The 144179-nt window shown below is 39.1% G+C and overlaps 2 protein-coding genes and 2 long non-coding RNA genes across 7 annotated transcripts; 3 read left to right on the top strand and 1 right to left on the bottom strand.

Annotated features, from left to right (window-relative positions):
• Positions 1-34020: 34020 nt before the first annotated feature.
• LOC135747132 (uncharacterized) lies at positions 34021-37690 on the bottom strand. Of its 3 annotated transcripts, none has more exons than XR_010531684.2 (7): positions 36774-37690; positions 36126-36206; positions 35918-35985; positions 35209-35301; positions 34978-35041; positions 34813-34911; positions 34021-34141 (listed from the first exon to the last, which is right to left on the bottom strand). It is a non-coding gene; the product is annotated as an uncharacterized lncRNA (long non-coding RNA). The 3 variants fall into 3 exon arrangements; XR_010531686.2 differs by having other exon boundaries at positions 35257-35301; XR_010531685.2 differs by lacking the exon at positions 36774-37690 and adding an exon at positions 36378-36767.
• A 749-nt stretch (positions 37691-38439) lies between these two features.
• LOC135747068 (uncharacterized) lies at positions 38440-48944 on the top strand. Its single transcript, XR_010531663.2, has 4 exons — positions 38440-38743; positions 39748-39883; positions 41324-41417; positions 48314-48944. It is a non-coding gene; the product is annotated as an uncharacterized lncRNA (long non-coding RNA).
• Positions 48945-58298: 9354 nt separating this feature from the next.
• LOC135746965 (small integral membrane protein 30) lies at positions 58299-59078 on the top strand. Its single transcript, XM_065265612.2, has one exon. The coding sequence runs from the start codon at positions 58357-58359 to the stop codon at positions 58537-58539; it is 183 nt and encodes a 60-aa protein (XP_065121684.1). The 5' UTR covers positions 58299-58356; the 3' UTR covers positions 58540-59078.
• Positions 59079-60116: 1038 nt separating this feature from the next.
• On the top strand, positions 60117-113156 carry gpr85 (G protein-coupled receptor 85). Of its 2 annotated transcripts, XR_012337859.1 has the most exons (3): positions 60117-60355; positions 61499-63392; positions 112888-113156. XR_012337859.1 is itself a non-coding variant. In XM_065265830.2 (2 exons), the coding sequence occupies exon 2, from the start codon at positions 61656-61658 to the stop codon at positions 62787-62789; it is 1134 nt and encodes a 377-aa protein (XP_065121902.1). In that variant the 5' UTR covers positions 60117-60355; positions 61499-61655; the 3' UTR covers positions 62790-64349. The 2 variants fall into 2 exon arrangements, 1 of the variants encoding a protein (XP_065121902.1); XM_065265830.2 differs by lacking the exon at positions 112888-113156 and having other exon boundaries at positions 61499-64349.
• The last annotated feature ends 31023 nt before the right edge of the window (positions 113157-144179 follow it).

The following is a 144179-nucleotide window of genomic DNA, read 5'->3' as shown; positions in this document are numbered from 1 at the left end:
TTGAGGCAGTGGGACAGAGCTTATCCTTGTCCCAGACTAAAATGCATGTTTGAGCTGACTTAATTTCAAAACACGTGACGTATCTTAACCTTAACTATTACTGCCATTGTTGTTTTGTCTTAAGATGCACACCAGTAATGTTTTTTGTAAGGTTTGTTTGTAAAAAATACTTAAATGTCCTAACATAACTAAGGCCTAGTTCTGGACCAGTCTAAACATGGGGAAACTGCCCCTTCATGTTTGGATTGGCTGTAAATGCATTGTGAATACTTTCGCGCTCACTGTGAACAGACAAATATACTTTGTGGTCACATCACGTTTGATTGCGCTAATTTGACCATGTTTTGTGTGTAAGCGTGATGTACCGCAACACTCTGACAGTCTCTGACTGGAAAGCAGTGAAAAGTGGATGATTCATCCCAACTGTTCTGATAGAGATAGAGAGAGAGTTTACTCCCCCAGATATCTGAATGTTCTCTCTCTCTCACATACACACACGTACTCTGTGTGATTGTGAATGTCAGATGAGTATGTGTCATGCACGCTCTTCATGTTACACACAAACTCTCTGTCCTTGTATTCCATCCATTGATACCTATGCGATGTGATCATAGAGAACGTACAGTACAGACTGAAAACATAAAGTACCCTCAGGATAAAGTGCAGTAGTGGTACCACGGCACAGTGACAGTATCCGAGCATATCATGAGTAGCAGCGTTTGGTAATATACAATAAATATTTATCATGTCCAGACAAAAATTATTCAATACTAAATTCTCAGGAAAAGGTACAAAAGCTGTCAGTGGGGCACACATATATTTGGTATTTATAAGGATCTTTTTAAAGGGTACCATCTTAGAGACAGTTTTTGTACCTTACAGTGTATGGTAAACAAACCACGTAATACCAACCAATTGCCCCAGTACAAGCCCAAGTCCACCCCGTGATGCCATGTTTATAAACCTATAAACTGTCAAAAAATTGTCAAAAGCCGTCACTGGGGCAGTACCCTTTTAGTGAAAGTCCTAATACTATATGTACATTTAGGGTGTTTTCAGACCTATAGATTGAGTGCTTTGTCACGAAATCAGGTGTTAAACAGCTACAATGTTACAATTTTGGTTCTGTTCGCATTCACGAGGCAAACTTTGTTAATGCAAGTCATGTGCGAGGAAATTCTCCTTTATTGATCAGAGTGCATCTGTTTATTTCCATGGTTCTGCAAGTTGTCCATCAGGATGGAGAGACAGCAGCTTCAAGGGATTATTATGTGGCTCCAGAGTTCGGGCCAAGACCACCTCATTGTTTTGGTGTGGATCTGAGCACGATTGACAGGTTCACATATGTCTAACCAAGGGAGAAAACGCACCAGGTTCCAAAACAAAGGCTCAGGTCTGAAAACACCCTGATGCCCCATTCAGACCACCAGCGACTAGCAGTAGCAGAGCGAAGAAATCTCATTAATTTCAAAGGAAACTTGGTGACTTCCGGTGACACGAGTGAAAGTGACTGTTGCAACAAGATGGGCGTTTCATGAGTTTGCCCTTACAGTAGGAAAAAAACAGATTAGAGGGAGGAGTTGGGGTGGAAGAGGGATGTTGGAAAACGATTTCAGAATTGAGGTAGGTAGGCTGCATGTATATGTAGTGTTTAGGCTGGTTAGCTAAAAGGGTTGCACCTGTGCCGAATTGGTTAATTATCGGGCTCCTCCCGAACCTTGTTTATAAAAACATCAAGAAAGTTAAGAAAAGTTTAACTGTATGCAAACGATGAGCGATTTTTGGGAGCGACTTTCAATGGGAACGAAGCAGTGGAGTTCATGTCATCCGTCTCTTGTCAATTACTGGAGTGGACGGTACTTATTTGTTTATGACAACCAGTTTTAGAAACGCCTTATTGAAAGAGACGGGCGCTGGTGGTCTGAACGAGGTTTTAGGCATAGATAAAGTATGTATACACATGCCCATTTGAGGTACTAATATGCACTCTTTGGTACCAATATGTACCTCTGAGGTAATAACATGAACACATTTGAAAAAGGGTGCAGGCCCAGTGACAGCTAGGGACCATTTTTTTGACAGTGTAAGGCAATAAGGTCTTTATAAGATGATAAGGATTTAGTGAGTCAGATTAAGACAGAGTCTTCTTCATTAATGGATGAGATGGGACTGGATTTTGAGCTTTTCCACACACCAGCATCAGAGTTTGTCGATGAGCTGTTCACAAGCAGCCCAATACTGTGTCAGCACTTTGCCCAACAGCCATTGGAAAACACTTTATTATCCCTCCCTGTTCGACACATGAACTCCAACATGACATTCATCCCCTCGGCAGCAGTTATAACCGACCGTCAACTGCTCAGACTGGGTGTAAACAGAACCTGCTGACGGAACACATGAGGACAGTCTCCGATGCTCTTTGGATTCGGGTCAAACCTTAAAGTAAGGCACTAGTGAGATTTTCAGGTGTGGAGATGAAGAGGTGGTGTGTTGGATAATGACGGTAAGTTTGCGATGGGTGTTGGTGGCTGAAACAGACCGGCGTGTGCGCTTGTACGTTTTGTGCCGAGGTCAGAGCTGATTTTTTTTTTTTAATCAAAATCTGATTTATTCTGATACTTGATAACACACACAGGTTTGTTTTATACAGTTGGGACTTTTCTTTCATAGCTTTTGTTTTATACCGAGATTTTCTTCCCTTAACCAGACACGTAAACCTAATCCTTAGAAAAGCTGGTCGCCCAACGGACAGGATTTTAGGTTTTACAATTCTTGGGGGAGATTTATGTTTTATAAACCAGACCGACACACACAAACCCACACATCATTGAATGGAATTAGTACATTAGAAAAAATATAATGGCCTTTTTCAAACCATGGTTGGGTAAAATATATAGACAAACCCAATCGTTGGTTTTAAGTCAATGTATGTTGTTGGGTTGTTTCATCCAATGGTTGGGTAACAGCTATGATGTTAACCTATGCTAAATTGTTTCAACCCACAATTGGGTAAATTTTAGACAAACCCAACTGTTGGGTTTACATTAACATATGCTGGGTTGTTTCAACCCAAGATTGGGTCAAATGGACATTTTCTAAGTTAATTCAACCCAACTGTTTGGTTTTGCATATTTTACCCAACCAATAGTTGAAAACAAAAAAAGTGTACACTATTAACTGCAAGACACCAACATGTTTAAAAAGCACGTCTCCAATATGACAAACTATCTTTGGAGACATGATAGTGAGATATTATTCCTGTGCATTTTGTCCCTAGTGCCGACATTGAATGTTTTATCACACAAGCCTTCAGGCGAGGTGTCTGGTTTACAATTTTAGTACGCACACACAGACACTTACATCACCCGCTTCATGCAGCGATGGGAACATCAGCAATGATTCACACGGGTAACGTCACAAGGTCCTGATGCTGCGTATGTTCCTGCAATATACAACAGAGAGATCAGTCCATGAAGGTGTTTCAATACAACACGCCGAGTAGTAAAGTGAAAACATGAAAGGCTAACAAAGACAATAATGCACTGGTGACAAATCTGTAATATTGTGTATACTAATCTTTAAGTGCTATGTTGTAAACAAGCTAATATTGCTAACAATTACATTAGTAATGTTATCAGGATCAGTTTATTATATGCATTGTAAAGAACACATTTGCACCTTAGTACCTCTATTGGTACCAAAGGCTTCAAAGTAGTATCTCAAAAATACATGTAAGGACCTTTTTGAAGAGTACTGTTCGAGTGAAAGCTTTGGACCATTTTTGACCATGCATTTTTCCTGAACATGTGTAGCTTAATTGGTCTAGCGTTAAGTTAGCAGTGCAAAGGTCATGGGTTGAATTCCCAGGGAATATACATGGATAAAAACAGATTGAATGCACTTGAGTTGCTTTAGATAAAAGCATCCAACAAATGCGAGATAAATGTTCAGAGCGATCAGACTGATGATTTTCGTCTGGTGAAATGCTCTTTAAATGAAGTGATTCATTTAATTGTGGCAGTAAGGTGAAGAAACAGGGCCTGCAGCTTCCAGAAACAATAGACTTACACATTTGTGAATACTCCAGACATAAAAACACCAGATTTGTTATTTCTGCTTAAGTAGGGGTTTTAGGTTCAGTATGCATGAGCAGAGAAAAAGGTACAGTTTCCTTGCATGGCTTCTTGATGATTGATTTTACCCTGAGTGGACAAACAGCATCTATGTCTGCAGCTGTCAGCTCAAGTGAATTACTCATGTAAATGTGCTGTACCTGCTTATGTATGCATCCTGTCTAGATGCTTTGCTGTCTGCTGTCCACACAGGCAACGACACAAACTGCAACCTATTTAATATCCCTACATTCTCTTTAGATGGAAAATCCACTTACACGGTAACAAGGACACAATTCCTAGTTTTCCTTAAATTTTGAAGTATAATAAACTTGGAAGCTGTAAAAAATATGGATGTAGTGTGACATCACTCATTTGTGCATTTTGAAGCCAGCATGTTGTCGCATCTTGCCACGCAGAACTTGCGGATAACCAAAAATGAGCAAAGAGGCACGTGGATGGAGCTAAGGTGACTGGTTTCTGAAACCACGACCCACCTAGCTCTGAGGTAGTGAAAACAACGGCAGTTTACCTGTCACTCAAGTGGCCACGCCCTTAATTATTCAGAACTTTAGGGGCCCTATTTTAACAATCTAAGGGGACGTGCACACCAAAGCTTATACGCCCGTGGCCGGCGCATGAATTCAATTGTTACTAATGGAAGCTCGGCCTTTTAAAAAAAAGCCACCAGCTAGAAGTTTTTTTCCCTACTCAGCGCTGAGCGCCGAGAATATTCAACTTTGTGTGAAAAGTTCCGCTTGTCAATGTCAGTTCTCACACGGCCATCCAATCACAGTGGAGGAGGTGCGGGACATTACCACAGCAACCAACCGGCTCACAGCTGAAGTATCAGAGCTATCAAAGTGCTCAGCTGAAGAAAGCTGGCACTCAGGTGAAAAACAGCTAGCATTCAACGTCCTCCAGGCATTTTCAGCCACGTTTAAAAGTTTTGGTGTGCACAACCCCTAAGCACACAGTCACACGCACGACACAAGTTCGCTTAGGGCGTGTCCACATCCTTTTGCTAGTTTAACGACAGTAAAAATGGTCTATGCGCCTGGTACACCGTCTAAAAGGGTTGTTGATATTCTTGTAATGACTAATGGGTGTGTTTTCGGGCGCAACATGCAATTAACCAATGAGAGTCGCATCTTCCATCCCCTTTAAAAGGTGGTTGTGCTCGCACCAAGGTGGATTTCTTATTTACATGTCAGAGTTTGTAAGCAGAAAAACTGTAATCAGAGGAAGAAGACCACCAGTTTAAAAGGTTGCCCCATGCTTGGAAGTCATTTGAACGTATTATTTTTATCTTGATGAATGGTTGTAACTTGAATGAATAAGCTTAACTTATTTCAACAGCAACTCGGTGAAGTTTGTCGCCTTTGACCCCACCTGGGTTAAAAATAATCCTCATTTTTACAGAAAAACATCTATATCTACTGTCTTCTGCTTGGAAGCACCTTCACAGTAGCACGTCGTGATGACTAAAAATGTTTCCTGGATGGGCAGCAAGTTTTGGCACAGAGTTAGAATGTGTGGTTTAACAGATGGTCACTTTCTGCATAGGAGTCCCACCTACAGTACACTTAATCCATATCACCATTGACATTGTCCCACATAAACATACCTTCTGAAAGGATGTTCATCCTGTATGAAGATCTTCTCTATGCGGGCAGGCAGATAATGATGGTGGAGGTTCAAGCTGTCCAATCAAATGCTTTTCACAGCTGTTAGTGAGGTATAGGAACCGTCACACATCACATCTCTGTGGCCCTATGCCTGGCATGAGTGTATGAGGGGGCGAAAAAGCTCCCATCCAGATCTGATAGGTTGCCATAGCAACTGCCTTTGCATTGAATCGATATATCTACAATAAAGCAATGTAATTCAAGCTGTAGACTAGAAAATCTGATAAAATCAGAAAGATTAAGATTGTTGTCTGTAAATGTGGAGACTCTTAACAGCTCAATGGTCATATGGCTGTATATGATCTTAAGAGCTAAATGTCTATGGGTGTAAGATTTTTGGCTTCGATTAGATGTCAACATTTCCAGCATTAACAGGTAACGTGACCTAAACTTTGTAATGTAAACTTTGATGCTCCTACTCTCATAATTAGATTATGAGATTTTAGCCATGGCGAGAGAGAGAGAGAGAGAGAGAGAGAGAGAACAGGGATGTCCTTTTTCATGTGCAGACACAAGGAATAGTTATCAACTGCTCAGAGACACCCAAACACATCAGGACAGGCTCCACCAATGGCAGCTCACACATGTGCCGATGCGGAGGGTTTCCAAGGCTACCCCATCCTCCCCCATCCCTGTCTCCACTGCCTGAATGTCAAACAGCTAATAAATGTGAGGAGAACAGCTCCATTTGCACATAACCGACAGCACAAGAGGTCCAAATATCCTCATCTCCTAATGTGTTTCATACAAGTTAAAATATTAATATTATTTTCTTGAGAAATTTAGAGCAAGTATCGTACATATTGTGTTGGTTGATGGTATGTTGTTTGCCAACATGCCTAAAATGGCTTTATTAAAAAGTACATGCTAACAATCAATCAGAACACTTTAGCAACTACACATCAATGAACAGGCAACCATCCAAAACATCCTAGCAACGTGGGGACAAGTTTGGAATACACTTCAAAAAAGAAAGGTGCTACAAATGGTTCTTCATAGCGATGCCATAAAAGAACCGTTGTTTGGTTTCCCTAAGAACCATTCAGACAAAGGATCTTACAAGCACCATTACTTTCTTACCTTTTTATAATCTCAAGCAGTGGTTCTCAAACGGTTCTTCACCACAAAGATCTTTTTTTCTTTTTTCTTCAGATGTTAATGCTTCTTTATGGAATCATTCAGCTCAAAATGGTGCTTCTGTGGCATTGTGTAGCCCCTTTATTTTTAAGAGTGTAGGCAAGACCAATAAACCCTTATAGCACAGACATAAAAAGCACAACAGAAACTAAATCATTATCATTCAGTTTAGACTAATAGTTCTATTGGTCATAGCCTCCAGTGTGTGTGTGCGTGTGTTTTGGTGTAAAAAAGACTTCATTAATCAGATTTTTGGCCCAGTGGGAAACCGCTCTGTTATGGAGCAGTGATAATACCCAACAATTTCTGTTGAAAATAGATCTGAATGGGAAATGGCTTACTGAAACTGAAAAACTGACATCTGAGATATCATTAAAATCTCATTTGTTTCTCCTGGACAGGAATGATTTTACATGAAGATCACTCGTCAATATGATTTTCGCATTTAAATATCCATTAAATTATCCAAAAACTACTAACACAATGTATTTTTTCACATGTGTACTTATGTTATCCCAAATGTTTACAACAATGTTTGAATTTTCACATAGGTCACATAACACAGAGGGTTTCTGCTAATTTAATGTAAATCTGGAGTACCTATAGAGTAGTATTTCATTCTCTAAAGAGTATTTAGTTTTATCAGATTTATAAAAGACAGATCAGTTCTACCGCTACTTTCCAGGAAAAAACCCGAGCCCATAGAGGCGTAAGATGGGCGGAGCCAGCCCCTGGATAACTTATGATTCACTATGTTTGTGTCGTTTACACAACCCATTCTCCAACACATGCGATTGCTTTGGTCGTTTGTCCATTTCACCAAATACGACCAATAGATGCATTTACTAAATTAGTGCCTCTACCTGCAGCAGGTGAAACTTAATATATAAAATTATATTTTGGGGTATAATTTTGCTATGATCACATGTACTGGGATAGGAATTTTAATTTAAACCACCAGGATTAATTGTATTTTATTACACATTGCACGATTCAGGCATTTAGGGCAAATAAAGTACCCATTTATTTATTATATGATATAAACACAGCATACAAAACAGTCACAACTTTTTTAAAAAATATTCCAAGTGTACACTGTAAAAAAATCCGTAAAATTACAATGTTATTGCAGCTGGGTTGCTGGTAATTTACCGTAGATTTAAATTTATGTTATTTACTGGCAACAGTTTGTTCAAAGTTAAATAAATTTTAAATATTAAAGTCTTTATCTTTACAGAATAAGATGTTAATACAATAACAGCCTCATGCAAATCATTCTGGGAACCATAAATAATCATCAACCTTTTTCTGTTTTTTTGCTTCAAATTTTGTTTCCCACAATGTTTTGCTTGATGCTGTTTTTTTAGTTTTACTCTTTAAAGACAAAGACTTGTAAATGTTTAATGTTCATTTAACTTTGATCAAAAGGTTGCCAGTTAAAAACATAAATTTAAATCTACGGTAAGTTACCGGCGGCAACCCAGCTGCAATTTCTACGGATTTTTTTTTACAGTGTACCGAAGTCAATGATCGATTTATTTGAAGAAAAAAACAAATGTTTATGAAACCATTTCTACATTTACAAATTTATTAAATTAAATGTGTCTAATCTGATGTATAAGGCAAAAACCTTAAAACTTAACACCAGGTTGTATAAGCTACTGCGCTAGAGGACACTAATCCCTTAATACGTCACTTTATGTCGTAACAAGATGCTTGTACAAACGAATTATGGGGTTGTTATTTTGCCTATGTTTGAGGAACATGCAACTCTTAAACAGTGTTAATAAATAAGAATGAATGAAATAGCTTTAACCCCCCACCCTTTAATAACGACATTAAGCTGCCCACGCTGTTTTTGATTAGTGACCTCTAGTGTTGAAAATTACTTATTGTGCCACAAAATGTGTGCCTGTGAGCTACATACTGTTCTTTTAAACATAGAAACATTCCTTTGTTCAATGCTTTGATAAAACCTTTCTTCATTTTCATTGTGCATCAGTTGGTTATTATGTATCTGTCAGTGGTTTGCTATTGTCACCTGTGCAATATTTGTAGAGCTTCAAATAAGTACAAAAAAACTTGTAAAATCCTACAATTGCCTCTTTTTGCTTAACAAACCGAATGTTCATTTTCTTGAGCTGTTATGCCGTCCTATTCTTACTTTAAAGGTGCAGTGTGTAATTTTTAGAAAGATCTCTTGACAGAAATGCTAAATAATATACAAAACTATATTATCAGGGGTGTATAAAGACTGTTTTATAATTAACCGTTATGCTTTTATTACCTTAGAATGAGACATTTTTATCTACATACACGAGGGTCCCCTAACGTGGAAGTCGCCATTTTGTGCCGCCATGTTTCTACAGAAGCCCTTAAAGGACAAACTTTTTTCTAAGTTGTCTCTGACAATGACATGTTTTTTCGGTGGCGGCTACCGTAGCTTGTCAATGCGTTTCAAAAGTGAGCAGTGGACTGAGCCATTGGGTGCAAATCACAACCTCACCACTAGATGCCGCTAAAATTTACACACTGCACCTTTAAAAGAAAGAGAAAAAAACACATATATTAAGTTATACAACATATTACAAAAGCTTTTTCACTACAGAACACCATGTATAGTCTGTTTCGGTCTGTCATCACCCATTTATTTCCTAGAATTTGTTTCCATTTGTGAACCAGACTTCCACCTACTCTCCACATTATTATAGCTTTCGAGTTAGACACAGTAGATCTTTATTGCCTTGAGCGAAAAAAACGTTGACATTTGTACAGTACTTACATCACAGCCAGTTGTTCGGGTGGTACAGGACACCATGGAGAGCCACAATTTGTCGCCTTTGCTCATGGGACTATGTACGAATTTGAGCCATTCAACTGAGACTAATCAAAAAGTTTCAGGAAAACAATGTACAAGTATGTTCACAATCGCAAGATGTTTGCTAAAACATTAATATTAACTGCCAATAAATGAAAAAAAAAATCTATCAAATGCAATAGTTACAGTTTTGTACAGTTTTGTTTGACCTTTGGGCAGCTACACAAAATTTGGATTCAGAGATAGTCGGAGTTTTAGTGAAATCAATGGAAATGTTGAGTGAATGTATTACTTGGGTATAAAATCTCTTATAGTTTAAGCCAGGGATTGAAAAAGAGACTGCTGCCGAAAATTCATCCCCATTCAACTGATAAAACTCTCCAAATGTATCTGCTAGGGCACCGGCTCTGCAGACATAACAGGGCAAAGCTGTCAGAATCAATTACTGGAGAGGGAGAAAAAAGATTTCTTCTTCAGTCTTCTGTGTGACGTCAAAGACATCTCTTTCTTTATGAGGCAGTAAGGATTAAATTATTAAATCTGGAAGGATTACTCTAAATTCCCTGTCCCTGTGTGACACAGCAGAATCAAAGACAGCTGGTAGCATCCACACATACTCATGTAGCCTACATTACTGTACATGCTGCTGACTGCGTGCTGTTCGACCTCTCTTTATCTAACACTGCTCTGTCTGACCCCACAAATCTACATTATGCTATCGCCTTCCACATCTGCACCAGGTACAAGATACATCTGAAAGGTTTGAATTTTATAGCAATACACTGCAAAAAAAAAAAAAAAAAATGAAATCTGCAATTCTTTGTATAAAACTGAACAAAAATTAGGCAAATAAAAATATGCGTTTAAAATCTTCTGTAGGGCCAAGCTCAAATCGCGGCAGTGGCACCTAGTAGTGGAACTTCCGGCATCAGTAGTGGCACTTCCGGCATCTGGCTTATTTTGAGGCAGCTAGCAGTGGCACTTGAGGCATCTGACTTATCTTGTTTGTGGCACCTCCGGCATCTTAAGGCAGTTAATGGTGGCACTTCTGGCATCGGACTCATCTTGAGGCAGCTAGTGGTGGCACCGTGACTTTTTGAGGCATTTGACAGTTTTTGTGTCATTTAGGGGTGGCACTTCAGCGTCATATATTTGTACCAGCTATTTTACGCGTTTTTTGTGTTGTCATGAATGTGCGCGCACGCTGGCTGACAGTTGTTTGTAGGTGCAGGCATTTCGAGATTCCACGGTTACTCTTGAGATTATTATTATTATCTTATCACTTTATTATCTTATCTTATTATTTTATCGGGCAGACTGAGAAAAACGTGGCTAAAATATTTCTAATTTATTTAAACAGTATTTTAAAACCAGGAAGCTCCCATCTCTTGCTAAATTGCAGTATTGCAATTCTCTTGTCTACCGGTAGGTGCCCCCAAGCAATTGGTTTCAACCTTCTTTTTTTAAGTTTTGGCTTGTGAAAAGTTGACAAAACTTATAAAATCAAGTTGAAATTGTTTAACTTATTTTTTTTTTAAAGTTAAAGTAACATAAAAAATATGTTGATCAGACAAAAATTCTGCATATTTTTTACAGTGCAGTATGATGTAATTGGTTAAATACACACATGAAAATGCAAAGGTAAATAAGATTTACTAACTTTGGTAAAACTTTTTAGGGACATCACATGGTGGTAAAATATCCATTTTCATGCATAATATATTGGGATTTTAGCATTTAGCATCATACATGTGTATTGTAGATGCAGGTTTCAATAAAAGTGTAACCTCTTTCAGGGTAGATTCTCCATCATCCACATCACTGGCACGCATCCATAAACTTTGTGTTTAGCTTGAGCCAAAACTTTTGTTTCCTAGATATTTCAGGACTTGTGATATTAGACTGATGTTGCTTTTGTCATTAAAATGCTAAGATGCAGTCATAAGTTACCAAAACTTTAAATTATAGCCAAAAAAGTGTTAACAGTAATTAGGATGACCGCTAGCCACAATTTTGTTCTGTGCATATGACACCTAAAGCTACAGCGTGCTGAAAGGTGTTAAAATATTAAAAGCAATCAGGTTAAATATCCACCAAAATGTTTAGTCCAATAAGGCTGAACATCTTTCATGAGGCAAAACAAAGGCCTTGTGACTCATTTTTAGTAAAAAGACTCAAGTTTTCTAGGAAAAAAATAAAGAGAAATTTAATAATATTGATTTACTTGAGAAGCAAACTGCACAAGCTATTAGGGGTTGTTTCTGTATCTTGAAAATAAACGTAATTTGTAAGAGCATCTACCAGTACAGTAAGTCAAAACAGTGTTTAGTACTGCTATAGCATTTTGTTCCCAATATACAAACATACTGATAAAAAAATGTAGACTGAAAAATGTATTGACTAAGTCACTTACTAAAATACATTTAAAATTTACACACTTGAAAACAAGACCTACACTGTTGTGAAAAAGCCTCGTCCTGTTTTTTTTTTTTTTTTGAATGTTTGTCACACTTTAATGCTCCAGATCATGAAACAAATTTAAATATTAAATCAAAGATAACAAAACATGCAGGTTTTAAATGGAGATTTTTATCATGAAGGGAAAACAAACCCCAAACACACATGGCCTTGTGTGAAAAAGTCCTTGCTCCCCATTAAAATATAACTCATGTACTCAAAAGGAGAAGCCTGATCCGACTACCAATCTCACAGTCGAATCAGCGAAGACGTGTTATGAAATGAGGATCATTCAATTTTGGCTATATAAGGGTGCACATTATCTGATTTCACATATAACAGCTTTCTCCCAATATATATTAATATACAGCATATTATCATTATTATAATACTATGCAAATAATATGTGAAAAATTTGCTTTCAATAAATATTAAAGTGCGTTAATAAATCCAACAACATACATGTCCAGTATTTTTTCTGCAAGGTTGGCAGTTCTGGCTTTACTTTGTTATTTTAATCATTTCTTTATTTTTATTTTATAGATCACTCAGGATTATCTGATTTAACTATTTGTGGCTGGTGTCTTGTTCCCCTGCACTTTACCCTGCATTTTACACACATTTGTTTTGCACTTTGTTGCTTGATTCTGACCTTATTTTATTTTTTATTTATTATAAAAGGTAAATCTGGATCTAGTTTAAGTCTGTAAATTTTGGACTGCTTTTTGTTGTAACAATGTTGTTTGTTTTGTGCTGGCACACACACGGGTTTCCTGTTTACAAACATTACAGTGTGCGCGCGCATCCTGGAGGCAGAAAGCCTGATTGGAAAGCTGGTCCGCTACTGCAACAACAATTTCTGGCCATCTGTTTCGTGACCTCACGCTGAAGTGAACTTGGGTTCTGCAGCAGGACAATGATCCAAACACACCAGCAAGTCACCTCTGAATGGCTGAGTGAAAAAAATAAAGACTTTAAAATGGCTTAGTCAAAGTCATGACCTAAGTCCTATTGTCCTTAAAAAGGCGGGTCATGCTTGAAAACCCTCCAATGTGTCTGAATTACAAAAATTCTGCAAAGATGAGTGGGCCAAAATTCCTCCACAGCGCTGTTAAAGACTCAATGCAAGTTATTGCAAATGCTTGTTTGCAGTTGTTGCTGTTAAGGATGGCCCAACCAGTTATTAGATTTAGGGGCAAGCACCTTTTCAAACAGGGCCATGTGTGTTTGGATGTTGTTTTTTGTTTTGTTTTTCCTTTCATACAGTAATAAAAATCTTCATTTTAAAACTGCATGTTGCGTTTACTTGTGTTATCTTTGACTAATATTTAAATTTGTTTCATGATCTGAAACATTAAAGTGTGCCAAACATGCAAAAGAAAAAAAATCAGGAAGGGGGACAAAAAAAATTTCACACCACTGTATAAAATATCTATATTGGAAACAAATAAAAATAACAAAACCATCAGTGCATTCACATTTTTGAAATACAACTAATGAGTTTAAAAGATGTCAATAAATCTCATGCTGTCACAGTAGATGAAACCGCACACAATGGAGTGATTTTCTCTGGAGAACGGCCTGACTCAACTATTAATCACAACCCCATGTGCTGATATAAGCATGATGACTCACAGCTTCATACATCAAAATCAACAATTCTGTAGTGATATACATGTATGAATAGTCACTTAATGCCCCTGAACCGTGAGTCTTTAATCAAATGATTGTATGTAAGCTTTGTGGTCTCTTACCTTCCAAACCACTGAATTGTGTTCATCAAATTGATCTTTTTTGTTGTTGTGGTTCTTGTTACGGCAGAACCCTGCTGAAAAAACAGCATCAAACCAGCATGGAAATTATGCTGGTCTATGCTGGTTTGATGCTGGTTTAGCTGGTAGTCACCAGCACACCAGCACCAAAACACAATATATGCTGGTCTTGCTGGTATGACCAGAATAGGAGACCGATGCGGGTGCTAGTGCTGGTTTAGCTGGTGCTGATGCTGGTTTGGTGCTGGTTTAGCTGGTGTTCACTAGCATACCAGCACCAAAACACAACATATGCTGGTCTTGCTGGTTTATCCAGCAGGAAAGAATCACAAATGACCATTCAAAGACTTGCATTTGGCACTCGACAAAGTCTAACATTTATAACACACAAAAAATACTGGGTTAATGAAGCAGCTGTGCAGCAATCTTTTCATCACTGAGTCTATGCAGCATCCAAGCATAATATCTATGACTCAAACTACTGATACAAGTTTTCAACTGTGTTGATTGGTTACATGTTAAACCGCAAGAATGAGACCAGTTCTATGGAGAAAAAACTCAGCAATGGTGTTAAATGATGAATGTCTTAAACAGGGTCGGACTGGGAACAAAATTTGGCCCTGGCAATTTTCTCGTGGAGCGGCCCACCACTGGACCGATGACCCCCCCCACACTCCACACACAAGCCCACCGGTACCAAAATCGCCCCCCTAACCCAATGCTTTGATTTATTGAACATTTATATTAATTTCACAGTATAGTTAAAATTCAACCACCTCAAACTCTCTTTGCCATGAACAAAGCTGACACTGTTTGTCAAATCACCACAAAAACACTTTACTCTTTTTGCACTGTTATGAAGCAATACTTGTGTAGATGAACCCTTTTATCAAACTCTATTGAATACAATAACATGTAAAGTATATTAATGATAGACAGTGCAGGTCTATAGATTATAAATAGGTCTATAGATTATAAATGTGACCGGTGTTATAATGGTTTAGCTTTCTTCACTTTATATTAGATAGAGCAGAAGCTGTAAAAGTGCCTCTCTTTCTATTTCTCTCTTGCAGATTAAAAGATTACCATCTCTTATATCTAAAATGTTTGCTCAGAAAGCAAAGATGGTTAATTAATAATATTTATAAAAATACAAGAAAGAAAGTGCATTGTGACTTTCAAAACAAGAGGCAGTTGTTATAGCCATAGAAACCAGACCCAGGACCCGAAGTAGCATAATTAAACTGGGACCGACCCAGACCCAACTGACCCTTTAAAACATAGACCCCGAACTGTACGGGTCCTCTGTGAAGACCTCTAATGCACACAACTCTGCTCAAGTTCAGAAACATGAACACAACGTGAAACTGAACTTGCCTCGGCTTGCACCCAATTCATAGAGAAACAGAGAGCACGCGAACACATACCGAACTCGTTGGAAGAGACACCTGCTCGCACACAAATGTCATTATCAAATAGTGTCATTATCACGGAAGAACCAAAAAAAGTTATGCCAGATATATTTGGGCGGTTGTTAATATACCTGGGCGACTTTTTCTCGCGGATCTTCTCCGCTCCCCCTTTCTTCTTTTTGGAGCCTGTGTTGTCCATAATTATTATTCTTAAGTGCAAGGCTAAATGATGCGCTATCATCACTGTATATTTCCCCATAAACCTAGCGGCTGAACACACACTGAACCTGTCATGAAGAAGCCGAAAATATTTTCCTATCACCCGCCCCCCAAGCCAAATGCAACTTAATTTATACATGACGGGCCGAAAATAAATAACTGGCATTAAAAAAAATAAATCTCGGAGGCCACCGGCCCACATGTCGACCGGCCCACCGGGCATTTGCCCGGTTGTACAGATTACCAGTCCGAGCCTGGTCTTAAAACATATTAAAAACACCACATAGACATATAAATAACAATTAACTCTTTCCCTACAAGAATTTTTAAAAAAAGAGTTGCCACTTTTTATGATTTTCACACAAGTTTAATGCATTCCAGAAAATTTTCTTCTTAAAATATATAAACATACGATATATCAAATGAATCAACAGACCATCTGCTTAGAAACAAAAAAAATATGTTTAATCCTAACTTCTTTTTTTCTTTTAATTACCTCTCAAATATGGGTAGGTTTCTTTAAATATACAAAATTTTGAACGAAAAGCTGAAATTGCATTTTTGGAAAAAACTTTTGATAGAGATCAGATTCAGAGCGATGATCAAAACATTTACTGTTTTTGAATCCATGAATGCTTTAATTTTTTATAAGTTATGTGAGAGCACCACCTGGTGGATAATAGCGGAAAAATGGGTTGCCGTAAAAACTCGTCATTGGCAGGGAAGCAATTTCTCTTTATTGACGAGATAACTTTTTAATGGTGGGGAAAGAGTTAAAAACAGGGGAACTTTAATGTGAAGCAGCATAAAATGACATGGCACAAATAAAAACAAGACTGGTTACTTTACGTGTTAGTCATATTTCCTCTTAGGCTTTTCCCATCATGCTAGCTTGCGCTGTCTCGAGTAAACCTGTTGTCATCTGTGCTTTGCTGTAAGTTCCCAAACTCCCTTTTAGCGATGAAAAACATCCACAGTTTGAGAATCAGGAACACCATAACAAGTTTTTTCCAGACTTGCAGTTTGTGACGGTACATTAGCGATGACCGACGCCACAGGTGTTTGTACAGAAACTTTGAGACAGAAGTAGCGATAAATGCAATGTGCAAACATCTATTTGTGGTGGTGTATTTAAATTTTGTGGCGTACTGAGAAATAAATGAATGTATTGTAATGTACAATGACGCTCTCACATGTATGATGTCACAGCAGTAGGCGGCGCAAATATGACCACACGCCTATAATCCCTCCTGCTCTGAAGTGTTACTAAACTCGATGGAAAAGCTAATCAAGCCAAAGTGAGTTGAGCTGACCCAACCTGACCCAAACCAAACGGTGGGGTACTATGCAATGCAAAAGCGCCATTAGTGAACCTTTCTTTGAATATTAAAGATATCAAGGTTATATATATTTACAGAATGCATGTTTACATTATGTTAAACAATAAATCACAAAACAAAATAACTTAAGCTGGGTTTTCACAGGCTGGGTCACATATTTGAGTAAAAAAAGTTTTCTGCATTGGGCAAAGCACTATTTTCACTAGATTTTTACTTTTACGTCATATGAGTTGATTGCCTCTTTACCTGATCTTTCTTGTGTATTAAGTGGTCTCTATGCTGGGATACAAAAGAAATGCATGCTTAAAATAACCCACTACAGTGACACGGCTGTGCTTTCTCTGCACTCTGCAATTACCAGCAGTGCAATCAGCAGTTTCCTCCATTTCCCTGATTGACAAACGCTGACGGCTCAATTGCAGGAAATGTACGGCTACGGCTTCATAGCTAAATGGAACTGACAGACGTGCTCATCTAGCTGCTCTCGCCGCAACCGTGAGATCTTTCTTCAGCGTGACACCTGACCACTAACCATCAGTATCCGTCAAACTTTATCTAAAACATCACCTGTTACAGACTCGACATCTCATCTCGAAGTGCTAAAGCAAAGCGGACGTCAAAACCTGACGGAGTTTACCAGTCAAACCCTTATTGAGTCGAGTTAAAGAATACTAATGCGTATGAAACAACATCAATCGATCCTTTTCTGTTTAAGGTGGTACGGTTGTGATCTACACTGCGTTTACTGCAACCCGCCAAGCTTTAAAACACTTCACAGTCATTTTAATATTACAGTAGAGTGCCTTTGCTTCTTTTCAGCCGGGGCTGGAGTGAGGGAGGGAGCAGACATCGATTTGAAAGCAAACCTGTCCTGCCACAGACATTCAGCCAAAGTAATTGCATTGAGTGAGCTTGCAGAACCGGCCACGGACAAATAGGTCACTTAATAGGTTGTTTACCACGCAGTTGGACATGATTCATGAAGGGAGAGCAGCAGAGGTCCTGTGGCCTGGCCCATAGAGGGAATTCTGGAATAGCGTTGCGAGTATGATGGACAGTGCATTTGTCATAGCAACATACTTTTGGCTCGCTGGCAATTGCACCTCAGTCGGCACAACTCCTACTGCAGAAAACAGAATATGTTGTTTTTTAAATGCTGGTTTCCAGCACGCAATGGGGTGCAGGTGTGCACAGCAGGCAGCTATATTGTCATGGTCTGTTGAGTTTTACTGTCTTTAAAGGGATAGTTCACCCAAAAATGAAATTTCTGTCATCATTTACTCACATTTAAATTGTTACAAACCTGTATAAATTTCTTTGTTCTGATGAACACAAAGGAAGATATTTTGAGGAACGCAACCAAACCGATCATTGGCCCTATTGAATACTATGAGGCCTCTGAAGTCAATGGGGCTCATGAACGGTTTGGTTAAAAGCATTTATCAAAATATTGAGGTTTGTAACTACTTCAAGGTGAGTAAACGATGACAAAATTTTCAATGTTGGGTGAACTATCACTTTAAGGGCAACAGAGATGACAATGATTCAATATTATTTTCATTATCAATTTTTATAATCATTTTTTCTTTTGTGTTCACTGAATAAAAGAAGTTCAACAGGTTTACAAACAACATGAGGTTAAGTAAATTAAGAGAGAATTTTCGTTTTTGGGTGAACTATCTCTTTAAACCACCTCCACCATTATGTAAATGCACGCTACAGTATGTAACATAGCTATGAAAGCATTCGGATAGTTTACAATTCCCATTACAGACAGACTATTCAACAAAGAAATCTGAAATCTGCTTTGAGGAAATTACCAGCATGTGATCAAATGAAGTGATGTCTCGATTATTAGTCTCTCTCAGAAACGGCCAAGTATCCTCTCCTGATGCTATCACATGAACTGTAAAATCAGAGCGAGGGGCTCCATGAGAAGCAACCGCGGTAAACGTGAGGCTAAAGTCTGCTTCGTCACCATGGAAACAGTGAAAGCATTCAAATGTTACCGTCTCTATACCCCGCAAGCGCTCCTCAACACACTCCATCCAATCACTGCATGATGAAAGCGTTTTATGCTAACAATTTGATGACTGTTTTTCCAGCCTCATTTTAGTCAAGTAGTTGATGCATAACACTATATTTGTATGAGGATCAGTTAGAGAGACAAAACATTTTTAGCTATGCGTTTACAGTGAGGTCCACAGTGAAAATCTGAGATTGAAATAGACTGTAAAAAATATGGATGAGTGTCTGTGACATCACCCATAGGTTTGTGAAGAGCTTTTTTGAAGCCAATAGTTGGTGGTGTCTGCCGTCGGCATCTTAGCCGCACTTCAACGCGCATCACTCGCGGATAAACGAAAATGGGTAAAGAGGCGGGACATGGGTGAAGTTGAAGTGGCTGGTTCCTGAAACCACTCCTGCCAAACTCGAATTTAGTTACAGTAGTGGCAGTTCACCTGTCACTCAAGTGGCCACGCCCTTAATTATGCAGAACTAGGGTGACCATATGTGCCATTTTCCAGGGACGCGTCCAGGCCAGGATTTCAGGTGTGCTTTTGGAAGTCGTATTTATTGACTGCATACATCATCGATGTTCTCAAATTTCAGTAAAAAACATATACAATCATTGTAGTTTCATTCTTACATTGAAATGTAACAGTTGCTGTTAGATAGAATCTGAAATAAAAACTCGATAAGATTTGTGGTTGCCAAATACAACTTCCGGAAGATGCACCCGAAATCCTTGCCTGGACGTGTCCCGGGAAAAAATGGCACGTATGGTCGGTCACCCTATGCAGAACTTTAAGGCTCAATATTATAAAAATAATTCACCCCCTCACAGTTGTCATGAAGGGCACACTAAGCTATTTAACTCAAAATCAATTTAGACAATTTTGTACCAGGCTGTAAACATATTATTTTCTGCTGTAAAGTTGGGCATTTCAACATGAAGTTCTATGGAAATTGACTCCCTTTTGGAGCCAGCCTCTAGCGGCCAGTCAATGAATTGCAGTTTAGGTCACTTCTGTGTTAGCTTCATCAGAGAGATAAGAAGGTTGCCCCTTGAAAATAACCCGGAAATATGACAACTGAAGAAGAAATGTGGTGACTTAACACGAATGAGAAATGTATAAAAATATCCTGTGTATCATGTTTTAGCATCTGATTTAAGTGGGATTCTGACTTCTCCAAAAACAAACCATTAGCTGTTTGAAGATTAGCATGTAAAAAATATCTGGCACAAGCCCCAGTGCACTCATATATCAGACAACTAATTTTCCTGAAAACTGGGCTGCGCTCAGCCATGACAAAACGTTGCACAATGTTTTTTAAACAGAAATGGTAATGCGTTGAACACCCTGTTCTGATGACGCAAGAGTTGCAACTACGATAGCTGAGAAGGACATTCTTTGTATTCTTTTTTAGATGTTTCTTGAGCCTAATGAAATTTTTTATAAATACGTGTTTAGTTTGTGTATGTATGTATTTATTCTATGTGAACATAGGTATTGTCTGTGTAATGTTATTTAAGCGTTGACCTGCCTGGGGGACTACGGATGAAAATTACCCTATGGCTAAATCCGGTACAATACACAAAATGGAAATTTTATGTTAAAAATTGTGCATGGTCTCATTGTAAATAAATGAAAACAAACAAACAACACTGCAAAATACCCTAGATGTTACAGTCACTGCCCTTGCCGTCCAAAATTAAAGAGATATTTCAACTTAAAACCATTGTGTGAGCTGTCTTTTTAGTACCGCGTGGTTTATTTACATGTTGCTGCTGATTGGACTGCTGTTCTGACACACCCACCAAACAAGACTGTACAACAACCATTGCAAAACGTTGCACACCAGTTTGAAGTTGAACGTGCCCTTGATCGACAAACATTTTGTTCTTTGTGTCCCGCTCATCAACCAACAAGAAAAACCCATCAAGCAAAAGACATCAAGATCGTTTATGTGTATCTACAGTGCTTCTGTATAGCTCAGTGGTAGATCATTAGTGCAAAAGGTCATAGGTTCAAACTCAGGAAACACATATACTGATTTAAAAGAAATGTACACCTTGTAATGCACTGTAAGTTGCTTTGGATAAAAGCATCTGACAAATTTTTTCAAATCTGCAGTCGAGTCAAGGGTTCAATAATTAAGCTATAATCTGTATCTTTTGCGTCTCTATCGCCATCTCTGTTAAAAGGTTACTTTACATACTATCTTTAAAGGCCTAATCTGTACATTAGAAAATGAAGTACACATACTTTAGGCCAAGTCATGTATCTACATAAGTACAATGCACAGAAAAGCAACACACAAGGCATCTGGCATCTTATCACCAAACAAAAAACGCTCCAGTTTCTAAACACTCAAGCGCTGGACCATGAAATAGTTTTAGATGTTTTTTTTCTGACACAGAGCTTCACTGAAGGCCAGAACTCAGAAGCGACAAAAGAGAAACCAACACGGGCGCTTCTAAGTGATTCGTCTTTGTTAGCGGTTAAAAGAACAACGGCAGACAAAACACAAACAAAACAAGAAAATAAAGCGCTTTGCTCTCAAGACCATTGATCATAAAATCCATTAAGATCTGACAGGGCACAAAATTGGAAGTAGGTCAGTGAGATTCTTCCACCTGAAGAAGGAAAGTACAAAACAACAGAAGGGAAACTGGAGAAGTAATTCGATTAAAGGCTGAACGAGTTGATGTCTTGATTTATTGTGCCACATCTGATTATAAGCGCGAATAATAGTTGTCTAAAAAATTCAGCAACAGACAGTTGGAGCGGATAATAACAGGCAACACAGCAGGGCCCTCACAGAGATACAAGTCGATTTGTGAGATAAACCAACCTTCGGGTCATTTCAGATCTCAGCGTCCCTCCATCAGCTGTCCAGCCAATGAGTCACCGAGACCAGTCGCCCGCCGTTCATCTCTGCCAGCATCCAAGCTCTGTTAAGTATTTAACATCCAGAACATTAGCACAAAAGCCACAGGACGATTCATTTGTCATGTCCCCTCAAAGGAATTCATTATGGATGTACCAAAGGCTTTGCACAAAGGCGGCTATCGTTTCCAAGACTGCCTTTTGCATCTCTTCTAAGAAACCTATTTCATTGGGTAATTTATCTTGAGAGAGTGTTTTGATCCGTCCCAGCACAGGTGGTTTGGCCTGTTGTCGCTATAGTGGATGAGGTAATTAAGCACAGTTTAGCAAAACTTTAAAGATGGATATGAATGAATGTGCTAATGGATGTTTAGGACACAGGGTAGGGCATTAATATGGTACACCATGCAGAAATATATACCATTAGGAGTTTGCTGTGAAATGTATACTGCGGTAGATATATTTGTATGGCTGCCGTTAAGCAAAACTGCCATTTGTTATTTATTGTATATTTTACCAAATATATAATTTTTTTTACTATTCTTATACTTATAATTTGTCTATTTAAGTTTTGATGTCACAATGCACTTTTTAATCTGCACCTGATTTCATGTTGCGTTATCCTGCTGTTAAAGACTGACAATAGCGTGAGCCAATCATCTCTGAGTGTGGGCTGTTAAGAAGAATGTAATTGGTTTGAGCTACTGAATGAATTCAATCCACTCCTTCACTGAACTAGTCAGTCATCTGAGTCTGAACGAAGTCATGAACAACATGAACGAATTATATGATTTGTGAACTAGGATCTAATGACCGACTGAACCAGAGGAGGCCTGCCAGTCACTCAGTACAGCATGCAAGCCTTTGTTCACAACAAGAACAGATTAAATGAATAACTACGTTTTCTCTAGCTTGATCAAATCATGCCCATTATTTCTCACTTTGAGCTTTATTAAAGCCTAATGAGTTTTTGAAACAAGTCTACTTCATTGTCTTATAACAGATTAGATGCACATCTTCGCCACCTATACTGGCTTATTTATGTAATATAAAGAAATGGTCTCTGAACGAATCAGTAAACAAATCTAAACAAATCATTTTGGCGAACGAACTGAAAATGAACAATTTACTTAGATAAATTAAAGGTGGGGTGCATGATCTCTGAAAACCAATGTTGACATTTGAAATCACCTAAACAAACACACCAATACCCCAATAGAATCTGGACCTTCTTTAGACCCATCCCACACATACGCAACCCAGGCTATGATGTCGGATAGTAAACACGCCCTTACTGCTAATTGGCTACAAGTGTTTTGGTACTCAGCCCAATCTTCCTTTTACAAAGCGTTTTTCAAAAATTGTGCACCCCTGCTTCTAAAATTCCCATCACACGTTCAACCACTCAAATGTGGATGTGCATGCTCAGCACTTGCAGTGGGGTGCACCGTATTTTTGTAACTACTGTATGCACGGTTCTACATTCTACCTGACTCATATTAGTTACCCATTATTCACCCATCCCACGTTGAATGTGCTAGTATAAATAAACTGTAAATCTGTGGGAAAATCTGAAATGTCAAAACTAAAAATAAATATAATAGCCTTTTATTCTCTTGTTCGATATTGTGATATCCTTTTGTTCTATACCAATCAGGTGTAACTAAATTGACATGGCTGAAATGTCATTTTATTTTTGGGCAAGAAACTTTTTATTTGGACAAATTAATGACAAATTTACTTGTCCGGACCACAGCCACATGCTTAATGTCAAGGCCTGGTTGGTAACGACCATTTTTTTTAATCAAATCAACTTACCAATAATTTTTTAAGTGATTCATTTACATTTATGTATTTGACATTAATGCATTTATCCAAACCGACATTCTAGGGTGACCAAACATAAGTCTGTCAGTCGGATTGTCATACATGTGGGAAAGAATGATATTCGGAAAGAGCAGTCTGAGCTCCTTAAGGGGGATTTCAATGAACTTTTTGAAACACTTACAAGACTGAAAGTTCAATTTTTCATCAGTGGACCTCTTCCAGCCCGAGGAACAAATATGTTTTCTCGTCTACTAAGCTTAAATTCATGGCTGCAAAAAACCTGCACCATGAGAGGACTGAATTACATTGACAACTTCAATATCTTCTGGAGTCAAAGGCAACTTTTTAACACAGATGGTATCCACCCAAACAAACTAGGTGCTAGGTTGCTTAAAGACAATATCTTTTTCTCCATGCATCTGTCACAAGGTGACGATCTTTTAAGGGCGGAACCAAAGTTTGGGAAGTTTTGGTTCCGCCCGGAAGTTTCCCCACCGGGCCGCATATGAAGATGGACCTTGTTACTTCCTGGTTTCCAGGGCGACGCTGTTAGGGCTTCACGAGCCACAGGTGTAAAGAGTTAAGCGAATGAAGTGTGATTGGAGGCTGTGTGAGAGGGAGATGAATAAGTAGCTCTGCAAGAACACAAAGCAGGAGACGCAGACACGAGAGGCGAGTGACACGGGGAAGCTCCTTTGCCAATGGCAGACAAAGACACGCACCTTTTGAAGAGCCCGAAGCTCTGTTGATCCGGCGACCGCTGAAGCGGGCGGAAAGAGGACAGAGTCACAGAGGGTGAAAGGAAGGCAAGTCGTGGATCTTTTAAAAAGGAGCACCCCGAAATCGCTGATGTTATCCACTGATGTGCTGATCGATGGAAATGAGGACATCGAAGACCTTAAAGGTGAAGTACTAGCCGGACACTGACATTGTTTGAGAGAAACGGAAGGAGAGGAAAACTTACCACTGTGAGTATATATCTGTGGGAAAAGTGGTGTTGTGACTGGAAAGCGCCCTGTCTAGCTGCCTGAGTTACTGTTGGCATGAAGACAACCTAGGACGAAGAAAGATAGAGATCGTGAGTAACCAAAACCCTTGAAGTGAATGTTGATATACATATTGGATTGATTCATTGTTTGAGTGTTCTTAAGAGAGAGATCGAGTGGCCCTACCCCTGGACCAGCGTGGTGGGTGAGCCGAAGGTTTCCGTGGGAAAGCAGCTACAGCAACGACAGCAAACAAACGCTAGGCCATCTACCATCTCCCTATCTCTCGCCCAGAGCGACGTGGAAGAGGACGGGTGTCTATTGTGTGCACTGAGCGTGGTGGGGTGAGTCTTTGGACATTTTCACTTGAAGTGGTGCTGTGTAATGCCGTGTATTGCAGTGTGAGTGCTGTGTCCTGTTTGACGTAATCCCGTTTTCAGTCACTCGTCCCGGGACGGTGAAGAGGAAAGAACGGCGCTAGAAAACCCTGTATAATACTGCTGTAGTGTGCTTTCAGTTCCACAGAATTACAGAGTGGCGACGAAGAGCTGTGCGAGTAGCAGTGGGTGTGAGTACTGTACCTATTATTGTTAACTTACCTGTGTTCTTCCATCATCACAGAGTAGAGGCAGGAGAGATCCGCTGGCCCGAGGTCTCGACGAAAGGGCGCCCCGGTCCAGTTTTCGATTGACCAACGGGTCTCGAGGAACGGGCAGCGTTCGACCCGGTGTGCCGGCGTGGTTCTCGCCCCTCTGTTCATCAACGAGTTCGCCGAGAGGGTCTTGGCCCCCGGCGTCCCAGTACAAACCATTGCTAAATCGCTGCATTGAAGAGAGCCAACGTGAACACGGAGATACCGAACCGTGGAGAGAAAGAGAGCCAACGTGAACACTGAGATATTGAGCTTTGGAGAGAGCCATACCTACCTGGAAGCTGTAATCAGCGCAGAGGTGAGCAAACGACTTGAGAACGATTCACTGTGTCCCTGTATCCTAGCAGCCATCTGTGGAGAGAAAGGGAGCCAACGTGAACACGGAGATATCAAGCTGTGGAGAGAGCCATACCTACCTGGAAGCTGTAATCAGCACAGAGGTGAGCAAACGACTTGAGAACGATTCACTGTGTCCCTGTATCCTAGCAGCCATCTGTGGAGAGAAAGAGAGCCAACGTGAACACTGAGATATTGAGCTTTGGAGAGAGCCATACCTACCTGGAAGCTGTAATCAGCGCAGAGGTGAGCAAACGACTTGAGAACGATTCACTGTGTCCCTGTATCCTAGCAGCCATCTGTGGAGAGAAAGAGAGCCAACGTGAACACTGAGATATGGAGCTTTGGAGAGAGCCATACCTACCTGGAAGCTGTAATCAGCGCAGAGGTGATCAAACGTCTTGAGAACGATTCACTGTGTCCCTGTATTCCAGCAGCCGTCTGTGGAGAGAAAGAGAGCCAACGTGAACGCTGAGATATTGAGCCGAAGGAGGAGAGCCTAGAGTGGCCGTTATTTTAAGTTCCCCTGTTTCCCTTCCCTATTTATTATTTTTAAGTAAATTAAATAAAGTATATTTTAATTTATGCTTACCTTGTGTGTCTGGTCATTGGGGTGGCTTTGGGAATCTCCTCGAGGTGGAGAAAGGGGCGCGACCTTATTTACATCTGGGTCCACCCCTACCTGTGACAGATTTGGCGTAGTCGGCAGTCCACCTCGGGTTGAGACCAAGGTCCCCCAATGGCCTACCACGTTTTTTAAATAAAATACCCTTTTAAATTTGTAGCAGTCCCCATATTGACCCGTTCTCGGGACGAGAACGGATTGGCGGGGGAGGATGTCACAAGGTGACGATCTTTTAAGGGCGGAACCAAAGTTTGGGAAGTTTTGGTTCCGCCCGGAAGTTTCCCCACCGGGCCGCATATGAAGATGGACCTTGTTACTTCCTGGTTTCCAGGGCGACGCTGTTAGGGCTTCACGAGCCACAGGTGTAAAGAGTTAAGCGAATGAAGTGTGATTGGAGGCTGTGTGAGAGGGAGATGAATAAGTAGCTCTGCAAGAACACAAAGCAGGAGACGCAGACACGAGAGGCGAGTGACACGGGGAAGCTCCTTTGCCAATGGCAGACAAAGACACGCACCTTTTGAAGAGCCCGAAGCTCTGTTGATCCGGCGACCGCTGAAGCGGGCGGAAAGAGGACAGAGTCACAGAGGGTGAAAGGAAGGCAAGTCGTGGATCTTTTAAAAAGGAGCACCCCGAAATCGCTGATGTTATCCACTGATGTGCTGATCGATGGAAATGAGGACATCGAAGACCTTAAAGGTGAAGTACTAGCCGGACACTGACATTGTTTGAGAGAAACGGAAGGAGAGGAAAACTTACCACTGTGAGTATATATCTGTGGGAAAAGTGGTGTTGTGACTGGAAAGCGCCCTGTCTAGCTGCCTGAGTTACTGTTGGCATGAAGACAACCTAGGACGAAGAAAGATAGAGATCGTGAGTAACCAAAACCCTTGAAGTGAATGTTGATATACATATTGGATTGATTCATTGTTTGAGTGTTCTTAAGAGAGAGATCGAGTGGCCCTACCCCTGGACCAGCGTGGTGGGTGAGCCGAAGGTTTCCGTGGGAAAGCAGCTACAGCAACGACAGCAAACAAACGCTAGGCCATCTACCATCTCCCTATCTCTCGCCCAGAGCGACGTGGAAGAGGACGGGTGTCTATTGTGTGCACTGAGCGTGGTGGGGTGAGTCTTTGGACATTTTCACTTGAAGTGGTGCTGTGTAATGCCGTGTATTGCAGTGTGAGTGCTGTGTCCTGTTTGACGTAATCCCGTTTTCAGTCACTCGTCCCGGGACGGTGAAGAGGAAAGAACGGCGCTAGAAAACCCTGTATAATACTGCTGTAGTGTGCTTTCAGTTCCACAGAATTACAGAGTGGCGACGAAGAGCTGTGCGAGTAGCAGTGGGTGTGAGTACTGTACCTATTATTGTTAACTTACCTGTGTTCTTCCATCATCACAGAGTAGAGGCAGGAGAGATCCGCTGGCCCGAGGTCTCGACGAAAGGGCGCCCCGGTCCAGTTTTCGATTGACCAACGGGTCTCGAGGAACGGGCAGCGTTCGACCCGGTGTGCCGGCGTGGTTCTCGCCCCTCTGTTCATCAACGAGTTCGCCGAGAGGGTCTTGGCCCCCGGCGTCCCAGTACAAACCATTGCTAAATCGCTGCATTGAAGAGAGCCAACGTGAACACGGAGATACCGAACCGTGGAGAGAAAGAGAGCCAACGTGAACACTGAGATATTGAGCTTTGGAGAGAGCCATACCTACCTGGAAGCTGTAATCAGCGCAGAGGTGAGCAAACGACTTGAGAACGATTCACTGTGTCCCTGTATCCTAGCAGCCATCTGTGGAGAGAAAGGGAGCCAACGTGAACACGGAGATATCAAGCTGTGGAGAGAGCCATACCTACCTGGAAGCTGTAATCAGCACAGAGGTGAGCAAACGACTTGAGAACGATTCACTGTGTCCCTGTATCCTAGCAGCCATCTGTGGAGAGAAAGAGAGCCAACGTGAACACTGAGATATTGAGCTTTGGAGAGAGCCATACCTACCTGGAAGCTGTAATCAGCGCAGAGGTGAGCAAACGACTTGAGAACGATTCACTGTGTCCCTGTATCCTAGCAGCCATCTGTGGAGAGAAAGAGAGCCAACGTGAACACTGAGATATGGAGCTTTGGAGAGAGCCATACCTACCTGGAAGCTGTAATCAGCGCAGAGGTGATCAAACGTCTTGAGAACGATTCACTGTGTCCCTGTATTCCAGCAGCCGTCTGTGGAGAGAAAGAGAGCCAACGTGAACGCTGAGATATTGAGCCGAAGGAGGAGAGCCTAGAGTGGCCGTTATTTTAAGTTCCCCTGTTTCCCTTCCCTATTTATTATTTTTAAGTAAATTAAATAAAGTACATTTTAATTTATGCTTACCTTGTGTGTCTGGTCATTGGGGTGGCTTTGGGAATCTCCTCGAGGTGGAGAAAGGGGCGCGACCTTATTTACATCTGGGTCCACCCCTACCTGTGACACATCATCCATCAGCTGAGTGTGCCAGTCCACTACTGAACAGCGGAAATGACCACAGGATTTTACACCAGCACCTGGATGGACATTCAGATGACAAGGATAAAACTCTGCAGTCACAACTACTGTTCACAGACACAGCTCAGGCTGAGCCCTGCCCACAGACCTCGCTACAGCTGGATTGTGAATCAACACCCAAGGACGTTTCTGTTGATAATGACCAGAGGAATGATAACACTCCCTCCCAGCCTTCAGGAACACCAGAATCACAGCTGATGTCGTCACACTCTCTCTCCCTCTCTCCAACATCACCACTTCTGGGCTTTTCAGAGAAAATGGAGAAACTGGTATCTGCTGGAACAAAGCTCTCCCACTCTATTGCTGCGAGTCCCCAAATATCAACCAAGAAACAGCGGGCTCCCCAACCACAAAAGTCTTCGGGCCCAGCCCGCCCTCCCCCTCCATCTGAGAGAGCACTCCGACCTCTGCCTCAACGTCAGGGATCACACCAGCCCTCGTCTGCAAACAGCACTGGAAACTGATGTGTGTTGGGTTCCCGCTACGTCAGCAGTAACAATCATAAATATTTTAAGAACAAGCGGGCGCCCGATGTCCCTTTAGCTTTCCCTATCTCTGTCCTGACATGTGATAGAAAGATGAAGGCCGTCTCCAGCCGCACAGCAATTCTATCTAATCTACTGCCTATTATACGTCATTCTGAGATTGATACAGTTCCAAAACCAGTTACTGTTAAGTTAGCACTTCTGAACATCCGTTCACTAAAGAACAAATCCTTTTTAGTTAATGATCTTATCACCACTAACAACCTGGACTTTATGTTTCTAAATGAAACTTGGTTAGATGACAGCTGCAGTGCTACAGTCCTCAATGAATCATCCCCACCCAACTTTACCTTTATAAATGTCTGTAGAGCTCTTAGAAGAGGTGGAGGAATAGCTGCTTTATTCAAAGATGCCTTTCAATGCAAGCAAGTGTTACTTGGTGATTACCAGTCTTTTGAATATTTGTGTATTGCTCTAAAAGGTACACCACGCATTCTGTTTACAATTATTTATAGACCTCCCAAATACACCTCAGCATTTGTTGATGAATTCACAGAACTTTTGTCAACAATTTCCTCTGAATTTGATTATTTTGTTATTGCTGGAGATTTCAATATTCATATAGACAATTCAGAAAACAATACTGCGATTGAACTGTTAAATGTTTTAAACACTTTTGATCTGACCCAGCACGTGCAAGGTCCTACACACAATCGGGGACACACTCTTGATCTGCTCATTAGCAAGGGTCTAAACATTTCATCCACTGTAATCAAGGATGAAGCGCTATCTGACCATTTCTGTGTTTACTTTGATTTATTGATCTGTCCTGCCACTGATGCTAGATCTGTCTATATCAAAAAAAGGTTCATAAATGAGAACACCAGTGAGGTATTTATGAATGCTATGTCAATTTTGCCAAACATATCCGCAGACTCTGTTGATGTTCTCCTTGAAAACTTTAACATAAAAGTTAAAGATGCTATTGATGGTATAGCTCCAGTAAAGGTCAGGGTGATCACTGGCAGACGTAAAGCACCCTGGAGAAACACAACAGCAGTACAGCACATGAAAAGAACATGCAGAAAAGCTGAACGTATGTGGCGGAAAACAAAACTTGAAGTACATTATAGCATCTATAAGGACAGTCTTCGTGCTTTCAATGTAGAACTAGGCACAGCTAGACAGACCTTCTTCTCCAATATTATAAATAACAACATAAACCACACTCGCACTCTTTTTGCTACTGTAGAGAGACTAACAAACCCCCCAAATCAAGTTCCTAGTGAAATGCTCTCTGACAACAAATGCAATGAGTTTGCTAAGTTTTTCTCCGAGAAGATCAGTAATATCAGAATGGCAATCAATACGACCTCAAATTGTACTGTGGTCAGTCAGATATCATTGCAACAACCTCAGAAATTAGCCATTCTCTCAGAATTTGACATAATTGATATAAAAACCTTGGAAGAAACAGTACAACATCTTAAAGCATCAACTTGCAGCCTTGACACTCTCCCCACATCTTTTCTCAAAAAGGTGCTTAACTGCTTAGAAACTGACCTCTTAAAAATAGTAAACACCTCTCTGATCACAGGCACTTTTCCAGAGTCATTAAAAACAGCAGTTGTAAAGCCTCTCCTAAAAAAGAGTAACCTAGACAAAACCATACTTAGCAACTACAGACCTATCTCAAATCTTCCGTTTATAAGCAAGATCGTTGAAAAGGTTGTTTTCAATCAGCTGAACAAATTCTTAAACTCAAATGGCTATCTGGACAACTTTCAATCTGGTTTCCGTCAGCATCACAGCACAGAGACAGTGCTCATAAAGATAATAAATGATATTCGCTTAAACTCTGATTCAGGTAAAATATCAGTGCTGGTGCTACTAGATCTTAGTGCTGCCTTTGACACAGTAGATCACACCATACTCTTACATAGACTGGAAAACTGGGTAGGGCTCTCTGGGATGGTTCTCAAATGGTTAAAAACATACCTACAAGGAAGAGGTTACTATGTGAACATAGGTAACCATAAATCTGAGTGGACATCCATGACATGTGGAGTCCCACAGGGTTCAATTCTTGCACCCCTTCTGTTTAATTTGTATATGCTCACACTTGGTCAAATAATGAAAAAGAACCAAATTGCTTACCACAGCTATGCAGATGACACCCAGATATACTTAGCCCTGTCACCCAATGACTACAGCCCCATTGACTCTCTATGTAAATGCATTGATGAAATTAACTGTTGGATGCGTCAAAACTTCCTCCAGTTAAACAAAGACAAAACCGAAGTCATTGTATTTGGAAATAAAGATGAAACTCTCAAAGTTAACACATACCTTGACTCTAGGGGTCTAAAGACACAAAATAAAGTCAGAAATCTTGGTGTAATTTTAGAGTCTGACCTTAATTTCAGTAGTCACGTGAAAGCGATAAGCAAATCAGCTTACTACCATCTCAGAAATATTGCCAGAATTAGATGTTTTGTCTCAAGACAGGACTTAGAGAAACTTGTTCATTCTTTCATCACCAGCAGGGTGGATTACTGCAATGGACTCCTTACTGGGATCCCCAAAAAGACCATTAGACAGCTGCAGCTCATACAGAACGCTGCTGCCAGAATTCTGACCAGAACCAAAAAATCTGAGCACATCACTCCAGTCCTCAGGTCCTTACACTGGCTTCCTGTTACATTTAGAATAGACTTTAAAGTATTGTTACTCGTTTATAAATCACTTCATGGCTTAGGACCCAAATACATGACAGATATGCTAACTGAATATAAACCTAACAGATTACTCAGATCATTAGGATCAGGTCAGTTAGAAATACCAAGGGTTCACTCAAAACAAGGTGCGTCAGCATTTAGCTTTTATGCCACCTCTAGCTGGAATCAACTTCCAGAAGAGATCAGATGTGCTTCAACAGTAAATACTTTTAAATCTAGATTAAAAACACATCTGTTTAACTCTGCATTTACTGAATGAGCACTGTGCTGCTTCACACTGACTGCACCTTTAACTCAAGTCACTTTTACTCCTGTTTTATTCTTTTTAACATTTTAAACTGTTTTATTAAAATCACATTTATTTTCTTTAATTGTTATTTTAAATTCTCATGTATCTTTGTCTTTATTGTGATCTTATCGTGTAAATCTTATTTTTACATTTTCTTTTTCTTTTTTATATATTGTTTTCTCATTTCTGTGTAAAGCACTTTGAATGACCTCTGTGTATGAAATGTGCTATACAAATAAACTTGCCTTGCCTTGCCTTGCCTTGCCTTGCCTAGGGTGACCATACGTGCCATTCTTCCCGGACGCTTCCTGGCCAGGATTTCGGGTGCGTTTTCCAAAAGTCATATTTGTCGACCACATATGTCATTGAGGCTTATTATTTCAGGTTCTATTTCAGAAAAGCAACCGTTACATTTTAAGGTAAGAATGAAACTACAATAGTATGTTTTATGTTTTGGTAACGCTTTAGATTACAGCCCGGAAAGTACTGCGTAAGTACAGCGAATTTACAGCGTATGTTTCTGTAATTATAGTGTACTTATGAAGTAGGTACGTGTAATTATAAGGGAACAATTTATAATATTGGTGGAATAAAGGGGTAACAACCAGGATATATTTAGTAAATTACTGCGTAAGTGCAGTGAATTTACAGCGCAAGTTTCTGTAATTATAGTATACTTATGAAGTACGTACGTGTATTTATAAGGGAACAATTTATAATATTTGGGGAATAAAGGGGTAACAACCAGGATATATGCAGTAAAGTACTGCGTAAGTGCAGTGAATCTACAGCGCAAGTTTCTGTAATTATAGTATACTTATGAAGTACGTACGTGTATTTATAAGGGAACAATTTATAATATTTGGGGAATAAAGGGGTAACAACCAGGATATATGCAGTAAAGTACTGCGTAAGTGCAGTGAATTTACAGCGTAAGTTTCTGTAATTATAGTATACTTATGAAGTACGTACGTGTATTTATAAGGGAACAATTTATAATATTTGGGGAATAAAGGGGTAACAACCAGGATATATGCAGTAAAGTACTGCGTAAGTTCAGCGAATTTACAGCATACATTTCTGTAATTATAGTATACTTCCCAGCGGGAACCTTGATGTCAATTTGACGTCAAATATTAGGCAAGATTCCCAGTCGGCATTTCAACGTTGATTCAACGTTGAATCAACGTCAGGTACCAACGTTGAATCAACGTTGGATTACCTTTCGGTTTTGCAAAAAATTTCAACGTTGAAATCACGACGTTGTTTCAACGTCACACTTTCAACATAGGTGAATTATGGTTGATATCATGACGCAATTTCAACCTTCTATTTCCTTGTTGTTTTTAACACTAAATATAGATTTTTACTTTACACTGCAATACTCACTAAATTATTTACTGTAAACGTGTCATTTTTAGTGCAATTATCATATGAATGCAACTTGCTATGCATAACTTACAGTACAACCCCATTCATAGAACTAAACACTTAAGGAAGGTAAAGTTTAAATGTGGACAAATAAGATGGCAGGTGCCTACCCTTTCCAAATAAACATGAAAGCAGCTGTTAAAATATTTTTTTATGGATAAAACACATTCTTTCAAACAGTTAGGTTTCCAGTTAGTAGTGCATAAGTGGAATTTTCTAAATATATAATAAAGTCATAAAATATGAAACAAAATCATGTTTAAAAGTCATTTTATTAATCTGAATAGAAAAACTGCAAATATGAATTTTGTTGTTGGTTTAGTTGACAGTCTTCTTATGGCCACCACCCCCCATCTATTCTGGCTCATGCTGTACTTAATACGATGACAGCATCTAAGGAGGGAAAAAACAAGATATTTAATTTTCAAAAAATGCTGCATTTTAGCCCATGTACAAAAAAATCTTGTTATTGCACATCAGGGCAAGATGCGTTTTCTTTGATAGTCTGACTTGAAACATTGCATAGCCATCTGATGAAAGAACAAAGCTGTTGTGTTTACGAAGATGGCAATGAGGTTCAATTAATATAATCTACAGTGCATTCAGAAATCATACACCTTTCACTTTCAATTTTATGTTGTTGCATGATACTGTAATTGTTTAGATATTTTTACAAAGTAACAACAGGATTTTAGAAACTTTTGCAAATGTATGAAAAAAGAAAACATATCATATTTACATTATACATAATCAGACCCTTTGCAACAACTGAGGTTGCAGAGATGTTTCTACACCTTAAATCATCCTGATGAACACAAAGATTTTTTAAGGAATGTCTGCAACCAAACTGACCAGAAGCACCATTACCTTACATAGTAGGATAAAAGAATACTATGGTAGTGAATGGTGCTTCTGATCGATGTGGTTACAAATGAATCCAATACTGAACGCTTAAGTGATATTAACTTTATATTTTCAACATCCCCAAATGAGATGCTTAACAAAGCAAACACTGACAGGTTGCTTTATGTTTGGGTCAAACAGCCTTTTGTGTAGTCCCTTACCAATGAAATCGAAGATGGACTTCAGAACTTCTGGATTGTCTGTGTAAGCCTTTAAACTCGCCCAGACCAGCAAGGCATCTTGTTAGCAGACATCCTGACCTGATCAAAAACTTTTGATTAGGAGATGTTCTAATCCTATTTTTAATATATGTTTTACAAACTTACCACAGGTGATCTGGCAAAGAGACTTACGAAACAGCATCTTCCCAAATCTCCTCTTCAGGTTCATCTTAGCGATCATTGCATTTGATAAAGTTTGGAAAAAGAAAAACAAATTTCATTAGTATAGAAATATAAATGTAATCTTGTGGTAAGAAATACAGAAAACTGTGGCCCAAGTACAACTTTTAAATAAATTAAGAATGTTTAATTTTTTGTCATAACACTATTCATTACCTTTTAAGAAGGAATGATATGGGGATCTGAAAAGACACACTACTTCACCTCTCTGTATTTTATCACACGTCTTCAAATTGCATGTTGATCTGCCTACAATTTAAAACACATAATAAAATAAAAACAAGTCATAGCCCCTTTTAAAAAGAAAACATAAATTGTGAAATACAAAACACTGCATCTTAATTATTAGGATTAGTAGAATTTGATTTGGTTACAAAACAAATATTAAATGCATTGTAAGGTTTTAGGGGAGACGCTTCACAAAAAAGAAATGGTAAATTACGAATTTCTATTACAACATGGTATCTTGGTGGTGCATTACCAGGGTAGGTGGCAGCTCATTGACAATTAAAAAAATTATGATTAAACCCATAATACATAAAGATAAGAACAAATAAATGCTGTCATGTACACCACCACAAAGACCCATTTTTTCTGTCAATATGAAGCCTCTATAAAACTTGCATCACCATCCACTCTGAACACTGGATTAACTTTTGCCTCTGTCTACTGAAAACAAAGTGTTTGAAATATGTAGGCCTACATACTGTAGAAGGAATAGTGGCATAGAAAAGAAATTAATTGCTGTGCTGAAAAGTAACCATTGTATCCTAAATTAGTTTCTTATATTTTCCTAATGACAATGATAAACCAGTCTTGAGAAACAAGTAGCAGGTGTTTTTAAAAAGCCACTCTCAATTCTCACCTGTGAAGTTTCTTGTGTGTCATTCTGTTTCTGATCTGACAACCCTTGCTGTCTGTTTCTTGTTCAATCTTGACAAAATATAAAAAAGTAAAATTAGTGCAATATTGGAAGAGAATTCTATAATGACTTTTATCAGAACATGAATACATACACTTGCATACTGCATTTAAGTATATACTGTAGAATAGCAGGGTTAACACAACATTACCTGATCCAGATGTAGTGGCTGTTGATGCATGAAAATCTCAGCATTGACAAGATCATCATCACTATTCTAATTTGAAGAGCTCTGATAACGAAGACATTACAAAAGAATTATAAAAATATTCTAAAAACAAGAGCACATTTGTCTAGATAACCATTATTTTCTATTTCCATTAAAACTTGCTAACTACTCAACAAGTAAGCAAAATTACACCGTTACAATGTATTTCAATTCGAATAGAACATGCAAACTTACACGACATGATATTTTCGTACAAAGGAGTTAACTTAAGTGTTTCATGCCGCTTAAAATCATGGATACTGCGCGAATGACCGCAGGTGCGATCATAAGCGTAACATGTAATTGACTGATTGCCATGGAAACATGAGGGTCACGTCGACTATCTTGTCCCTTTTAATTTTATAACTGCATTTATACACATTACCCCGTCGAGAAAACCTCAGCATGATTAATATTGGATTCGACGCCCATGTTATCACGTCATCAATAAGTTTGGATTAATGTCATTAACACGAACTGCTAAACGTATCCGTTATTGCGAATTCGTGAGCCATAAAACCAACATCTCATCTAAGTTTTAACACTTTATCAGTAATATGAATTTAAGAAACTAAGCAGCTTAACACTGACCGGACCGCACCGCACTCGAGCTGCTCCTCCTTACAAAAGGCTGATAGGTGTCTGTGGCGCCTGTAAGACCTCTCGGATATAAGTTACGCTGACTGAACTACGAAATCAACACTTTTTCACCGAAGTTGTCCAAAAAAGCCCCTACATTTATAACTAGTTGCTTTTCTGAAGCAAAAACCAAGTGGTTAAGTTGATAACACCACACCTCATATTAATTTATTAATATTCATAATAACGAAGTCCGATTTCGGCGGGAACATCCCGTGGACTAGTAAAGTAACTACTATAACGAATACATTCGCAACTAACAGAAAAAACCCCGCTTTGGCATCGTGCTTTTTGTCATACCACTTTGTATATGTGAATAAAATAACGTTATACGTTTACATTGACTTATATTTCCTTACCTCTTCTTTCTCTGAAGCATTTTCTCATGTGATATGCAAGATCTCTTCTTCTTCTTCTTCTTCTTATGTTTGGCGGGTGGCATACAACGTTAAGGTGCTACGCAAGATCTCGCAGACAGCCGTTAAAACAGTCCAGTCTCGTGTAATCTCGCGAGATTACCTCGATACCTGTATATTCAATTATTTGTTACATTTTTTTATAATTTCATCAATTTTATAAAATGAGTTTTTAAATTTTTTTTCTGAATGATTCACATATTATAAAACATTATTTTATTGTCTCTCTGCAACCATTTACTTCACTGTTGTTTCAACGTTGTTTCAACGTTGAATCAACGTTGAACAAACAACTGACGTTATTTCAACCAAATTTCAACGTTGATTTTTAAGCATTTTATTAACCTTTTTCAACCGTTTACCATTCACCGTTGTTTCAACGTTGTTTCAACGTTGAACAAACAACTGACCTAATTTCAACCAAATTTCAACGTTGAAGGTCGGTCATATGCCCGCTGGGTTTGATCAAGATGCTGCAAAGCATCATTTCAAAGTTAGATTATACATTAAGTCATTCTGGTGGTTAATTTGTGAAAATATGAGTTTTATTCCATACTGAAATTGATTATGTAAGTATACGGGCCAACATGTTTGACATTGAGTTGACGTCAAATCAACGTCATGTTAGGCGTTCAGTTGATGTCAAATTGACATCAAATTGATATCAATGTAAATTTAAAATAATAAAATAATTAACTGGGGCCTTAAAATGCATCCATTTGGCACATATGTTTTGAATCATATGTTGTTGGAATTCTGCAACTTCTGTGGGTAAAACAAATAAACAAACAAAAAAAAACTATTTATGTGAATTACTGTTAATGAAATAATTAAGCGAACAGTAATTATTATATTTGACAAAAAAGGGCAGCATTTTTGCTGTAACCCCACATGAAGTACTTATTTTTTTTTTATCATTTTTTATTTTTAGTGATATTATATACTTTAAAATTAAAATACATTTGCTGTAATTGATAATGAAATTGTAATACCCTATAATGTAAGCATATAAAGTATTACAACTACATGGTAATTTATGGAAAATTTACATTAGTTAGAGTTTTCATAGTGAAAATGCTACATATTTTTAAATTATTTAAATTTTCTTGTCTTTAACTGATAGATGCAATGCTAGGGTTCTTAAAACAAAATCATATTTGTTTAAAAAAAAATTATTTTAATTATGAAAAATGTAGGACCTACAATGCCTATTTATATTCTCTATTCCTAATACCACCTGTAGATGGCGCCATAGCTTTTGGACATTCTTGGGTTTCTCTGCAGCTAAAGAATGGACTTCAACAATTTATTTATTTATTTTTGTGTGTAAATTGATGCAAACCTAGGATGACAATGTTATACATGTATACACGGAAAAACATAAAATAAAAAATATTTGGAAGATTTATGACGTTGATGACCGTTGAAACGCACGTCGTCATCACGTCAGGCCAGCTGTGAGGGAGGGAAGTCGAAGCAGGTCGAGAAAGTTGGCGCTTTTATCAGGTGAGTAATAAACATCTCATGAAATAAAACATAATTTGGTGACTTTAAAAACTTAGAAGATTGTGTTTTGATTAAATATTTGACGTTGCAATGATTAATTTGTTCTTTTTGTGAATTGAAATTACCCGTTAGTTAATGTAACATTACTGTGAAGGATTCTGAGGTAATTTAACAGAGTTAGATCCATTAAGCAGATAACTTGTTTTTTTTAAATGTCTACGATTTTGAAATGTCGCGAGGAATGTTAGTTTTACAGTTTTTGTTCGTAATAAAAGTGATTCAAAAAATTGTCCACTAAAGTTGGATGCGAAATTAATATGACGTAGCGTAGGCAACATCATTGTTTTGCTTTATCAGTGCCGTTGGATCGTTGAATCGGTAAGTTAGGCTATACTGTAACTGTACACAGCGAGTTCCCCAGTACGACGTTCTCGCACACGAATGACATTTGAACCGCTTCATTTAAGCTATTGAACTTTTCAGTCATATGTCGTGTTGGTAGTAAAAAATCTTGTGAAGGTGGTGAAAAAGGTAGTAAATTCATCTCTATGATTCCTGAATATACCCTGATTGAATCATTTAAAATAAACCACAGAGATTGCAAGATGTGAATGAGCTTTGATCATTTAGTAAAACTGGTTAATTCAGTTGGCCATTGTGGGCTAAAAAGTTAGTTAAAGGTGATAAAAAGCTTTATTTTATTAAAAACATTCCTGTTTGGTAAAATAATTAATGTTTTATATACATTTTACTTAATAATTGTCATTTTAATCAAATTTTATTAGAAATAATAAGTTGAAGTCACTTTGGGTAAGCCACTTAAAGGTACGGTAGGCCTACGTGTGTGTACAAGTTAAGATCAGGATGACACCACCTCCGCCTCCTTTTGTGCCAGGAAAAACCCTGAAAATAAACCTTATGAATGTAAATGACAGTTTTAGGAGATGTAAGCTGCTGCTCATTCCCCCTGATATTTAACACCCTGTCTCTCTTGTCTTTGTCAGATCGTTTGTTTGGAGTCTCTGTTTGTTCCAACCATTGTGTTCCTTCATGCTCCTCCAGAGACTACTATCCAGATTGTCCGTGCCAGTGTTGTGACTCTTGCATCTTTCACCGTGTGATGTTGTCCGGGGCCCGAGGGTGAGTGGGTGCTCTGAATCTCTCCCTGTGATTTGCTTATCCAGGGTTTTTTCCTCTCCTTGTATGTTGTTAGCCTATATGTGCTGTTTGGTGTAACAATGGACCGAGTTCCACATAGGGCTGTCGCGGTAACCGCAATCCTGTATTTCCGCACTGCTGAGAAGCTTAACCGCATGAATGACACGTAACCGCAACAACCGCGCTTTTCACATTAAATTCATATATAGCTATGCCCTTCTTGTTTTTCACATCATACATGTATAATAAAGGCCAAATAGATTGTCAAAAGTTAAGAGAGTAACTTGTTTTTCGTAAATTTCAATTCAAAATGTAATACTGTACTATTCATATTTCGTTAAATCATACAGTGAATGTGTGAAAGAAGTGAAACTAAGATGACAGAATAGCTGCATCGTCTGCATCTAGATGCAGTTATAAAGATTAAAATTACTTTAATTTAACTGATCAACACAAATACAAAGCACCATAATATAACTGATTGCTTACCAGCATTAAAACCACTTAAAATAAAAACATTTAGTTTTTTTCTTTGTGTATCTACAGCGTCCGCTCCGTGGATGAGGAAACTGCAGCCATTAATGCCGGTTGCTTTATTATTAACTGACTGAACACTTGACTCTTACCTGGACATTTAGATATTAAAGTTTTTTGTCACCAGTCTCTGCCTGAAACATTAGAAACATTGATGATCATCTGCCGACCTGATTGTTTCTGCACGTCCTCTATTTTACAGAGAGTTCGCTTAATTAACGGCTTTTCGTTCAGTCCGCGTGAGCTAAACATTTTTGTTCTGTAATTTGTTCTCGCATAGGCTATATTTCTACATATTTTTCGACCAAGTTACACTCGGAATATAATTTAAGTTGTTATAGATAGCATTTAAGCTTGATCTGAAATTATGACAAATCAGTCTAAAAATGATCTATCCAGATTAAATTAGCCAAAACAATGATTTATTCGTTTTCATACTTAATAGATACAAGTTAATTTATCTACTAATATACTATTGAAATTGCCAAAAATAAATATTCATTGCCTTCTATATTGCATTCGTTTTGTACATTTACAGGTGCATAAATACGGTCTAATTTACATGTATTTTTAAGACACTGCTTTGTTTTGTATTTGCCGATGCTATGTAAATTTGCACTTAAAAAAACTTCTTGTTAAGAAATTGTTCTTCAATTTATTTTAGTTTTTTCAAAAAATATATTTATATAATAGTATAGCTTGTTAATCTTTTTCTCATAACGGAAAGACATTTAAAACCGCATAGCGCGCTAGTGAGCCACGCAAAATCACTGCAAGGGAAATTTCTTCACCACGACAGCCCTAGTTCCACATCTTTCCCCTCACCAAACACATAAATACGATTACTGTTATCATGTATATAATTGGTTGTCTTTTTTCTTTTATCAGAGTTCTTACAAACAGATTGATGGCAACAATGTACATGGATGGTTCAGGGGTAAAGAAGGCCTTTAAAAAACACGGCTATGTTGTGTTATAATAGGTACTACATTACTTCTTTTGTATGATTAGATGATGTACTGTTGTGTGTCTATTCAGTGTTACCCATTGTGCGGCAGACTTTTATCCATCACAGATGGACAGTGGCTATACTGTAGGGGTGTAATAATTAATTGTACAATTATTATGCCCAGTTCCCTTTCAATACGGTTCACTTCGCATTGCGTCAGTTTAGCTGACGCTATGGGGGGGAAACTCCTGTTTACTCCGTGACTGAAGCCTATTGGTTAACGTCTGTACAAAGTACAGACCAATGACGTTTGAACCCGCGCGCGGGATGCACACGTCCTTATATAAGCGCGGTTCAATCGTCAGGAGCTCATTATTTTCTCCTTCAGCGCGAACCTCTCGCTGCTCCAAAGAAAAGAAGAAGCCTTACCTCGCCGTTGACAAAAGCCCTGCAGCGGAGTCCAGGCCTAGCATCTTCCCCTGCCGTTTTCCGGCTGAGAACCGAAGATAGCAGAGTCCAGGTCTAGCGTCTTCCCCTGCCGCTTTCCGGCCGAGAACCGAAGATAGCCTTTGCTTGCCGTGGTACGAGCCCTGTGCAGCGGACACATACCTGACGAGGTCTCCCCTGCGGCCGCCCGGTAAGATCAATATTTTTAATATAAAGCTATAAGCTAAAAGAGCAGGCGCTGTTGTAATAGCGTCCAGCACAGCGGCTCGGTGAGCCTCTCTGCTATGAATTTCCTCCGAGCGCGTTACCGGTCTGGCACCTCCCACGCCAGGACCGCGCTTATGCTTTGGTTGTCTTATCCATGTTTCGTGCTCCCCTTGCTGTTCCTCTCTCGCCGAGATGAACACACGGCGAGCCATGAGACTAGATGGATGCATAGACAAGCACACACGGACTAACCCCCCCTCTGTTCTGTCACACCGCAACCGTTCATGCTTACAGAGTCCCTTCGCTCCTCTCACATTCAGTGGCGAGATCTCTGGCACATATATTAATCCCCCGAGTGCATCGGGTGATACCGTTCATACGACGCATGGCTATTCTGTCTGTGTTGCTGCTCCCCTCTGCCGTTCCTCTCTTGTTGAGATGAACAAGCGGGGAACCGTAGAACTGGATGCATACGACAAGCAAACACGGGCGGTCTGCCCCTGTTCTCTGTCATAGCACAGTCACTCGTGCTCCACGCTCGCGGAGTCCCTCGCCCCTTTCCCCACAGTGGTGAGGTCTCTTAACGGCTTAGTTAGCAGGCGGTATTACGGCTCACTGCCTCTAAATGCAGCTGTCTAGTGTTCAACGATTACAGAGCTTCATGCCCCTCCCCTCCTGGAGCGGCGCGATCTCATTCGTCTGCTCGATAGGGCGGATTCGCCGCTATTGGAGCACCAAGAACACTCATTATAAGAGAGCTTCATGCCCCTCCCCTCCTGGAGCGGCACAATCTCATTCGTCTGCTCGATAAGGCGGACACGCCTCTATTGGAGCGCTAAAACACTTATTATAGAGCTTTACTGGCCTGAGCCTGTCTCACTTCGGATAGCTCACTGTTCGTCTGCCTGGTCATTTCTCTCTGGTTTAGACGGAATCAGAGGCAGAACGAATTTGTTTATAATATACTGAGGCCTGAATACCTCCCTTTATTCAGTCCCGTCCTATATCAGTGCGCTGAATATTAGTACATTCTTATATACCCGGTTTTTCTGCCCTTTTAATAAACGGCAAAACCGCGGGCCTCACGGCAGACTTCCTCTCTGCGATGGGTTCAGTCTGACATTAAACCACCTAGACATACTGCTCTGCTCCGTGAGCCGTTCGGTCACCGTCACTACTGAGGCTTGTGCACCTGAACAGCTGAGCTCTGGTCTCCGCAGCACAGCTGCATCAACAGAGAACGAAACTGTCTGGGAGAAAGGGTTAAGTCGCGCCTCGGCTGGACTGCCCTGAAATGTTTTCTGTGTGCTGTTTATCAAAACATACTGTGTAATACTGTCGGTTATGCGACCTCACTATAGTGGCGAACGGTATTTAATTCCTCTAAAAAGAGTAATTTCCGTGCTTAGTATACTGTGTATTGACACCCACGGTTGTACGGTGTCTCTAAACACTTTATCGCCTTACTGACAAGCAATCAGTAATACGCACACATGGCCCGCTGTCCATAATTCTATCGACGCTTGCCGAAAAAACCCCGGATTGCCCATATACTGTGTATTGACACCCCACGACTGTTCGGTGTCTCTAACACCTTTCTGCCAAATTCGCTCGCAGCCGAAAAAAACCCGGTTTGGCCATATACTGTGTATTGACACCCCACGACTGTACGGTGTCTCTAACACCTTTCTGCCAAATTCGCTCGCAGCCCGCCTCAGTTTCGCCCGCCTCAGTCTTACGGCTGTTATTCTCTCTTCCTAGAGAGACGACAGCCTCAGACTTTTGCATGGCTCCAAGCGTTTGAATCGCGCCCTCTCCGGACGGCCACTCAAAGGCTTACAGCCAAGCGGTTTATGACGTTTTTCGGCCATATAGCTGATTTATATTAGCGGATCCGAAGACGCTCACACCTCCGCTCCAATACTCGGAGATATTAAGGGTAATATCAACCTCAAGTGAGCTTGCTACCCGCCACAATAAGTTTCAAAGCTCAAAGCGTGCGCACAGTCAGACGCGCGCGGCATCTCGTTTAGGACGGACACACGTACCCCTCTAACGAGCCTCAGAAAGCTGAATATCGTGGCATTCTGTTCATAAGTCCACTTCAGTTTGACTAAGCAAAGGTCCCGCCCCGAGCTGACGGCCGGGACGCTTATGCTTAAGTTACACACGGCTGCATGAAGTGCTGTCATTACGAGCTAGCCCAGCATCTGCTGTGGGTTGAACACGCTTTACGACGGCAATCAGCCTTCGGCGCGTGGAACGCCGTTTGTCTCATATCAATCACCTTGTATTGCAAATACGGTACATTAAGGGGATGATTTAGCACTGCAGCACTCTCGACCGTGTTATTGTGATAATGCGGTCGGGCAAACTACGGTGGTTTCATTATTTACCGAACCAGACTGAGATCTCGCCCCCTGAACAAGCTGACGAGTCATCTCCTTTATAAACTCATTGCATCGCTTTATAAGCTATGTTCAATCAGAGTGATACGCATCTCATGCTTAAACTACCAAGATTCAAAATATTAACCTGCCTTATGACACATTGACGCAAGCTGCTAGGACCCCTTTCACGAGGCGTCCTTATGCAAAGTCTGATTCATTCTGTCTAGTGACATTGAAAGTCTAAACCCCCCGCGAATCGTGGGTGGAACACTTTTCTCCTCACTACAGAGGCACGGCGGCTCTCTCCCCTACCTATATCTATGTGGCCGTGATAACAGCGAACCACGCTTTTACGACCGACCATTCATTTAATTCACAAGCCTGTCATCTCTCAGATGCGGACGGCGGCGGTAACAGCGAACCATGCTTTTACGGCTGGCCATTCACTTTATTCATAAGCCTGTCATTTCTCAGATGCGGACGGTGCCCGAGGCACAGCGCTCTGGAACTGTCCAAGGTCCTGTATGACAGATACGTCTGACGTACATCAGACGATCAGCTGTTCATCTGCGTCACAGATCACTCACTAGAGCACCTGTCAATACAGGTTATTTATGGATCTTTGACGTTATCACCTCCGTGACAATTATGCTCACTTGTCTTAGAGCATGGGCATGGTCTTAGAGGTTTCTCATTTGACAATTGTGACACGGCCGGCTGGTCCCCGCCGTCCACGTTGTCAGTTTACAGCTTCGACATCCCTGCTTCGCGCACTACTGAGGTTTGTTGCATTAAAGGTGCGCCCATTAGCTCACCTGTATGCACGATATGGTTTTTAGTTATATGCGTCCACTGTGTGCTTAGAGAAGCTCACATGTACACGCTATAACATTTTGGTATACAATAACATGCGCTTGGAAAAGCGTTGGGTGCCCACCGTTACGTTCATCAATCATATATGTACACATTCACGGCGCGTTCTGTGCACTGATTTATCTATACGCATTCACGGTGCACTGAAGAGTTCACCCGTGTGCGCACAATTTATTATCAGAACACATGACGGCGCGCTCGAGAATCTTGCCGGCCTGTGCATTATAACACTCTGATTCATCTATATGCATTCACGATGTATTCAAGTGTTCACCTGTGCCCGTGCAATTTATAGTCAATACACATTTACGGCGCGCTTGGAAAGCTCACCGATCTGTGCACTATAATACTACCTACATGCATCCCGATGCGCTCGAGGGCGCACCTGGGTTCACACTATTGTGGTATCTGTATAATCCAACGCTACGAACCGTTCTGCCGCATATTATAGTCCAATCGGCCGTTCGTGAGCTTCGCAGATCACTCACTACACGTATGTCTGTTGCTAACAGTGGTTATTTAGATGGATCGTTGAAACCATCGCACTGGCTCACGCCCCTCTATGAAATATGTCCTATATAGAGCCCACTCTGTGCGAGTTTGGCTTCTTCATGAACTTGGTCTACAGGGGTATCTATATTTGATATCTGCTACGAAACAGGAGTTTCCCCCCATAGCGTCAGCTAAATTGACGCCATGCTTCGTTCCCGTTATTTCAGGAAACCGGGGTTACGTGAGTAACCTAAGCGTTTCTCAATAAGTTATGGTCAAATGCTGCCACATCCAAAAGCCAGAGGGCGCTCTCATGCATAAACTCAAAATATGTTATATATATTATTTATCTACAAATGTTCAGACAATATTAAAAGCACAGGTTTTAAAAGTGTGAAATCTGTTATACCTATGCCACCTTTAGTTAAAGGTCACGTTCTTCTATATCCCTTTTTTTAAACCCTAGTTAGTTTGTAATGTTGCTATAATAGCATTAATAATACTTGTAAAATGATGAAGCTCAAAGTTCACTCCCAGGTGATATATTTTCTTTAACAGAATTCCTCTGAATACCTCAAAGCCTACAGCGAACGGCCGGTTTGGACTTTAGCCCTCTACTTCCCGCTTTAATGACCTCAGTAGAATTTTTTTTTTACTAAACTCCGCCCACAGGAATACGTCAGTCAGCTGCTTAGCTAACGGCAAGCTATGCTGCTATCGAATCACAACACACTAAACAAACTACACAATCAGATAGGGCTGGGCGATAAATCGATTTTATCGATTAACTCGAATGTGTAGTTTAACATCGATTTGTTTGAATTAAATCGGTTTCCTCTTTAACATCCGCTAACACTCCCCTCTGTGCTCCCGTAGTTCCGAGTGGGCTCAGCCCTCCCCCGCACGTTTGCCATAGAGATACCAGGGCTTGCTAAATTTTTTAATCCCTGATAGCCCTTCGGGCAGGCACTCTTTCATTTTTGGTAGCCCGAAATGAATTCAAGTAGCCCGAATAAAAAATACACTGTTTAATGTAGAATATTGATAAATCCTGGATTTCCATGTAAGCCAACTATTTCTGCCCATCCCCAGCTAACAATTTGGTACCCCAAACGTTCCCCTAACATTAGTTTTTGGTTTCTAGAATGGTTTTTTCCAAGGTTTTTGTTTAATAGCAAGGAATGTTTTCTTAAAGAAAATAAACATTCCCCTACTGTTATTTTTAGGTTATTTTAACATTCCCCTAACGTTAGAATAATTGAATGTTATATTACTGAATGTTATATTATATGAATGTATTATAACACAGGTTATTTTTAATTTAATTTAATATAATAAAATACCTCAACACATATTTCGATAACATGGTATTTTATCAAATATATAAACAACCAGTGACTTTAACACAATATAGAAGACTTAAAACAGATATTTATTAAAAAAGAATAAACATTTAATTCCCTTTAGGTTAACAGATCTTACCATAGCCGTTTATTTTCACTAGAATAATGTTAGACTCTGAGGTAAAACGAAATGACAAACACACATTCTATTCGCTTTAGGTAAATGTAATATCTTACCACTGCTGTTTAGTCACCTATCAAAAGCTTCTAACATTATATTCTCTTAATAGCATAGACGTGTCAAATCGATCGGAAATCACTCAAATATATTTTCCTTCTCATATATTTAAGTTACTACCTGAAGAAAGAAAAAAGAAACGCTAAAACAATGTTATTCTATGAGGTAATTTTTTTTTTAAATGACTTGAGTTCGCGCTGAGCACAAGAGCAGGCAGGTGCTTGTGAAGAGTGAAGCCGGGAGAAGCGTGTGCAGAGGGTCGCGTGCAGAGGGTGAGCATGTCACGCTTTCTGTTTGTGTCACTGTCACGTATTGGTTACTCAACTTTTTTGTCCTAATTTCTAACCATTGTCGCTTCGGTTTAGGGTTAGATTTACATAAAATTACATCCTTACCTAAACAAACTCTAACCCCAACAGGTGAAATCTGGTTAAAGTTTAGAAAATATAAAAGAATAAGCCTTGTATCTTTTTTTTTATAAACCAATACTTAAAGTGACAAATACTTAAAGTGACATATAACACAAGCACCAAATCTAACCCTAAACCGAAGCGACAATGGTTTGAAAATAGGACAAAAAAGTTGAGTAACCAATACGTGACAGTGACACAAACAGAAAAGCGTGACATGCTCACGCTCAAACACGGCAAAGCATGACATTTTCACGCTGCTCCATGCGTGAAATAGTCACGTAATTTCGTGATATAGGGTTGGTGTGTCTGTCTGTCTGTCTTGCACTCTTGATGCTTTAGAGTTTCACCCATTCATTCATGCTGTGCACTTTTTTATATCGTGGCTGATTTGTAAATTGTACACACACAAAAACATTTTTTATCATATTTTCCCATTCATTTCCTATTATTGTACTAGTGTAACAAGTTTTTTCTTTTTTGACATTCTGCTAAATATATAAATATTTCTCTACTTGTGTGATTACAGGTGGCAATTGCATCAGAGGGAGAAGACTTCACAGTGCCTCCCTATACATGGATGTCAGCTGACGTCAATCACTTGTCTTCCGCCATTTTGAGGACCTGAAGTGGTTGCAAAAGAACTAGAAGCTATGCCTTCAATATGTTGTGAGCATCAAAATCGCTATTTTAACAACACTAAGAAGGCTCAACACAACATGATACTTTGCTCGAAGTATCGCCTATGTCTCTACACGTGAACTCGAGCATTGAGAACATTGTTTGTGAACACAGAGTTAACTAAAAAGAAGGTTTTGAACAACTCACTTTGGATGATTTGGCGTCCGCTCGCCGCTTTCTTCCCAGTCAAGATGTATCGATCTCCAATTGCGACGTAAGGAGGGAGGAGAGTAAAGATGATATCTCCTAAAGCATAGTTCCTTAAAAATGCACGGATAAGTCGTTGTTTTGTTGCAAGTGAAAAACAATATTGACCTTCTAGTTGAAAAAGGAGCCTTATATGAGATTCATTCATTCGCATTCGGAAATCGATTATTTACGTCTGGCAGAGATGACGAGCGGACACCATAACAGCCAAAGTCAGTTGTACAAAACCTTTCTTTTTAGTAAACTCTGTGTACAAAAACAATGTTCTCAATGCCCGCGTTCATGTGTAGAGATGCAGGTGATACTTCGAGCAAAGTTTCATGTTGTGTCGCGCCTTCTTATGTTGTAAAATAGTGGTAGTTCGGTAGCAGCGGACAGCGGCTGGAAGAACGCATCAGGGATCGAGAAGGCATAACACCCTAACCAAGATATATTTTTTTAAAGTAGCGTTTATTTTCATGACAGTCAAGATGCGACATGTTGTCTTTCGTAGCTTTTTACTGTATCCGTAAGAATCATAGACAGTAAAAGATAAGAAATCCGTAAGTCGTAGCAAGGTAGCCAATGCTTGTCAATAGCCTACTGGTACTCGGTAGGTCCTCAAGATGACGGCATGACGTAAAAGGTCACATGACTGAAATCTATCTATACTGCAGGGACAACCTTGCAGTCATATGCAAAGGATTTGCTGAAATTTCTTTCATCCTGCCCCCAGCTGAAATCGAAAATTGAAAAAATGAAGGCAGGAAACAAGCTGTTGCCTATAAAAAAACAAATTTAGGGGTTAATTATTTTCAAATAATTAAATTGATGTTCTTTTGTTAAATTGTTCATTCATCGTTAGTTGTTTTGACAGTTTCTTGTTATTCTTTTAAAATTGTTAGTATTTAATGTTATAGTTTGGATAAATATTTTTGTTTTAAATAAACTTGTTTTGGGTTAAATTAAGGTGTTTCTACTATGCTTTTAAATTTGTAATTTAGTTTTTTGTTGATAACTTTGGCTGAAATTAGGTTTATCTACACCAGTACTCTAGTATTGAATTTACCCTATAACTACACAGAACAAGGGGGTAACAAGTGCCACTTTAATTTACAGCCCGCAGATGTCGTACTTACTCTGTAACTACGTGAAACAAAGGTGTAACAAGTGCCACTTTAATTTACAGCCCGCAGTTGTCATACTTACTCTGTAACTACGTGAAACAAAGGTGTAACAAGTGGCACTTTAATTTACAGCCCGCAGTTGTCGTACTTACTCTGTAACTACGTGAAACAAAGGGGTAACAAGTGCCACTTTAATTTACAGCCCGCAGATGCTGTACTTACTCTGTAACTACAGGAAACAAAGGTGTAACAAGTGCCACTTTAATTTACAGCCCGCAGATGCTGTACTTACTCTGTAACTACGTGAAACAAAGGGGTAACAAGTGCCACTTTAATTTACAGCCCGCAGATGCTGTACTTACTCTGTAACTACGTGAAACAAAGGTGTAACAAGTGGCACTTTAATTTACAGCCCGCAGTTGTCGTACTTACTCTGTAACTACGTGAAACAAAGGGGTAACAAGTGCCACTTTAATTTACAGCCCGCAGATGCTGTACTTACTCTGTAACTACAGGAAACAAAGGTGTAACAAGTGCCACTTTAATTTACAGCCCGCAGATGCTGTACTTACTCTGTAACTACGTGAAACAAAGGGGTAACAAGTGCCACTTTAATTTACAGCCCGCAGATGCTGTACTTACTCTGTAACTACAGGAAACAAAGGTGTAACAAGTGCCACTTTAATTTACAGCCCGCAGATGCTGTACTTACTCTGTAACTACGTGAAACAAAGGGGTAACAAGTGCCACTTTAATTTACAGCCCGCAGATGCCGTATTTACTATGTAACTACATGAAACAAGGGGGTAACAAGTTTGACTTAGACTGTAACAACACAAAATATTGTATATTTACACAGTAACTACAGAAAATAGTTCTAGTTTTGCTTGCTTTGCTTTCACTATAGTTGCCTTGCCTATTTTTAATTTTTGCTTGATGACCCCAAAAATTCCTGTACTCTTTTTCTTAAGGTAAGTAACCTTTGTAATATTAAAAATATAGGAATTTATAACTTCGTCACAATCCCCATTTCCATACTCTACCATCTGCATTCCTGTGCTTACTGATAGTGATCGCAGACTATTGTCACAGCTGTTTATTCAATACAGTGGGGGTTAAAGGTGTGGTCTTCTGATTGGTCAGTTTAAATGTATCATGTTAGGTTTAGTCACATGGTCAAGGGATAGAGAATAGAGGTCTTGGTTTTCATGAGCTCTGGGCTTTTGCCTTTTGGCATTTGCCTTTTGCTTGCTTCCCTCTGCTTTTCTTCTTTACCTGAGTTCTTGGGTTTAGGCCATTAAGATTCCAGTTCTAAATGGTGATTCTCTTTCATCTAAACTTTCTTTCTTTCTTTCTTTCTCTATCTTATCAGGTAATATCTCACATACATTGGAAACAGTTAATTGTTTGTATTAAGTACCCTTTCATGCATTTATAGTGTAATCATTTCAATTGTTACTTTAAGTCAGTACTGTTACTAAACCTTTTCATTTACAAATCTGTTGTTAAGTTTTGATTTAGTGTTAATACTTAAACGCTAGATATTCCAATTTATATATTTATATTCTAGCAATGCTCTCCCACATATCTTGCTATTATAACTGCACTTATTTCCGTCGTTAGTAGGTTGCAGAAGGGTGATAATTGACCAGAACTACACAGTTTTATAATATCATGCTGTTAACATTTCTCAGTCATTTTGGCATTCCTACAGACTGAACCACTGTAGTGAATCCACCCTTACACCTTTATTGAAAATTCTAAATAAATTGTATCGTACTAATAAATAGCATAAACACATTAACTGAATTTCAAGTTTTGTTGTTCAGTAATCTCCATCACATGCATCATGAAATGAAAAAATATGGTACCCCGTGGTTAAAAAAATACTTGGCCTAAATATATTTTATACCTATATTATTTCAAAAATATATGTGGTGTATGACTATGATTGAATGAAGACCCAGCGTACGTTACAACCATCTCAGAGGTCTCTTCTGAATCAGCGCAGTTTGTGGAATCCATGTGAAAGCAGATGACGCCAGTGTGATCACCACGCACCAGCTATATGTGGAAAAGAGTATGATCGAGCCAATTCAGTGAATGTGTTTTCACGCTAAATTACTCTCAAACATAAAATTGTTTTGCATGTAGCCTACACCATATCACGTAGGCCTAATATTTGAATCGTTAGCCAGAGGTTACTTACTGTATAGATAAATTTGTAATTTCCCACGTCTTTAGCATAATATGTAATATTACATAATGCCATGTAATATTAAAATAATTAGCCCTTAGTTATAACATACTGCATATATTATTTGTATTTTTCCTGGTTGTTACCCCTTTGTTCCCCAAATATTATAAATTGTTCTTTTAAAATTACACGTATGTACTTTATAAGTATACTATAATTACAGAAATGTATGCTGTAAATTCGCTGAACTTACGCAGTACTTTACTGCATATATCCTGGTTGTTACCCCTTTATTCCCCGAATATTATAAATTGTTCCCTTATAATTACACGTACGTACTTCATAAGTAAACTATAATTACAGAAACTTACGCAGTAAATTCGCTGTACTTACGCAGTACTTTACTGCATATATCCTGGTTGTTACCCCTTTATTCCAAAAATATTATAAATTGATCCCTTATAATTACACGTATGTACTTCATAAGTAAACTATAATTACAGAAATGTATGATGTAAATTCGCTGTACTTACGCAGTACTTTACTGCATATATCCTGGTTGTTACCCCTTTATTCCCCAATATTATAAATTGTTCCCTTATAATTACACATACCTACTTCATAAGTACACTATAGTTACAGAAACATACGCTGTAAATTCGCTGTACTTACGCAGTACTTTCCGGGCTGTAATCTAAAGCGTTACCTATGTTTTTAACTGAAATGTGAGAACCTCGATGATGTGTGCGGTCGACAAATACAACTTCCGGAAGACGCACCCGAATTCCTGGCCAGGATCTAGAAAGAATGGCACGTATGGTAGCCCTAGTACATTCAATCTCCACTTTTTTATTAGTATATGTGTTCCCTTGAATTGAACCCATGACCTTTGCATTAATAAGTACCAAGTACGCTACATGAGGAACACAAGAAGCTACATAATATACTACTTATACTAGGCAGTACTAAAAAACGACCATCATTAGAGTGCTCTTTGAATGAGGTCAATAGGAGGCGTTCCTAATTCTGGTTGTCTTTGTAACAACTATAAACAAACAAGTGACCATCCTCTTAGTAACTGCTGAAAGAAGAATGACATGAACTCTTTTAGTAGTACTGGAAGTTGTACTTTTTTTGACTTCATCGCGTAGCTGGACACACCCACTTCCTGTCGCCAACAATCACTGTTGCTCATGTTGCTGGTAGTCTCTGAGCTTTTATTAAAGTGAACGAGATAGCGTCGCTCCGTCGTTGCTAATTGCTGGCGGGGTGCACCCAGCTTTAGTGTCCTGGTCCCCAGAACATCATGTCAGTTTATCTCACACGCACAGCCTTTGCATACTTTTCTTGTACCACCCATGTGTATTTATCTTTGAGTCCCACCTGGCTTTGTACAGCCTGTACGGTCCCCAGTCATCGATCAGCGCTCAAATCGGCAAATATCGAAAAATGAGAGTGTTTTTCTAGCAGGTCAGGACAGTATCATTCATCTACCACGGCATGTGCTTTGAATCCAAATGAACTCTTTAGCTGAAAGCTCACATTTCCAACCGGGTGATAATCTCAAAGCCAGCGTGTGGGAGGAAAGGCAAACCGATGGAAAAGAGAAAGACAAGGTCGGACAAGTAGCACGGCAGGCTTACAAGGTCAATATTTTAGTTTGGCAGGTGCGCTCTAATTAAATTACACAGCTCTGCATGGCTCACGGACAGTTTGAAGCTCTCGCTATGACATATGCCAATTAATCTTAGGCATAGGTTAAACAGTAGCATATTTAATGAGATTTTGAGCAAATTTGTCCGACCTGGCAATATCGCTGTTCCTGTAGCTCAATTGGTAGACCATCGCATTAGCAGCACAAAGGTCATGGGTTTGATCCCACACTTACTGACAAAAAGTTGCTTCACATAAAACATCTGCCAAATGTAGAAATGTAAATATGCCAACTGGTAAAAATGTCTGTTAGCAATGGTTTTAACAGGCAAACCTACAACCTTGAACTTGAGTTTTCATCCATAATTGCTCTTTAACATGAGCCTATACCTTTTTGATTATAACGCAAGCATCAATTTTCAACCGTCTCTTTAGAGTATAGTGTAATGTTTGAATATAGTAGCATAAGCTATTATTCACCGCATTAAGTGCATCAAAAGCAGGCTGTAATTTGACATTTCTCTACTGTATGAAAATCTGTCATATACAGTACAATATGACTGCAGGTTGTCATGGGGCCGCTTACAAGTCCATGTGATGAATTGATCAATAATCCTAAAATTTTATCTTGGTTTTTAATATTTTACCTACTGTTGGCAAGATGAAGAGTGATGTCAAAATGTTGTGATGAAAACGTCAAAAAACAAAGCTCACATATTCGCAAGTGTTTAAGAAGCAACTGATAAGCAACCAAACCTATTCTGAATAATAGAGGAGATGACATTTCTGTAAATAGATGTTATTGTTTACTTACCACTGGCCTGTTATAAACTATGCAAAATTTGGGGTAACATGTTACTTCCAATGATCTTATGTCCAAATTATCAAAGTACCCTAAAATGAATACATCACACACGAAGCAACACTTCAAATGCAAAGCCGTCCAGAATTCACTGAACCTCTCAACAAGCTTTCTTTTATTTACAATCAAAACCGTTCTCAAAAAAGATTAATTCAGAATGTACATCTGTTTAAGTAAGTTGCTTGAAAACCCTACAGTTGAGTTGAAAACACCCTGCATATTAAAGAACACCTATTACATTGCTAATAACACTAGTTTTTGTGTTTGCGTGGTTTATGGCATTATTTTCCACATACCGTAAATTATTTTCCGTACCCTTTTGATGTATTTTTAATATTTGTATATGTGTGATCTGGTGGTTGTATGTGTGAAGCATCATGATAGCCTGAATTAATTGCCCCAAGAGGATAAATAAACAGTCCCTCCAAGATTTCATGATTTATTTTTTTGGGATCAAAATGACTGATTTTGCCACGGTAATTTCCAGAATTTTACGTGAAAATATGTGATTTTTCTCTCTCTAATTATGATACCAATACTTAAATTAGCATTAAGAAGTTAATAAGAACAGAGAAACAAAATGAAAATATGACAAATAAATACAACTTTAAGATACAGATACACTTTTTGTTTTTTGATGTACATAGACAGCTGTCACACAGTGGCTTTAAAAAGCGGGTCGCCTGGATGATTTAAATAAAATGTTATTGAAATAATTAACCACAATAAATGTTTGATATAAGGACATATGAATCAATCCTTATCACCAACACTAAGAGAGGCACGTCACGTAATCTTGTTTATCTTTTTTTAAGTGGCTTTTTAAAATGTTTGAAAATGACTTACCTACATACAGTAATGCACAATAGTCACAAGTCCAAAACTACCTTTTCCCTAAACTGTGTGTTTACATGTGTGTTATTATGTGTGTGACCGTTAAAGTGCAATTCCTGAAAGGAGAACAGTTCGGTCCTCATGCACTGACAGGTGGCATGCGCACAATTTGCTAACACTGAGATGAAATGATGGTGGACAGATGCTTTTTTTGTGTCCCAAGTTCCCAACATCTTTAATATAAGGACTCCAAAACAGTAAATTGAAATGCATTATGACATTTGCTTCACCCGTTTTTTTTTTTGTTTTTTTGCCATTTATGTGAGACAGCAGGTGCGCCTTTTGGCATGTGAGACAGCAGGTTTCACACAGACCTTTCACGTATCCTCATGAAAACAATGCATTACACTTGCTTACAATTAAAAACAGATAATGTAGTGATATGTGCTCAAAAGATTGTGATTGACTGTTAATTGTGGGGCATGGATTTGCTTGTAGTGGGGTGCAGTGTGCTGAAGAGAGAGACTGATCATGTGCATTAGTAAAATAAAGCCAGAAATGTTCACCAAGTTGTCTAATCTGTATGATGACAGAATATTAGATTATTTTATATAAAAATATGAGACATTTTTATTTACAAAATACCCAAATTCTAACTAAACTAAACTAAACTAAACTAAACTAAACTAAACTAAACTAAACTTAACTAAACTAAACTAAACTAAACTGAACTATTCTTGCTCCTCTATGCCCTGCCTCCCTGAAACGCATTGATTTTGTTTGATCGCAGTGTTCTCTGATTGGCCAGCTAACCAGTATGTTGTAATTGGGGTGAATACCTTTGTCGTAGGCCGGAAATGTGACTCTTAACGTATTTGAAAGAGCAGCCGAATCTAGTCCAGAAAAAGCATATGACCACGCTGATTAATCAACTTTACCAGCGTGGCTTGAGCAGAACGTAACAGATTGTTAAGGTAAGGATTCTAAAACATAAAAGCATGTCTGCATTTGTGATCGTAGAAACAACCAACAACAAGCGCTACTCTGCTCTGCACTAAACTTGTGTTTGAGTCGTGGTTTAGTCAGTAGTAAATTCTTTAAATATAAAAATAGACTACGTACAGTCAGAAGTGGGCGGAATTATGATACTGACCGTCGTGTCCACATCATCAGGCCCAGGAAGTAATTGCCTACAATCTGTGTGTTTAGCACCATTCAGACGGGATTAGTTTTCCAAACAACATTTGAGTTTCAACGTGTCCCCCAGGACGTCTGTGATTATATGTACCAATTCGGACGGGATTAAAATGATGCAGGCTATTCCAGAGATGGGAGTGTCTGTTTCATGCATTTGGGCGTTGCAGAAGAGCACGTGCTCTGGATACGCGTGTTTGTAATGTTTAATATTTTGCTTTAAATGTAAAATTATGACAGAACATGTAATTTATTAATTTAATTTTAACAAATCAAAATAAAATATACAAATCTTACTAAAGTAACGTTAGCCTACGTGTTTTATATAACTGTTTGCTTATAATAAACCCAAAGAAATGAAGAAATAATGACTAATAACAATTTATTATCTTTATTAATTAACCATTCCGTAGTTGAACAACTTTGAACGGAGTTTCTTATAACGTTAATGATATTACAGTGGCCAGTCTTAACAGTGTTTGATATTCAGCTCGTCTTTATTTCATTATTTTATTTTGCCGAATGCGAAAAAAACATCCATATCTGAATTAATGGGAATCAAGAAATACAATACACGCATTAATAAGACCTTACGGCAGATAACGTTGGCCAAAACACGAAATGAACCGCGTTTTCAAAAGATATTGCGGGCAAACACAGACATTTGCATCTGGACGGGATTCAATTTCTCAGAGGACCTCTGAGTTCGGCGAAAAACAGTAGGTAAATTGCTCTGGAATTCTTACGGAGGTTGTCAGAGAAAAACACAGACATGGCTGATTCGGACGGGATTAAAAACAAAGAGGACCTCTGAGAAGCACGATTTTCTTAGGTCCCCCTGTAAAACTAATCCCGTCCGAATAGGGCTTTTGTTGTAGTCCAAGAAAAGAGATTTAAGTTGGAAATGATAACTTGCGTAATCGTTTACGTTGGGATTTGTACCTTTACATACTATTAACATGTTCTAATACACACTTACACACCAAGCAAATCTAAAATCGTAAATCAGAAAATAGGTGCTATTTAAAGAGTGTGGGTCACATACAGTAGGTTTATCATAGATGGATAACTAAAGGGGGGAAAGTTAGGACATTTGGGCCCACGCACTATTGGGCCCTCCAAAGATCATTTTAATTAGTAATGGGCGCACCTGCATAAATGACTTGCTTTCATAACATAATAAGTGATGTGCTACATCTGAACATCACTGTCGTGTCTTTCATAGCCCTTCATTGGGATCATTCAAGTAGCCTAAGTATCAAACTGCAAGGAAAAGTAATATTCAGTATTCTTTTTGTTAAGCCTATTGCAACATGAACTCATCATAATAATATTTGTTTCAACCTTTAAATATTGTTTAAATATGTTATGGCAACATTTTAAATAGGCAAAACTTATTATTATATTATGTATATTGGGGATCAAACTCAATGCACTTTATTTCAGATAACCTGCCAATTCTGTTAAAAATTATGTATAGCACACAAAACATAATAAAAGGGGATTTTTAATGTAAAATATTCAACATATATATTTTGCACATTCATTGCAAAGCAATGTAGCGAAGATACGAATCCTACTATAGCGAACTCGTATGTTAAATATTAATTACGCGCTTTTGTGTAAACGTCCAACTACGAGCATCCAGCTAAATAATATTTATATATGACCCTGACGTCGCATCCGTACTGTCCAATAGCTCACCACAGCTCATGCATATTAACACTTGCCCACAAATACGCACCAATAGTAGGTTTCGAAAAATCAGGAAATGCTGGGAAATCACCTGACGCGCCGTCATCGTCGCTGCGTTTCTCTTTGAACAAGCGAACGACAACATGGCTCCCAATGATCGAAATACAAGCCCGATGCTCTGCTTTCTACTCCTGACGCTTTTCCAGACGGCAGAGGCGTTTGATGGAGGAGACGCCGCGGCCCTTCTGCTGGGCGCGACCGTGACTGTCGTGGGCTTCTGCGCGTTTCTCGGCTGGTACGCGCGCAGACGAAACGGCCAGTTTTGATGATGGAGGCCTCTATCTGAAAATGAGCGCAAAGTGACTGTCACGAGGTTGCGCAAAAAAACATAATGCGGATTCATTGGAAATGCACGGAGATGATTGACCTACCTTATATGAAATATTGTTTAATAACTTTATTGATATTTCATCTATGTATCACGAGGCTTCCTGCCCTGCCCACAAAGTAGGGTTCTCCACAGCAATACCTTGTCGAAAACCCTGTTGAATGGGAGCAAGACTACAAAGTACGGATGTCTTTGACTTATATGGACTTGGACTTTGCTATAGAGATGGACACTGGTGCCTTTGGTGTTGGTCTTTTGTCATATTACAATCTGCACGACAATCTGCTGTTAATTTCAACATTGTACAGTACAGTGGAATCAAAGTGAGATTGTTGAATGGTTAATGCTTCCTCTGGCAATTCCATAAAGTTCTATAATATCGATTTATATAGCCTATATGTGCTAGACAAAGGGAGGTGATCAACTTTAAACCAATACTGCTCTCTTTGTTTCTATGTAATAAACTTGCTTACTTTATTTGCCTGTTGTGTCTGATACATACAGCCAGGCTATATTTACATAGAAAATGTGTATGTGTAATATACAAACACACACACACAGTCAACATTTAAAGTGGATCAGAAATGTTAATCAAAGTTTCCCTAAAACAACGGATTTTAATCCACTTAAAATGTTTGTTTATATATATATATATATATATATATATATATATATATATATATTATATTCAATTTAATGTTCTCATCAACATGGAGGAAAAGACCCACCCATTCTCTTCCATAGTAGGAAAAGGAAATCTTTTGTGTTTATTACAAATAACAACACCTGTGAATTTGAGGTGAACTCACTTCATACATCCACTAAAATTACTTTGTGTCCAGGAGAGCTGGTTGTGTGACATACCTGGGTATGTTTTCCCTGTGTTGGCAACCAGTTACCAGTAGAAGGTTGATTGAGTTAACTCTTATATGTCGTTTTGGAACCGACATGATCAGGGTAAGCAGGTTTTGGGTTAATCAAACAAAAGTTTAGGGTTTCAATTATCGTAAGTTAACCCCACTTTCTGGAATACACCCCAGGTAGTTTATGACACTTTATTTGCTATTTCTTACCTTATACAATAAAACTAATACATTTATAATGGTGTCTAAATACTTTTGGGCCCAGTGTATTTCCAGTGCCAAATTTGCCCAAAATAACAAAATTAAACACCCGTGTGCTCCTTTTCAGAGCAATTACAGGCATCAAACACAATAGGTTGTGTGAATAATTTATGTTGAGTAAGTTAATCCTGAGCTGCACTACATATCAACATTGTAAAAAAAAAAAAACATGATAATACTAGATTGTACCAATTTGATCTTGTTTGTGTGATAGATACATTACACAGACATACATGCATACATAGATATATAACACGATATATTTATAGAGTTATATTACACTATATAGAGTAGGCAGTTATTAACAGTGTAAAATTTCACAACCCACAAACATTTATTATACCACATGTAATGGCAAATATGACATGAGCACATTGTGATAACCCTTTAAAAGGGATCCGTGATGCTGCTGCACCCATCAGTGCAGATGATGTTGCTGCTGCTGCAACAAGAGACACGAGACGCGGTCGGGATCACAAATAGCGCCAGTGCGCATGCGCCGTCCGCACCGTTTACTGTATAATCACAGTGGTGGAAAAAGAGCAGGCAACAAAACTAAAGCTTTTTTACGGCAAAGTGACTCCTGCCATGTAAATAACCGCCAGGGAAACAAAGGGGGTATATCAACAGGTATGCTTTTCATTGATATTTCATACCGCTTTCTCTATTCCACGCGTTTTTGCATGCATTTATTTGGAGGAATTGCTCTGCTTATAATGGACGCGCATCTTGGCCAGACCCGTCCAAAATCATTCCGTTATAAAATCCATGGAAGAATAGACTGTGTTTACATCGCGATTAAAAGCAACCATCCACAAGATCCTGCATCTATTGCTTATTTTAATGCAATATAGATATTCGTTCGCAGATTCGGATGTTTGTAAATACAGCTGGAGAGATAGAGGTTTATTTTTTATTATATAGAAAAATGTACTCGGTGGGTTTTTATGAAAGAGACGAAGCTATTGCATATTTTCGGTTCACTTACGCAATCCATTGTTTGTTTATCCTTACTCGAATTTGTCAGCATATAAATAACAAACACGACAGATCTATGTTATAAAAACGTCGTGCTTTCTCTTTTTTATATATTTTCCCCAAACGACTTGCGTTAAATTGTGTTAGCCGCGCGACTGTCGTTGCACACTGAACGTCTAAGCCAAATGCAACCTATATATAAATATCACATAACAGTGCGTTTTTTGATCATCCTTTAATACCCTCGATCATATAATAATGTATTTGACATGTATGCTTTTATACCAGTAAGATGATAAAATGAAGGAATGAACACGAATAGATTCTGCAGGATCTTTGGGTGTGATCAACAGATTTTCTTGCTGCATTTCGACAAATGTTGCCTTCGTTTGTACGAAATAAAAGAATTAGATTGCATATACAGTATATATGTAAATGTATATTTGAATTATACAACGCTTTTATAGAAACATTTCGAGAATGCTGGCTTTCTTTCAAATTATTTATTTCATTTGCTTTAGATCTTGGGGGTGGGGGTCTATTATTTTAAGCAGGATTTATGTTTGTGTCTGATGCTCAATCCCTATGCTGAATTAAGCAAGTGCACGAGCACTGCTATGGCTGCATGCCGTTGCAGCTGCAATTTCATATGCAATTAGAAAAAAGGCATTTTGGTGACAAAAGAATGATTCTTATGCATTAGCTCCACAGCTGATACGAAGTGAGCGATGCATCGAAAAGCCCCCCGGTTTGTTTTGTGTGAGCGAATCCTAATGGGTGGATGATGTTTTTCAGGGATCATTTTAGGTGTGATGAAACAAAGGAACAAAGGATGCCTTAGAAGAGAGGTAACGACGAAAGGCTGGAACCTGCTCGGAAGCACACCAGATGGATCTATTGCTCTGCTTTCCACCCAGATCATGATACTTGGCTAAAGCTTTAAGCATTCTCTATGATCTCTCCTCCATCTATGGCGAACTATAGCCATGCAGGGGACCACAACATCTTGCAGAATGTCTCTCCGCTTGCCACTTTCCTTAAATTGACCTCCCTGGGTTTTATCATTGGCGTCGGTGTGGTGGGAAACCTCCTGATTTCCATCCTGCTGGTCAAAGACAAGAGCCTTCATCGAGCGCCCTACTACTTCCTGTTGGACCTGTGCGCCTCTGACATACTCCGCTCGGCCATCTGCTTCCCGTTCGTGTTCACCTCCGTCAAAAATGGCTCGGCCTGGACGTACGGCACGCTGACCTGCAAAGTGATCGCCTTTTTGGGCGTGCTCTCCTGTTTCCACACTGCCTTCATGCTGTTCTGCGTCAGCGTGACGCGATACCTGGCGATCGCCCACCATCGCTTTTATACCAAGCGGCTGACCTTCTGGACATGCCTGGCCGTCATATGCATGGTATGGACCCTGTCAGTAGCCATGGCGTTTCCTCCGGTGCTGGACGTGGGCACTTATTCGTTCATTCGAGAGGAGGATCAGTGCACCTTCCAACACCGGTCCTTCCGTGCCAATGACTCGTTGGGCTTCATGCTGCTTCTTGCACTTATTCTCCTGGCCACCCAGCTCGTCTACCTCAAGCTCATATTTTTCGTTCACGACCGCCGAAAGATGAAGCCAGTCCAGTTTGTGCCGGCAGTCAGCCAAAACTGGACCTTTCACGGCCCGGGGGCGAGCGGCCAGGCCGCCGCGAACTGGCTGGCCGGATTTGGCCGAGGCCCCACGCCTCCGACCCTGCTTGGAATCCGGCAGAACAGCAATGCGGCGGGCCGCAGGCGTCTGTTGGTGCTTGACGAGTTTAAGACTGAAAAGAGGATAAGCAGGATGTTCTACATCATCACCTTCTTCTTCCTGAGTCTATGGGGACCCTACCTGGTCGCCTGTTACTGGAGGGTGTTTGCCAGAGGTCCGGTGATACCGGGAGGCTACCTGACGGCAGCCGTGTGGATGAGCTTCGCTCAGGCGGGAGTCAACCCCTTCATCTGCATCTTCTCCAACCGGGAGCTCAGACGTTGCTTTAGCACCACCCTCCTCTATTGCAGAAAATCCAGGTTACCTAGGGAACCCTACTGTGTTATATGAAGGCTCTGTGTTATTTTGATGTGGTCTTTATTTGGATGCCCTGACCCATCAGGGATGTGTTCTGTTGTACAGCTCTCTCCCCTTCCTCCTCCTCTTTCTCCCTTTCTGAGGCCTGTAGTTGAACCGTCGGCCTGAACCGCGGAGATCGAACGGAATAAATCGATATGTACGGACAGAGGACACGTCCTGCGTTTATGTTTTAGTAAACAACCAATGCGAAAGGCCATTTGAAACCCAATAAGCAAAAAAATATGAAAAAAAATACAAAATTGAAAGAAAAGAAAAAAATGGATACATACCCAAGGGACTGACCTTTGCTTTGGATATTTCGAAGACTGAGGGGTGTAAAGGAAGGAATTGAATAAACAGGTACCTTAAAGGAACCACTGGAATTGGTTTGTGTTTAAAAGTTGCACTAAAGTGAAGACATGAAGATGATTTTTTTAGCTCAGTTGCATTGCAAGGATGTCTTGTTTTTTTCCGAACTGAAATGCGAATGCTTTAACTTGCAACAGACTTCTCTATCACTGTAAGTAAACAAAACATGTGGGGTGACTGACTCTGTTGGAATACACCTTCACGAGAGGATAAATTGGTTTTAATGTAAGTGATATCTTTTTTCCTTTTAGGGTGGGGTTGGGCGGGCACGGGCGGGTCTCAACGGGGTACTGTCGTGTGGTTTTCGGAATTCAATTATTTCCTGTAGTTTTATGATCCATATGGTATGTGTCTGTTGTCTGCCAATGTTATTTTCCTATCTCATTTTTCTAAGTCTAAAAACTAATGTTTGAATTTTAAAAGTTGCTCTTGAGAACCTTGTACTTAAATCGACGGTGGAGAACCAGTAAAGCTAAATTCAGTGTGTCATATCCGAAACACTCACGTTTTTATCACAATTTTGCTGATGCCACTCCGACTGGTCTTGCCTTAATGGTTCTGGTGTTGTTCATTTGATCATTTGCAAGGCGAGGGTTGGTTTCTAATCTACTTGCTCTAAAATGTGTCTCTTATAGGCATATGGGGAGGGTTTCACGTCAGGGCGTGAAGTGCATGTTCATTTAAAAAAAAGAATATCCACCACGTTCATCATCACTAATCATTCATCCTCCAGTTTTGCTACATCCCACTAAGTGCGCAGAGCACAGGGAGCATGTGAGCGTGCAAGTCTGTATGTGTGCGTGCGTGTGTATGTGTGTTTTAGGCAAACAGCTGTCATGTCAAGACCAGAGCCTTAGTCTGAAATCTTGCACAATTTGTAAAAAATGTAATAAGAAAAACAAACAAAAAACATTGTATTTAAGGCACACAGTCTTGTTTCTACTTTCCCAACATTTGCTCTCTACTAATTGTTTTAATTAACTTACTTTTTTCTCTTGTGGCCATTTTAATATTTATTCTGTATTCTTTTTGTATATTATAGGTAGATAGTGTGTAAGTTTGTGAGTCTTTCATTTTGAAGTCCCGAATGTGAGTACTGTTTAAGTTAGGACTGCAAATGCTGAAAGTTAACTGTGTAATCTGTTGCTTACATTTTTGAAAATAAAATTTTACATTTTGCAAAACCCTGTTCTTTCTATTTACTTTACTAGTACCTCAAATCCCCCTTTCGATTGTTGTGAAACAAACCCAGTCTGGCTAAATAAAACACATATTTGGCTGAGGCAGCCTAAAACACTTATCATTGCTATGAATTGCTATGAATGATATTATTGTATTATGTTTATCTGGCCTGTTTGTCTTGCTGTTTACTCACTGATTTTGGCTCATTTTAGCCATTATGTGCTTTTGCTCTGTCTTCATCCTTCTGTTTTAGTTTTGGGTAATGTTGGACTACAGTATGTGGCATTTGTTTTGATGCCAGTTTTCTCTGGTGAGCCCTGTGTTCAAAGTCACAAATTGTCCCTGCATTCTGCAATACAATACAACCAACTTTTTTCTCTGTTAAATGCTACATTTTTAATGCATAATTCTAACTGACCCAAAAAAGCTTTTAGCTGATATGCATTTGCATCAAACACACCCAGTGTTATAATGTGAGAACTGGTGTCATTAATTTCGCCTAAATGTTCTTGGTTCAACTGCACCCTTCGTCTTTATTCATTTACATTTTGCAGCCAACCAGGGATGATTTAATTTGAGACCATTAGCCCTTAACTTAATAGGACACTGGTTAGAATAGATGTGGTCAAATATTTCAACAGCCTTAATTTAAACTGCATTATATTTATTTATTTATTTATTTATTAATATTCACTGTGGACAGATGTGCGATGTGAAATGGAGGGTATTAGTCTTTGTCTATTCATTCATTGTTTTTAGTGGTTTACTGTTTAATCCGTAAATGCCAACAGCATCATCGCTCATGTTGCTATTGGTTACAGAGAAGTCATGTGATCTCAATATTGCAGCCACCATAAGAATGAACCATCTTTATGTATAATGAATGAAATAGCTTTTCTAGGTCTTCATGTCATGAGAGGACACATCGCCTTAAACCTATTTGTTAAAACTTAAATGTTAAACACTTTCTTTTTGGTGCTTCTGAAACAGTATTCATAATTTATCACAAAAATTTATTGGGATATTTTGTCTTTTTTTCACAGTGACTTGCGCTCTTCGGTCGCTTATTTATTATGTATGTTTGCATAGTTTTGAACTTGTTGGAGACTCCGCTTTCTCACACGCAATTATGTAAAAAGGCCCTGCAGCTTATATACTCTAAAATGCCTGGGTTATTTTTGGTTATATTTACCATAATAGGTACATTTTGGATAGAACACATGCTAGGTTAAAAATGACCCAATGTTGGGTTGTTGTTATGCAATCATGGGGTATAATAAACCAGCAGTTCGGTTAAAACAACCCAGCATGGTGTCATTTTTAACCCAGCAGTGTGTTTTGTCCAATATTTACCCATTATGGGTCAAAATTAACAATTTTTAGAGTCTAATAGAGGCCTGTGATGCAGCATGTTGTACAAGTCTATATTCTTTATCAATGCTCCACGTTCATGTCATGTTTTTTTGGCTTTCTTGTTTCAGCATTATACCACGGCGCTGATTAATTCTTTATTCTGATTGGCTGAGAAATGTTCCATTTGCATTATTTTTCAATAAACGCACACCTGACCTGTCTTAAAATAACAACCAGAGCAATGTTTGTGGTAACCGTGGTATAACCAGAATAATTGACTCCTTTGAATTATTTGAAAATAATGCACACTCTACGAGTGTTGGTTGTGCATTATTTTTGAATAATTCAACGGCCCATTGTCAATTATATAAAAGCATGCAACATCTGGTTGAACCTCACTCTCATTGGCTATTGCAGCTGTTCTTTTGAAGGCATCCCTATTGGGTTCGGTTCCGAATCGGTTGCGAGAAGCCACGGCCACACAATCCTTCTCTCTCCCAATTGCAAATCGGGCACACAAAAAAGGTTTTCACATGTGTGGCCAGAATTCTTTAAAGGGCCAAACGAACATTGTTTTCACAAAAGCTTTTTTTGTCCAGACCCTTGGAAGCAGAATGCATGACCTGTAAAGCTTCACTGGTGCGTGTCAGTGGCAAATAAACTAATTTGAACTGTGTTTGCCCAGCGACACCCAAATCACCCAAAGGTGAGAGTTCATGATCTTAACTATTTACGTTTCGAGACCACTTATACGTTTTGTTTTGGTTTATTCAACAATCATAATTAAGAAAATGATGGAAAAGGTGGCAAAAAGACCTACTTCTTATTATTGTATTTGTTAGGTTTATAAAGACATTGGTAACACTTTACAATAAGGTTGTATCAGTAAACATTAGTAAATGCATTAACTAACATGAACAAACAATGAACTTTGAACTTATAGTTTATAAACGTATTAATTCTTGTTAATGTCAATACATTTATTCATGTTAGTTCATGGTGCATTAATTAATGTTAATACTTGATTTTATAAATGTATAAGTTAATGTCTAAATTAACATGAACTTAGATTAATAAGTGCTGTAAAAGTATTGTTCATTGTTAGTTAATGTTAGCAATGCATTAACTAATTATTAACAAATACAACCTAATTATAAAGTGTTATCCCAGACATTTAATATTTTTTATTATTGTTTTGTGCAGTCAAGTTCAACAAATTACACGCTCTACAAACCCTTGGTTCTTAAAGTCATTTCTTGCCTCCTTGAGCTTCAATCGCTATTGCAGTCTTTTGTAATAATGTTGTATTGTAATTCCTCATTTGACTTGTATGGCAACATCATTGAGCCTGTGGTTCAAAATTGTAATACATAGACAACTTTGGTCTAGACTTTTTTTGCACAGCTCACCCACATCTATTTGAACATTGATCCTTAAAGGGACACTTCACCCATTTGCATTAAGCTTTGAATAGTTAGAACCCCAGTCATGTTTTTGAATGGTCATGCATCATTTCCTCAGCTGCCGCTGAGACAGGAGAAATACAGATTTCAGTGTTGCACTTCCTTCTTTCAATGATGTAAAAATCATCAGTTTGCATCATTGAAAGAAGGAAGTCCAATATCTTTGTTGAGGGGGTGACACTACAAACACCCCTTTTCTCGGTCAGATAGGCACCAAATTCTAAATGTATTTTACATTTCGACTACAAATATGACACACTTTCAATAAAGATGAATGTTTCTATGGGTGAAATGCTCCTTTAAGGAGGCAACACATGTTAAAAACCACTGCCTGTTTATTTTTTTAAGAACTATGTTTTTAACTGTATAATTTGTTTGATTTGTGGTAAAAGTTTGTCGTAAAAAATTAAGGTGCTTTAAAGGGTTCTTTGCAGCAATACCATAGTTAAAGCATTTTTTAAAAGATTTTTATAGTCTGTACAACATTTTATGCTACAAAGAGCCTTCTGTGTGTTTCTGTAAAAATTAATGGTTCTTTATTGAACCATACAAGGCCAATAAAGAACCTTTAGGAACTTTTTTTTTAGGTATTTGTATACCACTATCCAGATAACCATTAAAGGGATAAATCACCCCAAAATGGTAATTTGATCATAAATCACTCACCCCTGTGTCGCTGTAAACCACCAAATGCTCCAAATGTGAAGTCATGGTACACTCACAGTGTGCTCATAATATGGTCATAATTTTAGAGAAACGGCACACTCATTCTGTTATAGCAGGACAGCACACATGTCTGGAAAATGTTGGTCGAAGAATGGAACGTCACCCTTCTTATCTATAATTTATAAGAACTGTCATAGGAATGATCATAGGATCAAATTTAGGACACTTTCTACACAGCATTTTATACAACCATACATGGTGTGTAATGTATACCATATAAAATGTCAACAAACATGTTATGGCATCATGAAGCCTAAATTTTAGAAAGCTCACATAAATTGGAGGTAAAAGTGACCAGGATTTACAGATTAGTTTTGTCTAAGCATTGTGGCCTAGTGGTTAGAGTGTCAGACTTGTGTGTGTAACCCAGAGGTTGGTGGTTTGATTGTTGGGGTGTTGTACTGTAGTGATTGTTGCCGTGTGTGTATGTGCATTTGTGTGTGTTCATGACTTGCAGTGGATGGCTTCACTACTCAGTGTAGGGGTTAAATGCAGAGACAATTATGTCTCTTTCACTTTTTTTACTGTCCGTATATTATTTGCAATTAAATGCTGACATCTGTGCGACATGTTTCCGATTAGCAAACGCTAGAATATTAGTTCTCTGTGCGACATCTGGTACTTTTCATACCATGTGCTTTATGGGTAGTGTGAGCACACAGTGAGTGTGCAGTGACCTCATATGGTGACCTTATTATATGAGCAAATCGTGAGTGCGCTGTGTGGTTACAATTTTAGCTTTAGTAGTTTACGAACACATTGTAACAACATTATGAGGATCTTGTGAGCTCATGGTGACTTCACTGAGAGATCAAAGTGTTGACTGGTTAGTTCATAGTAATAATATTACGAAGCGACAAGAACACTTGTGTGCGCGAAGAAAACAAAACGAACGAATTTATTCAACAATTTGTTTTCCTCCTTGCTCATTCAGTGCCTGTTCACAAGCAGACTACGGTGCATGCTGCTGACGTCACCTGCTGTTTTTTATTTAAAGGAACAGTATGTAAGAAATGTACATCAATGAATCATAAAATGGCCCTGATATGTCACTAGACATTTAAGAAATCATTTTCATTTCAAATACTTATATCACTGACAACAGTGGTCCGGCCAGAATATTCTCATTTAAAAAGTGGAGTTGCAGCCCTCAACTGATGTTTATGTTGCCATGTTGTGTATTGGCCACCAGTTGTGTGATTGCAGTACCAGTTTTAGCCACAAGTTTTTTGATTGCAGTACCAGTTTTGGCCACAATCCTATATACTGTTCCTTTAACCTGATAAGGAACACTGTGCCGTACACGGCACACCCCCTCCCTTGCACGTGAGGCTGCATTACGTCATTGTAACTTTGAAGCATTAAATCTACAAAATATACGGTCATGCGGCACATCGTTGTAAAGCTTAGACTTTCAGGATTCCATTAAGCGCACACAGAAAGCATAATATGATTTTAGCAGTCATAAAACTGTAATCTAGTTGTTAGTTACCTGAACCGGGCGGCGCCGATTTAGGATATTTACTTACCTTCAAAATCTTTCCTTTATCCGCTTCGGTGAAATTGTCCAAAACAAATTGTTCATAAATCCCCAAAAGTCCAAGGAAATGGAATATTCAAGCCTTTTAATCCAAAACGATTTGTTCATCTCACAATCTTGACGTTTCTGACCGAATTACGATATAAATAGTGTATACAATAAGTTCACTAACAGACATTCGTTCGAATCTCACTTTTCATTCATGATTTATAATGAATATATTCGGATGTCATGTTTATTGTGCAACGTCTGAGGAACAAATGCGCCCCCTTGTGGAATTTCAGCCGTTCCATAAGAGGCTACGTCATTATGCAAACATTGTAAACAATACTTAAATGGCCCAAATAAATGCGCAAATTACTTGCCAGCGTATTCTGTTTTTGTACGCTGGCAAAAAGGTTAACAGGCGACAAAGGCAGCATGCAGCATCCTCATGAACACACTCTGAACGACCAAGGAGGATAACAAATTGTTGAATAAAATAGTGTTTTGTTTTCTTTGTGCACAAAAGTGTTTTTGTCACCTAATAATATTACAACTGAACTACTGATGGCACAAGGACCTTTTTGGCGATGTCTTTCATTCTTTTCTGGGAACAACAATTGTGAAACTAACTAAAGTCAATGGGACAATCCCAAGCCTTCAAAATATCAAAAAATGTGTTCTGAAGACAATCGGAGCTCTTGGTGGTTTAGAGTGACAAAGGGGTAGGTGATATCATTTTGGGGTGAACTAACCCTTTAAGTGTTAGTGTTTTACCTGAATGTTTGTGCAACACTGATCATTTGCTTTGGCTGGCATCATGAATCATGTTTTGTCTTTTTACTGGATCAATTTTGGTATACCACACTGACTTTTAAAGATTCACTAGAGATGTAATGTTTACCGTTTAATGGTCAACCGTGATAAAAATGTCCACCAGTTAGTATTACCGGGCCAGTGTCATGGCTCGAAAACCCCTGTCCAGCATCAACCAATTTAAGCAATAGCATGAGACAAACACATTCATTCACATCTGCTCCAATGTATTTGTGATGACAATGCTTCACTTTCTGAATTTAAATAGAAAAAAAATTGCAATTAGGAAAATCTAGTGGGACTAACACATGTTTGCTTAATATCTCTTTAGACAGATTTATCTTTTCTATTCATTTTCCATTAAATGATGTGATCTGATGAGTTTAAAGCGTCATGAAACCCGGCTGTTTCAGCTCCACTCTACCTCACTATCATTTTGAAAAATGCTACTTAAATGGGTGTGGACGCTGTGAGAAGAATGGCGATGAGTGGGCGGGGCAACTTAAATAAGCTAAGATTTACCAAGATTAGCAGTATTACAGAAAAAATTTAACTGAATATAATATTTAATTTAAACAAAGGTCAAGTAAAACTGTTATATTCAAATAAAGGGGTGTTTGAAGATAAGGAAAAGTCCTCAGGATATGGTACCTCAGAACAGATCAAAGTCCACGAGCAAATTCAGTTGATGGTGAGTCTAGTCCTGACAGCATCACAGGGAAAATCATCCAACGTGTTTACAGAGTGTGCGTAATGACGCAGTCACTTACTGTACTATACAGAACTGTATCCATAAATAATAATGAAACACCGGTGGGCGTGGTTTTCAGGTTATGATGCGTTGTGCTCTTTCTCGTGTTTGCCACATCACAGCCCATGACGTTTCCACGATATGGAGTTTTTACACCCAGAAGACAAAAATATCACAAAAAAGCTAAAAATTAACTAGTTTTCTCCTAATGTTAAAATTAACTGAGACTATCATTGTCTTCTATGATGTGCAACACAACTAATTTTTTCAACATCTAAAAAAAAGTGTTGGTTAGTGTTTCATGATGCTTTAAAGCTCTGTTGGTTTCTTCTGTGATTGCGTAAGCGAGGTGTCATACATAAAGTAAAGGAGAACCAGGGAGAAAGTTACGCGGGATGACAGTAACTAAGCAATTTTCTCCGAGCCCTGATTTGCATTCCAAATTATGACAGCATCTTTAGCACGCAACCCTATTATTTTCGCAACTGCATTATTTACTCACCATTTTGCGTGTGTAGGTCCAGAAAGCTGTTTTTAATCATGATAAGTAAATTCCTAAAGCGATAATTTTTTTCTTATAACGTATTGTGTTTCTGCTTTCATGTGTTACAGTAGTGATCAATCTACATGTTTTTAGTGCTCTAACACATCCTGAAGTTTGCCTTCTTAGAGATTTTCAAAATAAAAGTAAGTCGATTATTTAAATGTGAGGGGATCCTGTCAGGTCGAAAGTAACACTTGTTAATTTTGTCCCGCAGCAATGTTGAAATTTTTTATTATTTTAACTTGATTTCATTGCCTTTACATAGTGTTCATATTGTTGAAAAAAATGTTTTATTCTCAACAATTCAAGTTTGTACTGTCGGTTTCTTTAGAAACATTTGATAAAACTGAAATTTAAAATGAAAATGTAATTTCATAATTTGTAACACTTTACAATAAGGTTTATTAGTTAACATTAGTTAATGTATTAACTAACATGAACAAGACATGAGCCATACATATGTAACAGTATTTATTAATTTTTGTTAATGTTAGTTAATAGAAATAAACCTTTTAATGGTTTGTTCGTGTTAGTTCACAGTGCATTAATTAATGTTAACAAGATTTTAATAAAGTATTAGTAATTGTTGAAATTAACATTAATAAATGCTGTATAAGTGCAGTTCATTTGCACTTATATCATTTGCACTTCGTCTACTTTGCTCTTCCCCACATCCAATTTTTCACACCATACGCAGACAGTCTTGCTGATTTGTCATGTGTTTAAATGAAAATCTGATTTACTCACTGTGTTTTGTCTGAACTAGATGAACATTTATCTCACTATCCCAAATGTGTCATGTTAATGTTATTTATTTGTTGTTTATATGAACAAAATTCCACTTACATTTAATATCAATTTTAAATTTGGTATGCATCACTAATCCATTTCTAGAAATTGTTCACAAGCAATAATAAAATTGATTTTGGTCAGTATAACCGTGATGTACATTTTTTATACCGTTCATCTCTAACTCTTAATTTGTGTTCCTGTGTGTGAAAACCAATCTAATGTCATTACATAAAATCATCGTACATACTGTAATCTAAAGAAAATACTGTGAAAATATAACCTTGATATATCTAATATTAACTCAGTGAGATCATGTCAGAGATAAAAAATCAATGATCTCAAAATGAGATAGACAGGATTTCACAGACAGGGTCACATTTACTCGAATAACCTTTGGTGCAGTTGGTTTAAAAGCCTCTTTGCATGTTGACTTGACAGTACAATGCAAAATGACATTCCTAAGTTTTAAATGAACACTTAGAGCACAAATTTTATATTTGTCTTGTTGTAATGGGTTGTCAAGGACGTGATCTATTTCAGACATGCAGTTAAAGTGGGTATTTTTATACCAAGTACAGCAAAATTGACAATTATTGCCTTTAAAGGCTAGAATTTGCACACTGGGGAAATAACATTTTAATTTGTGTCTTGTTTACTTCAGCTTCAAATAAACTTCAGGGAGACTTCTGAGAGTGAAAGCAGTTCATAACATGGCTGACCGCTGGTTTTATGCATGTGTGTTTCATCAGTTTATTATCCGGTGTGCGTGAGGCAGGTGGATGAAGGTGGGTGGGGAATGGATAGTGGGGGGATTTCATTACGGCACTGTTAGTTTGAGCTGTAAAGCACGATTGGGGCCACAAGGTCCTCGCTTCTCTCAGCATCCCTGGTGAAATATCGCAGTAGCAGCTAACAGTTATCAAGCCTGGTGCTGTCGAGGCAGAGCTGGAACAGCAAGGGTTTGTTCTAGGTTTCGGGGGCCATCGGCAAGTGCTAATGTTCTGCATTTAGATCAATACTTAAAGCGAACAATGATGCAAAAGTCATTGTACCCCACTGTTAAATTGGTGTCCTTCAAACAAAATAGACTGCAGCAGAGGGTTTGGCATCAAACCAGATTCTGCAGTATTTAAGCTCACTTATTAGCATTTCAGTTTATAGTTAAAGCTTAAGTGTCTTATGTTTGGCTGTTTTTAAAATATCCCAGCGTTAAATACCAACTAGCTTGATACGGAAATACTGGCTGAACCAGGGGCGTGGTTTGTAGGCGGTGCAAGCTGAAGAAGAAAGGAAACCTGTTTAAAAGCGATTGGTATTTTTGCAAACAAACAGCTGTATAAAAATGAATCTGCTGGCCGAATAAAGCCAAGTGTGCTAAAATAAAACGCACAGCAGAGTGCAAGATGGAGGTGCTCGAATGAAAGGCCAATAAAAACAAGATGATGATGGTTGTTCCCTTGGGACCTGCTGTGTTGCATTTATCGTCATTTTTATTCTTGGTGCAGCCTGCTGAGGCTTTTGAATACAAAGGATCAGAAGTATTCATGCTTGGAAAGACTTGTTTCTTGTCACAAAATGTCTGAATGATTGTTTTTAACTACTTTCCCTACTGCTGTCTATTAAAAAAATATATTTATACATCACACGTTTAAATAACAGAATGTCCAAAAGTTTTCCTATAGGCTCACCTAAATATTTGGTAATTGTTTATTTGCCATTTCAAACATGTATGCTATAGTTTGTTTGTTTGTGGTAGATTACAAAAGTAGAAAAGTAAAAAATGTTTGATAAGGATGCACCGATAATTAATCTCTGTGCTCATACCTATATTCAACTACTTAAAATAACATCTACCAATACCAAAAGATAGTGATAGTATTTTTTTTTACCAGAAACTAATGCACCACTATATCGGCCAATAATCTGTATCGGACAATACATTTTTTTTCCATTGGCCGATAGTTTAAAAACAGGTGATAGTCATGGCTGATATATATATCCTGTCACAAAAATGAAACATAAACATTTTATGAAATGTAAAGAAACATCACTAGTTTAATATTAATTGTCATAATATGAATGAATAACATCCAGGAATAGGCCTTATTAAAGGGTCATGAAACCTTGCTGATTCAGCTCCAGTATATCTAACTATCATTTTGAAAAATGCAAATTAAATGGGCGTGGACGCTGTGAGAAAAATGGTGAGGACTGGGCGGGGCACCAGATATAATACACTCTCAGAAATTAAGGTACAAAAGTTGTCACTGGGACAGTACCCTTTCAAAAAGGTACACGTTTGTACCCAAAGAGAGCATATTTGTACTTCAAAGGTACATACAGTATTGGCTATTCAAAGATAATTTTTTTTACCTAAATGGTACATAGTGGGACCTTTTTTAAAGGGTACTGCCCCAGTGACAGCTTTGTACCTTTATTTTTGACAGTGTAAGCTAATGTAACAAATATTAAGATTCACTAGCAGTATTAAAGAAATAATTAAACTGAATATAATATTTTATTTAAACAAAGGTCAAGTAAAACAATTATAGTTGAAAAAATAGCGTGTTTGAAAATAAGGTCAGGACATCGTACCTCAGAACAAGGCCAAAGCCAACCTGCCTCCCGTAGCTTTCCCGAGCAAATTCATAGTTGATGGGTGAAGAGTCTAGCCCTGATTGGTTGGTTAGTGTTTCATGACGCTTTAATATTAGGTAATTTAAGAAGTTTTTACAAACAAACCTTACAAAAAACCCTACAGGTGTTCATCTTGAGAAAAAACAATGTCACAGATATATGTTCAAATTATTCAGGACAAGTTGTTTTAAAGGGGAAATATCATGAAAATCTGACTTTTTCCATGTTTAAGGGCTATAATTGGGTCCCCAGTGCTTCTAAAAACCTTGACAATGTGAAAAAGATCAACCTAGTAACTTAGTTTTGGTAAACCATTTTCTGCAAACATGTGAAATAAATAGCTCATTGAAATTGTGCTCCCCTTGTGATGTCAGAAGGGGATAATACCGCCCCTTAATCTGCACTATCCAACCACGCCAATGCCATTTAGTGCAGAGATCAGCTCATTTGCATTTAAAAGGCACATTTTTGCTCACACCTACAAAGTGTCAATTTTAACATGCTATAATAAATTATCTATATGATATTTTGTGCTAAAACTTCACATATGTACTCTGGGGACACCAACGATTTATTTTACATTTTGAAAAGGCTCCTTTAAATTAAAGCAACTCAAACATGCATTTTAGTCTCAGCCCTGTCCGGGAAACTGCCCCTCAGAAAATGTAATATCCAAAATGTAGTTAATGCAAGTTAATATAACCACCAAACTATCAGTATTGGCATGAATAATCGTCTATCAGTGGAAGAATCTAATATCGGTGCATCTCTTTTTACGCCTTGTTTCATTAATATGTCTTGAAATCCTAATGCAGAGTGAACAAAATTCAATTCTGTTGTAATTGTAAATCAATTTGAAATAATGACACGGTATGAGTTCTGAGGTGTTTTTCCACCCTTTTAATTTCCAGAATATAATCTGGGGTGAACATCTGCTGTTTTAAACAATCGTTTGATGTCCAAAAGTGGGAAAAAATGCTCTTATCTGCCAATACCGATTGGTGGCAGATACCAATTGATTTTTAAGCATTTGCATTTCTGCAAGAGAAGTGTATACGTAAATAATAACTGAGCGCCACATCTTTTTAATTATAGATGCAAATGTGGGCAGACTCAGTTTGCTTGCCATATAGCTTCAAAAGATGTCATAACATAATGCACAGCAGTCATATGAACGACCTTTATGTTATATTTATAGTGTTTTTGACACCATTGTTGTATGACAAGAGCTACATCATGTTTCCTTTAAAAACATCTACTTTAATGTTTCAAAAAAATAACTGCATATGGGTTTTGAATGACAAGAGGATAAAAAAATGACAAGTTTCTGTTCCTTTAAAGCGTATGTCTGTTCTGAATGAAGGATTGAAATGTAGGTAAATGACACTCCCCACCCAGCAACACCATTCTCCCCCGCTAACATTACACCATCACTGACATTGTTAGATTGCTAGTGCCACACTGGGAAATGAATAGCACGCAGCCTGGCTGCTTATTTTCCAGACATCACGTTGGCCGGGGACATTATTTGTTCATTTTCTGTCGTTGCCCTTCATGTCGGCACTGCATAAACAGCGATTGGCTGCCATTTATCAAAGATGTTTTCTGAAAGCGCTGTGGAAACGAATTAAAATCGAAACGTTTGTCTGTGAATTCCAACCACTGAAACGTGCCCTCAAAAGCCCTTTAGGGGGAACAGTCATGAAACAAATGCACACCCGCAGCTGCCCCTGTGCATGCAGCATGCTGTGCATACATTTCATGGGAAATGAGTCATTTGCTTCATGGAGGTACAGAAAGATACCATTTTATTCTACTTAAAAATGACAAATGAAGAAATAAATGTGATGTAAAGAAGGTCCATAGAGGTACCACATTAGTTGATGCATTAGCTTGCATGATCTAACAGTGAGCATCATATGTTTCAGGCATATTAATCTTTGTTAATGTTATTTATTACAAATACGAAGTGTTCATTCATGTTAGTTCATTGAACATTAACTAATGTAAGCAGATACATAATATATGTTGCAAAATGTTGAAATTAACAAAAATACTGGGTTACTTTCAACCCAGTGTTGGGTCAAAAAGGGGTCGAACCCAGCCTGTTAGGTTGTAATTTTAACTATGCTGGTTTGTTTTAACCCATTGTTGGGTCAAATATAAACATTTTCTTGGTTAATTTAGCCCAACTTGCATCCCTTTTGACCCAACACTGTGTTGAAAATAACACAGCCTTTTTTTTAGAGCGTACTAAGATTAATAAATGCTGTAAAGGTATTGTTCATTTATTTTAATGTAAACTAAGCCTGTTCATTATATTATTATTAGAGTATTGAAACAAACAATGTTTATACTTATTGCATGTAAACATGTACCTGCGTATGTGGTATAGATCATATTTTCTTTTAGCTTGCATACATTTATTCAGTTTTTAGGAATGAAGATGTGTCACACAGCTTGTACATGTTGGCATCTGACTCCTTTGGCCAGCTGCTACCAAGTGATGATACATTTGTGCTAAAATACTGTACAATTTGACTATATGCAAACCTGCTGAAGTCAACGTAAAATAGACTGGAAGCATTTTGTCTCATCTTTAAAAAGCATATTTGACCATTTATTTGGCTACATGGTTACTTGCATTTTTTACTTGCAGCAATTACAAATAAATAAGAACCACTGCCCACTGTTTAAACACCTTTTCAAACACTTCACTACTTTTATGTTTTGAGAAATTACTCTACTCTACTCTCTATGCAAATCTCTACTCCTATGCATATTACTGGATACATAATACAGTTCTGAAAAAAACATCATAGTATACAGTCTAAGTAATATTTTTACAGTTATTACACTTATTACACTATTGGACAGACCACATTGCTGAGTTAAAATGACCCAAATAATGGGTTGTTTTAACCCAACTGCTGGGTTATTGTTAATCAACCATGTTAAAAACAACCCAGCAGTTGGGTTAAAACAACCCATTATGTTGGTCATTTTAATCCAGCAATGTGTTCTGTCCTATAGTTATCCAGACCTGGGTTAAAAACAACCCAGCATTTTTTAGAGTGTACCATAAGTGAGAGTATCTATGTTGTTATTTAAACATAGCGACATATTTTGGATTATTGCATTTAAAAGTCATTCTGGACTTAAATCCTCCACTGTTTAATATAATTATAAACTGCTTCGCGGGCCAGATAGAAGTGCCTGGCAGGGCCAGATTTGGATGCGGCCAACCTATGATCTAAAGCTGTATTCACATTACATGCGACTTTGTCGCTGTGTGTCTCTCGTCTCTTTCAAAGAGTTTGTTAGGGGGCATTTCTAAATCTGACTGTCAAAAACAAATGAGTAACGACCACTCCAGTAAGGTCCCCTTGGTAACTTTCAATAACAGGGGACTATTTTCGGACACTGCGTAATTTCATTGCGCCTCCTGCAGCCATATTACGGCAGCAAAGTTCTTGATTATTACGCCAGAATGAGAGTATAGTTCCTAGTCATATCAGCATAGAAAATCACAACTTTTAATTTTCCGTCGGTCTTAGTACACGATGTAACTACAAAAGAGTCAAGTTTTAAATCAAAACTCTTTGGGTATTTTTTAGCGCGATGCTAGCGAGAGTTGTAAAATATTCAACTTTGGATGAAAAGCCCGCGCTTTAATGTCAGCTCCCACACAGCCGTCCAATCTCAGTGGAGGAGGGGCGGGACAAATATTACAACAACCAACCGGAGCATTGTACAACGACTGATAAACAGTCGGCTGAAATAAAGCTGTCCGCCAGGCGTTTTCAGCCACGTAAAAAAGCTTTGGTGTGCATGCCCCCTAACGGCTGATGTTCACAGTAAATGTGAAATACTGCACTCTATGAAAGGATGTGTGAACTTTAAAAAAAAATGTGTTATGCTGCTTAACACATTGTGTGTCCTTTTGTGTTGATTTTGTGTTCAAATAAATTAAAGGGACATCACAACATGTGTTAAAAACAACACAACATTTGTTGTACAAATAATAACACGGAGATGTGTCTAGTTATGGACAACATATTAAATGTTTAACACAACTGTTTTTATGGTTTGTGTAATGGTCAGAAAGTTTGGCTTTGTCATCACTCATTAAAAGGCGATTGAAATATCAATATCAGACTGTAATCTAAGCTGTAAAACAGATGGAGAAATGCCTGGCAGATGAGAATGAAATGATAATTATTGAGGAATATTAAGGGATATCTGAAGGCCAAGCTTTGATTGTGGGCAGACCAGAAACTTTTCAGTAGCCAGAAGTGCTGGTCCTGGTCAGGCGTGTTGGCTACTTGTTCAAACACTAGCCAAATAAAACAGGTCACCACTACATATTTTTCTGTGCGATATGAATTATTTACTACTCAAGGGGATAAATACAAATAGCTTTTTCAAGGAAAATAATACATTTTACCTTTAGAAAAATGTTTTCTTCTGTGTTTGCCTATATTTTGTGCATCTTGTATTGCTCTTTCTTAACAACACACTATGCTTTTTAATTTTGGCCCTGTTAATGTTTTCTCTCAACTTTTTGTCTGCTCTCCTGTACATATTGTAAAATAATATATGTCCCATTTTGTGAAAGTTATTGTTTTTGTAATAAACTGTTTTCTATGTAATATCACTCTGCATAATGTAAAGATCATTCGGTTACACTTTATAATAAGGGTCAATGAATCATTATGAACTAAAACCTATACATTGACTTTTACTAATGATGAGTTAAGGCATGCACTAATCATAAACTAATGAAGAGTCATCATTAAGTACAATGTGACATGTTTGTTAGTTGTTCAATAGATCATATTTAAGAAATAATTAATTTAGGTATTAGTTCATTATGATTCGTACACCTTCATAATTATTATAAAGTGTTACCGACCATTCTGTGAAAATAATATCTTGATATCTTAAAATGTGGGGTGCATGATCTCTGAAAGCCAATATTGATATTTTAATCACCTAAACAAACATGCCCCTACCCCAATCTGGACCCTCTTTTGATAGACCCGCCTAACACATACGCAACCCAGGTGACAATGTCAGTTAATAGACACGCCCCCCACTGCTGATTGGCTGCAAGTGTGTTTTGGTACTCGGCCCTACTCCCTTTTCCAGAGTTTTTTGTTTTCAAAAATCATGCACCACGCCTTTAATAGTGAGTAAGGTCATGTTAAAGATTGAAATCAATCACACATCAATGATCGAAATCAAACTTTGATGAAACTAATCTTAAAAAATGCATGATGAGAATTTAGCCTGAATTTAAGAGAGAAGGTCACACATGTGATTTTTAAATAGTAGGCCTACAAATTTAATAACCCTAAATTATTCATAAGCTGTTTATTGAATTCATATAACAAGAGGTAGGAAGGGTTTTATGCAAATTTAAAAAAATTAATAATGGACTAAAAATATTAAATTGTACACTTCCTACTTGAATTTTGGGGCTAAAGTGGTTTCATTCTGCTAAAGCATATCTCTATAATTATGTACACAGCCATATTCTGCTTGTAATTTTTCGTTCTCATGGCCAGAGAAACTAGTTCAGCATCAACAGCTTTACTCACACAGATTAAACCAATGTTAAGTCACCTTTTAAACCTCGCAACAATAACTGTGTTTTGAAGCTTACATTGTCGTATTTGTCAGACACGCGGTTTCTAAGGTATTGAATGTAACATTTTTGCCATACTGTCCATATAGACAGTTTCCAAGGCTACAAGCTATGTGCATAATGCAGTGGTATAGAGTTGTATAAGAGCCCTCTCATGCTACTGTAAGGCATAGAGAAATAAATGCATCATTACAGCATTGTTTAACAGTGGAAGTAATTTGCGGTCCATGTCAGGTGTGTTAATACTTACCATGCTGTTTTGCTCCAATGCACAATGGTAATCTGGAATTCAGTGCAAGGTGTATTAAATGCAGTACCACAATGCCATTCTAAACTCAGCTTTTATTCACTAGGCTTCACTAAATAAATACTGTAAGTAATGCAAGTAGTTACATTATATAATAATGATATAAAAATATAACACAAATTTTCATTAAAACATTAATTAAGAAATTCATTACATTCCATTCTTACGCTAGAAGACATAGTCCCTGACATTCACATTAATATCAGTAATGTTACCATGTTGTGTTTTATTCAATACAATTTAAACTATTCAGATTTTTTGTTCTATAGCACTTTTCAGAATGTGTAACAAAAAAAAACAGCAAATTACTTCTTTTCATGACCAGTCGTCAGGTATGCAACCACATTCATTTTATAAAAATGATCTTTAGTTTATCATCACACTTAAAAAAAAACAGATACTAAAATTCGCAATTTGACTTGTCTATGCAGTATTTAAACATGCAAGCAGTGATGCAATGCAATATGGTATTAAATCAAGTAGAAATATTCCACATCTGAAAGGAATACAGTATTACTCTTATGCAGATGTTCTTTGTCTTTGGGTGAGGGAAGGTCTCCTTTTGTAAGCTTTAAGACTAATATGCATTGGGTAAGTATCCAGGAAGCAATATTGTGCTAAAAGAAGTCCAAACACAGTCCAGACAAAGCAAACATTGGGCTGTCAGTGAAAATGTATGGACATCTAACCACAGCCCCAAAATAAATCAAATAAAATTAACCTTGTATTCACTGAATATCAACACCAAAAAACATATTTTGGCTCGAAGTGGGTGACTCATAGCCACCCAGGTGAAAAAGTTGTAATTTCATAATGTACTTAAAATGCCTTATTTCCACACACAAATTTTGTACTTTTGTACTATTCTAAAAATGCCCCTTTGGTACTTCTGAAAATGAACTAAAATTATCTCTAATTTAATCTCTGTATTAAAAAAAATATTTAACACTAAATTAAACTTGTATACTTCATTCACATTTTAGTTCATATTCATGGTGTCACAAAAACCACAAGTAAGTACTAAAGAATATTTTTTTGTGTATTAAGTACACACAAACACAGAAAATCCTGCACACTATCTTATAGCAAAAAACCATCAAATGTTTTTATTTGCAACGTTTCGATCGTATAATCTTCATTAGGCATCTTATTTGTAAGAAGATAGTGTGCGGTATTTTCTGTGTTTCTGTCTACATTTGGACTTCATTGTCTTCTCCTACGCACCTACCGATCACCTGCAGGTGTGCGACATTGACGCACAAAATTGGTGCGTAAAAATAGAGCACTTTAAGTACACTATAAAAATGTACTTCTTTTGCATGGGCAGACTATCAAGTCTATAGTTAACCTAGACCAGTATTTACTCATTGCAAGGCTCAGCAAGCTTTAATTTGTGGCTCGCATGGCTACATAATGCCTGTTTCTCAATGTCAAGGATACTTTCTTGGCAGGACTGGTCTTTCCAAGTCACTTCCTTCAGAGGCTAGGCGAGGCTCCTCTTTAGAATTTGGAGAACACGTGAATGGAACAGGCTAGCAAGTGCACGTCTTTGTGTCATTACGTCAGTAAAAAGGTGTGCTTTCAGCATGGCGCGCATAGGACTGTGGGTGGTTTGAGAGTGCAAAGGATACACATATGCATCCTTTCCTGTATATGGGATATTTTTCGAACCAAGGACTCAGTCATTGGTTGCAATTCCGAGGATCCTAGACATTGGAACAGTCCTTCGATGGATGTCGATGACGTAGCATCCTCGAAATTCTGGCTTCCGGGGGTCCTTCCTTGACATTGAGAAACAGCCAATAATACGGTGATATGATCATGCAGTCATGCGCTCTTTCTGTCTTTTCGGCTCGGGACGCAACTTTGTTAGAAAACCATAGCCATTATATCCGATGCATTATTTTTGCTTTCTGCGCTTTTTATTTGTTATTTATCTCTATATCTGTTGTTACACTATATTTCTTAAAGGAGTTCAGAAACAAATATTAAAAATGTGGTCAGTTTTATTTTTATTGTTCCAAACCTGTTATTTTCAGTTCATATGGTCAATGGATAATGATGTGAATTTCTGTCAGTTTTCAGCTTGATAATATGGAATATTGCAAAATTGCAAAACCGTCTTTTAAAATAGTTTTTTTTAATAGATTTTGTAGCTTGACAGGAATGTGGTCACATGGGTGATAACTGGTATGTTATTTAAAAATCCAGCCTGATCTCACGAGAATGCATAACATATTTTATGAGTTGGCTAATTCGCATGAATTCCTACAAAGTTCATTATGCAAAAACATACAGTTATCATAAAAAAAAAAATTAATAACGAAACCCGACTCCTAACCCCAACCTCACAGGGGTCTAGGCAAATCGTACAAAAATAATGTTTTTGTCCACAGAAAAAGTTAAATATGGGTTTAACAAGGATGTTGAGCAAATGTTTTATTTTTATATCCTTTGCTTTGACTCTTCACGATGTCCACATATTTTTTATGTGTCAAAAGCTTTAAAATTGGCTTGTTTTTCAAGCACTGCATTAAGGGTAATTTATTGTCATCAATAAGGATTTTAAGAGCAACTGCTATAGCGTTTTATTTGTACCTTTTACTATTTCATTCACACAAATCAATCATGCGATGCCACACTCATATGCTCATATATTTTCTTATTATAGGTGTCATTATCGTTAAGATTTTAGGAATCCTTACTGAGCGTAGTTCACTTAAGGTTCTGTACTTAACTCGTCTCTCCTACAGCGGAGGCGGTTTGAATAATCAGTGTCAACACAATGCCAAGTGGGAGGGAAGTAAGGCAGGATAAGCAAAATAGCCCATCTTTCCATTCTTCTGCACATCCTTGAGCACTAAGTGCATGGCTGTTTGCAAATAAAAAAAACAAGTGTGTAGGTGTTGTGCACACACGCTGGCTTCTGGCATCATCGCTCTGTCGTGGTCACTCACGGATTTGGAAATTATTGTGCCACACGAAACGGTAGCGAGACTCTGCTGCCGAATTCATCTCACTCTAACAGAGTCATCACTTATACCAAACAAGTCCCATCGGATCACTGAGGTCAAGAGCGCTCTGTTTAGTCCATTTAGATGACCACTGGGACTCCACAATTACAACAATGAAATATTAGTTGGAGGGACTGTAAAAATGCTCTGTTCATCCATTCAGATAATCGCACTGACGTAGGTGTGAAATAAAGGCTGCGATGCCGCTAAGAGAAAAGTTATGTGTGACTAGTTTGTTGAAAGGTATGGAGGTACTGTATGTTTGCTTTCACCTGAAATGACTCAGTCTGCCGTAGTGTACAGCTACAGTACGTGGAAATCAATAATAACTGGGAAGTTTTTCGGCTTTGACAAACCACACTGCCAAATGCTGTATTGATTAGGATTTTACCTTATAGCCCATTATGTATGTGATGCATTGTAGCAAGTAACAAAGATATTAGGATTTTTTTATACCACGGGTCTGTTGAATGCTTTATTCTGATTGGTTGAGAAATGCTTTATGGGTGTTGATTATTTTTCTGTAAACCGCACACCTCACCTGTCAATATCTTATAATAACCACCGGAACAATTTTTGTGGTATAAGAGGAATAATTGACTCCGCCTACTTCAGCTCTATTTACATGCAAATAAAGATATTAAACAGCTGTCCCTTGTGGTTGTGCTTGTTTAACGTCATTCCCGTTAATGACTACCTTGTTACGATGACGTATGTCATGTGATTAATTCATACTTGTAGCCCAAGACAGCTTGCCCACTGAAGCTAAGTGGGGCTGAGCCTGGTCAGTACTTGGATGGGAGACCACCTGGGAAAACCAGGTTAGTGCTGGTAGAGGTGTTAGTGAGACCAGCAGGGGGTGCTCACTCTGTGGTCTGTGTGGGTCCTTACACCCTAGTATAGTGATGGGGACACTATGCTGTCAAAAAAGCACCGTCCTTCGGATGAGACATTAAACCAAGGTCCTGACTCTCTGTGGTCGTTAAAAATCGCAGGATGTTCTTTGAAAAAGAGTAGGGGTGTGCCCTGGCATCCAGGACAAACTTACCCGTTGGCCTACTAATCATCCCCTCATGCTTATTGGCTATATCACTCTGTCTCCTCTCCACTAGTAAGCTGGTGTGTGCTGGGTGTTCTGTCACAAATTTATTTTTGTGTTCAAAGTGTCATCTGGATAATAGTGGAATTAAAGATTACTGTAAAAACTTGTCAGGAAAGCGTCATTGGCCGGGAAATGTTTTGTCAAAAGTCATGTTTAGTGTTAAGTTAGTGTCTTGCAAGTATTTTGTGAATGTGAGAGTCTCTTTTATCATAAACCCTTTTGACACCTGTGCAGCAGGCACGTTCATGACGTATGATGCACATAGGTTCACATGACATACCGAACACACAATATTTTGACATGACGAACCACACACGACACCTCAAACACATATTTTGAATTTGCGCTCCTCTTTCTCTTTTTATAACCTCTCAAATATGGGTAGGTTAATTTCTTCAAAAACGAAGATAGGATAAAACGTTTCTTTCCAATTTTGTTTGTTTGTTTGAAAGCAGAGGGACTGTTCTTTTATTTGGTATATTTGGATGTTTATATATTTATAGAAGAACATTTTCCTGGAAGGCATTTTGTGAAACTTTTGTGAGAATCACAAAAAATGCTGGCGGGCAACATTTAAAAAAAAAGGCTGGCGGGGAATGAGTTAAGGTGAAGGGACAACCAAAATAAATTGCAGTGTGCACGGGGCCATAATGTATTTAATACAAATTATGGCTAGTATACAGGATTGCTATGCACAGTGGTCACATATTACCAAAATCATATTTGGTTTTTCTTGTTTTCCAAATTATCTAATTTAAAGAGCACCTATTGTCCGATTAAGTTTTACATTTCCTTTGGTGTTTAAGTGTGTATTAGTACATGTAAACGATATGCAAAAGGTACAAACCCCAAAGGAAAGACCGAGATTATCATAATTCCTCCCGCTTCGGACTCAGCCTGTAAGTTAACTGCTGTTAGTATTGCATTGTGCGCAGATCTTTCAAACATGGTAACGAGCGTCACATTTCCGGCTGACGTCAGAGGTATTCAGGCCAACCAGCGACACAACACTTTTCAAATCCTTGAGTTTTGTGCAAAATCGGTGTGTTTCAGGAAGAGAGGGAAATTTTGAACTACAAAAATGTACTTTATGTGAAAAAAAATTAGTTTTTTAACCATAAACCACGTAAACACATTGCATTTGTCATGGCCCAGTTTCTTCATTCCCATAACAGCATTATACCAAATACACAAAATAACATTGTTTTTTAGTAATGAAATAGGGGCACTTTAAAACTCTTCTAAAATGTCCCAGTGATTGAATTTGTATTTCCTTTTTCATTATTTGTTCTTTTGTGGTGAAAAAAAGTACATAGTTAAATACTGTTTACAGTTTCAGAAGTTACAATCTTTACATTAAGATCTGCAATAGTCTATCTTGATATCTTCTGGTATTTCTCCAGCAATCACAGCCTCGCTGACATTTCAGAATTTTGTGGAAAAACGTATTTTGGGATATGTACAAAGAAATGTCAGGTTAGGTTATATCTCCTCTGCATCATCCAGGGAGTGGGCTTAAAAGATGAAAATAAGCCACTTATTTTGAACATTAGCGAAGTGGTAAAGGGAGAAAGGGAAATATGATTGAAGCAAAAATATGCATCTCTCAAAAGAAAGGATTGGAGCTGTAGCTTTTGGCTTTTTATTTGATTGATTGCATTTTTTATTTGTCTCCTGTGCACAACTTTTCCCGACAGTGCCAAAATTTATGCTGCTTTTTAAAATTTATTTGGCAATTAAAATGTGTCGCTGTGGCCAAGAAGCCAGTTTGTTGGCATTCGTTAGTTCATTGAAAACCCAGTAAAAGGTTTGCATTGCACAGATTTCTCTCCTGTGTTTCCTCTTAAAACAGGAAGTTAGGGTGGGCGCAGAGCAGCCTATTTCTTGTTTTCCAAATAGCTTATAGGCTTTTTTCATTTTATACTAAAATGGTGGGATACGTTTGAGGCTGCATCGGGTAAAAACGCCTGGTTTAGCTTTGGACTTTTCAACAGCTGTTGATGTCTCTTTGCTTTTAGCCTCCATATTCTCAAGAGAGTTCAGCAGTAAACACAGATGCAGCAAGCTCATATCTATTTGATAAGCCTAATGCATGGGTTTGTAGAAATTTTCAGCACATAAGAGGCTTTTTGATCGTTTGTGGGAGAATCAAGTCCAATGCAAAAACCTGGACCGGGTCCAAACAGGTGTTGGAGCCACTTTGACCCTACATGCATCTCTGTCACTCTTATCTTGTGGGGCGAATGCTCTAAGAGCATGTTTGTGCCAGGACTCTTCTCAAGATAAAGTTGAAAGCCTCTTGCTGACAGCCTCTTGCTCTCAGATAAATGTCCCATGTCTGCAGGTCCTGTACGGTGTTTGGAAAATAGGGGACAGCAAAAACTAATGGATATGAAATGGTTACACCATAGGTATTGGAGGTGGGCTGCTTGCTCAAATCCATCAACTCCAATACTAGGATATGTAAAATCTAGATATTTAGGATTTGGGCAAGAATTTGGAGTTATCAAAATGTTAAATAAAAATTGGGGTTTTTAGTCCATGTACTGTAGCGTTTGTATATGTAAAGGTCAGTGGTTGTCTATATAGTAGCTTAATGAAGAGCACATGCAAAAGCCACTAAACACCACCTCTGTCAAAAATAAGATAATTATTTTGACTGAATGCTCTTGCCATATAATATACATTCATAAAAAATACTTTCACTTCAAATACATTTACTCTCAACCTTAGGCAATTCAGAAATAACACTTTGCTGGCAGAATCCATTTAACGTTGTTTCAGCAAAGTCCTCAAAGTGAACAGAAGAATTGAATGAATGATGACGCTCGTATGTTAAGTTGCAAGTTTTTTCACATGATTAAAGAAGGTTTACAGCAGTGGTGTAAAATAGGTTTACACCGTGTTCTGTGTTGCTCGTCATGTGAACCTATGTGCATCGCCAACGTGATCTCATGAGAATATGTGTGTATTTTTACGTTTCAGTGTGGTTGTACAATACGTACATTTACTTATGTTTAAAACACACTGAAACGTATAATATTGACGTTTTGACAGGACTAAGACGTAAATTATTTATGTATTTACAGCTTTACAAACGTACAAATTTGTATGTAAATTATTCCTATTCATAAATATTAAAATCGCGGGCATTGGCGTTTCTTACTCATAACAATGACATGTTTCAGTCATATTTTCTGACTTACTTAAGACAGTTTACCCATTTACTTAATGAAATGATTATGATGTTCAAAGAATTTCACAATATTTAACATTTTAAAACTTTAAATTTAATATCATTTCTGTATTTATTTAACCTTTTTTTTATATTTAGTTTGTTTGCCATGACACACAAAAATGTGTTTTCTCCTGCTGTCTTCTATGCAATACGTTATTATACTACTAAGCAATAATTGCAACAAAATACAACATAAATTCACAAAAGATGTTACTTTTATTCATTTGCTGTAATCCACATCTTTAAAATTCATACGATTGTGAGGAACAGATCCAAATTCATCCCTTTATCCAGCGATCTTGATCCGAGTTCTCATCAGCAACCGTAAAGTCAGATCACGCGTTCGTTAATGTGAATTCAAATATCCAGTCTCAGCTTTACGACACATTGCTTTACGGCAGTGATATCAAAAGCTCATTGGCTCTTTGAGTGCCACGTGACATATTTGCGTCATTTCCATTTCCGTTGGTGTACGTTTGAAATTAAAAAAGCTCGCTGTGACAGAGGGAAGCCGGATCAACGCTGATCAAACTCTTGGATTAATAACTTTAATACTTTTTTTTTACTTCATATACTCCAGAGTGGACCGCGGCTGCAGCACATCGTCATTTTAACTACTTTTGGTACTGATTTTAATATTTGCAATAAATAAGTTGTTGTGATTACACTTGAGTGTCACGGTCAATTATGTCCCTTCCAACATTTTTTTTTTCAAATTGTTAGTTCCTTGAGGGCTTAACCAATGATTGAAAATTGTGGCGGAGGATGAGAAAATTGGTCTTGAACACATTTATATTCCTTATTATTGTCTCTACATTTACCAATGATCACCAAATATCACATGTTACCTTACTGTACATGTTTATAGTATAACATGCACTGAAGCTTTTTAGATTTTTTTATATTTCCATGTCAACGAACCAAAATCCAGTCATGGACACGTTGCCGTAATGAAATTTTTCCCCTTAAATGTGGAAAAACAACAACATTGGTTTGTATGATGTCATTTGAAATCATGTGCAAAATGAAGAGATGTTTGTAACTGTATGCTTCTTATTTTGATACTCTTACATAGCTTTTTTTCATGACACCTCATAAGTCTAATTTTGCGAGACTTGCAAAGTGTAATTATTTCATTTAGCATCAAGCACGCAGCTGTTCATTACGTTAGCATAAGATAATACCACAATGTACAATCGAATGTACAGATAATAAAAATGACCTTATCCGTGAAATAATAAAATTATTAGCAAATTGCATCATAGTGTTGCCAACTTGCGGACTTTACAGACTTTAGTGACGTTTAAAAAAAAAAGTAACGTCTTTCTGGCATTGTTGGGGACTTTTGGAGACTCTGACGTGAAAGCACGTATACTCATCTCAACAAGAAGCAGCTGCCTTTTTATTATTTTTACCCTCATTTTAGCCAGTATGTAAGCTAACCGGACCATAGCAAAAATGTAACACTAAGTTAGTGCACATGCGTTAGCCGCTTGCTAATGTGACTCTCTGACACTAGGCTATATTAAAGCAATAAGCCCAGAAGCAGTGAGTTACCAGTGCATTTTATAACAGCTAAGGGGCGTTGTTAGGCACGATGCTTCGTGGGGGTTATTGCGTTTATAAAACGGTTACTTCATATGCATAACGTTAGTGGGATTTTATAAAATAAAACACAAATAAGTTGTAATTATATTAGTACAAATATTACTCTTCCGCCAAACAAAGTAGTTCCTCAGAATCAAGTGTGACTGAAACAGAGCGCAGTTCCCAACCAACACAGACGCAGCAAAGACACAATGAAAATATGATTTAAGACTGTGGTGTTTATTTTAAAACCAACATTCATCTAATTTATACATTAACATTTATATTGTGCAACTGTTGAAGAGATGATCATATATGCTTGAAGGCATGCTTAACTCTTTCTCCATCAGCGTTTTTTTTTTTTTTAAGTTTCCACCCAGTTTTAGTTTAATGCTTTGCAGAAAAATTATCTTCTTTAAATAAACATAAAATATCAAATGAAAGAACAGACCATCCGCTTTCAAAAAAAAAAAAAACGTTTCATCTTACCTTCATTTGTTCTCTTATCACCTCTAAAAATTTTAAGCTAAAATCTGAGATAATTCCATTTATGTGAAGAACTTTTGTAAGAGATCAGATTCAGAGCCTGATCAAAACAGGCTGTTTTTAGTGTTGAGTGAATGCTTCAGTGTTTAAGTTGGGTAAGATCGCCACCCAGTGGATAGCAAAAATATGCATATTTGCAGTAAACAACATTTACTGAAATGTATCTGGATATCTCCATAATTGTGCAATTGTATAAAAATTAAAAATATGATTAAAGAGTGTGGTGTAAACACCACCTCTGTCAAAAATAAGATAATTATTTTGACTGAATGCTCTTGCCATATAATATACATTCATAAAAAATACTTTCACTTCAAATACATTTACTCTCAACCTTAGGCAATTCAAAAATAACACTTTGCTGGCAGAATCCATTTAACGTTGTTTCAGCAAAGTCCTCAAAGTGAACAGAAGAATTGAATGAATGATGACGCTCGTATGTTAAGTTGCAAGTTTTTTCACATGATTAAAGAAGGTTTACAGCAGTGGTGTAAAATAGGTTTACACCGTGTTCTGTGTTGCTCGTCATGTGAACCTATGTGCATCGCCAACGTGATCTCATGAGAATATGTGTGTATTTTTACGTTTCAGTGTGGTTGTACAATACGTACATTTACTTATGTTTAAAACACACTGAAACGTATAATATTGACGTTTTGACAGGACTAAGACGTAAATTATTTATGTATTTACAGCTTTACAAACGTACAAATTTGTATGTAAATTACTCCTATTCATAAATATTAAAATCGCGGGCATTGGCGTTTCTTACTCATAACAATGACATGTTTCAGTCATATTTTCTGACTTACTTAAGACAGTTTACCCATTTACTTAATGAAATGATTATGATGTTCAAAGAATTTCACAATATTTAACATTTTAAAACTTTAAATTTAATATCATTTCTGTTTATTTAACCTTTTTTTTATATTTAGTTTGTTTGCCATGACACACAAAAATGTGTTTTCTCCTGCTGTCTTCTATGCAATACGTTATTATACTACTAAGCAATAATTGCAACAAAATACAACATAAATTCACAAAAGATGTTACTTTTATTCATTTGCTGTAATCCACATCTTTAAAATTCATACGATTGTGAGGAACAGATCCAAATTCATCCCTTTATCCAGCGATCTTGATCCGAGTTCTCATCAGCAACCGTAAAGTCAGATCACGCGTTCGTTAATGTGAATTCAAATATCCAGTCTCAGCTTTACGACACATTGCTTTACGGCAGTGATATCAAAAGCTCATTGGCTCTTTGAGTGCCACGTGACATATTTGCGTCATTTCCATTTCCGTTGGTGTACGTTTGAAATTAAAAAAGCTCGCTGTGACAGAGGGAAGCCGGATCAACGCTGATCAAACTCTTGGATTAATAACTTTAATACTTTTTTTTTACTTCATATACTCCAGAGTGGACCGCGGCTGCAGCACATCGTCATTTTAACTACTTTTGGTACTGATTTTAATATTTGCAATAAATAAGTTGTTGTGATTACACTTGTCTGTCTGTTATGATTTTTTAAACAGCAACGTTAAATGATTTTAATAAAGTGTTTTGCGTAGGACTGTAGCATCTTAAAATATCTTTTGAATGCTATATTGTAACTAATAGGTTCCTAAACACATCTGTCCATTACGTTGCATAATATTAAAAGACTACATTACGTATTTAAACATTTTGTATAAAAAGAGTTTGGGTTTAGGGTAAGGTTTGGGTTTAGGGTAAGGTTTGGTGTAGGGTTAAGGTGGTAACATATCGCTAAAATGGTTAAAAGCAAATGATACAGCAATCTTTATGGAATGAAAGATACGTAAATGTTTTAAGTTTTTTTTTAGCAATCAAAACGTAATAATGCTACGTTTAAATGTTGTAAATACGTCTTGTACGTTTTAGCATCTATTTAAACGTACCAAAAATAAGTTTTTTTGTTTTTTAAAGTTACGTGTAAATACTACGTATTAACCCGTTTAATCCCACCGGTCACATTTGTGACCGTGTTTTTTTTCTTCTTTCTGAAAGCCCTAAAAGTGTTGATGTTGGCTCTGGGCAAGAAATTAAACTTTTAAATGAAAAAATAGATTGTCTTGATTTAAATGCATCAATGTCATGTGACTAGGGTGAAAGGTCACATGGACCAGATCAGTTTACTTCCTGCTTGCACATCTAGAAGAAGATGTCTACCTCAGACTACTACAAAAAGAAGTAAAACATCTTAATTAACAAATAGAACTATCAATTTTGTAGGTGGGGTCACTTACAGATATATTTTGAGAATTTTTTTAACGGTCACAATTGTGACCGGTAGTATAACACACTTTTTCTAAAGTAAATATGTCTAATTGAATTTTAATGAAGTATTCGGAACAACAATGAAGAGTTTTAGTCTGTTATTATTAGCCCATTCGTAAAGCACTTTAATTGGAATGATTTTAGCATGTGTGATTTATCGCGGCCACGGATTGGTTAACGGGCCAAATATTAACAAGTCTGGGGGGAATGTGGACTTCATTTTGATATTATCATGGGTGACGAGTCGGATGTGGTGCTGAACTTTGCAGGAACGAGCGGGGGTGGGGGGTGCGTTTCCAAAATGGACCCATGCAGGACTAGGGCTGTCACTTTTGAGAAAAATCAAATTCGAACGGATTTCGAATATCATGCAATGTATCCGAATATATTCGAATATCTAGGCGCCGCCCCCCCCCCCCCCACGCGCATCAAAAAAAAACCACCGTAATGGAGATTCAATCACAAAATTATTAACAGTGACAGTCATAAACAGGGTTGTCTGGATTACTTTTTTACTTAATGTTTGAAACAGCAGGTTATCAACTTATGAATAACAAACTAATATATATAAAAAATGATTCAGAGCAGTTACAAACAATAACGTGACAACTTAAATAGCAGCAGGAGTATATAGGCAGACCCAAACGGAATTCGCGCCCGCAGATTTCGGCAGAAAACTCCGCGGAATTCCGCGGATTTAATGCCCGTCACTGACAAGCACACATATCCCGCGCTTGAGCGTGTTTGTGACCAGAACTGTCATTGACAACAAGCACACATACAAAGCCTATCCCGCGCGTTTGTGAGCCGTCATTCACAAGTACATTAACCCTGCGCGTGCTGTTTGTTTGCCCGTTTTCAATGATAGAGAGCACAAACCCTTTGATACTTGAGATGAAATTAAACTTACCGCTTTAAGCAGATCTCACTTGTCGTCAATGTGACGCCCAACAGTCAGCACATGATCATTTCAATTCCGTTTACAAGACAAATTGTGTTTTTGTTTAATATAAACTTTACATTGCGTTGTAAAAAATATGAAATTATCTTCATACATGCTAATTTCATAATGCGAACGTATTAATACAAGCTTTTTATTCTGCTATAATATTTAACACTATAAACAATATGTCATTTTATATACAAACTGTAATTCTATCTTGACATGCACATGAGGTTCATTTTGGTCCCATTTGATTCCCTCTCTTGCGCACAGTTGTCATCGTCGGTCTCACTCTCAGCCTCCTTCCTATTACGAGGTGTTACTGTAAAAAATGCGCTACACATGGCATTTCAAAAACCGGATGGTTTATTTATAGTTCGAATACGGATATTTCACGTCATGTTCGAATGCATATTCGAATATCGGATAAAAAGTGACAGCCCTATGCAGGACTATGCTGAACGTAAACATAAGAGTCTGATAAAAATGCTTATTTACAAGAAAACATGTCAGATGCACTTACAGGGTTTTGCATCTCAGCTCTTCATATCTATATAGTAATCCTGTATATGAAAACATTCCTCTTGGCACATATACACAGTTAAAACCTGCAGTTTTCTTCTCAAGGAAAACAGCCAAAAAATATTGATGACTTTTCTTGCACAGACTGGATTTAATCTGTCTTTCCCTCTCATAATGCATGTGATAAGCAGTAGCAAAGCATAGCACATGTCAGTAGTGTATTGTAGACTAAGGACTATTGGATGAATGTTTACAAAAGGTATTTTATTATGACAGATAAGGCTTCAGTCCAATAATGGAATAGACTTTTTAATTATTGATCTGAGGCCATTAAAATGCAGCATACTCAGGATTGACATGGCAAGTTTCCAGTGTCGTAATTTTCAGCCCTAAGTAAATCTTTTCCAATACAACAAAATCACATCAACACTTTACAATTATGTGGAGCAGGTTTTTGGACCAATTAGATATTTTTGGGTGGAGCGGCTGCTCTTTATTTCCATACTCGCAGTCAAACATTATCCTCTAAACTAAAACATATCCAACAGTATTAGCTGTTTAAGGGAACACAATCTGGACAAAGACTGTTTGGATCAGGAGAATGGCTTTTTTACCTGCCACTCAACCCTAATCAATACACATCTTAATGAATTAGATCATGTAGACAAGGCCAAGCCGTCAGGACAGCGTCTTTCAGTAGCCTATCTGTTAATGTACAGAGCACCGGCTGAGCCAAACTAATCCTCTTCGGGTTCATCACTAACATTGACTTGCCGATGTCCAACATGCTGTTATATTAACCTAGAGCTATATGCTATATGACTCCTGCAAGTGTGCAGTTTTTGAGATGTTAGCCTGGTGGGACTTTATAAAATGCATTTGAATAGAATGAAGCACAGCCCAAATGTTGTTTTAACTTCTGAAATGTGACACGTTTCTGAGTGACACATAATATTAGAAACAACAATTAAAAATGACCCAAAAGTGTTAAATTAATCATTAATTACTTTGTATCATATATTTTAAAGACACAGTATGTAAGATTTTCAAGGGCGTAGGTTTGATTCTGGCATTGGTGGGGACATAAATAAAATGGTTGCATTGCAAAAACTGTTTATCACCGTTTACTTGACACAAACAACAGACAACTCAGTATGCACTTTACTCAGTAACATCTGACTCGCCACCCCCGGCCATCCCAAATTTATAATAAACCAAGGGCGTAGGTTTGATTCTGGCATTGGTGGGGACATAAATAAAATGGTTGCATTGCAAAAACTGTTTATCACCGTTTACTTGACACAAACAACAGACAACTCAGTATGCACTTTACTCAGTAACATCTGACTCGCCACCCCCGGCCATCCCAAATTTATAATAAACAATTCGTTATGTCCTAGAGCCTAATAAACAGTAACTGTTTAAGTCTTTGTCAAAAAAGAAAAGAAAATCACATTGTAAGATATAACCATATTTACTTTATAACAATGAAGAATTTGCAATTAATATTTAATTCTTAATTTAATTGTGCCAAAAAAAATCCCAGTGTTGAAGTAGGTATGTATATCATGCTGTTTCCTGAACAACGTTTATTAACATTTCTGTAGTTCACATTAAATCTTCTTTTTATTAACAGACAGTTAATCAGTGTGAAAAACATAGTTTAAGTTTAAACTGCAACCTTACATTATGTCTACATTTGTGCAGTAATGTAACGTATTCAGCAATCATGACATGAATTCATGTTTTTACCATGTTGGGGTTATTTTTCTTTCATGGATTAGGGACCCCCTAAATAACCTTGCCACCCCATTTATAAAAGGTTGACACAAGTTTGCAACTCCTCAGGTTAACATGGGATTGTCGTGTATTGGTGAAAACACTGTCCTTGAATCATTATGTGACACAACTTTTTTTGTGCATGAAACAGCTACAGTGGGTTTAATAATACTTTCTTTCTCACTTACCTGTAGCCCGAATAATCACGCGCGTCTTGTTGAGTGAACTTTGGCGCGTTGTACAAAGTGAAACCATCCTATCACACGTAGCGAGTAAAGACAAGCCCTTAAAGTGATGTGATTTAGAGAGGCGGGACTCAACAAATGCTAATCCAATCATATTAGCAATGTGATTAGAGAGGCGGGACTAAAGAAATGCAAAGCCAATCATATTAGCGATGTGAGTTACGGAGGCGGGCATTGCAGAGAACGAAAGCTGTTAACCGTTTGTGTACCACATAGAGCGTAATTTTTACAAAACGGGATTGCAAAAGATTTCTAGTCTCATTTAAATGATTCCTGAAAAAAATATAATAAGTAAAAAATAGAAAACACAAGAATAAGAAGGACATTAGTGGTTATATATAAATACAGATTAATTGTTTGGTCGAAATTATTGCTAGGGACAATTCAGTCTTCCCTGAATATTGCTAGGGACATGTCCCTAGCGTCCCACCCTAAATCTACGCCCATGAAGATTTTTGTAATAAAAAATCTAAAAACCACTTGGGTGGTTCTCACGAAATCCAGATTTTGAAGCCATTTTTTTTGCACATATAAGATTAAGGTCTGAACTTACTAGAACCATTATTTTTAGAGGATTTAAAAAATATTTCCTATAAAATTATTTACATTCTTTAGATTATCATTATAAAAAATAATTATTACAGCAACATGATCTTACATTAAATATATGCATTTACAAACTCATGTTTTGGTAATGAAAACTAAAAAGTTGTCTAGGTACTATGACAAACAAAATTTCAACTTTTATCTTGAGGCAAAAAATAAGAACTGTTAACCTGGTAGCCATCTCAATGTCACAGTCAATTATGTCCCTTCCAACATATTTATTTTTTTTTTTTTTGAAAATGTTAGTTCCTTGAGGGCTTAAACAATGATTGAAAATTGTTGCGGAGGATGAGAAAATTGGTCTTGGACACATTTATATTCCTTATTATTGTCTCTACATATACCAATGATCACCAAATACCACATGTTTCCTTACTGTAAAAATGTATAGTATAACATGCACTGAAGCTTTTAACTTTTTAGATTTTTTCATTATAAATATTTCCATGTCAAAGAACCAAAATCCAGTCATGGACACATTGCCGTAATTAAAATTTTCCCCTAAAATTTGGAAAAACAACAACATTGGTTTGTATGATGTCATTTGAAATCATGTGCAAAATAGTACGTGAAGAGATGTTTTGTAACTGTATGCTTCTTATTTTGATACTTTTACTTTGCATTTATTTTTTTATCAAAATGTTGCATGACATAAGTCTAATTTCGTGAGACTTGCAAAGTGTGATTATTTCATATAGCATCAAGCACGCAGCTGTTCATTATGTTAGCATAAGATCAGTGTACAGATAATACAAATGCCCTTATCCATGAAATAATACAATTATTAGCAAATTGCACCATAGTGTTGCCAACTTGCGGAAAAATGTAATGTCTTTCTGGCATTGTTGGAGACTTTTGGAGACTCTGACGTGAAAGCACGTATAATTTTCTCAACAAGAAGCAGCTGCCACTTTTACATTTTTATCCTCATTTAAGCCAAAATGTAAGCTAACTGGACCATAGCAAAAATGTAACACTAAGTTAGTGCACATGTGTTAGCCGCTTGCTAATGTGACTCTCTGACAGGAGACTATATTAAGAGTTTAAACACCGACACAACATCAATACACATCATTCATCACCAGTCCAAGTTAAAAACACGATGACAGACATCAACATTTTTACACTCATTTAAGCAAGTATGTAGCTGGGCCATAGCCAAAATGTAAACAAAAGTACACATGCATTAGCCGCTTGCTAACGTGACTCGGACAGTATATTAAGAGTTTAAACACCAACATCAATACACATTACCCTGCTGAAAAAAATAAATAAAACCATCACAGAAAATTCTAATGGTTTCCATTAAAATACCAATAGGAACCATTAGCTTTTACCATTAAAACCACTTCACTGTAGTGTGTTTTGGGCCATATTCCATTAGAACCAATACCAACAAAGACCAATACACTGTAATGTGTTTTGGGCCATATTCCATTAGAACCAGTAAAACCAAAAGAATTTCTGTGATGGTGTCTATTGGTTTTCTTACCAGAGTATTCATCATTAGTCCAAGTTATAAAAACAAAGACAGAGATTAAAATGTTTACACTCATGTAAAAATCGACTCAATAGAAGCCAATATTATTAATCGTGCACTTTTTGGTTTAACTACTTTGCACATTGAATACATTGATGGACAGCTACATGATACACTGCACTGCAATACAGATCATTTTCAAAGCTATTCCTGTGGGCGGAGGTTAGTCAAAAACTGTTTTATTGATGTCATTCAATCAGGAAGTAGAGGTCTGTAGTCCAAACCAGCTGTTCGCTGTAGGCTTTGAAAGGGGAATTCTGTTAAAGAAAATATATCGCCTGGCAGTGAACTTCGTGTTTTATCATATTGCATGTAGTATTTATGCTCTAATTTCAACATTACAGATTAACTAAAGTTTGAAAAATGGGATCAGGAAGAACGTGACCTTTAAGCTTTGGCTTTGTTAATGTTTTGAGAGTGCGGCCTCTAGTGGTGCAGTGTTAATTTTGTTGACGAAAACCATTATGAAAATTATTTGTCAACGAGTTTTACACTGAAGAAAATAAGATTAAAAATTTAATATTAAAATGCATGGTTATAAAAACGGTAATAAAAATTTTTTATTCGTCAAGGAATAAGTTTGTTTTCTTGTTTTCCTTCACAATCACTGATTAAATGCAACTATCTTGAAGTGTGACTGCAGGCGAGTTATGCTGAAAGTTATTTTAAAGACAAGCACAAACGTTTTGTTATGCCAGGAGCTAGTACATAACGTGAAATGGAACAAAAGCCAAAAGAAACCAGAAAAGAACTGCAGTGTCTTTGCTTGAGTAGCAAGACATGTTACATAAACTGTATTACATTTGATCAATCATACAAGCATGTTAAAGCAACACCAAAGAGTTTTTTTAACCTTAAAATAACGTTTCCAAAAAAGTTTCAGTCGTTCATTCACTCAAAACAGGGTGCATGGCACTTTCACATTCGCTTTGGAGCCCTCTATCGGCCAAAACCGCACTAAAGAAGTTTCCAACCGTCGGGTCGCGGTCCTGTAGTTTGAGTGAAAACTACAAAAACTTGCTTTACGGCAGACCTACAATCCAATCAGAGTCAGATTTGCTGCAGTAGGCTAAATTATTTACGACAGTGGTAATGGACAATTCCACTTCCAACCTGTAGGGGGAGCAAAGAGCAAAAACTCTTTAGTGTTGCTTTAAATACTTGGTCCAATTTTTAACATGTCAATCTTTAATGTGCAATCTAATGCTGGCTAATGCTGAATTTAAAGATTTCGAAAGGGGGCGCGACCCGATTAGTGTTTTACTGCAGACAGTGTTTTTTGTCCAAAGAAATCTCTGGTGTGTGGTGGCATTGTGATTATTTTTGCTGCTACCAATCACGTTGGAGCCTCCCTGATCCCAAATCATGAATATCAAACAAGTTTGATATTTACGACTCTTGTTGGGGTTGCCTCTGACATGACAGCGGCAATAGCCAATGACAGCATGCAAGTTTCAACCGGATGCTGCATGCTTGTATAGCTGAAACAAGACACCCACAAACATGAGAATATCAACTAACAAGTGTCATTATAATGCAAGAACTACCATAACATTTGTTTTCTCAAGTCACGTTTTGATCTTGTGTTTCTGTAAGATCTCGCGTCACATTGAAATCGTGTAGTCTCGTGGTCTGGTCGAATCATTCAGTGTGTGCCTTCTGTGGATTATTTTGTTAAAAATAATTTGACACTGTCCCCATGTCTGTGATCTTCCATGGATTTAAAATCGTTTAAGATGTAAGTGTGTCCCAGGCCTTAGATTGATAATAAATCAAAGTGTCATATGTGTGGCAGATGATGTTATAGGTGGATATTATTTTTTCCTGCTTACATCATCATATAAAGAGATCATTCACTGATATTTTTAAACGTATGTTTTTATTCTAAGAAACTTAATGTTTAGCAATACAGTGCCCCCCCCCCCCGTAACATAAATTCTCGTTGACCAAATAAGCACAGGTGGAAATTATACGATCCAATTCAATTAACTACAGAACAACAGTCAATGTTTAAGGGAAGCAGGTTGCTGAATCTGTGCCAGTGGATGGTTTTCATTGCACGCTGAGTCCCTCCTGTTTAAAAATGCACACACAGTTGTTTTTACAAAATGACTTTGCTGATGAAGAATTCTGGGCCGTTCCGACCCAAATCACTGCACACAGATATTAAGCATTCAGCGTATGAGCTAATTAGAGCGCCATTAGTATGCGTTTTCTCTCCATCTCTCATTACATTATCACTTATACAGCAAGAGCTAGAGGGAAACAAGAGAAAATATAAGAACAAAGAAAAACATGCATTAATCATCGGCGCCACAATCTAGGTTGATCTATGGATGCTTGTAAATGTAGAATATTGTTTTCCCCTGAGCAGTAGCAAATGTGTAACAGCTTGGAAGTTAAAATTATACTACTGTCCTGTTAAGCACATATATTTAAACCTTGCTGGATATATGGAAATGATTGCAAAAAAACTACCAAATTAAAGGGATAGTTCGGCCAAAAACGATATTAAACCCATGATTTACTCACCCCCAAGCTGTCCGAGTTGCATATGTCCATCGTTTTTCAGACAAACACATTTTCGGATATTTTAGAAAATATTTTAGATCTTTTTGTTCATTAAATGTAATGTCACGGGGTCCAGCAATAGTCCACGACCTTCAAGTCCAAAAAAGTGCGTCCATCCTTCACAAATTAAATCCAAACGGCTCCAGGATGATAAACAAAGGTCTTCTGTGGGTAATCCGTGCGGTGTTGTTGTAGAAATATCCATATTTAAAATGTTATTAACGTTATAAACTACCTTCCGGTAGCGCCGCCATCTTGGAGTGATCCGCATTCAGGATGAGAGCTTACGCAGCGTACAGAGTTTCTCTGCTGCTGCTCTGTGCCCCCGCCCTCCGAATTTGTCATACGTCACTAAGAAAAGTGCGTACACTACGCTAATACTCTCTCCTGAGTCTAAGATGGCGGCGCTACCGGAAGGTAGTTTATAACGTTAATAACATTTTAAATATGGATATTTCTACAACAACACCGCACGGATTACCCACAGAAGACCTTTGTTTATCATCCTGGAGCCGTTTGGATTTAATTTGTGAAGGATGGACGCACTTTTTTGGACTTGAAGGTCGTGGACTATTGCTGGACCCCGTGACATTACATTTAATGAACAGAAAGATCTAAAATATTTTCTAAAATATCCGAAAATGTGTTTGTCTGAAAAACGATGGACATATTCAACTCGGACAGCTTGGGGGTGAGTAAATCATGGGTTTAATATCGTTTTTGGCCGAACTATCCCTTTAAAGTTGGAAATGGAGGAGAATGTGCTGTGAGAAAGTAGGTTAAGATTTGCAAACATAGTTGATACAAATAAGGTGTAGCTTTAAGAAGTTGATAAGGATGTTTTTCTTTATTACATCGGGAAATATTGTGTGGAAATAGCCGGTGCCCATGAAACTTACATCATTCTGAAGTCAACCAATCAGGAAATGGCAAACCACAGAGTACACTGTAAAAATGACATCAAATCAACAAATATTTTAACGTATCAAATTAAGTTACACAATTTCAGCTTGTTTTTAAGTCAAACGAACCAGGCTTTGGGGGTCAAACGCGCCCAAGTACGGTTTGGTTTGGATAGTGTGAGTACACCCAAAATGGCAGTGGCGTGGTTGGATAGTGCAGAATAAGAGGCGGTATTATCCCCTTCTGACATCACCAGGGGAGCCAAATTTCAATTACCTATTTTTTCACATGCATGTGGAGAATGATTTACAAAAACTAAGTTACTGGGTTGATCTTTTTCACATTTTCTAGGTTGATAAAAGCACTGGGGATCCAATTATAGCACTCAAACATGGAAAAAGTTCCATCATATTTCCCCTTTAAATAATATTATGAACACAATTAAAAGTTATGTGTGTATATTTTAGCGGCATCTAGAAGTCATATTGCATATTGCAAACTAGTGCTGCACAATTAATCGCATCGCAATCGCAATCGCGATGTCAGCCTGTGCAATTATATGACAGCAAAATGTTGCAATTATATTAAATAAATAAATGCGTGGACTTGTTAACACAAACTTCTGATAACAGTTTGATGATTTTCCTTGCTGTTTAAAAAAAGAAAGAAAAACTAACAAAAAAAGGCAGTGCACGTCTGGCATGCACGTGTGTGGTGTGCGTCGTCACTTATACCAGAGCGAAGATGGATGCAGAGGAGGTTGACAGTGATCTGGTAGCTAAAAAAAAACTATACGTCTGTTGTATGGCGGTATTTTGGATTTAGAATTACGGACACTGAGCAGTTGCTAGATCACGTGGCAATACGAAAACATTTCCAGTTTTACAAATACAAATTTTAGCTAAACTGTGTGTGGATTTTCCTTAAAACCCATCAAGTTGACTCATGACACCATGTAGTATAATCGCAATCGCACATCGCAATATTAGCATCAATAACCGCAATGGGAAAAATTACCCAAATCGTGCAGCCCTATTGCAAACCAATGGCTCGTTGTCTGAGACAACATAGTGATGGAATGCACTTTGTAAAGCAATCTGTCCGTTTAGGTCTACTGTAGATACATGACGGCAACTTCCATGTAAAGGGACCCACGGTGTATGTAGATAAAATCGGTTCATAGGTAATAAAAACAATACAGTTCATTATGTAAGGTCTCTTTACACTACTGATAATAAAGTTATGTAGATTATATAATATTTCTGTCAATAGATCCTCCTTTATTTTATACTATGAACCTTCAATGTGAATGAATATGAAATGGCCATTCCCCCCATTGGCCAACTGAGATGCTCTGGTTGTTTAACTTGCCTGTGCCACAATGCGGTTTAAAGACTCTCCGCTCTTATGTAATTGTACTTGCTGACTGTTGTTCTGTTTTTGGCACAGCACAAAGACTGTAAATAGGACTGAGCGTGTGTGGTGTAAGCCAGGAGCTTTGTTTCAGCAGAGATCTGAGTTTCTCCACTCGAATAAGAGAAGGCTTGGTTAGTGAATTTTCGTCGATTTATAATCACCCATAGGAAATAAAAATTACAAATGTGATCTCGCATCTCAGTTGTTTCTCCTACTTCTTGTGCACAAAAAATAAACAAAAGAATGACTACTTGTCCAAATTTTCTTCTTTTCCGTGTCGAGCATTTACACACGTCCTGCGTCAGCACCACGCATGCATTGTAAACGCAGTTAACACCCTGCTTCATACCTAGAGGGGTCATTGAGCGCTTTGGTCCTGTGCTGCAATACGTTATTGTGCTTTTTTGAGTACTGTACCTCGCCGATTCACTTGTATACTCATGTCTGGACTGTATAACATTATGCGCTGTCGGCGCAACATGGAATAAAGTCGTTCTTTTGTTATTTTTGTGCATAAAAAGTATTCCTGTCGCTTTATGAAATGAAGATGAAACACTGCAGGGCAGGTACAAATTGTACAATATTCTTTGCTGCCTTAAATTGTATTGTTATCTACTCATATTTAAAATTCATTTTAACTTACTATCTTGACTAGAGATGAGTTGTTATAACTTATAAGATATATGTGAAATTAGTCAACTTCATTTTATAAGTTGTAGCAATTTTTTTCAAGATAAATAGTTAGTTAAAATGAATTGTAAATCTCTATTGATTAAACAATAAAATTTAAGGCAGCACTAATTTTTTTACAGTGCATGGACTATTTAAACCATGCCTTTATTGCCTTTCTGGGCCTTGAATATCGGATTTGCGTTGCTGTCTAGGGGCTCAGAAAGCTCTTAAATTTTATAAAAAAATATCTTAATTTGTGTTCTGAAAAGGAACAAATGTCTTACAAGTGTGGAACGACATGAGGGGGAGTAATTAATGACAAAAATTTAATCCTGGAGTGAACTAGTCTCTCTCTCTAGTGTTTAAAAGATTCTTATTTATGTGTATTTTATTTTATGACTGTTTATTAATTGATGTTGAAAAAAATCAATAAAGTCTAGAGCAATTAAAGAGCAACCTCTAAGCAATAATATTTTATAATAATAGATTCTTTCTAAAAGATAAACATTAACTAACCATGAAGAGCAACCTCAACAAACTACTTGTTATTCACAGTAATAGTCTATGCTATTCATAATGTTATATTAAGTCTTCCAAGGGAGCCAGCAGAAATATCTAAAGACATCAAACATATATCATTTCAAAGCAACATCTCTGCTACTGATCTTGTAATTTTCTTCATCTTGTGATTTATGTAATGAAAAGTAAACAACATTGCAACAAATTTGAAAAGTGAGTCACTGGTGGTGGTTTGTGATTGGTGCGTGACTTAATTAGAGATGTTCCCATACCCTTTTTCTCTTCCTGATACCAATTCCGATTCCTGGGCTAAGGGTATCGGCCGATACCAAGTACTGATCCTATATCTGGGTGTGTATCTGTATTCAGCTGTATGTACTACTAGCCCTGTATGAATTGATATAATTATGTTATGGTGTGCTTCAGACTTATCCCTTAAAAAACATGAACAAATACATACAGTGAACAAGATTATTTTTATTATCTGAAAAACATTTGACAGTAATATTATTTATTTTTCTTAAAGGTAACAGAGAATGATACTGATTAACACCTTTTCATTGATTTCCAGGCACTTTTCACAATATGCATCTGTACAAAATCAACATTTTCACCCGAGTATCAGTAACCCTACCCACACAAGAGATCCCCACTACAGCTTGAGATCACAACTTGGCTATACAATTCACTACAATAAATATAACTTCCAGCACATAATGGTGGAAAAAGGACAATAATAATACCAATACCGGTAACACTTTACGGTAATGGTACATGAATTATCATGAATTCATGTATAAATTCATGCATGAAATATGCATTCATTTATGCATTAATATCTCATGAATCATCAAGAACTAACACAAGTTCAACGTCTTTCATTCATGACTTCATGGATGAACAACACCTTAATTAAAACATTAACTAAGAGGAGTACATCATCATGAATTATGATTTATTACACATGATCATGAGGTTTTCTTTGTTCACAAAAAAATCGGTCTTCACCACCCATTGTGGATAAAGCTACAGTAGTGGTGGTAAATAAATCATCATATATTCCATTATTAACTAAGCATTAACTATCAATGACTTCATCATGTGTGTGGCCCCTCAACTAAAGTGGTGACTTGGTGCTTTGAAACACTTATGAACAATGTGGCATAACTGGGAACATTCAAATTCTGTGGGCATTCAAATAAAGTGGTCATCATTAACTAAGCATTAAAGGAGCATTTCACCCGTAGAAACATTAATCTTTATTGAAAGTGTGTCATATTTGTAGTCGAAATGTAACATGCATTTAGAATTTGGTGCCTATTTGACCGAGAAAAGGGGTGTTTGTAGTCTCACTCCCTCAACAAAGATATTGCACTTCCTTCTTTCAATGATGCAAAATGATGATTTTTACATCATTGAAAGAAGGAAGTGCAACACTGAAATCTGTATTTCTCCTGTCTCAGCGGCAACTGAGAAATTGATGCATGACCATTCAAAAACATGGTCATGCATCCACATCAGTAGCATGGTCCACATCAGTAGCTTTATACTGTACATTAAAAGGTGACTCTTTACCAAAAAAGATCAACCTGTTTGTAAAATATTTTTTCTTTTTTTTCTTTTTTGTAAAACAGCTTTATGTTTTTGAAAAGTTTTGAGATATACAGGCACTTAAAATAAAGTTCATGGTGTATGTACCAATTTCCTTCTCAGCTCTTTCCAGCTGTTGATTCAACTGGTTTATACTGTTTATATATACTGAATAAAGCAGTAAAAGTTAAGATCAAAGTCCATTTGTGTCCACAGTACATTGTTTGCAACGGCTTGAACCTTCACTTTCATATTGATGTCATTTCCCAGTTATGCCACATTGTTCATAAGTGTTTCAAAGCACCAAGTCACCACTTTAGTTGAGGGGCCACACACATGATGAACTCATTGATAGTTAATGCTTAGTTAATAGTGGAATATATGATGATTTATGTACCACCACTACTGTAGCTTTATCCACAATGGGTGGTGAAGACCGATTTTTTTGTGAACAAAGAAAACCTCATGATCATGTGTAATAAATCATAATTCATGATGATGTACTCCTCTTAGTTAATGTTTTAATTAAGGTGTTGTTCATCCATGAAGTCATGAATGAAAGACGTTGAACTCGTGTTAGTTCTTGATGATTCATGAGATATTAATGCATAAATGAATGCATATTTCATGCATGAATTTATACATGAATTCATGATAATTCATGTACCATTGCCGTAAAGTGTTACCCCAATACCAATAGGGGAAAGGGGAAAAATTTTGTACTGCCCCCTTTCCAAGAAAGATAAATATCCAGGCAATTTCTTTAAAAATTTAATTTAATTTATCCATCTGTCTGTAAGACAAATTTTCCTATGCAGCCACTCTACCCAGTTCTACCACCCATTCTTGAAAGGAAGGGGCCTGCTCTGACTTCCAGCTCCTAAGAATAATCTGTCTGCCAATCTCTTATGTGTTTGTCTCTAATGTCAATGTCTGTCCACCCACCCAATATGAACAGCTTAGGACACTGTGAAACCTGAGTATCTAAAACCCTGCTAATATATTCATGTACTCTTTTCCAAAAATCCAGAATTTTTGTAGAGGTCCAGAGGGCATGAGTTAAGTATCCATCCTCAATGGAGAATGAATAATAACAGAGAATGATAAAACATTTTTACCTTGTCTTAATTGAAAAATGGTAGTCTACCCACATTCACGAACATACGAAAAGTGCTAGACATTCTGAACATCTACGTTTCATAGAAATTCTTCCTTTAGAAATGTCAGCCAGAAAATGGCCCAATCTGAACAACAGATATATATTACGTAAAATGCATCTCACTGCCCCCCCCCACTCTCATTCAATTCCCTTCCCCTTCAAAATAATTTGGATACATCCGGCCTCTCGCCTCCAACGGGAAGTAAATTGCAACATTGTTCGGGAAGTTCAAGGCGAAATGGCGAGTCGCGTTCCGAGGTGTGCTCTTCTATCTGTACAATTTTGGTCTCTCCGTGTTCTGAAGACAACGAAGTTTATATTCTAAAGGCAGCCAATCAGGGTCAAGTGCTTGTATTTCATAATGAGATTGCCAGTTAAGCCTGAAGGGATGCCAAATAGGTGCAAAACCATGCGTTTAAAAACCCCCACCCTATTATAAAGTAGCTTCCTGTGAGAATTTTTTGGAAAGCTTCTAATCCATTACAGACCCAACCAAAATTTAGTTGTCTACATGTCACATCACAGAACAAGGATAAATACCCGTTCAATCATTCTTTGTCACCTTTAAATGAAGAAGTACTTCAAATTCCACAAATCTAACACTGTAAACTGAAGAGTATTTAATTTTTAGAATATAACCGTATAAAAACAGTGCAACAAATAAATCTAGGAATATAAAAAATTATAAAATTATATATGAATAATATAAAAAAAATATCTCTGTCAAACTTAAAATTCCAGAAACAATTCTGTCAAATAAAAGCCATTTAAATTTTTAAATACAAAATCAAGTCCTTTAAAATCACTAAGGGCAGCCACAATGTAGTGTAATAAGAGGCTCGAGTATGGCATTCTTCTCTGCCATAGCCTTTAACCATTGTGTTCTTCGAGGTGACGTCAAATTATACTCGTAACACCCCTCAAAACTTCAGCATGGTGTATATGAGACATGGTGCCGGTTAACTGGCTGGTTGGTCGAGTATGTAATCCAGCTAAACAGCAAACATACCGCTAGCGTGCTTTCATTTAGAAGAAGACGAGAATTCCGATTTGCTGCGTTAAGTTACCCTGGGTTATCTCCTTTTAAACCCTGCTTTTAACCCTAGGTTAAGGAGCGTTTCACACTTAATTAATTTAAAACTAATTTAGAAGCAGGGTTATCCCTGAAATTAACCAAGGGATATGAAACACTGCTCGGAAGCAGGGTTAGCACCGCTTTTGTGGGGTGAACCCTGCATTGTGGTGCCAAATGCATGCAGTGTGAAACAAATCTTATCAATGTGTTGCTTGATAATTAGACTCCTGACCCAGGTCTTAGGAATACAGTGTGAAATGTCAGATTATAAATACCCAGGGTTATCTCTTAACCCCTGGTTAGGTATGAACAGTGTGGGACACATAAGGATTCAATTAACCCAGGGTTTAGAATAACCCGGGGCTAACTAATTCCAGTTTTAAAAGACAGATGAAAACAACACACACCTGCACTCCAAAAATGTGTTTTGCGAAAACAATGATCGTGTTAACCGTGTCCTGAATTTTAGCTTTGAAGGGCATGTACAGTGTATCCCGGCAACAGGCTTTTCAGAGGACTTGCTAAGACAGCATACCCGTCAAAACTGTCAAACTGAATTTATCCGTAACTGAGCCTGTAAATGTCTTGCGTGTCAGTCTCTTTATATTGAAAGGACCTGATGTCCAAGCCAAAGGAAGTCTGTTTTTACGTATTGTCCCGGAGGTAATCGTGATGCCTTAATTTCACGTGGCAAGTGGAAACGTCCTTTCCGCTGATAATGAAAGCTGTTATGTGGAGCTGCATTCAGCTATCGTGGCAAGCAGATAATGGAGAGAGAACTAGTCATGTATGAATGAGATGTGGTGGGAGTGAGGTGGGTGTAAAGATGCATCACACAGAGTGACTGATATAAAACGTTTTGGTTATAACACACTTACCCCTGTGTCCTTTAAAAATCATATTCATTTTAATAATTAAAGTCCCCCTGTAGTCAATCATCTGATCACTTTGAACATCATAATAGCAAATGTCGCCAGTAATTTCTTAATGCTTTGTAACTCTACACCATTGCCACATTTAGTATATGCAGATCTATGTATATGCAAATAAGCCCTTACCTGTACTCATTCGCACAGCTCTGACATTTGATATAAATATTATTATTAATTTTTTCCACCTCCAACATAGATATATCAGATATTTTGCACAAGACAAATGTCTGGGTTCACATGGGTTTTCACATACTGTGAGAAACAAAATATTTATTAATACTAATTAATAGTTATTGCTATTTGCCATTAATAGTCAAAGAACTACATTGCTTATTACACTGCCTGGTATGACAGACAAAACACGATCGATGCAACAATCCAAAGACTTTATTATTATTTTACCAATTAGAAACCCAATATAATGTAGAACTTGGCTTGAATTTGTCTGTATTAGCAATGATATTAAAAGATGTGTCAACACAGGCATGAAAACTACACCAGTTATAGTCTTTTGTGGACTTTAACTCAGTAAGCCCCCTCGGGTATCACATAATTTACGCACGGTAATAAGCCCAAAACATTCATGGCAGTGTAAAATGTAAGAATCTGTGATAGTTGTATCCTTCATGATGGTATAGGCAAGCTGTGAACACAGATTTGTACAAACAAATAATACTAACAAATTGGACTATTTAATCCATTTTCTTGTTGATCTTTGTGCCAACCCCTGTATGCACCTCAGTAGGAGACAAGATGATTAACCATGTTTATCAGCCGGAGCGGACGGTTCGCCAACCAGCCCAGCGTGTTTGAGGTTCCATCATTCAGATCGGATATCAGGAACGGCACTAATCTTCCCCGCAGGCAGCGACGTCGATGAGTGAAGTTGACACAGCATGTCACACCTGTTTCCCTGATTCGCTTCAAAAATCAACAAATGATTGGCTGCCAAACTGAGTGCTGTTCCCAGGTGACAGAAAAGGTCTGACGTTTGGCCAGGACCAGCGAGGTACTGATATTTCAGACTAATGAGGTTTTTCTCTACACATTAGTATAGTTTTAAACTAGTTTCTATTGCTCGAGGTTTTTCCAAGGGTTGCTTTGCTAAATGCTAAATGCAATACTCACCCTGGGTGTATATTCATTCATTTCTTAAGCGAACACAATCACAGTCATATAAAATAATATTGTCTTATACCTTTGTAATGGCATTGAATAGCATTTATAAAGCGTACGCACAAAACGGGGCTGGAAACATGTGTACGCCACTTCCCACGCAAAGGTTGTGATTTATAAAAAAAAAACAAAGTTAATGGGAGAATGGGCTTGCAGAGTGCGATCTGAGGATGAATTATGTACGCACACTTGCAGGTGATGTGTGATTTATAAAGGGAACATTGCTTTGTTTTATAAGTCTTAATATTTTTTGGCGTATGCCATTTTTGGCTTTTGTGCGTACGTAAACTTTTAGTAAGTATCCTACGCACAGTTTTAGAAATGAGTCCCCTGGTTTTTGAAACATCCATCCATCATCCATACGATTCAAATGGGTTAATATACCTCTTCTGAAGCAAAATTATACATCTTTGAGAGAAAACTATTTAGAGATCAATAAGTCACATTTTAATCTAAACAACATTAAGTTGTATATGATCTAAAATGGCAGAATACAGGCTCCAAGACAATCATTAATGGTGCCAAAGAATGAATCTGTTAAATTGGTCCCTGATATCTACATAGAAGGTATGTGGCTTTATTAAGTGAATTTTTTTTCCAAAGACTTAAGAATAAAATGGTTTATTATTACCTTATTTGAAAGAGTCATGAATAATAATGTTGAGCTCTTCTCTGATTGGCTGTTTAAACAGACCTCATGTTTGAGTCTGTATCAGATGAATATACAAATTTGAGGAATAATCAATTGTTTGGACAATGTTAATGGACGTTTCTGAGTGGTAAGTTAGCTTTTTTTCAGTATGGACCTGCAAAACGTAAGTAGTACGTACGGTAGTAGAACTTTAGCCTAAGGCTAGCATATACCATTAACTAACATATAGCACTAACTCAGCAGCAGTCACAACTATGTTTTAGCATTGTAACAACATTGTATTTAATGTGTAATTTAATGGTGGGGGCGGACATCATGACTGTGATGGCACAGTTGGTGTTATGTTGGTCTTTTTCCCAGCGGTCTTTTGCATGCACAAGGTTTACATTGGGAGGAGGAAACAATCATGTTTGAAGCTCACGATGTATATTATCATGTACTGAACTCATTATTCGTAAATAAAGCTTTACATTCTACGGCACCTTTAAATTTTGTATCTTGTAACTTTGAGTTTTGTCATGATTCATACAAGTCACAAGACTCAACAAAAAAAGCATACATTTGTGTTATTCCATACTTATAATGGTTTACTTTTATTCTAAAATATGAAAAAAAATATTAACACAAAATGTGTAAATGACCCTAAACACAGTAGTGTAAATGTTTTGCAATAAATCATTAGTTACAATTTCAAATGTTTTGAACAATATATGAAGAGTTTGGTTCCAAAACGAGATAAATGCTCTTAAAAAAAAGTTACTGCCAAAATCAGTATTGTATCAGGTCAGTATTAAAAAGTAAATTCTTCATTTTACGCAAAATCTGATATCCGCCGTGTTATTCTATCATCTTTTCACCCCTTTTTTCTAAAACGCAATAAATGGCACTCCTCCTTCTCTGCAGAATGCAATAAATCTGCTTAACCAATCACAGCGCACCATTCGACAAATTGTAAACAATAATGGCCGTGCTTTGAATACACACAGAATCCTAGTTTTCTTCATCTACTTTGTACTTCGTGATCCACAAAAAAAAAAAAAAATAATAATACTTTGATGGCATTAATAAACCTGTGGTGGTTTTCTGTTACGAGGAAGAAATGTAAGCCAGCAAAATCTAATTATTTACGCGAGAGACACTCGGGAGACTGAAAATGTCGGCTGTTGCTTGTTCTCCCGACAGCATTAAGCTTCTGTCATGCTAACACATTGGCCCCAGAGGATCTTATGATAAACTTTCCATTATTTTACTCAAAGTCAACGAAAATCTAGCAGGATATAAACATTTTAAAGCTGATCGCTGTCAAAAAAGTTCAGCGACGACATCCCAAGGATGAAAGCAGCAATGACAGTGTTCTTGATATGACAAAGTAAGTGTATTGATTAATTCCATTAATGTTTATTTTTTATCAGTTTTTACCACTAGTCAACCAAATGAATATAACATGGCAAAGATGAATGCACATTTATATCATGATTCAATAGATTTATAGCATTTTGAAAAAAAAACTAATCAGTTTTTATAATAAATCTTTGAAAATCAAATTATGGATTGAATGTTTAATGTTATTATAACCTAAAGATGCTATGTGGAAGTTTATAACAGAAAAATAGTGGTTTTCATCTTGTCACTTTCTTGGTATAGAAAACATGTTCTTTACCCAAATGAGTCAAAATGGATTTATTGCATTTTAGAACCAAACTCTGGAATATATAGTCCATCATCCTAAAAAGACTTTCAACTTAAAATTGAATAAAAAATATTTTAATTGTGTTGCCATGCATGCATCAATGTGCCATGCTTATATACTGAACAGCAAGAATAGAAATCCAAATGTTTGGTCTACAGCCAATGTCTTTATGGAAGTTCATGTGTCTATTTGTTTCAGCACCATCATAGTGGCTGTCAGCTTGTGCTCACATATTAACTCTAGAGCTGTTGGATAGCCGCCCCCCTGCCAAATGACAGCTGCTTCCCCTGGAGTGTCTGTGTTCGCCCCCATCAGCATTCCCTAGCTTGCCTGCCAGGAGCCAGGTAGGTGCCAAAGACCCGAATCACATGGTTAACCACTAATTCAAACTCAGTATCAGTCTCTCACCACAGGGGTCATGAATTATATTAGCCTTTAGATGTCTTTTGCAATGCTGCAGAGTGGCTTGCATCGATAGATTGATAGATGAAAACATACAGTATGTCTACACAAAGATTAAGATAATTTCAGTTATTTACACACAAAAAATCATATTGAATAAAAATAAAGATGGCAGCATCGGTTTTGGTATCCCCAGATGACACTGTGACTTCTTTCAAGGCAGAGAACTGTCATTAGCTCTGGATCCAAAGTCCCAAAGATCCTTCAGCCCAGTCACATTCAATTTGAATTTCATGTTGATGGAGGTGCAAGGTTGTTTTTGTTCCTTGAAAGCACACACACTTCAGTTTGTATGTGTCTGCATGTGGCTGCTTATGACCTTCTCTACGGCCATATTCTTCACAGAGTCAGATCATAGCTCTTGGCGAGAGACGCTTTCTCTCTCCAAATCCACTTCATGCTCTAGCACTTGTGTTAAATTTTCCCACCAAGACAAAAGAAGGATTAAGTCAAGTTTACGATTCTCCCTGACTGATGATAAACACACACTTTATATTTCTTCGTTTTCTCATCTTCTGAGAGCCTTCGGTTTGGCTCGCGGCAGTTCACGTTCAAAAGCTACAGTAGATTTTATTCAATGTGATGTATCGTGGCGTTCGCAAGTTAATATTTTTAAAACAAATTCTCTCTTCGTGCATGGCTGCCCTACTCAAGCCTGAAAAATAAAGCTTAATTTTACAAGTCCCTGTAGCTTTGGCTTCTGTGTAAATTATTAATCTTTCGCAGCTTGCTAAGGCTTGTTTCAAAGCTTTGTGTTCACAGGGGTAGAGAGAGAGAGAAAATTTAATCAAAAGGTAAAGAGGAAAAGTCTGAGAGGATGGAGAGGTAAAATAAAGCTGATTTTCGAGCTTGGTAGACAGCAGGCAATGTTGTGAGCAAGATGACCCTGACCTTGGTTAGCACAGCTTCACCTTAGGTGAGTTTCTGCAGTATGCATCTACAGAAACAGTGAAAGTGAAGTGAAAGTAATGGCATGTTGCCACTGCAGTGTGTCTGCATCTCTCTCTTTATGCTTTATGTTTCCTAAGGTCTGCTCATGAAGAGAAATGTTATATTTAGCCAAACTGTATTTTGTTTGTTCATTGGATGTAACGGTGCCCTTGGAAGACTGCCAGATTGCTGCAAAGTGCTGCCTCTCTTTATTTCTCTCTCTCTCTCTCTCTCTCTCTCTCTCTCTCTCTCTCTCTCTCTCTCTCTCTCTCTCTCTCTCACACACACACACATTCTGGTTTCCATGTTTTGTGGGGACATTCCATAGATGTAATGGTTTTTATACTGTACAAACTGTATATTCTATTCCCTTCCCCTAACCCAAACCCCAATCATCACAGAAACCTTTCTGCTACTTTAAATTTTCAAGAAACATCATTCTGTTTGATTTATAAGCTTGTTTCCTCATGAAAACCTCAAAATGTCCCTGCAAGGTCACAAAAATACTGGTATTCCTATCTTTGTGGGGACAACTGGTCCCCACAACGTGATAATTACCAGGTACACACACACACATATACATATATATATATAGTATCTCATAAAAGACCCTTCTCAAGGGACAATAAAAGAAATAAATATAAATAAAATTTGGATATATTTTAGAATAGGCAATGTGCTGCTTATATAGCAGTATAGATTTACTGTCCTTTAAAAATAACTTAACATACAGCCAATATTCTCAGAATAGCTTGCAACAAGAGTGAGTACACATTAAAGGAATAGTCCATTTTCTTAAAAGAAAAATCCAGATAATTTACTCACCACCATGTCATCCAAAATGTTGATGTCTTTCTTGGTTCAGTCGAGAAGAAATTATGTTTTTTGAGGAAAACATTGCAGGATTTTTCTCACTTTAATGGACTTTAATGGACACCAACACTTAACTCAACATGTAACAGTTTTTTTTCAACGGAGTTTCAAAGGACTACGATCCCAAACGAGGCATAAGGGTCTTATCTAGCGAAACGATTTTCATTTTTGACAAGAAAAATAACAAATATACACTTTTAAACCACAATTTCTCGTCTAGATCCGGTCCAGCGTGACCTAACGTAAATGCGTAGTGACGTAGGGAGGTCACATGTTACATGAACGCACATTTGCGGACCATTGTAAACAATAAACTGACACAAAGACATTAATAAGTATCATTTCACATACAACGACGTCGGAACGGTCCTCTTCCAACACACTTGTAAACACTGGGGCGGAGTTTCGCGTTCGTCCTCTGTGACCTCTTGACGTCATGACGTATTGCGTGAGGTCACGCTGACGCTTTCAGGATTGGATCTAGACGAGAAATTGTGGTTTAAAAGTGTATATTTGTTATTTTTCTTGTCAAAAATGAAAATCGTTTCGCTAGATAAGACCCTTATGCCTCGTTTGGGATCGTTTATAGTCCTTTGAAACTGGAAACTGTTAAAGGTAGGGTAACAGATTTGATCCTGAAACATTTTTAGTTATGCTGGTTAAAAGTCTCCTCACATTCTGATAGCAATCACTGTGTTAAGTTGTTTAAATGTATTTGTAAAAATGTATGTCATCTGTGAAAGGCGTAGGACCAAAAAATGTTCAACAAATCATAGATTTCGGTCCGAACGGACGTTTCCTTTTATGTCCCTCATACGTAAGCGTAATTTGAATTCCCACCGCGCAGCGAGTCCACGCAGATACCATACGTCATCGGCGCGTTCACGTGTGCTCTGTCTGTAAACAGCGAGAACACCAAACTTTTCTGCTGAATTGACAACCTACACAGGAGCAACAAAACTAAATGCATCTTTTATAACAACAACAGCAAAAACTGCCTGGATGAGCAAGAGCAAAAACCCAAATTAACATCTGTAACTTTACTGCTTTACCGCGAGATGCAAACAGCTGCAGGAGGCAAAGGGTCTGAAAGGGTCGTTGCACTGTTTATTTTGGTAAGGTAGGTACGCGATATGTTTGTATTGAGATGGATTCAGATATTCTACTTTGATGAAACGTTGTGTTGCTTATGAAATTTGTGTTCGTTTTCCGGATTAGCATAACGATATAGTTACTACGTCTACACAATCGAACGTGTGCTTAAACTAATTCTGATGTAAACCAGTTGTTTATGTTGGTTATTTTGGAAGTGTTATTCACTTTGTACTGCAAAGTTTTCTCACTGGTGAATGAGACATGAGATGTGACCGTCTGATCTGTGCGTGTTCATGTGTTTGGAAAGAGGCGTGACTTTGGATGGCGATTTGACTTGAGGGTGGGATCGGGATTTCATTGCTAGGCGGCTACCGTTAGCATTTTTCAAAATGTGTTACCCTACCTTTAAGTGTTGAGTTAAGTGTTAAGTGGTGGTGTCCATTAAAGTCCATTAAAATGAGAAAAATCCTGCAATGTTTTCCTCAAAAAACATAATTTCTTCTCGACTGAACAAAGAAAGACATCAACATTTTGGATGACATTGTGGTGAGTAAATTATCTGGATTTTTCTTTTAAGAAAATGGACTATTCCTTTAAGTGATAATAGATTTATATTGTTTGAAGCTCCCATAACACATGTTAATCCTGAGTACCTATAGCGTAGTATTACATCCTTCATATCTCCAAAGAGTCTTTAGTTTATTCAGATTTATAAAAGACAGATCAGCTCTAGCGAATGCTACCGGAAAAACACGACCCCCTCAAGGTGTACCGCAGGAGGAGCCAATCACAACATTGCCAACATTTCTCTTGAGGTAGCAGAAGGTCAGATTGTCTGCGCTCAGACCATACTCCGCACACTGAAACAATGCTTTTCTTTCATGCAATAATAGATAACTTTATTATTATAGATACACATAATTGTACATGACGCTCATCACAACCCATTCTACTTACATTATGGTTTATAAACTTCATTTGGTAGTAAAGGGTGGAATTTAAGTTTAGTCTTGCACTAGATTTCCTCCAGCATCTAGTGTCAAAATGTGTAGCGATTATATCAGTGGGCCCCAGTTTTTAACACTTTATAAAGTACATTCATTTATCCTAACTATGTAAATGGTGCACACTGAAAAGTTCGAGAACTACTGGATTATTGAAATTGTTATTTGTAGGTTTGTTTAATTTGATGCATATTTACAGAGAATGAGCTCAGTTCACATCAGATATGAGTTTAATCAGATACATTACTGTGGGTGACACACTCCTGCAATAAAAATGTGCTTTAATGGTTTTATGTTTTGGAAACAAATATTCCAGGCAGTCATTTAGGCTTCAAAAGGACCCTGACCTATTTCTAAATTTGGACTCGCTCAGGAGAACAAGGAGTCAATCCATGCAAAATTTCAGTGTGTGATTGTTGTCCCACTGTTTATATCGTGATTTCTGTGAGGTAAATTATTCTACTGGTTTTGTTATTCTTTGGGAATGAGAACATTTTTCCAAGAAAAGCTTTTGTTGTCCCTAAATCAGTTTTCTCTTTAGCCATGTGTTTCCTTTGCAGAATCTTTCCTCTCCAAGTGTGAGATTAATGCAAGCAGACAGAACAGGACCACCCAATCACATTTTCAAAGACTGCATCAGATGGCAGCAGTGTGTCCACCTATGGTCCGAACCGCATCAGCTTTTATCAGCACAATCTGCTCCTGTGTCCTTAGTGATAATGCACTCGGTCGCCAATAGGAGACTCAGGTTCACTGGTTTGTTTTCCACATCGAATATTAACAACCACAACGGAAGAACTTCTAAAAGATGTAGAGGTGGAAATTTTTTATGTTTATTCAAAAGGTCATTACAGAGATGATTTCTGTGGTAGTTCTCAGATTGAATTTGCTCATTTTAATTGCCTGTAAGAAAGGCAGCACACTCCTATAGAAACATTGGGAATTTAGCTTGGTGGTTTTGCGAGTGCAATGAGTCTTATCGCACATCAACAAATGGAAAGTGCAACGAGGAGAATCCATAAAATTACTTCTGTGTTAGAAAATTATTCAAACTCCGCTATAACAAAGATATTTAATATTGACAAGATGCGTCACTGGTATTGATAATGAATAGAGGAGATCGCAATGGTCAGAATAGCCACTCTACTCCTGCCTCCTAGTAGGAAGAGCCAATTGTCAATCAGAATCCTCTGAGAGAGGGACATCCGCAAAATGCCAGAGGCGTTGCCAATATGGTGGCAGAGTGCTGTGATTTTGGCCTTCGGCTAAAATGAGTTAACACATGCAATCTTTACTGGTAGTGAAAATGTTGAAATTAACACTTATATTAAAATAAAACGGCAACATACAGTTCCTTGCGATTCTCACATCCTGAAGAATCAACCGTACTTAATGCTGTCACACAGACTGATATGCACTTTGCCTCCGCTGAATAATAAAGCATTGTAAAAATGATAAAAGCTACAGAGGCAGATTCAAAATTTCCCATATGACTCTCAATTAGGGCTCAAGGCATTTGCATTGTTCACCACAGATTTACATTGGGGAAAATTTGGGGTGCTGTTGAGCTCAGGTGGGCAGAGGTACTAACAAGTTTTAAAATCATCATAATTCTTCTTACAACATAAAGTAATTCAGTTATACCTTTTGTATCGTATTTTGTATTTGAATCTGTATTTGTATTGTATAGTCAATCAAAAAAATATTGGGTTGTTTTAACCCAACTGCAGGGTTTTTTCAACATGGGCGATTATTAAATAACCCAGCAGTTGGGTAAAGACAGCCCATTATTTGGGTAATTTTAACCCAGAAATGTGTTTTGTCCAATAGTTACCCAGCCCTGGGTTAAAAACAACCCAATATTTTTTAGAGTGTATTCAATGTATATTTTCTTTATAAAGCACACATAAACACAATCACAAGGTTAACCAACGTGATGTACATTAGAAACAATAAATAAAAAGAACACTTCAAACAACAAAATAAAATACACACAATAAAACTAATTAGTTGTTAAACAGATAAAAATAGGATTAAGCTTTGATTTAAACATGGAAAGAGATTGAAAAGACACTGGTAAACCATCCTATAGTTTGGGGCCAGCCTTTGCAAAGGCTTTATCCCCTCTGTTTTAGCTTAGTCCTGCACACAGAGTAATTTAAAATCCCCAGACCTAAGTGACCTAGTTGGGCTATGAGGGAGTATCAAAAACAGAAAGGTAGTCTGGAGCTAAGCCATGTAAACATTTGTAAACGGAAACTAAAATGATGAATTCTATTCTAGATTAACCGGAAGCCAGTGCAGAGACGTCAAGATGGGAGTAATGCAATAACATTTTTGGCTGCCGTTAACAGCCCAGCAGCAGCATTCTGGACAAGTTTTAAATGCTTAGTAGATGAAATATTATCTCCATAATAAAGTGAATTACAGTATTCAGGACATGTGGTAATGAATGTGTGGATAACTGTTTCAAAATTCTTAAGGTAAAAAAGTTTTAAATTTTTAAGGAAAAAGCTTGATTTGATATACTAATATACTAATGCCGCAATAGCTAGCCTGTCTGGAATCGAGCATATATTAAAACACAACACTGTGTGACACTTGCATTACATTCTCTCTCCCTGTCCTGTCCTCGAACCCGAGGATATTGAGACGAACAGACCCAGTTTCGGCTGCCGTAAAGGTCAACACACCACTGATCTACTGGCCGTCCTTCAACATGTTGCCCAGCCAATACCTGACCAACGACCACGAACCCATTAAATCTCCTTATCCGTTTACATACCGTTTACATCCCACATAAATAGCACCCTCTTGTATACGATGCATTATTAATATGCTCGCTTGTAAAGTTTATTCATAGCCCCTGTATTTTGCTACTTATATTGTCTGTCGATTTTTCTTTGTTTCCCCTGCTTCTTTTAATGTAAAGCTGCTTTGAAACAATTACCAATTGTGAAAGCGCTATATAAATAAAATTGAATTGAAATTGAATTGATGACAGAATTAATCTGTTTATCAAACCGAAGTCCTCAGTCAATTAGAAGCCAATTGCGGCTTGGAGTATATAATCATTGATGGATGCCAATTCACTCCCTAGCAACCAAACAGAGCTACCCTAGCAACTGTTTAGCAAGAACAACATCTCTGCATCTGAGTATTATAGAAACAATGGGGTGGGCTCTTCTGAAACATGTTAACATTATTGGACCATTTTGTTTCCCAGAATTTGGCACGGCAAGCACCACTTCACATTTTCTTGAAAAAATTATCCCATTTAGTTTAAATATGAAAATCATTATTAATAAAATAATATTTGGGAAGTAAACAGTAAAAAATTCAATTTCTGACTACAGGATGCATGTCACATTTAAGACAACCAAATACACTAAGATCACTGTGCAAAGAGGCGTGAAAGCTCCTGAATAATCTGTGATTGACAGCCGAGGAAACAAAAGACTTGCATAATGAGCCACATAATGAGCCTTGTAGGAATGTAGGAAATCCACCTGTTATGTAGCTTATACATAATACTTATGTGCATTTTTAATGAAAATGATGTAATGTCTCTGTAGGCATCATATCGATGCCTCCTCGAGCGCCAGCTACTCTTATCTTAGTCAACAGGCTGCGGAGAGTATGACACATGCTTTTGTCTCGGCCCACATGCTCTTCTTAATCATTCTCTTTTCCCTACCCTCCTCTTCTTCAACAGTCGTCCAAACCCCAGCACCCCTCAGCCTCCTCATCACCCACTTACACCAACTTCTCATGGCCAATTAACACAGTAAAATTGAGACAACAAAACGAGCGGCTTGCCACATGAGGGCTGACGGCCAAAAAAGCAGAGAACAGCACATGGTGAAATCAAGCGGAGTTACCCCAGCTTTCCTTAATCCCTTTGCCTGACTGCAGGATAACTGTATAGTGTTGTCAGAACAAGCGTTTGAGTTGCAAACTTGATGTCTTTACGTGCCAACGCACGCTGCTAGACTCCCAATTCAATGTAAAATACTTTATGCAGATCATTCTGGAATGGTAATCCGCAGAGTTAAGTCCTCTAGGCATTTTCATTAGGTGTACTTGTGCTTTGTTCAGCACAAATTTGAGATTGCTTTCATTTAGTTCTTAGGCATAATAGGGTTGTTGCTGATTTCATGGTAGTGGGACTAAAATTAAACCTGGCAAGTGTGATTAGTGAAATTGACATAGCAAGGAACAGACATTTCCATAGCCTGCTCAATGTATTGTTCAACAGACGATATCATTGTTAATAACAGCCTTTGCTCGGGTTGTTTAATGAACGGCCAAAAGGTTTCTGTCTCCGGCAAATGAAGATGTATTTCCTCACATTTCCTCCAGTACAGGAAGCTTGGTGGATTGTCTGGGAAGTGTTTTTTCCTATGCAGGTTACAAGTGGTTGGCAGCACAGTTGAACCACAAACCGATGTAAAGTATAAAGTGAATGTAAAAGCTCTTTTGAAATATCTGACAAGATAACTAACCCTGTATTTATATTTTTACTTTTTTAAGGGCCCAAAAGAATGTCAAATGTGAAATAAATAGTTGCTTTTTAAGAATTGCATAATGATACGGGATTTAAAACAATAATCATACATCTGCATTGCAGAGTTTGTGGTTTGATCATAAACATGCAAGTGCATTTTTACTGCAGCTGAAAATTTACCATAAAAGTTTAACTAGGTAAAATAAGGGCAATATGACTTTGTCAGAGTGCCCATGAACTTTTTTTAATAAAGCCGTTTCATGGGCTATAAGAAACGTTTATGGCCCATTAAATTTTCTCGACTTGCCAGCTATAGGCAGGTGAGACAAAAAGTACTTTTTCGACCACTTGTTAAGTCTTTCTATTACACATTTTGTTAAATCTGTTTACCGAGATGGAAAGTGAAATGTAACTGTGGAATGATTAATGGACGAGCTAAGCAAACACTTCAAGTGATTTTTCCAAACTAATTTGTACATCGATTCCCTTGGGATGTGGAGCATGGGAGCAGGTTTAATTGGGAAGATGCCCTAAAATAGTAGCTCAACTGGAAAGGACCATTTTTTCTCTCTAATTTTTTTTCCCCCCAAACACACCATCTCTCTCTCTCTCTCTCTCTCTCTCTCCCTCTCTCTCTCTCTCTCTCTCTTTCTCTCTCTCTCTCTCTCTCTCTACATACAGGATCTCCAATTCATACAGATTTCAAAATAACACAAGGCATGAATACGCTATAAACTTTTCTCCAGTGGTGGGCCGTCAGTGGTTTTCACAGTAGCGTCATTTGATTGTACTGACTGAACTCACTGTAATGTATGCCATTACTGATTTTATAGGCAAAATCCGATTGAAATCCTTGATTTCCTTCATCATAAAAATCTGGCAGCTGTACGCATTGACATGTTTGGTGGTGATTATTTCTATGTCATCTGCTTTGGTCGAACAAACATTCTCAGCATAAAACAAATTAAAATGTATGCCAGAAATACTACTGGACAGTCTAGTCTTTCAGCATTAGCCTCTATGGCGATAGAAATGTATTTCATGTTGTACAACAGTGTGATCAGGAAAGAACTCAGGAAAGAGAGGAGGATGGATTTTGTGTACAAATAATCCGTAGGCTAATTTGAAAGGTAACTCTTTCCCCACCACTGACGAGTTAACTTGTCAATTAAAAGAAAACGCTTCCCTGCCAATGACGAGTTCTTCCGGCACTCCGTATTTCCGCATTTATCCACCAGGTGGTGCTCTTATCCAACTTATAAAACACATTATGCTTTAGTATGACTCGCTCGGAACCTTAATCGAGTTGGTACTAAAATAAAAAAGTAGGTAGGTACTACTGTAAAACAAACGTGAGGAGTACCAAGCTCTACTGAACCATACTATCCAATAAAAAGCATCTTATCTGTCATCCCTTGTGTCTTATTTGCAGTGTTGGGAAAGTTAACTTTCTACATGAACTAGTTCAGTTCACAGTTCACAAATTTTAAAATGAACTAATTCAGTTCATAGTTCATATTTCAAAATTTTGAACTAGTTCACAGTTCCAAAAATGAACTAATTTATAGTTTTTTTTTTTTTTTTAATTATTGCCATTATAGCCCATATAGAACCACAGACAGCAATTATTTTATCAGTTTTAACACTGAAGCTAAATGCGTCAGATTTCATCTTCATATCTAACTTTAAATCCTTATCCAACCAGGGTTTACATTAGCATTGACTGTCTTTTAAGTTTTCTATTTAATTGCACATAGCTTGAAAGGCTAGCCGGGTGCTTCAAGGGGGTTTTCCGGGCGAGAAGCGCTGCGAGGCATCGCGTGTAGGACAACTCGCATGTGCACGTTAAATAGCGTGAGGTTAGTCAGAGTCTATCAAGATCCAGAATATGCGTTAGCAACCTATGTTAATCCTTAACCGTTTAAGACAAATATGATGTTATTTAATGTTATTACACAGCTCTCTGGAATGCTTGATTCTGATTTGTCAGTTAAGACATTTGCAGGTTCGTTCTTTTCAAATAATAACCGCTCCAAAATAATAACGCATAGCCGGACTACTTGCACGAGTAAAATCGCTCCGCGCCAATAAAGATCAATAAAGATTACTGTCTGTTTGGCGCCATCTTGTGACAAACACTCGACAACCACGACAAGACACAGACAGCTTACTGAGACTGAACTTGACAAAATAGAGCATGACAGCTACGAATGCAACACACAAAAAAAATACAGAATGGGCATTAAAACTTCTCAAAGACTGGTTAAAGAGAAAAAAATGGAGACAGACAAGTATGAAGCAGAGGATCTTAATAAGGTATTACGATCATTTTATGCATCTGTGCAAAGTTTCGCGGAAGGATAAAAATGTTAATTTAAAACAAATATGCCAATAAAATGTTTCAAATTCATATTCATGTCCAGTTTTTTTCTTATGTGGCAAGTAGCCGTGTAATAAGCGGGATAATGTAGAGGCAGCCGGTAGTTATTGGGAAATAAGCCCCTTCAGTGTGATACAAGACCCTCCGCTTCGCGTCGGGTCCTGATCACACTGTCGGGGCTTATTTCCCCTATAACTACCGGCTGCCTACATTATCCCTTACTTAAACTATGTGTGCATGAAACGCAGGTGTTGCAAGATTGGGTGTTTTTTCCGCTACACATTAAGGCCTGTTTACGGTGTGTTTTAGTCGGGTTTTCGCCTGGAAGATTCTATAGAAATCTGGCACCCTATTGAAAGACGTTCAACTGAAAGAGCGTGTCGTTCACAAGCCCCAGAATGAACGAGTTCACAGTAACGTTCATCAGCCAGTAATACAGTACGTTCAGTTCACGTTCGACCAAAATATGAACGAGTTCATGAACTTTCATTCAATGAACTCGTTCAGGCACAACACTGCTTATTTGTCTGATGTCTCTTTTACATCACTAATTCCAAATCGTGACTCAGATCACAAAGCTACCCGCATCTGTGTTTGATCTTAAAATTGTACTGCTATGTAGGTCACATCTTGGGAAAGTTTGGCCTGCTTTGCCAGTTGGACCCGCAGTAATTAGGACAAAGAGAGGGTGGAACCTGGGCACGCTGCCCCCAGAAGTGACTCATAAAAGACAACTACACAGATTAATGAAGTCTTACCAAATTTTGGTCTTGTCATCCTAACAGTAAGTTCAACATATTCACATAAATCAAAAGGTTCATTTTACAGAACAGGCACTGTTTGTATGCAGGGGCGCCGCTAGCAATTTTGGGCCCTATGAAAAAATAGGGGGTCGGGCCCCCACCATACCCATTTCGCACCAAACATACAATCCAACCTACTGTTCAAAATCTTTGTCTGTAATTTAATAATACAGAATTATTTATTTTGCTATTGTTTTGACCACAGTTATCAGTATTTATAGATACCTAAAATGTCTGCAGCTAAGATAATTTATAGTGCAATGTAAATTTAATTGAAAAATACAGTACATTAAATCAAATTTTCAGAGAAAATACAACATTCTTAAAGATTAAAGATAAATGTGACCATGCCTGTAAAAACCCTGCTGAAATATTTCTTTGTATTTACTGTTTTCCGCATAAAATCATCCTATAAGAACATTTTGTGAAAATATAAACTTGTTCCCTTTCAGTCGGTCACTACGACGTCACGTCGTGACCGACGAATTGGGAACCGCTCCGCGGGTGACCTATCTACTTCGAGAAACTATAAAAACGCCAATGAACTTGGCATGCAGGTATTTGCATAATGCCGGCGCCGCCCCGCCAGGTGCGTATATAAGCCGCAGGTGCACAATACCAAATTAGCTTTTTTGCTTCGAAGCCGGCAGACATCTGCTCTCGAGAAGCGTATACTGATCTTCGTAGATCCCTGTTCTTGGAGGAAAAAGATCTCAGCTTGCTGAAGTTGGTTGGGCAAAGACACCTCAGCGGAGGCTCGCAGTGTTTTCTCCACCCTTTCTCTCTCTCTCTCTCTCTGTCTCTTTTAGGACTTGAGTTGAGTGAGTGCGTTTGCCTCTCCCTGTGTGTTTCACCAGCTCGCACAAAAAGAGTGATTTCCCTAAAAGAGCAGCACGTTTGAGCTTTGTGTCTTTTTAAAGACAGTCACTCATTCGTGTCACGGTCGGGTGCGTCTTTTTAAAGATGGCATTCCGCCCGTGTTCCGTTTCTGGATGCGGTGTGTTCATCGCCCCCCGGGATGGCCACGAGCGCTGTGTTTCGTGTCTGGGGCTCCAGCACGCAGAGGCAGCGTTGCGTGATAGTTCATGCTCCACTTGTGAGGGCATGACTATGGCGGATTTGCGGAGACGGGTGTCGTTTCTCCGGGAACGGCACCCGCCTTCCAAGTCTGGTGCTGCTAAGGGCGCAGCTACCAAACTTGCGAAGGATGACCTCCGTATAACGGTGCTGGGTCGGTCTGCTGGTTCGTCCAGCAGCTCCCAGCGCCCTGATCCGTTGCCAGCGGAGGTCCCGATGGAGACGAGCGGCCCGTGTTCTACGGTGTCCTCGCGCTCTGTCGAGCCTCCACCGGACGCGATGTCCACCGTAACGTCGGAGGGGGGGTTGTCAGCCTCGGACGTCGATCCAGATCCGCTCCCGCCTTCGGGTCGGGTTGCGGGTCCTGCGTTCGACCCCGAGATGGCAGCCATGCTCGCTCGGGCGGCGGCGGCGGTCGGCTTGGAGTGGACTGAACCTCCCCCACCTGAACCGTCCCGCCTCGATGATTGGTACTTCGGGGGTGCCAGGGCTTCTCAGTCCTCGCCCCCGGTGCCCTTCTTCCCCGAGGTACATGAAGAGCTGACGCGGTCGTGGAAAACCCCGTTTTCCGACCGGAACCGGCCGTTTCAGCCTTCACCCCTCACCTCTCTCGAGGGTGGAGATGCCAGGGGGTATACTGGTATCCCGTCAGTGGAGCGGCCGGTCGCGATGCAGTTGTGTCCGGCCGGTGTCGCTTCCTCCTGGCGGGACCAGCCTACTCTCCCCTCACGGGCTTGTAAGCAGTCTTCGGCGCTGACCGGTGCTGCTTACAAAGCTTGTGGGGAGGCAGCCTCTGCCCTGCATGCCATGGCATTGCTGCAGGTTCATCAGGCTAAGGCTCTGAGGGACCTGCACGCGGGAGGTCACGACTCGGCGGAGTTCTCTGAACTGCGTGCGGCCACTGATCTGGCGCTTCGTGCGACCAAGGTCACCGCACGCGCCGTCGGGCGTGCGATGTCTACCCTGGTAGTCCAGGAACGCCATCTCTGGCTGTGTCTGGCGGACATGAAGGATGCTGATAAAACCCGGCTCCTGAATGCTCCGGTTTCCCAGACCGGCCTGTTCGGCGAGACGGTCGAGGAGTTTGCGCAGCAATTCTCCGCGGCCAAGAAGCAGACTGAGGCCATAGCTCAAATCATGCCACGTCGGAAGCGTCCTGCGCCTGCCCCATCCACGTCGGCGCCTCAGCCTGCTCCTCGCCGAGGGCGTCCTGCGGCGGCCGCCTCCGTTCCTCCCCGGGGCTCTTCTAAGAAGCGAGGAACCGGTCGTCAGCAGCCCGCCCCGCCCGCTCAGCCCGCTCCGAAGGGTGGAAAGAGGAGATCGAAGCGGCCCTGAGACGGGCGACCTAGAGATGGAGGGGATCGCTCTTCGGGAGATGGTGAAGGCACCACTCCCCCCACCGGAGGAGGGCCGGTTGGGGAATCTTTTGTTTCATTTTTCTGTTCCGCCGACTTTTCAGTCGGCACCCACAAATTCACAAAAAGAGCGAATTCCACTTCCATCTCTAGGTCTTCAGATGAGCGCCGGAGATACGAGCGGGCTCATAACCCCCCCTCGTTCTCCGACTCATCAGAGGAGAACGAGAGCGGCGCTCGGGCTCATAACCCCTCCGCGCTCTCCAACTTCTCAGGCGGTAGGAGACAGCTACGGGCTCATAACCCATCGTCTCCCTCCTCCTTCGCCAGAGGGTGCATCGAGTGGCGAGAGGTGTCTTCAGCAGAGCCTCCCTTACTCAACCACCCAGCAACGGACTCAGGTGAGTGTTATCACACACAACACTGCTGTCGGTGCGGCCGTTACGCACACACCGGCGATCACCTCCGTTGCGCCCGCCGCGGGTACACCGATCGTGCCTTTAGTCCCCCTCGCACGGTGTCTGGGGGCGTGGAAACAGCTTCCCAGCCCGTCGCGTTGGCTTTTACGCACGATTCGTCTCGGCTATGCGATCCAATTTGCCCGGCGTCCCCCCAAATTCTCCGGCGTTCGTTTCACTACGGTGAGAGCTGCCGATGCGCACGTCCTCCGTGCGGAGATCGCTGTCTTATTGGCGAAAGACGCGATCGAGCCGGTCCCTCCAGCCGAGATGAGGTCGGGGTTTTACAGCCCTTACTTTATTGTACCCAAGAAAAGCGGCGGCTTGCGACCGATCCTGGACCTGCGTTCGCTGAACCGTGCACTTCACAGAATGCCGTTCAAGATGCTGACGCCCAAGCGCATATTTCCATGCATTCGTCCAAACGATTGGTTCGCATCCATCGACCTGAAGGACGCGTACTTCCACGTATCGATTCTCCCCCGGCACAGGCCGTTTCTCCGCTTTGCGTTCGAGGGGCGAGCATACCAGTACAAAGTCCTCCCATTCGGGCTCTCTCTGTCTCCCCGTGTATTCACCAAAGTAGTGGAGGGGGCTTTAAAACCCCTGAGAGAGAAAGGTGTGCGCATTCTCGCGTATTTAGACGATTGGCTCATAATAGCTCAAACACGTCAGACGCTGTGCGATCACAGAGATTTAACTCTAAAACACCTCGCTCGTTTGGGTCTTCGGGTCAACTGGGAAAAGAGCAAGCTTTGCCCCGTGCAGAGAATCTCTTTTCTCGGGATGGAACTGGACTCGATCGATTTGACAGCTCGTCTAACAGAAGCGCGTGTACAGTCGATTCTGACTTGCCTGAATACATTCAAGAGCAAGAGCGCGGTCCCGCTGAAACAATTTCAGAAGCTCCTGGGGCATATGGCAGCAGCCGCAGCTGTAACTCCGCTCGGACTGCTTCATATGCGACCGCTTCAGCATTGGCTTCACGATCGAGTCCCGAGGAGAGCGTGGCTGGGCGGCATTCACCGTGTTATCATTACACCTGCGTGTCGTCGCACTTTCACTCCGTGGTCAGACCGTGCGTTTCTCCGAGCCGGTGTGCCTCTGAGACAGGTCTCCAGGCATGCAATAGTATGCACAGATGCTTCGGACACGGGGTGGGGGGCCACGTACGATGGGCTTGCGGCTTCGGGGGTCTGGACGGCACCCCAGCTGCATTGGCACATAAATTGCCGAGAAATGTGGGCTGTATATCTTGCGCTCGTCCGTTTCAGCAACGAGTTACAGGGCAAAGATGTATTAGTTCGCACAGACAACACTGCGACCGTGGCGTACATCAATCGTCAAGGCGGTTTACGCTCGCGTCACCTGTCGCATCTCGCCCGTCATCTCCTCACTTGGAGTCAGAAGAATTTGAGGTCTCTTCGTGCCATTTACATCCCGGGCGCGCTCAATGTAGAGGCGGATGCGCTCTCTCGGGCTGCGCGTCCCGGCGAATGGCGACTCCACCCCATTGCGGTTCAGCAGATTTGGAGACGTTTCGGCAAAGCGCAGATAGATCTGTTTGCTTCCCCAGAGACGACCCATTGTCGCCTGTTCTATTCACTAGCCGACGACTCGCTCGGCGTGGATACATTGGCACACAGCTGGCCGCGAAACATGCGCAAATACGCGTTCCCTCCGGTGAGCCTCATTGCGCAAACCCTATGCAAAATCCGGGAGGACGAGGAGAGCGTGCTGTTGGTGGCACCGTATTGGACAACCAGGAGTTGGTTTCCAGAACTCTCTCTCCTCGCGACAGCCCCTCCTTGGAAGATTCCCCTGAGGAAGGACCTTCTTTCTCAACAAGAGGGCACATTATGGCACCCGCGCCCCGACCTGTGGAACCTCCATGTGTGGTCTCTGGACGGGGCACGGAGGATTTGAGTGATTTACCGCAAGAGGTATCTAACACTATTGCTGCAGCGCGAGCGCCGTCTACGAGACAGGCTTACGCGCTTAAATGGAACCTGTTTGTCGACTGGTGTTCTTCCCAAAGTGAAAACCCCCGAGAATGCCCGATTAGTGTTGTGCTTTTATATCTCCAGCGCCGTTTGGAGAATAGGCTGTCACCATCCACTATTAAAGTCGATATCGCTGCGATATCAGCTCACCATTCACCCGTAAACGGTAGAACAGTGGGTCAGCACGACCTGGTCATTAGATTTCTCAGAGGCGCTCGAAGACTGAATCCTTCGCGTCCTCCCTCTATTCCTCCTTGGGACCTGTCCTTGGTGCTGAAATCACTCCAGGAAGCCCCATTTGAGCCTCTGCATAGTGTGAGTGTTAAATTTCTTACTATGAAAACATTAACTCTCCTTGCTTTGGCTTCTGTTAAGAGGATAGGGGATATTCATGCATTTTCGGTCGACGAATCGTGCCTTCAGTTCGGGCCGGCTGCATCCAGCGTAACACTGAGACCCCGGCCCGGCTTTGTGCCCAAAGTTCCCACCACTCCTTTCAGAGATCAAGTGGTGAACCTCCAAGCGCTGCCTTTGGAGGAGGCAGACCCAGCCACGGCTTTGTTATGCCCTGTTCGTGCACTACGTGTGTATATAGACAGGACGCAAAGCTTTAGGACCTCAGACCAGCTCTTTATTTGTTTCGGTGGTCAGCAGAAAGGGAAAGCTGTCACCAAGCAGAGGATGTCCCATTGGATTGTGGATACTATAGCCCTTGCATATCAAAAGCAGAATGTGCCTTGTCCGTTTAATTTACGTGCTCACTCTACACGCAGTGTGGCATCATCTTGGGCACTGGCTCGCGGTTCCTCGCTAACAGATATTTGTAGAGCTGCAGGCTGGGCGACACCTAATACGTTCACAAGATTCTATAGTGTTCGTGTCGAACCGGTTTCCACTCGGGTTCTTTCTACTAACTAGTTAAGAATGCCGAGGGTCGGCTCGTGTGTCGGCTTGGAGCCTCTATTTTGGTGCTGCACATCTGCACCAATATGGAAGGCCTTCGGGGCAAAAACGTCTAAAAAACTGTTTTTGCCTCTCCTCCACCGCCCTGATAGCTGGTGTTGCGGAGCATCCGCTGTCAACCTATCACTGATGTATTCTCTGTAAACCTGTGTAGGCTAGGCGTCCACATTTGTCCCCTACGTGGGGTTCATTTGTGTGTTACTCCGTGGGGTACTAATCCTCCACGTTTTCCTTAGCAGAGCCTGCTCTGCATCTCTCTGCATACTATGTTTTGTTCAGAGACTTTTTATGAGCAACCTATCGGTTGTTTCATATTTTTATGTCATCCATTCAACCTTCTTAGGGGATGGCTTCCGCAGTGTTCTAGCTCCGCTCAGTTTAGACGCTTCCCCAGTTCGCTGCTTCACTATCGTGGGTTGAGGAACAGGTAGTGACCGGCCTTCTGCATTTCGCCTTAGGTTCCGCCCCTTACGTGGAGGGCGGAGGGCTTTTACAGACACTGGAAGGGTTCAGCTGCAGTGGCGTTTTGGTAGGGATTCCCAATTCGTCGGTCACGACGTGACGTCGTAGTGACCGACTGAAAGGGAACGTCTCGGTTACGTATGTAACCCTCGTTCCCTGAAGGAAGGGAACGGAGACGTCACGTCCCGTCGCCACAGTTTGCTGTTCCATTGCTGTTTTCAGGCCGGGCACTGCTGCTCGGCTTCTCAGCAATAATATAGCTAATTTGGTATTGTGCACCTGCGGCTTATATACGCACCTGGCGGGGCGGCGCCGGCATTATGCAAATACCTGCATGCCAAGTTCATTGGCGTTTTTATAGTTTCTCGAAGTAGATAGGTCACCCGCGGAGCGGTTCCCAATTCGTCGGTCACGACGTGACGTCTCCGTTCCCTTCCTTCAGGGAACGAGGGTTACATACGTAACCGAGACGATATCTTTAATATTGACTGAGTAATGCATGTCAGCGATTGAAATCATAGTGAAATTAATGCTTGAAATTAAACTGCGATGCTTTTTATCTCACAATAAGATTTGAGACTTTTCTGATTTTCACAGGCAGTCTCAGTGAATTACTGTACTCTGTTACACACACGACAGAGGGGATGAGATGAGATCGTAACAAGTGTGTGATGAGATCGTAACAAGGTGTGGTGAGCTTGAACCTGCTTACATCACGAGGCATTTTTTGGACCCAACATCCAATACAAAAATTCAACTGCAGTAGCCACCGTTTAACCTGAAGAGGGCAGCACTCAGACATTTTTACACCAGTATTGAAACACTTTATATCCAAATGTCAAAAAACTTACTAAAATCAATGAACAGCACTAATAAAACCCCATTCTTACAGATCATTAACTAAAAAAAGTTGGTTTAGGGTTTATTACTCTTTAAGAAAACAGCTATATTGTTATTAAATGATTCTTCAGACTGTTTTTTAATCAACGGGGCTCTAAAATGAAATGAATGACAACTATAGCAGATTACGACATAGATTTCCATTGATTTCTTAAACCTGTTGCAAGTTGAGAAGCTTTAATATACATAACTGGACTAGTTTAGCCTTAGTTGCATTTCAGTTTTATCACAACCAACTCGATTCACAACTGCATAAAAATACTTCCTTGGCATATTGCGTTACAAAACTAGTGTGTAAATGATCGCATTTCTAGTTTATGTTAATTAGCTTATACTGGCTACGTTAATTAAACAGCTTATAAGGGCTGACTTCGCGTTAGAATCACAAAACAGGGAACGTAAATCACCTTGTGTTTTTTTAAACTGGGGTGAACAGAGCGAAGACTTTACAGTGGAAAGAAAACTACATTGTATTGATCCAGCCAGCGTTACATTGTGTAAACTGCATTTATAGTAAGGAAGTTCACATATGCAGATATCATAGGAAATAAGAGTAAATACACACACCTTGTTCTCTTCTGAAGTTCACTCCGCACTGTGAGACCGTGGAATGAAGACGGCGCTAAAACGCAGAGTAAAGACGGGGCGGAGCTAAGAGGGCTCAGCTTAATAAGGGGGGTGCGTGTGCGGCACAGTCCTTGGCTGGGGCCCTCAAAAGTTCATGGGCCCTTAGAATCGTCCTAACTTCCCCCCCCCTTACGGCGCCCCTGTTTGTATGCCTCAATGCCATGTTAAAATCTCTTTAATATAATTAAACAGCATATACCACCAACTGCTATTATCGTGTTATAGTACTTTTTAAACTGATCTCACTGGAAAATGTACGTTTTTTTGGCGGTTGGTGGCGATATTATATGAATTCATACAATGTGAATTGTTGCCATTATATGCATTTTAAACATAACCAGAATCTAAAAAAAACCCTGTAGTTATCAAGTTTGAATAGATAAGCTTAAGGTTTATGACACTTAAGCGCAAGAATTGAAATATCTAATTAAATTATCAACCCTGTTACATGTGAAGGTATAATTATAGTCCATCTCGTCATATATCAAAAAATAGCATATGTGTATGTGTGTTTTAATGCTGATGCATTAGGCATACAAAAAATCCCTTGCATTTAGTTTGTTTATTCTTATTACAATTCCAGCATCTATTTATGGCAATAACTTGTTAAACTATACACAAATACATTCTCACAAGTTGATCCCTAATCTCGTCGGGTGAGGGGCAGTTTGGCTTCAATTGACCTAACCTGCATGTTTTTGGCCCGTGGCAGGACCCGGAGTAAACCCACGCTGAAACAGGAAGAACATGCAAACTCCACACAGAAAGGCCATCTGACCTAGCTTGGGCTTGAACCGGCTTGCTGTGAGGCAGCAACAGTGATACCCACTGAGCGACTGTGCCACCCTCCCTTGCATTTTTAAAGGACTAAAAAGTACCTGTTTCATTGAATAACCCAAAATATCTAAAGAAAACTTTACCAAGTGAGCACCCCCCATGCCCAGGGGGTGATCTCTAAAATGTATTTTGCACAAAGTTCAATGCAATATACAGAGAGCCAGTTAAACAGAAATGTCTGCAAAGAAGGCAGCACTTTAGTGGCTGTATTAAATGAGCTGTGTTGATGGCTTTGTGCCTAGAGTGATAAAAAAGATTTTTATTTGAAGCTATACAAGGCCTCAGAGGTACATATACCTTAGTACTCAGTTTGATGGTTCCTGTCCATTTTAAGGTTTTGTTTTGCTCTAGCAGAGATGAAGAGGCTAAGACACACAAATATGACTTTGTGCCTGCGAGCGTATACGTCCTGATACAACCCTGATAAAATGTTCACTTGCTAATAGAGTAAGGTCACTCTTATTAGAGAAGGGGGGGCTGTCCTGCTTGCACAGTGCGACTGGCAAATCCAAAAGCCTTTTACTGGCACACTGATCATATTTTGTCATTAACATTAAATTCATACACATTTTCAACTGGTGGAGCAGTGCATTAGTTGCTCAAAAGGTTGTTGGTTCGATCCCATGATAAAATGTATAACTTGAATGCACTGTAAGAGGTTTTGGATAAATGCATCAGCCAATCCTTAAATGTAAACCCTGATGGTCGTGGGCAAGATGCACCACTCCGATGACCTGCTGTTGGATTTCAGAAAGAAGGTGCCTGAAACACATGCTTGGTCACAGCTGTTGTGACTGTGAATTTTCATTTTTCTACTTGAGGTGTTGCTATGGTGACTGTCGGCCATGTTGGCCTTGATGTTTTCACAGTCCCCTCTAATTACGCTTGCGTTTTGAAATGACTCAGGACATTTTGGTTCACCGTGAAAATGATTTTGACAGCACAGACCCCTGTATAAGAAACTGCAGAGGCAGTGTTCACACAATAAACATGGCAATTTATTTGACTCAAAAATGCTGTGTATTTACGTTACATAGTGTGTGTTTTATCTTTGACCATAATACTGTAGGGATATTAAATGGGCAGAATTTGATTTTAACAAATATAGCTTAGAAATTAATTTCACTTTGAACATCTGTGTTTACATAACAGGTGGTTGAAGAGGAGGGGTTAAATATAGGAAGTTTTTGTCAAGAAATTGAGAAAGATTACATTTAAGGATTTAGCAGACGCTTTTATCCAAATGGACAATTTGTACGTATTTTATGAGGTGGCTATTTCTTATTAATTAGTATGACCACATTCATAAATTTTTTGTATGATTTTCCTTGACCCCTGCGATGTTGGGGTTAGGGGTGGGGTTTCGTTTTTTTTTTTTACAATAATCGTACGTTTTTGCATGATTAACTTTGTACGAATTAACAGGAATAAGCCAACTTATAAACTATGTACAAATTCCAGTGAGATCAGGCTGGAAGATTCTTACAAATATTAAAGGCAGGGTGCATGATCTCTACTTATGATATTACATTTTATGAAACAAAATTACACATTCGCATTAAAAATGATGCATGCATCACAGTTCAACCTACAATAGCAATAATTTAGGCTATAAAATGGCTTCATCGATACAAACATGATCGTGTGATAGTCTTCTGTAAGGCAAACCACTAGTGAGGTACCTCAGCACACTAACTGACAGCAAGCAGTTTATTTATAACCTATCTCCCTTATCCCACCGTCTCTAAAAATGCTCCTGGCTCTCCATTAGTGAGGTCACGTGCCGTTACAGGCGCACAGGCCGCTGGATGGCAACAAAATGCTAAGCATCCCTTCTTCAGGTATCCAATCAAATTTAAGCTCATTCTCGCATTAAGAGTGACACCCAGAGGATGCGGCTACATCAAACCTGTCATTACATTATAAATTACACTTCCATTTATCTTTTCAGTCAATTCTGCATTTATTCGGGTAGCTCAAATGGTTGCATTAGCAGTGCAAAGTCATTTGTTCAATTCCCAGGGACTTTCACTTTGCATTTACATTTATATATCTGGCAGATGCTTTTATCCAAAGCAACTTACAGGGCTTTACAAGGTAAACATTTTATCATTATGTGTGTTCCCATGATTTCTCACTGACTGTTAATGCAATGCTGTACCACTCGGCCATAGTGGCGTGCACAGACCTCCTCAGAGGTAAGGCGGATGGACTAAAAAGGACATATAAAAAATTACTACTTCAAATAACAATCAAAAACAATTTTTTACAGAATGTATGTGCAATTAAGAGAAAACACTTCCCTGGCAATGACAAGTTTTTATTACAATCCATATTTCTGCTATTATCCACTAGGGTGGCGCTCTTACTCAACTTATAAAACACTAAAGCATTCACTCAAAAACAGTAAAAACCGTGTGCTATTTAATCATCTCTCTAAATCTGATCTCTAACAAACATGCAGTTATCTCAGTTTTTAGCTCAAATGTTGATATTTTTTGAAGAAACCTACCTATATTTGAGAGGTGATAAAAATATAGGATTGGAACTTTTTTTGAAAGCAGAGGGTCTGTTCTTTCATTTGATATATTGTATGTTTATATATTTCAAGAAGAATATTTTCAGGAAGGCATTCAACTTTTGTAAAAGAATTCATAAAAAATGTTGGCGGGGAAAACGCAGTCGGGAAAAGAGTTAAAGCAGTACCTGTCTGTCTGTTGTGTTTTAAAAAAAACTTAAATGACTTCCTCACGATCAATTTGAATATTTTGCTCGATGAAGAGCAGCAGTAGGTCAGAGAGCCTCTCTCCATTACAAAGACTGTAGATGTGGAGACAGGTAAGTTAACATTGCATATATTTTAATGAGTTGAAAAAGAGATTAGAAAACATACTCACTCAATCTCGTTGTCTATTAGGCACTTTAGCGTTTCAAGCACATTGCTTTTGGGGAAGAAGTATGATGATGCATGAAACATTAATTTATGTTTAGATCTTCCCCGCACATGATCTTAGATCAGTAAGAGGTTAACCCTTAACCAGACAAGTGAGATCGAGTCTGCTAGATATCTAGATCGTGTCAGTATGGACGTCCCGGATCTCACGTCAAGTTGTAACCAGTTCTATGATTTCTACTGCTACCGAGGTATGTCTCATGAACATTGTGCTTCCTGCATTTGCCATGGCCCGTGGTGTGTGTGGTCTGCTTTCTGCTCTTTTGTTTCCTGTGTTCCTCAAGACCCTGAATCTGAATCATCTGTTGAATCATCTGATGCACCTCCTGTCACGGCTAGAGGGTTCAAACCTGTGTCTCCTGCACCTGATACCACGACTAGAAGGTCCGAACCTGAGCCTCCTGCACATCCCGTACTAGGTGAATCGCCTGGCTTACCTGTATGGCCTGAATCCCCTGGCTTACCTGAACCACCTGAATCTCCTGGCTTACCTGAACCGCCTAGTTTACCTGAGTCGCCTGATTCGCCGGGTTCACCTGAGTCGCCTGATTCGTCTGGTTCAACTGAGTCGTCTTGTTCACCTGATTCACCTGAGTCGTCTTGGTCACCTGATTCACCTGAGCCGTCTTGTTCACCGGATTCACCTGAGTCGTCTGGTTCACCTGATTCACCTGAGTAGTCTGATTCACCTGATTCACCTGAGTCGTCTGGTTTACCTTATTCACCTGATTCACCTGAGTCACCATCATGTCATGTTCCAATTGGAGGGTCTAATGCGCCTCCAGCGCCACCCTGGTCAGCGGAAGCTTCCCCAAGCTTTTTTTTGGGGGGGGGAGTAGTTCCCGGACACAGGAAGGAGGCAGAGGACACCGAGGTGGAGGCCGAGGTGTACCCAGATCCAAGCCTGCCTCACGACCCTGGTCCATTCCTGCCTCATGACCCAGTTCCACGTCTGCCCCATGACCCATGTCCAAGCCTGCCCATGACCCATGTCCAAGCCTGCCCCATGACCCATGTCCAAGCCTGCCCCATGACCCATGTCCAAGCCTGCCCCATGACCTAGGTCCAAGCCTGCCCCAGGTCCAAGCCTGCCCCATGACCCAGGTCCAAGCCTGCCCCATGACCCAGGTCCAAGCCTGCCCCATGACCCAGGTCCACGCCTGCCCCAAGACCCAGGTCCACGCCTGCCCCATGACCCAGGTCCACGCCTGCCCCATGACCCAGGTCCACGCCTGCCCCATGACCCAGGTCCACGCCTGCCCCATGACCCTAGTCCACGCCTGGCCCATGACCCAGGTCCACGCCTGCCTCATGACCCATTTCCAAGCCTGCCCCATGACCCAGGTCCACGCCTGCCCCATGATCCAGGTCCACGCCTGCCCCATGACCCACGTCCACTCCTGCCTCATGACCCAGGTCCACGCCTGCCTCATGACCCAGGTCCACGCCTGCCCCATGACCCAGGTCCACACCTGCCCCATGACCCTAGACCACACCTGTCATGAATACACCCGACTGCGACTCCTTAACCCTTTCCCCCACCTGGTGGTGGCGTGGCAACTGTATGAAGTAAGAATTTGCTGTGAATATTGTGTGGAGTATTGAAGGAGGAAAAGTTTGAACTGGCTGCTGTGTGGAAAAAGCATATGTGCTGTCTATGTGTATGATAATGGGTCTGTTGAGTGCTTTCAGATGCCTGATCCAAGGGCCCAGTGTACCTCCCTGTATACTCACCTGTATGCCCAAGGCTAAGAGCCCAGTGCATCTCCCTGTATGCTCATCTGTACGCCCAAAACCAAGAGCCCAGTGTTACCTCCCTTTATACTCACCTGTACGCCAAGAGCCCAGTGTACCTAAATGCCCCTCCCCTGTGTGTGCCCATGAGGCGAAGGCTAAAGACTGGAAGTTTTAAGTATTAAAATCCCCCCTACGTGTTTTTTAATATTTAATAAAACTTGTTACATTTTATTTCTTCGTCTGTCTGGTCATTGGGGTGTTTTGGGACCTCCTCGGGGTGGAAATGGAAGGAGAAGCGTGACCCGCGACAGGGGCGGTCCGCTTCTCGCCTGTGACAATAGTATGAGTCACGATCTGTGACTCATATCATGGTCACAATTAGGGATCGACTTATATGGATTTTTTTTTTGTTGCCGATACCGATTTTTGTTTCATCAGCCTTAGCCGAATACCGATACAGGCTGCCGATTTTCTTGAGCCGATATTTGAAGCTGATACTGCTTTTGCTCACTCAATTTACATCATAAAAATGACACGATGATGCCAAATGTTACAAGTCTCAATTTAAAAAAAGTAACATTTGTTGAACTTAAAAACACTATATTTAAAAAATAATCCCCACACCAGATATACCCACCATTTAAAAGTGGTTCAGTGGGTCACAAAACTCACAGTTTGGATCATCCAGTTAGAGATTGGATCATTTTTTTCGATCAGAAAAACAGGGGCTACTGTCGCTTTAAGAGCGATTCTGCACAGATTCTGAAGAGTCACTCTCTTCACTGCCCGTACAATCTATATCACTTTAAAGCTTGCTGAGAGAGATTACATTTTCTTACGGGAGGATAGTAATGACTGACAGGACGAAGTTGGAGGATTTGCACAAAAATCCATGACAAATCAGTACGGATTGCTTCCTGTACTGCGGCTTCGCCCGATCGCGAAAGTGAAAGTAAAACTTGAGCGCGCGCTTAAACGCAATATAAATACCCAATGCCTGAATTTCATGCACCACAATTACCCATCCAAATCTGTGAGATACATAAGCATTTAAATATATTTTTTCCTCCCTATAAGTCAAGATAGCCCGAGGGGCAGGGCGGGGATGCATTTTTATGTAAAGCACAATGAAAGCGATGCGGTGCGATGCGTTTTTCCAGGTGGGTCCACGAAATGTGAAACGCCCCTAAGGCTCACCGAAAAAAAAACCACTTAGCTCCACGTCAATACCTGATGTGTGTAATCAACGGTCGCGTGACGTCGACCAGCTTAGGGTTCGGTTCGGTGGAAAAAAATCTAAGATTCGGCTGAACCCGAACCCCGTCAAAAAGCCCAGTATTCGGCCGAATCTGAATCCTGGATTCGGTGCGTCCCTAATTGCAAGTCAAAGAATAATGCATATACAAAAAAAAAGATTTAGCTCCTAACAGCAGTAAAAAAAGACTTACCAATGCTTTAAAGAGCAGCTATTGTCCAATTCCCCTTTTTAATTTTCCTTTGGTGTTTCCAAACACACAGATTTTAGCAGGGCCGGAGTGGGGCCACTTTTCAGCCCGGGAGTTTCAGGCCCAAGACCGGCCCACTTTTTCCATAGTGTTATTTCAAATTAGCACTTTTTTCAAATTGGATAAATAAAGTGTCACAAGGTGACGATGCTGTATATTGCTGTGGGTTGCTGTGGATTGCTGTGTGTCTTGTCTGATAGACCCCCGCTTTACATACTTCGCCAAAGGAAGACCAAGAGGCTGTTGGCCCTAGCTAAATTTAATCCTGCATATGTTGTGAGCGTGTTTCAGATTTTATGAGATTTGCACGGCGCCCCGAGACGATCCTGTCCCGCCTAGACATTGAGTGGGTGGTGTGAGCACCAACGAAGAGCTGGAGGAGCAGCAGCATCGTGAGTACGATTTGTGACAACTACCATCGTATACTGTGCGAGTTTATTATTGCAGAGAGCGAGGTGAAGGGATTTCCATCGTCCCGTGGCCTCTACAAAGGGGCGCCCCTGTCCAGAGTTCGAACGCCGACGGCGGCGAGGAGAGGGAAGCGCTCGGCCCGGTGAGACGTTGAGTATTCCCACCCCCCTGCCACCGCACAGCCGTCGAGAGGGTTCGCCCCCGACGCCACGTAGGGACGGCTTACTCCATCAGGCGTTTCGCTAGGCGGATACCTGTGGAGGGAAGGACAGAGAAAGTGAATAACCTGAGGAGAGATCGAAGGAGCCTGTACTTACGGTGTGCTGTGTCTAGCTGAGAGGTGAGCATCATCCAAAGTCAAATAACTGTGTTTCAGTGCCCAAGTCGATACCTGTGGAGAGAAGAGGAGTGAGAGTGATTATTCTGAGGAGTAACAGAACGAGACCTGTACTTACGGTACGCTGAGCCCAGCCAAGAGGTGAGAGCCATTGTAAAGCAAACTAACTGTGCTTTGTGTCCAAGTCGATACCTGTGGAGAGAAGAGGAGAGAGAGTGATTATTCTGAGGAGTAACAGAACGAGACCTGTACTTACGGTACGCTGAGCCCAGCCAAGAGGTGAGAGCCATTGTAAAGCAAACTAACTGTGCTTTGTGTCCAAGTCGATACCTGTGGAGAGAAGAGGAGAGAGAGTGATTATTCTGAGGAGTAACAGAACGAGACCTGTACTTACGGTACGCTGAGCCCAGCCAAGAGGTGAGAGCCATTGTAAAGCAAACTAACTGTGCTTTGTGTCCAAGTCGATACCTGTGGAGAGAAGAGGAGAGAGAGTGATTATTCTAAGGAGCAACAGAGTGAGACCTGTACTTACGTCGATACCTGTGGAAGAAGAGGAGAGAGAGTGATTACTCTGAGGAGCAACGGAGTGAGACTTGTACTTACGGTACGCTGCGTTCAGCTGAGAGGTGAGCGCTATTCCAAGCCAACTAACTGTGCTTTGTGCCTAAGTTTTTACCTGTAAAGAAGAAAGGAGAAATATTGAGTGACTCGACGAAACATTGTGAAAACGCGAGGAAGAGCCCACACCAGGGAGACCCAGGTACGCAGCTTAAATAAAGATCTACAACACTCATCCAGTTTTGATTCTGCCTCCAGGAGGACAAAGGAGCGCGCCACGGGTAGTCTAGACCAGGTTGGAGCCTGAGTCCTACGTCCCCCCCCTGGTCTTCAGTGTCCTGGACATCCCGTTGCCCCCTTGTTCCCTGTCCGTGGCCCACCTGGAGGGCAGAGATAGACATTAGTTTTAATTTCCCTTCCCCATTTCCCTACTACCTTTTAAATATTTAATAAAGATTGTTTTAATTCTTACCTGTTTCTCGTGTTGTCTGGTCATTGGGTTGGCTTTGGGGACCTCCTCGAGGTGGAAGTTGAGAAGGGGCGTGGCTTAGCATAGTAGCGCCAGCCCCTTGGCCGTGACAAAAGCAACAGTTCAGCTCTTACTATAGTTTTTATTAATATCATGGTTCAACAAATAAGGTAAAGTTAAATAATATTTCACTTAAGATAAGAAGTTAACAAAAATATTCCTCTACACACTAAAAAAGGCTGGGTTACTTTTTACCCATAATTTTACACATGCTGGGTTAAAAATTACCCCATGCTGGGCTAAAAATAACCCAATGTTGGGTTGTTGTTATGCAACCATGGATTATAATAACCCAACAGTTGGGTTAAAACAACCCAGCACTGGTCAATTTTAACCCAGCAGCGTGTTCTGTCCAATATATAAAATATAAAAATAACCCAGCCCTTTTTAGAGTGTATTCCATAAGGAAAGGTTGATAAATTATTAGCATTGCTAATGCTGTGAGGCCGATGATTAATGCAAATAGAAATATAAAAGTCCTAATTAAAAAAGAAAACAATCTGACAAAAATATTGAATACAATATTGGGTAAATGGCATAACAAGTGATTTATAAGCTTTTTTAGGCTGGTCATTTTTGACTGGGAAAACAAATGTGTTATAGGGTTCTGAACACAACCTGAGGGTTAAATAACTTGAATTAATATTGTTTATTCATGGCCTCCTCATTTTCAGCGGGGGACTGCTTAGAAGCTGCTTGCATAATATTTGCAAAGTCTAAGGGTAATAAGGGTAATATTTTAACAAAAAAAATGTTTGGCTTGTAAATAGTTTGACAACGGTATTAGCCGAATAATTACGTTGCTAATGCTAATCATTACTAGGCTTATTTCTCTTTAAGTTACCTGTTGCCACTTTTGTTTGTCCTCTTGAAAATAAATCTGTAGGTTTGGCACATTTGGCAGCATACTCCTCCAATGGATTTTTCTTCAACCTGTTTTTTACGCCCTCCTCCTCTCAGACGCGTATTGTTACGGTAGGGCCGGCCTAGCCTACCGGAGAAAAGTTTTCTTGGACGTGCTATGGACCGAACCAACTCTATGGGAGGGGAGGGGAGAATTCCCTCACATGGTACAACCCATGCAGAGGCTGCGCGCTGCAGTGTCAATGCGAAACGTGTGAAGTGTCATTTAAGGGAAGATAGACTCACTAACGTGACAAATGTAAAAAAAAAAAAAACTCGACCGGCCCAAAAGTGAAGCGGCCCACCGGGAATTCTCCCGGTTCTCCCGATTACCCACCCCGGGCCTGGATTTTAGGCAACAGATTACTTCTTGGGATTGGTGATGTAGACAAGACCGACATTGTCATAATTCCTCCCGCTTCGGACGCAGCCTGCAAGTTAACAACCTACAAAAATCTACTGTATGTGGAAAGTTTTTTTTAACCATAAACCAATGAATGCCCTGATTAGCAATAAAATACGTGCACTTTAATGCTTGTGTGTAGTGCATGCAATGATGATGGACCTATAAGAGGAAATATTTAGTGAAGTGAAATCAATGCACAACCTCAAATAATTAAGGTCACACATACACGGAGCAATAATGAAATAAGTATTATATCTGTCATAGGACGCAATGTTGGACAAAATGACAATCTTAAAACAACAAGGGCTCTTCTGAAAAATGCCTTTTCTAATAGAATCAAGTGTAGCTCGTGGTGTATCGCAGTCACAAATAACTGATGAGGGTCTGTTAATCTGATTAAGCAGAGTTTGTTTAATCTGGAATGTTACTATTAATGTAGTCAATTGATATCATCTGGTAAATTACTTACAGTACATGGATAACGCTACTCAATAACTTCTGGTTAGTGTTTTATTTGTCCTGATACGTTTCCACTGTGATAGGACAGCTGGGGTAAAAGTGCCACTATTAACGACCACGTTTATTCAGATAAAACTGCCAAACTTGAAATAAACAGCTGACATTTTTAAAAACACTGTTTTTTTATAAGCCTGACTGACTTTAACTTACTCCACCAGTTGACAGTTTGACTATTGTTTTACAAAATCTTGAAAAGTAATTGAAATTGCTACATACTGTAAAAAAAAAAAACGTAAACTAGTGAAGCTGTATCATAGCCTGGTTAGCCAGACCTACATCAAGATGTAAGGTCTGGCAACACAAACGGCTCAATGCAAGGGGCGGGATATAAGGTTGTCCCTCAAAATGCCTCTGCACGCAATAGGATAGCGCTATGACCAATCAGAGCAACGAAGAACGAAGTTTTCAAGTAGGAACCGTCGCAGCTCTGTCGTCATCATGTTAAGCCCGCCCCACAGACGCTACACACGATGTGATTGGCCTGACCAAATTTTGGTTTTTGGAGCTGTTAAGTGTATTATGAGTGCCTAGACTAAACCCTGGCAGCAAATATATTTTGCGGCCGCTAGGGTGCGTCTAGATTTCTAGGCTAGCTGTATCAGCTACTAGAAAGCAAACATAAATAAATAAATTGAATTTACGTTAATAATGTGGTGTGAAGTTCCTCTGGCTGCTGAATCATTTTGGCGCTCAAAACAAACGATATTTATTCTCCTTTTATTGCAATTGACATCCTTCTCATTTTGTGTTGCATATACATGTTTACTTTGTGTTATTTCAAAGACCCACTGTGTCCATTTTTCTCAGTGAAGAATGGTCTCTCTAGGGAGCAAAACATCCAGTTTTAGATCCGGAAGTGAAATGAACACCCTCTTTATTTAACATTAATGCATTTT

Source organism: Paramisgurnus dabryanus, chromosome 1 (assembly GCF_030506205.2).
Source record: "Paramisgurnus dabryanus chromosome 1, PD_genome_1.1, whole genome shotgun sequence".
Taxonomy (NCBI): Eukaryota; Metazoa; Chordata; class Actinopteri; order Cypriniformes; family Cobitidae; genus Paramisgurnus; species Paramisgurnus dabryanus.
The sequence above is the reverse complement of the archived record's forward strand: the minus strand, read 5'-3'. Positions and strand labels throughout refer to the sequence as shown.

What these genes read in the sequence shown, in the direction of transcription:
- gpr85 (XM_065265830.2), top strand. Translation starts at nt 61,656, where the DNA reads ATGATCTCTCCTCCATCTATGGCGAACTATAGCCATGCAGGGGACCAC.
- LOC135746965 (XM_065265612.2), top strand. Translation starts at nt 58,357, where the DNA reads ATGGCTCCCAATGATCGAAATACAAGCCCGATGCTCTGCTTTCTACTC.